Genomic DNA, 144179 nt, shown 5'->3' on the forward strand with positions numbered 1-144179 from the left:
TTATACTGTGGCCTAATCTACAGCAAGCAGGATATTGCACCATGAAAGCGGTATATAAAAGGCAGGAGCCACACCAAGCAGGATATAGCACTATGGAAGTGGTATGAAAGCTATATGGGCAATGGGCTCATCTACACCAAGCAGGATATTCCACTACGAAAGCAGTATATAAAAGGCAGGAGCCACACTGCTGCTTTGTAGCAGCATTGAAGTGCACTGACCAGAATGATCAGGGGTCTGGAAACAAAGCCCTATGAGGAGAGACTGAAAGAACTGGGCATGTTTAGCCTGGAGAAGAGAAGATTGAGGGGAGACATGATAGCACTCTTCAAGGACTTGAAAGGTTGCCACACAGAGGAGGGCCAGGATCTCTTCTCGATTCTCCCAGAGTGCAGGACACGGAATAACGGGCTCAAGTTAAAGGAAGCCAGATTCCGGCTGGACATTAGGAAAAACTTCCTGACTGTTAGAGCAATACAACAATGGAACCAATGACCTAGGGAGGCCGTGGGCTCTCCCACACTAGAGGCCCTCAAGAGGCAGCTGGACAACCATCTGTCAGGGATGCTTTAGGGTGGATTCCTGCATTGAGCAGGGGGTTGGACTCGATGGCCTTGTAGGCCCCTTCCAACTCTGCTATTCTATGATTCTATGATTCTACACTACTGCTTTATAGTGGTATTGAAGTGCACTGACCACTGGTGGGGCCCATTGACACATCTACTCCAAGCAGGATATAACACTATGAAAGTGGTGTTATATCCTGCTTGGAGTAGATGTGTCAATGGGCTCCAACAGTGGTCAGTGCACTTCAATACCACTATAATGCAGTCGTGTGGCTCCTGCCTTTTATATACCACTTTCATATCACTTCCATAGTGAAATATCCTGCTTGGTGTCGATTAGGCCTGTGTCTAAGCATTGCTTGATTCTGTGTCTAAGCGTTGCTTGGTTCATCCCACTAGAACTGGGATCATTCCCAGTCATGTTATCTAACAAACATTCACTGGAGATGCCAGTATTTCGAATGGAGAGTTTCTATATCACACCCACCAACGTGTGGGTGTGGAGGAGGTGCGGGTGTTGCTAGTGTGCGTATGTCTGTGTGTGAGCAAGGAAGAAGCTGAGCTGCTTGTATTCTTGTCTGCTTCCAAACTTTCTCCAATTTGTTTGTAGTGAAAAGTCCCCCCCCCCCCATTGCCAATTCCAGCTTGCAGCAAGAGAAGTTCCTTTCTATGATGGAGTTCATCCTCTGATATATGCTGGTTGGAGACAGGAGAAAGGGTCTTCTCTCTCTCCCCCCCCCCTCCCCCCCTCTCTCTTAGTTCCAACCTGGAGGCTTTGAAGCAGCTGCAGGAGAAGAGAGCTACCCTCTGATTTACAATCCCCATCTCCATAAATGAAATGGCTTAGCTGTGCTCATTCCTCCTCCTCAGCGATGCCAGTCCCGGGGGCGGTTTTGATTTTCTTCCTCCTGTTTTCGTGATTTCCTCGCCCTCTCTCCTTGGCTTCGGAAGAGCCTGTGACCCCTCAGCAGGGGGGTTTGATTTTTTCACACTGGCTGCCTCTCTGGAATACCAGTTGCAAACCCCTTTGGGGAGATCTGTAACAGCCACTCACCGACCCACCTCCACCCGCCTTTGCTGGGTTGCGTGTGCATGAGATTTGGTTTTCATTGTGAAATAAGGGGGGGGGGGGTGTTGTCTTGAAAAAAAACCTGTATCTTGTACTTTTACATTCTTTTCTTTCCTTCTTTTTTGCACCTGTGTAGCGGTCATTATGCACCCCCATCTGCCGCTGTTCCAGCAGGTAAGGGCACATGAGGGCAAACTCATAATAGGGTCGATGCCCTCAGGGCCGGCGCTACCATTAGGCCAGTAAGGCGGCCACCTAGAACGGCAGACCTCAGAGGGACGCAGCAGGATCATAGAATCATAGAATCATAGAATAGCAGAGTTGGAAGGGGCCTAAAAGGCCATCGAGTCCAACCCCCTGCTCAGTGCAGGAATCCACCCTAAAGCATCCCTGACAGACGGTTGTCCAGCTGCCTCTTGAAGGCCTCGAGTGTGGGAGAGCCCACAACCTCCCTAGGTAACTGGTTCCATTGTCATACTGCTCTAACAGTCCGGAAGTTTTTCCTGATGTCCAGCCAGAATCTGGCTTCCTTTAACTTGAGCCCGTTATTCTGTGTCCTGCACTCTGGGAGGATCGAGAAGAGATCCTGGCCCTCCTCTGTGTGACAACCTTTGAAGTATTTGAAGAGTGCTATCATGTCTCCCCTCCATCTTCTCTTCTCCAGGCTCAACATGCTCAGTTCTTTCAGTCTCTCTTCATAGGGCTTTGTTTCCAGACCCCTGATCATCCTGGTTGCCCTCCTCTGAACACGCTCCAGCTTGTCTGCGTCCTTCTTGAATTGTGGAGCCCAGAACTGGACACAATACTCTAGATGAGGCTTAACCAGGCCTGAATAGAGAGGAACCAGTACCTCACGTCATTTGGAAGCTATACTTCTATTAATGCAGCCCAAAATAGTATTTGCCTTTCTTGCAGCCATATCGCACTGTTGGCTCATAGTCATCTTGTGATCTACAACAATCCCAAGATCCTTCTCATTTGTAGTATTGCTGAGCCAAGTATCCCCCATCTTGTAACTGTGCCTTTGGTTTCTATTTCCTAAATGTAGAACTTGGCATTTATCCCTATTAAATTCATTCTGTTGTTTTCAGCCCAGCACTCCGGCCTATCAAGATCACTTTGAAGTTTGTTTCTGTCTTCCAGGGTACAATTTGGTGTCATCTGCAAATTTCATCAGCGTTCCCCGCACCTCCTCGTCCAAATCATTAATAAAAATGTGGAAGAGCCCTGGGCCCAGGACTGAGCCCTGCGGCACCCCACTCGTTGCCTCTCCCCAGTTTGAGAAGGTACTGTTGATAAAGACTCTTTGAGTCCGATTCTGTAGCCAACTGTGAATCCACCTAATAGTTGTTCCATCTTGCCCACTTTTAGCTAGTTTGTCAATCAGAATGTCATGGGGCACTTTGTCGAAAGCTTTGCTGAAGTCAAGATATATGATGTCCACAGCGTTCCCACGGTCCACAAGGGAGGTTCCCCCATCAAAAAATGAGATCAAATTAGTCTGACTGGACATGATTGCTGAGGCGGGAGCGTGCTCGGTGCATCTTTACTCTGGAGCTGACAGCGTCATTCTGGGCCTCTTGGCCACAGGTTTGGTTGGGGCCAGTTGGCCCCCTATCTGCCCCCGCGGATGCAGGGAAGATTCTCCTGCCCACCTGGTGACGTTTGCAGGGGCATGTTTGGGATTCTCCCTGCCGGCGCAAGGCACCGGGCACAGTACGAGCGCCCACGCCATGCCCATCAAATAGACCGGGGCGGGGGGGGTGCTCCAGGCGCGCAGCCTTCAACGCGGCCTGTATGCTTCAAGCGCCGGAACGCCTGGAGTCTGTCCTATCATCCCATTTAATTTAAAGAAAAAAGATCCGTGGGGATTCTAGCCCTCCTCCCCTCCCTCCCGCGAGTAGGCCTCAGCATTTGGCTGCTGGGCTCCTTCCACTTGAGGGGTGGGGAGACAAAATTACCCAGTGGTGGTGGACTTGTTAAGCCTGCTACCTGCCTTGTGAAGGGCTGTGAACAAGCCATTTTACCTCCCTGTAGGGGCAGCAACGGCAGGCCTTCTAAGCCCATTTCTGGTCTTCAGTGGGCAGGGTGGTTTAGGCAGCAGTCGGGTCCCCTCACCCCCTGTGGGGATTCATATCAGCAGACTTTATTAAGTTAGGTTTAACCCTGGTAGCCAGTGTAGTCTGTCTTCTAACCATATTAATTTAGTCACATCAGTATGCCCCATTGAACTCAGTGGGATTTCTTTCTTTCTGAGTAGGGCCATAGCTAGACCTAAGGTTTATCCCTGGATCGTCCAGGGGTCAAACCTGTTCATCTAGGTGACACACAGGGGATCCAGTGCTCAGGCAGAGGCGAACCCGGGATGATCCCTGGATAAGCCTTAGGTCTAGCTACGGCCTACAATCATAGAATCATAGAGTTGGAAGGAGCCTACAAGGCCATCGAGTCCAACCCCCTGCTCAATGCAGGAATCAATGTACATGGGGTTCCCTGGTAGTCGCCCTTCCAGAAACTGACCAGGCCTAGACCCGCTTAGTTTCATCAAGGTTGCAGCATCCCATGCCATCACACCAGACCACCACAGTAGACATGTCCAGAACTGCTCTTGTTTGTTTTTACAGTACCAGCATTGTACAGCACATAGTTAAATTATGGAACTCACTACCAGAAGAAGTAGTGATGGCCACCAGTTTGGATGGCTTTAAAAGGGGGTTGGATCAATTCCTGGAGGGGAAGGCTATCAATGGCTACTAGCCCTGATAACTTTGTGCTATCTTCAGTATCTAAGGCAGTCGTTCTGTATGCATCAGTTGCTGGGGAACATGGGTATTGCACCATGTCCTGCTTTGTTGGTCCCTAGCTGACAGCTTGCTGGCCCCTGTGTGAACAGAGTGTTGGATTGGATGGACCCTTGGTCTGATCCAGCCTCAGGGCTCTTCTCATGTACAGTCTCATGGAACACATGCTTGGCATGCTGAGGGTCCTAGATTGATCCCTAACTTGTCCAAGAGAGGCAAGGAGGGAGTCCCGCCTGGGGCCTTGGGACAGCCGCTGCCAGTCAAGGGACTGGTCTGACTCTGCATCGTTCAGACGTCTTTAACTCTGTTTGTCTGGTTTTTGTATGTTTCTCTGTCTGACTGTAAGCAAAATATTGTGGTAGCATGACAGGTTGGTTACGTTAAGTAACCTTAAATAGCAGACATACTTAAAGGTGTGTGAAGTAAAAGGTTTTAATGTTGTGTTGCCAATGGCGGAGATATGCATTATACCAAGTGCCTTTAGCTCAAAAATGATTTGTTTGCCAAAATGTGTTCTTTTGTATTTGTGAAAGATAATCAAAATGGATTATTACTTATTCTTACAATTTAAAATAAATTTAGCAGTTTCAAGTTTTGTGCTTTTTATTTTTTCTACAAAACATCTGTTCTTAAAAATCTAAGTTGGCAATTCTGGGGGAGGGGACGGTGCAAGTATCTCGCCTTGCCTAGGGCGCAACATAGTCCGGCCCCGGCCCCGGATGCCCTGTCACGTTGGGTTGTTCATCCCATTGAAGAAATGGAGGGAGAAGGAACAGGATCAGCATTCAGATGTGCTTTCAGACACACTTCTGCATGGAGATGGCATTTCCTCTGCAATGGTATTAAAGGCAAAACTGAAGTACTTTGGCCAGATAATGAGAAGACAGGACACCCTGGAGAAGAGGCTGATGCTAGGGAAAGTGGAAGGCAAAAGGAAGAGGGGCCGACCAAGGGCAAGATGGAGGGATGAGATTCTGGAGGGGACAGACTTGACCTTGGGGGAGCTGGGGGTGGCGACGGCCGACAGAAAGCTCTGGCGTGGGCTGGTCCATGAAGTCACGAAGAGTCGGAAGCGACTGAACGAATAAACAACAAGAGGTTACAGCCATAGGGATGTGAACTTTGTTTTTTGTTTTTGTTTGTTTGTTTGTTTTTGCATTACTATTTGTGCAACTTTTCACGCATATTTTTCCCAAGTGCACAAATGTGAAATGAAATAAATTTCTTGTACGTCCCTAGTTATAGGTATAATCTTGGTTGCCTCAATAATGGGGACACGTTCCCTCTCACCACCCCAAAACAGGAGGCTGTATACCAAGGCATACCATTGTTCTATCTAGCCCAGTATTGCCAACACTGACTGGCAGCAGCGGCTTGCCAAGATTTCAGGCAGGAATTTTTTTCAGCCCTGCCTAGAGATGTGGGGGAATCGAACCGGGGACCTTCTCCATACAAACTAGGGCTGTGCTCCTCTTCTGTTTGGGTTGGAGAAGCAGAAGCAGATTGGGGTGCTTCGCCTCCCCTTAAGGCGGAGGTGAAGAGGATCGGGGGGCAGCAGAGCATCATGGAGTGGATCGAGATGACGGTGGATCCTTTGCCTTGATCCGGAGCTCCGAAAAAAAAGGTAAGGGGGCCTTAACTTGCAACTGTGGCCTGGTCTTCCTGTTTGAGTCCTCGGGCTCAGTTGAAGCAGCTGCCGGAACGCGACGGATGCAGGTAAGGGGGGAGGAGGGAGGGGGGCCTTACCTGGTGCCACCCCCGCTGCTGCGGAGCGCCGATTTGGAGCCAGAGCTCCGCAGCGGACCATAGGCGAATCGATGTGGGGCAGATCAGGCCCGATCCTCAATTTGCCAACCGGGTGCGGAGCGGAGAGGATCAGGGCAGGGGCGTCCTTCACAGCCTTAATGCAAACCATGTACCCTGCCACCACCGAACTACAGTCCTTTATAAACCGTTTCCTAAGTCTTTTACAAAGAAGAGTGGAAAAAAAACTGCTGAAAAGCAGGACTCTTTTCTCAGGGTGTGAAAAGGTTTGCAAAATGCCCATTTCTCTTTCAGCTCAGCACTTAGTTGGAACTGGTCAAAGCTGTGAGTTCAGCTCCCAGCCAGCAGTTGCAATCTCACATTTTTCAGCCTGTACTTTAATGTACATATCCTCTTTGTCCCAAAATAAGATAAAAGGTTATAAGAACACAAGTAAGAATATACACCTAAGACAGAAAAAATAATAAAAACAAAAATAAAGACTGCAAAATAAGAAAAAATGACTTAGTGCATTAAAGTGTTATCAAAGGAAGTGAGGTCTTTGGATCAGGGAGCAAGGCGTAAAAGGGGCAAATTACATCAACCATAATAGAATATGTATGTGTGTGTGTGTGTATATATATATATATATATATATATATATATGTATATATACACACTTTTCTACACATTCACTTAATAAGATAAAAACATGACAGTCCTGCTGGATCAATCCAAGGGTCCATCTGGTCCAGCATTCTGTTCACACAGTGGCCAAGCAGATGCCTATGCGAAGCCCACAAGCAGGGTAGCACCCTCACACCCATGTTCCACAGCAATTGGCATTCAGAAGCACACTAGAGGTAACCAACAGGACTAGTAGCCATCAATAGCCTTCTTCTTCAGGAATTTATCCCACCCCTTTTAAAGCCATCCAAATTGGTGGCCATCACCACACCTTGTGGTAGCGAATTCCATAGTTTAACCATGCACTTTGTGAAGAAGTACTTTCTTTTATCTGTCCTGAGCCCTCCACCAATCAGCTTCATGGGATGACCCCACTGGGTTCTAATATTATGAGAGAGGAAGATCATAGAATCATAGAATAGTAGAGTTGGAAGGGGCCTGTTTGCATTCTCTTCCCCTCCTTATTGTTTTATTATGATTTTATTAGAATGTAAGCCTATGCGGCAGGGTCTTGCTATTTACTGTTTTACTCTGTACAGCACCATGTACATTGATGGTGCTATATAAATCATCATCATCATCATCATCATCATCATCATCGAGTCCAACCCCCTGCTCAATGCAGGAATCCACCCTAAAGCATCCCTGACAGATGGTTGTTCAGCTGCCTCCTGGATGACGCTAGTGTGGGAGAGCCCACAACCTCCCTAGGTAACTGGTTCCATTGTTGTACTGCTCTAACAGGAAGTTTTTCCTGATGTCCAGCTGGAATCTTGCTTCCTGTAACTTGAGCCCATTATTCCGTGTCCTACACTCTGGGAGGATCGAGAAGAGATCCTGGCCCTCCTCTGTGTGACAACCTTTGAAGTATTTGAAGAGTGCTATCATGTCTCCCTTCAGTCTTCTCTTTCCAGGCTAAACATGCCCAGTTCTTTCAGTCTCTCTTCATAGGCCTTTGTTTCCAGATCCCTGATCATCCTGGTTGCGCTCCTCTGAACACGCTCCAGCTTGTCTGCGTCCTTCTTGAATTGTGGAGCCCAGAACTGGATGCAATACTCTAGATGAGGCCTAACCAGGGCTGAATAGAGAGGAACCAGGACCTCACGTGATTTGGAAGCTATACTTCTACTAATGCAGCCCAAAATAGCATTTGCCTTTCTTGCAGCCACATCACACTGTGATGTTTCCCTGCCCACATTCTCCACACCATGCATGATTTTGTCCACCTCTATCGTGTCTCCCCTCAGCCACCTTATTCTTATTATTTTATTACCTTCCCTCATAGGGGAGATGCTCCAGCCCCTTGATCATTTAGTCTCACCTCTTCCAACTCTACAATATCCTTTTTGAGGTGCAGTGACCAGAACTGTGCACAGTATTCTAAATATAGTTGCACCATTAATTTTTATAAAGGCCTTGTGGTAGTGAAAACTTTATTTTTTGTTCTTTTCCTAATGATCCCCAACACGGTATTTGTCTTATTCACAACAGCCCAAGATCTCTTTCCAGGTCAGTCACTTGCAGCTCCAAACCCATCAGTATATATGCGAAGTCCCAATATAAATCATTTTACACTTGCTTACACAGAACAGCATTTACCATTTTATGGCCCAATCCTCCAGTTTGGGGAGATACAGAAATTCCAGAAGTAAGGGGGTTGGTTGTAGTGTCCCATTAGAAATGCAGAAAACAGGAAAGCGTTGCTCCTTTGTCATCAAGGGGCCTTGCTGGACGAGGGTTTAGCCCGGTGTGAGCCCCGGCCCGGCCCCTGCGCGTCCAGATGATGCACAGGGGATCCCGGGCTCAGGCAGGGGGTAACCCTCCCTTGGCCCGGGATAACCGGCACCGCTTCTGGCCAGGTATTTCCTGCGGTCTCAGGCTGAGCCCGAGACCGTGGGCGTGTAGCCTGTTCCACCCCTTATCCCAGCTACTGCATTTACTCACGAGTAGCCGGGAAAAGCGGAGTGCTGTGGCCATCAAGGCAGGGTGGGGAGATGGGGGGGATGGTCATCGGACACTGCGGGTGGGCAGGAAGGGGGGCATCGGACATCGTGGGCGGGCAGGGGGCATCGGACATTGCGGGGTGGGGGAAATCGGGGGCTGGGGGAGCGGGGAACCCCCCCTTTTTTTTAAAGCCTACCTTTATCGTTGGTGTGCTCCTGCACACATGGGCCCTTTAAACTGAAAAAAATTGGCGGACGCAACAGGTCCTTTCTGCACCCCGTCGCATCTTACGTGTAGACAGGAGCGACAGCCCGCGCTACTTTTAGCGCGGGCTGGCCCCTCCTCCCACACAGATTTGCAGGTAGGTCTAGCAAGGCCCTAAGATATGCCAAAGGGCAAGTGAACTTCTGGAATTTCCTTCCAGCCTACTGAAGAAAGGGGTTTTACTCGGAAATGTGTAGAATAACAGTTACGGGTTCTATCCCCACTCAACACCAGCATCATTTCCTTTCTGGTTTGACTGTTTGAGGCAGGGAGGTCTTGAGAAACCTGCCGTGGGCTCAAATGAGTTCAGATTTCTTTGAACCTGACATGCGGATTCCACGGCAGGCCAGCTTCTTCGGTGCAGTTGTGGGCCGGGGGTGCGTGGGTGGGTTTGTGCGAATTTACACTTGCATTAATTCACATTAGTATAATTGCACATTAGCACTAATATATGCATTAGCACTAATTAGCACGTTCCTACTTTAAGGAGCTATTGTTCGTGTGGTTTCCCTTTTCATCCTACGTCCGGCTTTAAAGCGCCATGTACTTTGATGAGCCATTATTAAAATGGAAGCAGGGATGGAGGGAGAGGAGAGCAGCAACTCGGGGCATGTCTACACCACAGGGTGTAGGGGGGATCGTGGGCTTACCGGCTTCTGCGCTCCTCCCTGGGTGTCCAGACGGCCGCTCAACGTCCCGGAAGGATGTTGTGGCCGCCTTTTTTAAAAAAATGAGAGAGAGGATCGCACGTGCACTCCAACGAAAAAGGAAAGGAAATGCCCCCCCCCCGCTCCTGCTCCCCCCCTTCCGGTGGGCCCCGAGCATCTGAATAGCTCTGTGCCCATTCCCGGTTCCTGCCTCCTTGTGTTTCCTCATGAGGAGGCATGACAAAGCTGGGACGGCTGCCCACACCTCCCGCAATCTCGGGACGATCCTGAGACCGTGGGAAAAATCAGGCTAAAAGACATCCCATTTATCCCGGCCAAATGGAGGGATGATTCCTCCTTGCCCCTGGGATCCCCTGTTCATCATGTGGACACACAGGGATGATCCCTGGGATAAGGACTCATTAAGGCCATGGCCTATATCCGAGGATTGTCCCAGGATCATCCCTGTGCATCCACATGACACACAGCGGATCCCGGAAGCAGGCAAGGATGACGCCTCCATTTGCCTGGGATAACCCTTAGGCCTAGCTAAGGCCATAGACGTGCCCTTGGACAGTCATTGGCCAAGCAGTGCGCAGGCTCCTAGATGTGCCCGGGACTTGCAGGCGCTTCTCCTCTTCCGCTGCCAGGGGGTGGATCCTGCCCTCCATTTCTGGTATGGATGGTCTTAGCTGCTTGCCTTGGGAGGCAATGCCCTGCCCATTCCTGACGAGCAGGCCCTTTTGGGTTTTAAAGTATACCTTTTAGTACTTTATAAATATTAAATGGTTATGATTTTTTAACTTGAAATTTAGTACATCGCTGATTACGTCCTAACCTTACGCTGACATCCCTCAGGGCTAGCTGTGGTCGTTTGGTTTTGCAACTCTTTTCCTACCAAAAGAGAAAGCCCTTGACAAGAGCCTTTCAGGGGAGAGGGATCGTTCCAACTCTTACCTTAATTTGTGAAGCATTCATTTGGTAATAATATCACAACCCTCCCCCTCCCCCACCCCCCACATTTTCAGAACACAGCATGCGGTGTACCCATGCGTGCAGGGCTGCAACTCTGCAAATCCACCGTTTATTGCGAGGACAAACCCCCTGCCTGCACATTCCAGGGAGTGAAACAAGAAAGAGAGCGGACCAGTGTGGTCCAGTGCAGAAAATTTAGAACTCAGACTAGACCTGGGTTCAAATAGCCATTCGTGCTTACTGGGTGAGCTTGGGCGAGCCATCCTCTCGGAGCCTAATCTACCTCATAAGATTGCGGTGCGGATAAGAGATATTCTATGAATACTCCCTTGAATGTCTGGGAGGAAGGAAAAGATATAGATGTATATAAGATCACACACGCACACACGCACACACACACACACACACAGAGAGAGAGAGAGAGAGAGAGAGAGAGAGAGAGAGAGAGAGAGAAGTACCAAAGCAGTGAAGGACATGAAAGCACCAGGTTTAGCAAGAATCCAACCCTTTTTAAATTTCATCTCTCTACATAGAATCATAGGCCGTAGCTAGACCTAAGGTTTATCCCAGGATTGTCCTGGGGTCAAACCTGTTCGTCTAAGTGCCACACAGGGGATCCAGTGCTCAGGCAGGGGTGAACCCTGGATGATCCCAGGATAAACCTTAGGTCTAGCTGTGGCCATAGAATCATAGAATAGCAGAGTTGGAAGGGGCCTACAAGGCCATGGAGTCCAACCCCCTGCTCAATGCAGGAATCCAGAATGAAGCAGAATGAAGGGGTTGAGTGGTCACCACCACTTCAAGCTACAGAGTGGAGGTGCCATTTTTTTAATACTCCCAAACATTATTTTTTTAAAATGTGTCGGTGAGAGAAATGTTAGCATGGCTTGTAGGTGTGATTTCCAGCATAGAAGGGTTTTTAAATATATAAATAAATGGAAAGGAGCATTCCAGACGAAGAGCAGCATCTTCTGACGTATTTTGTGAACTCTCCAGAGAGCTCCGGCTATTGGGCGGTATAGAAATGTAATAAATAAATAAATAAATAAATAAATATTACCCTGATGTAGGTGGGGCTCATATAGGCTTATCTACACCAAGCAGGACATTCCACTATGAAAGTGGTAAGAAAGTGGTATATAAAAGGCAGGAGCCACACGACTGCTTTGTAGTGGTATTGAAGTGCACTGACAACTGTTGGGGCCCATTGACGCATACCATGTACCGCTTTCACACCGCTTTCATAGTGTTATATCCTGCTTGGTGTAGTTGTGTCATGGGCCCCACCAGTGGTCAGTGCACTTCAGTACCACTATAAAGCAGTAGTGTAGAATGATCCTGCAGTGGACTTCAGTATCACCATAAAGCAGTCGTGTGGCTCCTGCCTTTTACATACCGCTTTCATTCCACTTTCATAGAGGAATATCCTGTTTGGTGTAGATGAGACCATAGTTTCCTTTTGAAGAATAAAACTGTGCCGGGCATTGCAATCACAAAGCTGCAAAATAATGCCTGGTTTGGCCTTCAGTTGTAGCAGAAGGGGTACGACTAACTTTTCCGTACTTCCCGTGAATGTTACCAGGTGCCATTTGGTCCACAACCTCTTTCTTATGCTCCTCTCTCTATTGGGAGTTCTGTGGTGCCTGTCTGATTATGCAGAGTCCCCTGATTACCAGCTGACTCTAATAGAAGAGATCTATTTCTTGACTTCTAACTTTCAGCTGCTTCAGTTTTGCAGTGAAAGGGATGAGAGAACCAGTGATTTCCCAACTCACCTAAGTTCTCAGAAAATCATTTCAGTTCACTCCTATTTTCCCCCAGCCTGCTTTTCAGCTTGTTTTAACAGGAAAAGTGCACATTTCAGATGGGAAAAGTGCAAATTTCTTTGTTCTGATTTGTTTTTAAATGTGCATTCCCTCCCCCCCCAATGACTAAATCATAAAAAGTACTGCTGTTGTTTTAATACACATTTCAAAGTGCACAGTCTGTTTTTACATGCATATTTTGAACATGATCGCAAATTCAGAAATTTGCAAAACATTTCTTGGGAAAAAAGCACTCCTGCTTGCATGATTTGTGAACTGAAACAAAATTCCCATATAGCCCTATTTTGCTCTCATGCCAGCAAACTTCATAGAATCATAGAATAGCAGAGTTGGAAGGGGCCTACAAGGCCATCGAGTCCAACCTCATGCTCAATGCAGGAATCCACCGTAAAGCATCCCTGACAGAGGGTTGTCCAGCTTCCTCTTGAATGCCTCTAGTGTGGGAGAGACCACAACCTCACCAGGCAACTGATTCCATTGTTGTACTGCTCTAACAGTCAGGAATTTTTTCCTGATGTCCAGCCGGAATCTGGCTTCCTTTAACTTGAGCCCGTTATTCCGTGTCCTGCACTCTGGGAGGATCGAGAAGAGATCCTGGCCCTCCTCTGTGGGACAACCTTTCAAGTATTTGAAGAGTGCTCTCATGTCTCCCCTCAATCTTCTCTTCTCCAGGCTAAACATGCCCAGTTCTTTCAGTCTCTCTTCATAGGGCTTTGTTTCCAGACCCCTGATCATCCTGGTTGCCCTCCTCTGAACACGTTCCAGCTTGTCTGCGTCCTTCTTGAATTGTGGAGCCCAGAACTGGACGCAATACTCTAGATGAGGCCTAACCAGGGCTGAATAGAGAGGAACCAGTACCTCACGCGATTTGGAAGCTATACTTCTATTAATGCAGCCCAAAATAGCATTTGCCTTTCTTGCAGCCATATCGCACTGTTGGCTCATATTCAGCTTGCGATCTGCAACAATTCCAAGATCCTTCTCGTTTGTAGTATACTTCGTAGTATATCTACAGGAGCACCAATCTGTCAACCAGGATATAAACCCCACAAGGTGCACAAAAAGTGTGCCCCCAGTTTCATGGGCATGAGGGATAATATGTCAGCATGCAATATGTTAAGCGTTATTGGAGGCTGTATAATTAATTGGCAGGTATAGATTTTGGATAGACCAAAGAATGCCTCTCTTTGCACAATGCATGATTAATGTATGGATTCCAAAGCCACAAGACATGAACTTAGAAGACTAAAAAGTCGTAATCACATATGAATTAAATAGGTCATTGTTAATTTCTCAGGTTAGTAATAATAAAAATAATAATAGTAATAATAATATTTATTTCTTACCCGCCTCTCCATTTTGATCGAGGCGGAGAACAACAGTAAATATAAAATACATAAAACTGAATTAAGAACATAATATACATTGTTAAAACATCCTAAAAGCATCCTAAAATTTCACTGGATAGGCCTGCCGGAAGCTATCAGTCTTGATAGCTTTCTTGAATGCTAATAGACTGTCAAGTTGATGAGACTCCTCCGGCAGACTGTTCCACTGTCTGGGAGCAGATGATTATGATTGCAGGTGAGAGGTAGGGAGAGAAAAGAAAGAAGGTATCACCCTGGCTACCAATTGTTCCTGAGCTATAGCCTTTATGCCCTGCCTATGGACTTCCTGGCCCCATCTTTACAGCAGCACGTTGGTGCCACGAGGTGCCTTGCACCCGCACTTGTGTTTCTTCCTGGCATCTGCACAGGAAGGAAGGCAAGTGTGGATTTTCCAGCCCTGTGACTCTGGAAAAGGTAAAAAAAATAAAAACGGCAGAGGGAGGAGAAAAACGAGGAAGTTCCTCCTCCCCTTTTGTTTTGTTTTTTTATTATAGGATCTATATCTGCGGAACTCCACAGATACAGATAAGGAAAATAAAAAAAACAGGGGGTGAAGGAATGAGGCAGCTGGAGAAGGACGCGAGCAGAGGGCTGTCAGGTTTCTCTGAAACTCCTGCTTTCGATGGGAGGCTAGGTAATCTACAAAGCTTTTGTTAAGCAACAAACATCTCTTCCAACTGAAGAGAGTCTAATCTCTTGGAAACTTCCCCCTAGGCAAAACTATGCAAACTAAGCGAGATAATTGTCCGACCAAGGAGAACAGGAAGCCTTTCCCCAAATGCTGTAACTTCAGAGAGCCTGGTGTGGAGGCCAACTTTCTCACGTCTTCCTTCTGCTCCGTGCGTTTTAGCTTCCAGTGGACCCTAGCATGAGCAAGCTTGTTGGTGCGCTCTCCTCCAGAAGAAAGCTCACTTCCCACTGAGAGTGTAGGATTTGGCCTTGAGGAGATAAGCTCTGGAGAGGGCTGACCCCCAGCTGGGGCATCGCCCATGAGAGCTTCCTCCTTCACTGGTACAGGCTGGCCACCTCCTCTAGGTCCGAATCTGAGTCTGATTGATTACCTGAAACACCTTCTCCCAAAACAGGAGCAGTAGGGTTAGCTATGACAGGGACTGAGCAAACAAGCTCTCCCCACTCTGTCTGCTGGTTCCTCCCCCCTTTTTACTTTCCTTATGTGTATCTGCGGAGATCCGCAGATATAGATCATATAATAAAAACAAAAACAAAAGGGGGAGGAACAGCCCTGTTCCTCTCCTCCCCCCTCCTTTTTTTTTTTTTTTTAGTTTCCAGAGGCATGGGGCCACCCATGGCAACCAATCAGGGGGCACCATGGGGTCCGCTGCCAAAAAGTCTGGGTAAGTGCCCAACTTTTTTGGAGTGGAGTTTCCAGGGTTTGCCCCTGGATGGCTTCGCAATGGTGGCTGCATCATGTAGAAGACGTGCCGCTACCGTGAAGCCACCCCAGGGCAAACCCTTCATGTAGACGTGCCCCTGGAAAGGTTTCCGGTTGGCCATGGAGGGAAACAGGATGCTGAACTAGATGGACCTTTGCTCTGACCCTACAGAGCTCTTCTTGTGTTTATTTATTCATTTATTTTTAAATATTTCTGGGCTGCCATTCAGGGCAGGTACCCTCTTAATGCAGCTAACAACAATAAAATCCCATATAACAAAAACAGACAGTGATAAAGCATCTAAAATTCATAAACATCTGGGCTAGACGGTGCTAAATACAGTGCTGGATTTAGGCACAAGCTAAATCGGCTACAGATTAAGTCATCCACATTATGAGGGACTTCTGAATTAATAATAATAATAATCGCTAAATTGTTAACCTTTGTTACCTATCATTTAATGATGTTGCTAATGACTTTGGTCTCTGAAAATTACTTTAGAAAATGTTTTAAATTGTCTGTAAGTTGCAAACCGACATAGTGCTGGTTGCATTACTTCTTCTGTTCAGTCATGCTAAATTGTGTAACTGCTTTTGCATTTATGAACATGAAAGGTTTTCACAAATACTAAGTAAGTAATCATAATGTAGTTTCATTTAAAGGTATTCTAATGCACGTAAGCTTATTACAAGTTGGCTGCGTTCGTTAGTCCATTAGTTTGGGTGCATCTTTGCCAAGCATCGCTCTACAAATAAAGTTTTGTTATTTCTATTTTCATTGTCATGATAAGCATTCTATATTTCATTCATTCATTCATACTGATGGTTCAAATTATTAAAGCAGGTGCATTAAAAGCAATGGTTTAGTATAATATCAGGTTGAGGGGAGGAGGAGGAGGAGGAGGAGGAGGAGGAGGAGGAGGAGGAGGAGGAGCTAGTTGGGAGGAAAATCAACCATCTTTCCTTCCTCCCACCTTAAACAAACAAGAAGAATTAACAGGCTGCAGAGTATTTACCTCTTGATTCTTCTGGACTGACATTTTGGAAGCTCAGTTGAGAATGGTTCCAAGGAAGGAAAGAGATCATGGGATTCTGTCTGGACATCAGGAAAAACTTCCTGACTGTTAGAGCAGTACGGCAATGGAACCAGTTACCTAGGGAGGTGTTGGGCTCCCACTCTAGAGGCCTTCAACAGGCAGCTGGGCAACCATCTGTCAGGGATGCTTTAGGGTGGATTCCTGCATTGAGCAGGGGGTTGGCCTTGATGGCCTTCTAGGCCTCTTCCAACTCTACTATTGTATGATTCTATGGTTCTATGATTAAGTCTGGAAAACAATGGCCTGTGGTGGTGGTGGGTTTGTATCATGTAAACCATTCTGTTTCAAGGATGGCAGAGCTCTCCTGTGCTTTTTCCAGCAGGAATGAAGCCATCCCTTCCATTGTCAAGGAAATTTCCCCGTATCCAGTAGGGAAGGAGCGAGTCCAGACTGGTCCAGATTCAGAGACTTTATTAGAACTACATGTGTAGGAGAGAAGTCCATCCCCAGCAAGCCGAAGACTGAACTCTCTGCCCTTCATCCACATCAGCATACTTTTATACTCATCAAAGTTGCTCTGATGAAGTCATACTTTTCCCTCCTCTCTCCCGTGACTGATAACAAGTCCCATACATGTTCCATAAACAAAAAACGTTCTTACTTAAACAATGCCATATTTTGGCAGCCTGTGACCGGTACAAAATGTTGCATCCTGTTCTTTGATAAGCCCCCTCCCAAGGACCTTTTGGAAAGTCCCAAGTATACCCTGACCCTTCCAAAATGCCCAGTCAGGAGACTTAGGTGATAAACAATGAAGCGATGCGCCTTCATGTCTGGGTTACACAGCCTGGTTCCTAAACATAAAGCATGGCAGATAAGGAGCCAAGAGATCAAGACAGCCTTGAGCAGATGGCCATGAGGCTTTCTGTGTCTCCAAATTCAAAAGCAAGGAGCGGAGAGGGGAAAGAGATCAGAGTATTTTTGGGTGCTTGAGGACTTTTCCGCAACAGAAAAGGGGTTTTAATGGGGTACATTGGGGTGTCTGGTAACATAGGGCCTCAGCAGGTGATAATCTAGCTCTGCCTAAAACCTTATGGAATATAAAATAATATGAGAGAGAGAGAGAGAGAGAGAGAGAGAGAGAGAGAGAGAGAGAGAGAGAGAGGCAATAGAGACTGGATGTGACTACAGCACAAGACCATCCGTTTCTGACTTGCACATTCCCTTGGTGGCTTTTGCAGAGCAATCTTGATGAAAAGACCAAAAGGTCAAGTATAAAACTACTTCGTTTCTAAGGGGCGATGGAGTAACTAACAATCCAACAGTGAACGGTCCCTTTTTTCCTGCTCAAATGTTTGCATGAATAATGGTAAAATCACTCATTATTACAAGAAGGGCTTTGGGCGGGGGGGGGGAATGAACATTTTCCCGCTCCTTTGCTGAAAGATCCACTTTTAAGTCCCATCTTCACTTTTTGCAGGTTTTACATGCTGCTGCTGCTGCTGCCCCATTTTCTCTCCTCTCTCTCCTTTTATCTGCTTATTCCCCTTCTTTTGTTTCCTCCCTTTGCTGCTGTCTTCAGATTTCTGGTCTTTTCACTGTGTTCCTTTTCATCTTTCTTCCTTTCATTTGGATTCACTTACTAAAATGGCTATTATCAGTTGCCTTTCAGCCAGAGCCTGAATAACAATATTTACCGTGTACATTAGCTGCGTTCAACTGCAAAAGTATCGCTCACTCATGGGAGTTCAAAGTTCATTTCCCCTCTTCAACCCTGGCTTTTCTTGACATCTGTATTCTTTTTCTTCACAAACTACAATTTCCTTTCAACTTTGCACTTTGTCCCTTCAGCTGCATTCACTAACTAATTTTCCTTTGCTTCCTTTGGCACTCTGCTTCCTAAACCAAAAGTCGTTTTTTCAGTGCTTGAACTGAGACAGTCTAGGAGAGGCTTCATGTTTTAGCACAGTAACGTTTTCCTTGAGCTAATTACAGCTACAGTTTTCTTGGATTCTAATGAAACCCACTCACCCACCCTCTATTCAGAATAAAGCAAATTTCCACTACATACTGAAGCACACTAGAAACAAGCAACCAGGAAGGGACATAAAAGATGGTTGAACTTTGACCACCAGTCCAACACATTGTTGCTGGATTTATATAGTTGGGTGGTGCTTTCACCTCAACTATCAGAAAACAAAGATGGATTGGGCCCGCTCAGAAGCAGAGAGAGAGGAAAGAAATCACCCATTGTTGGCCCTATGCATTGACCCCTGACTGGGGAAGAGTGAAGAGCAAGTTTCGCGCAGTCATAGCAATGATTTCAGTTAGGACATAGCTAGACGGGGCAATATCCCGGGGATCACTATGGGATCGTCCCTGTGTGTTCTCATGATGCACAGGGGATCGCGGGAGCAGGGAGGGATGATGCCTCCCTTGCGCCAGGATATCACCCTATCCTTTTTTTTCATGGTTTTTCCACGGTCTTGGGATGATCCCGAGACCGCGGAACGTGTGGCCGGGCCTTACGGTTTATCCTGGCTCCTTGTGAGTAACCACAAGGAGCCAGGAGCCGGACCCATCGGGGGGTGGGTGGGAGGGCAAGGCTGTACGTTTTTTAACAAAAAACTTACAGTTTTCTGACGAGCGCTCGTGCTCTCCTTCTCCTTTAAAACACACAAAAAAGGCGGCTGCAATGTCACACGCCGCAAGTAGACGAGGGCGACGATCTCGTGATTATAAAATCACAAGATTTTCACCCTCCTACCCCCTCGTCTAGCCATGGCCTTGTAATTTTCCTCTTCCTTTTCCTCTGGATAGGAAAAGGAAGCTTCCATTCAAGCTGAACCCTCTCCCTGTGGCAGGCTTCACAAGTGGCTAGGGGGAGGGGTTAGGCAAATGCCACGATCCTAGTTGCCTCCTTCATGACTCTTCGGCTCATCTCTCCTGCCCCATCTTCGATGTTGCTCACAGTATTTGCATTAGCCCAACCAGTTACCTTGGAAGGATTTTTCTGCCCTAAATAGGGTATACATTTATGAGGGAGGGAGAGAGAGAGACCCAAATCAGCCCAGTACCCCAATTCCCAAAGCAGCTCCTGCAGAGAGATCCATCATGCAGACATGATAGCACTCTTCAAATACTTAAAAGGTTGTCACATAGAGAAGGGCCAGGATCTCTTCTCGACCCTCCCAGAGTGCAGGACACGGAATAACGGGCTCAAGTGACAGGAAGCCAGATTCCAGCTGGACACCAGGAAAAACTTTCCGACTGTTAGAGCAGTACGACAATGGAACCAGTTGCCTAGGGAGGTGGTGGGCTCTCCCACCCTAGAGGCCTTCAAGAGGCAGCTGGACAACCCTCTGTCAGGGATGCTTTAGGGTGGATTCCTGCACTGAGCAGGGGGTTGGACTCGATGGCCTTGTAGGCCCCTTCCAACTCTGCTATTCTATGATTCTATGATTCTATGACCATTGTTTTCCAGACGTAATGCCTTGACCTCTTCCCCTCCTTGGAGAACACTTCTAAATCTATGATTACTTACAATGAGCCTCCAAATGCCAGCCTAGGAGAGCCAACAGGTAAATACGTTCAGCAACCTGTTAAGTTTTACCTGTCTGGTTAAGCTAGGAGGGAGGAAAGATGATCAATTTCCTTCCTGAACTAGCACATTTCTTAGTCTCAATTAGCCTGCAGAGACAGGGTGATTATTACTTTTGGCCATGGTTTGAGTTTTCATCATGAACCTCACATTTTGGGCATCCACACAGCAGCCTGGCAGCCCAGTGGCCCGAAGAACCCTCACTATCTCGTATCTGTTCCTCCTCACCCTGTTTTCTGCCTTTGATGCTTAAGAGGCACCGCACTGCTGCCACCTTCATCACATCCCCAAAGCCTGTAACAGATGCAGAGGGGTAACAGATGCGCCCCTTACCCGTTTCTCCCCCAAAAGTCTTGCTTTGATCCAGCATGGCTCTTCTTATGTTCTTATGCACCCCTGCTTTTCGGGAGAACCCAGCCCCCGTCTTTGGCATCGTAGGGCCTCGGGCTCCCACATCTGTGCTCCTTCGCGGCATCTGCACGTGCCGCCACCGCTGCCGCTGCGCTGAGCACCAGGAGGGATGTGGGAGGTACGAGGCAGCCAGAGGGGGGTGAGGAGAGGGATGCCGGGTGCCCGAACCACCTCTCCTCCCTCTGACCTCCCTCTCCTCTCCTCCCCCACATTGTTTATTTATTTATTTATTTATTTACCAAGACACAGGGGGCTCTCCTGAGCTCTCGGAGGTCTGCCCCCTTCCCTGTCCAGCCAATGGCAACCAATCAGGGGGCGCCATTGGCCGTGACACGCCTCCGCAGCCAAAATGGTGGGGGTAAGTGCCCGACTTCTTCTCAGCAGAGTTTCTGGGGTTTGCCCCTGGATGGCTTTGCATGCAGATGACCTGACGCTGTTGTGAACCCACCCCGGGGCAAGCCCTATGTCAAGACAATCCCCCAGATAGCTTCTCCCTGCTCCTCCTCCTCTCTTTCCTTTCCCAGGATTTTGCGTCTCCAGGAGGGTCAGCAGACGCCTCTGTCAGCTCACAAGGTCAGCTGCCAGCCTCCTCCCCCTCCCTTGCCATTCCCTGCAGCCACGTCCCCCTCCCCCCCACCCCCGCTGCTAGTCAATCACACTGAACCATTGCCTTTAATATACGTCTGTCTTACCATTACTTTGAATAAATGAAATAGAACCCTTTAGAATGCTTATTGCCTTACTCTGATCGTTTGAGTTTATGTTTTAATCCTTTGCAATATATTAACTCCGGGGCTAAGTGACTGTGTCTTCTATCTCCAAATCCTCTTAACTCCTTAAAGTGTTACGTTTTGGATCGCTCAGCGCTCAGTGTTAAAAGATCCCTCAGAGTGTCAAGGCTGCAAGCCTGGAACTCCACACTCAGGCATAGTACATCCACGTGAAAAAGCACGCTCGATAACAACAGTTCCAATGGCAGATCCAACTGTGCTATCTCCAGTATTCGAGGCAATAAGCCTGTGTGTACCAGTTGCTGGGGAACATGGGTGGGAGGGTGCTGTGGCACCATGTCCTGCTTGTTCATCCCCGGCTGATGGCTGCCTGGTCCCTGTGTGGACAGACTGCTGGACTAGATGGACCCTTGGTCTGATCCAGCATCAGGGCCCTTCTGATGTTCTGATGTTCTGATGTTCAGATTGGCACCTTTTCTGGTGCTCCATTGTCTTCTTTCCAGCCTGCAGTCCAACCTGCAGCATACCACCTCCTTTGTTCCTCTGAGGTGGACTTTGAACTAGTTCCTTAGCCGTCTTTCCTCATGGAGAAGCTGCTTCACCAGAACCTGGATGAGTTGCAGGAGTAAAGAAAGTAATTGGCTTCAAGACAGTAGGCCTCTTTATGATCTCTGTTCTGGTACCTGGGATCCAACTTGTGCGTGACAATAGCCATGCAGTGGCCACTGAAAAGTCCTCCCTTGATCTAACGTAATAACCATTGTCACATTTCAAAGTCTCTTCTTGCATGCACTGCTGGGGGTGTTTACCATAAAAGGTAGCTGATATCTCTTATACATCACGGGTGGGGAACCTCTTTTAGCCCAAGGACCGGATTCAGTATCAGAGAAGCTCTTTGGGGGGCAGGCGTATTCTAGTGGTGGGAGGGGCCAAAGGCAAAAGGGGGCAGGGCTAAAGGCAAACAGATAGGGCCAAAAATATCCCCAATATCAGCATATTTTAGCTTGAAACTTTTACTGCCATCAATTGATTCTTAGGAGAGGCGTTACGACGTTTTAGGATGGGGGGGAAAACTGCACAAAAGACCACCCAATGTTCAGTGTTTGGGGGGAAAGGGTGGGGCTAGCAGAAGGAGGCGTGGCCATTTGGAAAACCCCAGAGGCGCAGACAGGGACCCCAGACAGACCAGATTTAGCCCACAGGCCTGAGGTTCAACACCTATATATATGCATGCAGCATTTGCATGCAAAAAAGCCATAACCCAAGTAGACATGTTCATCAGGAGAGGCTGGTGCCTCCGATTTTGGTGGGGCTGTGAATCCATTCTGGGTTTCAGTCAGAACCAGCAAGAACCCTAAAAGAGCTATCCAAAGTTCCAAACCTATTTTGGGGATAGGCTTCAGCACCCTGGATAGCTCCTTTAGAATTCTGGCTGGTTCTAACTGAAACCCAGAATAGGATTCACAGCCCCACCGAAATTGGAGCAACCAGGCTCCACTGATGTATAAACCAGAGTGCAAGAATGAGTGTAAGCCTTCTTCCGGGCTTATGCGTTGGTGGCAGTGGAAGCCGCTGGACACCAGGACAGCGGCGGAGGACGGTGGCGGCAGCAGGTAAGTCGGGAGGGGAGAGGGGGAGGGGGCTTACCTGCTGCTTCAAGCTTCCCCACCAGGTTAGTGGGGAGGGGGAGACTTTTCTGGGTGCTGGCTGTGCAGCCAGCACCCAAAATAGTCCGAGTCACCTCGGAGGGCCCAAATCTCGCCTCAGCTTCAGCACCGAGGTGATTCGGGCAACCCCCGAGGCGGTCCCGAGGCAGTTCGGGGCTGCTTCAGGGGCTCCGGATTGGCCTCTGAGGCGGATCGAGGGGGCTGCACAGCCCTGGCACTAACCACCTGCATTTGCTGTTAGGGAGAGCGATGCAGCCTCCGAACAAGCCAAGTTCCATTTAGCTATCACAACTTATAGTTATTGGCAAATCGACGAATCGCTCAAGCAGCCCGAGACACTGTCGCTGCATGCAGATTGCATTTTCTGGCTACGGGTGAATGCTCATAAATTATCAAAGGTCCAGCACAACATGGGCCGTGTTTTCCAGAAGATTTTTGGGAAACAAAGAATTCAGATCAGAATATTTCCCAGCTGAAGCACAGGTCAAGAAGTGGGCGTGACCTCGGTGTCCTCTGCAACGCTCCTTATGTATTCCTTCTGCACAGAGTTCTTTGTCTCCAGTTGCTCACATCCAGTACATTCAGATGGGCTTAGCAGGGATGATAACAGACTTTGGAAGTGACCTCAAGTTGAACCGAGGGGAAAAGAACAGTTTTCTCACTGATATCTCGACAAAATAAGAGTCACCTGGGAAAACAGTTCCCTTATCATCCATCTCTGAGGAGAGACGTAGGACTCTGACAATCCCCTTCAAGGCAAAGAACATATTTCACAAAAGATTTGCGGCATTCATATATTAGAGAATTTATGGCAGAAGAACCCATAGCCAAGGTGACACGGCCAGGTCCGTTGCAACCCCCACATCTCTGCCCTCAGCTGTGCTTCTCACAAAGGAAGTCCTTCGACTTTTTTTGTTTTCCCTGGGAGTAAGCACATGAAGGCCATGTTTGCTACTCTGGACTCCCAAAAGATTTTGCTAGGGAATTGGTCCTAACTGCGTTGGGGGGGGGGGGGGGGTTAAAAAAAGAAAAAGAGGAGAATTCATCTTCGCCCTCTGACTTTGAAATCCCCAACTTTGAATCATTAAAAGGGCCCCTCAGAGTTGCAGCTGCTGATTTGATTACAGGTTTGTTTTAATATGCTCATTTTGATTTATTTTATTTTCAAAAATAAGGGTTTAGTACTGAACACCCCCTCAACTTCTTTTGGGCACAGGGACAACTGGATCATGATACAATTACATAAAATTGCTGTGTGAAAATATTTATTTATTTATTTTATTACATTTATATGCATTTACATTTGTCTAATACCTAAAGGTATGCAATTCTCGCCTCCCAAAAATAAACCACTGGGGTATTTTATATTGTATTTTCTTCTTGACTAATTTAAAGAGTTTTTTAAAATTCTAAATGTATTAATGGGGGCCAGATCTACACCAAGCAGAATATAACACTTTGAAAGCAGTATGAAAACATTAGATGGGACGTGTCCTGGGCCCCAACAGTTGTCAATACCATTGTAAACCATTATAAAGCAGTAGTGTAGATTCTGCCCAGCTACCACTTGCTGAGCTTGCTGGTAAATGAAGTGGATCCTTATTTTATCATAGTTTTATCTGAGCTCTGTAGTTATTATTATTATTATTTAAATGTATATACTGCCCCATAACCAAAGCTCTCTGGGCAGTTTACAAAGATTAAAAACAGTGAATATTAAAAACAAACATACAAAATTTAAAAGCATAAAAACAGCAATATCCATTTAAATATCCAATATCCATTCTGGGGTCAGTTCAGAAAAAACTCAGTATATGCTTTTAAAGGCCTGGGAGAAAAGAAAAGTCTTAACCTGGTGCCGAAAAGATAACAATGTTGGCGCCAGGCAAGCCTCGTCGAGAAGATTGTTCCATAATTGGGGGGCCACCACTGAAAAGGCCCTCTCCCTTGTTGCCATCCTCCGAGCTTCCCTTGGAGTAGGCACTCGGAGGAGGACCTTAGATGTTGAGCACAGTGTATGGGTAGGTTCATGTCGGGAGAGGCATTCTGTCAGGTATTGTGGTCCCAAGCTGTGTAAGGCTTTATAGGTTAAAACCAGCACCTTGAATTGGGCTTGGAATCATAGAATAGTAGAGTTGGAAAGGGCCAATAAGGCCATCAAGTCCAACCCCCTGAAACACACAGGCAGCCAATGAAAGTGGGCCAGAGTCGGTCTTATATGCTTGAACCTTCTGGTCCCTATAATCAATCTGGCTGCAGCATTTTGCACAAGCTGCAGCTTCCAAACCATCTTCAAAGGCAGCCCCACGTAGAGCACATTGCAGTAATCTAATTTGGAGGTTACCAGAGCACGGACAACTGAAGCTAGGTTATCCCTGTCCAGATGGGGGCACAGCTGGGCCACCAACCGAAGTTAGTAGAAGGCATTCCATGCCACCGAGGCCACCTGAGCCTCAAGGGACAGAGATGGTTCTAGGAGAAACCCCAAGCTACAAACCTGCCCCTTCAGGGGAAGTGCAACCCCATCCAGGACAGGTTGAACACCCACTAACCGGTCAGAGGAACCACCCACTAACAGCATCTCAGTCTTGTCTGGATTGAGTTTGTTTATTAGCCCTCATCCAGTCCATTGTCACAGCCAGGCACCGGTTCAGCACATCCACAGCCTCACCTGATGAAGATGAGAAGGAGAAGGAGAGCTGTGTGTCATCAGCATACTGATGACAGCACACTCCAAAACTCTGCATGACCACACCCAATGGTTTCATGTAAATGTTAAACAGCATGGAGGACTAGAGTGACCCCTATGGAATACCATACTGGAGAGTCCACGGGGCTGAGCAATGTAGCCCAAACACCACCTTCTGGAGCCGACCAGCCACATAGGAGCAGAACCACTGCAATGCAGTACCTCCCATCCCAACTCAGCCAGTCATTCCAAAAGGATACCATAGTCGATGGTATTGAAAGCTGTTGAGAGATCAAAGAGAATCAACGGAGTCACCCTCCCCCGTCTTTCTCCCAACAGGTCATCATACAGGGCGACCAAGGCTGTTTCTGTGCCAAAACTAGGCCTGAAACCCAACTGAAATGAATCCAGCTAATCGGTCTCAGGATTAGCAAAAGGTATTTTGCAAAGCTGCAAAGCTATAGAATCATAGAATCATAGAATAGCAGAGTTGGAAGGGGCCTACAAGGCCATCGAGTCCAACCCCCTGCTCAATGCAGGAATCCACCCTGAAGCATCCCTGACAGATGGTTGTCCAGCTGCCTCTTGAAGGCCTCTAGTGTGGGAGAGCCCACCACCTCCCTAGGGAACTGGTTCCATGGTCATACTGCTCTAACAGTCAGGAAGTTTTTCCTGATGTCCAGCTGGAATCTGACTTCCTGTAAGTTGAGCCCATGGGCTGAGCTCTAATAGCAGTTCAGGAGTAGCAAAGTTTACCATCATTAACTGACGAAAGAGCTGGAGTCTTACATGGATATCTGGCTTCATCTACCAGGCCAGATTCTGTGAGGTTTGTTTTAACTCGCTTGCAGAGGAGTGAATGGGTCTTGCAAAGTGCTTTGCTCTAGCCAAATTCAGCTCTTTGATGCCTTATTATCAATAACCACATAGAAAATGCAGTAACAGTGAAACAGAGCCAAAGAAACTTGGGACATCAGATTTCAAATGTGAGGAAGGGAGGTGAACCTTACAAACAGGAGACTCATGGCCTGTTTAGAGTCAAGGGTTTTCCGCTTGCACTGGGCTTCCAAATCACGTGAGGTACTGGTTCCTCTATTCGGCCCTGGTTAGGCCTCATCTAGAGTATTGTGCCCAGTTCTGGGCTCCACAATTCAAGAAGGACGCAGACAAGCTGGAGCGTGTTCAGAGGAGGGCAACCAGGATGATCAGGGGTCTGGAAACAAAGCCCTATGAAGAGAGACTGAAAGAACTGGGCAGGTTTAGCCTGGAGGAGAGTAGACTGAGGGGAGACATGATAGCACTTTTCAAATACTTGAAAGGTTGTCCCACAGAGGAGGGCCAGGATCTCTTCTCGATCCTCCCAGAGTGCAGGACACGGAATAACGGGCTCAAGTTAAAGGAAGCCAGATTCCAGCTGGACATCAGGAAAAACTTCCTGACTTTTAGAGCAGTACGACAATGGAATCAGTTGCCTGGTGAGGTGGTGGGCTCTCCCACACTCGAGGCCTTTAAGAGGCAGCTGGACAACCCTCTGTCAGGGATGCTTTAGGGTGGATTCCTGTATTGAGCAGGGGGTTGGACTCGATGGCCTTGTAGGCCCCTTCCAACTCTGCTATTCTATGATTCTATGATTCCTCACCCTTGAATGGGATTTCAGTGCCAGCATTCTGACCCGGAACACACGAAAAAATAACAAGATAACAGGGTCACGGAGGAGGAGCAGATGCAATCCTTTCCCCCACCCCACCCCCTGGCCCCAGTCATGGCCCTTCACCTTCGTAGCCTGCTTGTGGCCTTCTCAGAGGCACTTGGCTGGCCACTTCTACAAACAGATCGCTGGACTAGATGGACTAAATAAATTGATTATTATTAAAAGACTGATCTCTTCCGGCAGGCCCTATCCAGAGGAATTTTATGATGCTTTTAGGATGATTTTTAGGATGTTTTAACAATGTATACTATGTTTTTAATCAGTATTTTATGTATTTTATGCTTACTGTTGTTCCCCACCTTGATCAAAATGGAGAGGCGGGTAAGAAATAATAATAATAATAATAATAATAATAATAATAATAATAATAATAATAATTCAACTTAAGCCAACATTGTTCTTGATTTTATTTTATGTTTTAAATATTTGTCCCCTGCCTTTCTGAACCAAAAGGATCTACAAGGTGATAAGAGCCAAAATACAACATCCAAAGCAACAGTTAAAAGAAAATGGAGGACAGGGGACTGTTATCATTAAATTGAGCAGAAGAAAGCAGAAGAAAAGTAGGAGAAAAAAGGGAAGAGGAAGGAAGGGAGAAAAGCAGGCAAATTCAGAAAGCCTGAGAAGCCCTTTGGAAAAGCACTTCCTTTGCCTGAGGATGAAAGGTTTGCAGAGTTCCAGAGCTTTGGCACCCCCGAGAAAAAGGCTGTTCTCATATTCTTCTCTGAAATGAAATGAAAAGGAATTCCAGGCCAGGTGAATCCCAGTCGCCTCTTCCAAAAGGAATCCGTGGCATCATCCCATTCACCTTCTCGGCTTTTCGGTCTCTTCAGGCAGTGGTACATGAAGCATCACCCGTGGGCCACATGTGGCAGGACAAGGCCTTAATTCTGCCCCCCCCATGGGTGCCCAGCCCCACTGCCATCAAATCCCCTCCTGATGCAGGATTTATTTGTTTGTTTGTTTGTTTGTTTGTTTATTTATTACACTTATATACCGCCCCCATAGCCAGGGCTCTCTGGGTGGTTTACAGAAATTCTAAAAAATTAAGATAAAAATGAGTATACAAAATTTAAAATTCTAAAACACACAACATACACACATAAAGCATTAAAAACCATTAAAAAAAACCTAAACATGTGGGTAATTAAAATGTGCCATTATATGCCTGGGCAAAGAGGAAAGTCTTAACCTGGCGCTGGAAAGATAGCAGCGTTGTCGCCAGGCGAGCCTCGTCAGGGAGATAGTTCCAGAGTCTGGGGGCCACCACCGAAAAGGCCCTGTCTCTCGTTGCCACACTCCGAGCCTCTCTCGGAGTAGGCACCCGGAGGAGGACCTTAGATGTTGAACGTAGTGACCGGGTATATTCACGTCGGGAGAGGCGTTCCGTCAGGTATTGTGGTCCCAAGCCATGTAAGGCTTTATAGGTCAAAACCAGCACCTTGAATTGGGCTCGGAAACATACAGGCAGCCAGTGCAAGCGGACCAGAGCAGGTGTTATATGGTCGAAACTTCTGGTTCCCGAAATCAATCTGGCCGCTGCATTTTGCACGAGCTGCAGTTTCCGAACCGTCTTCAAAGGCAGCCCTATGTAGAGCGCATTGCAGTAATCTAACTTGGAGGTTACCAGAGCATGGGCAACTGAAGCCAGGTTATCCCTGTCCAGATAGGGGCATAGCTGGGCCACCAACCAGAGTTTGTAAAAGGCACTCCGTGCAATTGAGGTCACCTGAGCCTCAAATGACAAGGATGGGTCTAAAAGAACCCCCAAGCTACGAACCTGCTCCTTCAGGGCGAGTGCAATCCCATCCGGAACCGGTAGAACACCCCCCATCCTGTCAGCGGAACAGCATCTCAGTCTTGTCTGGATTGAGTTTCAGTTTATTAGCCCTCATCCAGTCCATTGTCGCAGCCAGGCACCGGTTCAACACATTGCTCTTTCCTCACTGGCAGCATCCACAAGGAAAGAGTGATTTGTATCAGGATCACGGGGGGCAGGGTGGGGGGAAGAAAAGTTCACCATTCCTTCTCCCAGGGAACCTCAGACAGGCGGCTCTTCCTCATTGCAGTTAATGTGCCTGCGTGAGCATGTGATGTGTGTGTGCCTGCTGCATGCATGTACGACCCCTCACCAGCATCACATGTGGCCCTCAGGACCCAACATGGTGCGCACCTCATTCTTAAGGGTTTCAGAGCAGCTTCGTTGATCAGGCCCCGATTTAAGAAGCCCTGCAGGAGAGTCTGAACATGCCCAACGTTGCCACAGTGACTCTGCCATGGCAACTGTGACCCTCTTCAGCCAGCGGCTGCTTCTCAAGACAGCCCGGGGTGTGTGTGTGGGGGGGTGCAGCCTGGTAGGGAGAACACACTGGAAACGTTTATCACCACATGCTTGAATATATAGATATATATAAGGCCTAATGAGCAGGGCCGTATATTTTAAATAACATGCGAAGTAGCCAGTTTGTGTGATGTTTGAAGTCTATCTCCTGCCTTGTCACATATATTTTCAAGACGTCTGCTATAAATTTAGATCAAACACACGCTGCAAATGGCTGGGAACGGGGCACTTTTCTCCCCATATGGGGCTAATCTCCGGGAGGTGATGGAGACACATGGTAGCAATTCTCGTAGGTTTTGGTTCTTCAACTCACACTCCAAAAAATCAGCATGGGGGGTGGGGGGGAGATGGGAAGCCCCAGTGGGTTAACCATTTATCATTCCCCCATCCCCCCCACCTCCCCACCCCCACAAAAGAACGTTCCTTGAGTTTTGCCAGGCTGTGCAGCTCTATTTCAAACTTTAACGAGAAAAAGAAAATATAGGAGGCAATTAATCAAAGCCAACAATTTGGGGTAGGTGGGTGGGAACAATCTCTGGATGGGAAACCCGGAGAAATGTAGCTAAAAATTAGGAGAAATGCAGCTAAAAGTAAGGAGTCGGCTTTGTGGCTTTTAGCTTGTCTTTTTCTCAACAGTCCTCCTCTTGGCCAGGTTTCTGCAGCAACGTTCATACTGGATTCTTGACCCTCTTGGCTTATAAAAACTGGCAGGGAGGGAACAGCTGGTTGGCCTGCGGAGGTGATCAATGTCTCCATGCAAGTAGCCCCAGGCTACCTGAAAGAGGCGGTGGTGAGACCACTCCTGAAGAAACTCTTCCTGGACCCAGAGAATCTTAATAATTTTAGGCTCCTTTTCCTGGGCAAGGTCCTTGAGCGGGCCTTGCCCACCAACCAGCTCCGGTCACTCTTGGAAGAGACTACCCGGATCCATTTAGCCTTGGTCGCCCTGTGTGATGGCCTATATCAGGTGAAAGGCAGGGGGAGTGTGACTCTGTTGAGTCTCTTGAACTCTCAGCAGCTTTCGATACCAACCATGGTATCCTTTTGGAATGATTGGCTGAGTTGGGAGTGGGAGGTACTGTACAGTGGTTCCGCTCCTACTTGGATGGTCATTTGTTTATTTTATTTATTACATTTTTATACCGCCCAATAGCCGAAGCACAGAAACTGGTGTTTGGGGCATATTAAGAACATAAGAACATAAGGAGTGCCATGCTGGGTCAGACCAAGGGTCCATCTAGTCCAGCACTCTGCTCACACAGGGGCCAACCAGCCATCAGCCAGGGATGAACAAGCAGGACATGGTGCAACAGCACCCTCCCACCCATGCTCCCCAGCAACTGGTGCACACAGGCTTATTGCCTCGAATACTGGAGGTAGCACACAACCATCAGGGCTAGTAGCCATTGATAGCCTTTGCCTCCAGGAATTGATCCAACCCCCTTTTGAGGCCAATATTGCTTGGCTCTATGGATTCTCCAGTATGGGGTTACGGAGAGGACAGTTTTGTCCCCCATGCTAAGAAACCAGTGAGTGGGGTTGTCTTCCACCAGCTTTGTTTAGGGGTGAGCTATGCCCCTATCTGGACAGGGTTAACCTGGCTTCAGTAGTCTATGCACAGGTAATCTCCAAGTTAGATGACTGCAAAGCACTCTACATGGGGCTGCCTTTGAAGACAGTTCCGAAGCAGCCAGATTGATAATGGGGACCAGAAGGTCTAAACAGTTAACACCGATTCTTGCACTGGCTATTTGTACATTTGTGAGCCCAATTCAGGGTGCTGGTTTTGACTTATAAAGGACCACCATACCTGACAAAGTGCCTCTTCTAGTATGGACCTATCCAGACACTGTGAATTCATAGAATCATAGAATAGCAGCGTTGGAAGGGGCCTACAAGGCCATCGAGTCCAACCCCCTGCTCAATACAGGAATACACCCTAAAGCATCCCTAACAGATGGTTGTCCAGCTGCTTCTTGAATGCCTCAAGGGTGGGAGAGCCCACAACCTCCCTAGGTAACTGATTGCATTATCGTACTGCTCTAACAGTCAGGAAGTTTTTCCTGATGTCCAGCTGGAATCTGGCTTCCTTTAACTTGAGCCCGTTATTCTGTGTCCTGCACTCTGGGAGGATCAAGAAGAGATCCTGGCCCTCCTCTGTGTGACAACCTTTTAAGTATTTGAAGAATGTTATCATGTCTCCCCTCCATCTTTTCTTCTCCAGGCTCAACATGCCCAGTTCTTTCAGTCTCTCTTCATAGGGCTTTGTTTCCAGACCCCTGATCATCCTGAGCTCCTCTTCCAAGTGCCTCCTCCAAGGCAGGCTAAGAGGGGTCAAGAAGGAAGAGGGTCTTAAAGAATAGTAGTAGAGTCAGAAGGGGACTCTTAAGGCCATCAAGTCCAACCCCCTGCTCAAGGCAGGAATCCACCTTAAAACATCCATGACAGATGGTTGTCCAGCTGCCTCTTGAACGCCTCTAGTGTGGGAGAGCCCGCAACCTCCCTAGGTAACTGGTTCCATTATTGTAGTGCTCTAACAGTCAGGAAGTTTTTCCTGATGTCCAGCCGGAATCTGGCTTCCTGTCACTTGAACCCATTATTCCGTGTCCTGCATTCTGGGATGATCGAGAAGAGATCCTGGCCCTCCTCTGTGTGACAACCTTTCAAATATTTGAAGAGTGCTCTCATGTCTCCCCTCAGCCTTCTCTTCTCCAGGCTAAACATGCCTAGTTCTTTCAGTAGTGTTCCCCCAATTATGGAATGATCTTCCCAGTGAGGCCTGCCTGGTGCCAACACTGTTGTTTTTGGGGTGCCAAGTTAAGACCTTCCTCTGCTCTCAGGCATTTGACAGCATATAATAGGGATTTTAAGAGGCCATTGTGTTTCTTATTGTTGCTTCTTTAAAATGGTGTGTGTGTGTGCACGAGTGTGTCTCTGTGTGTTTATATATTGTATGTAAATGCTTTTTATTTTATGTTTCATTATTGTTCCGGCCGAGGGCTTTAGCTATTATGTGGTCTAAAACTTAATAAATGAAATGAAGTCATCATCACCATTTTAATTTGAACGCCAGTTTTCAAGCAAATTTACTCAAAGCAACTCACAACTTAATAGCAGCATGAAAACAAGAATACATATCAATACATAAATTGCAATAATATGTCATTACAATAACAAACCAGACAATTCATTGCACTAATACTAACTCAATAGCTTTTTCAATTCAAAATTTTGCCTACAAAATAGGCAAGATTAACCATTAAAACACAGTATCATTTTTTGTTAATTAGTAAAGCATAAGCAAGGGCCAGATACACCAAACCTTTGAAATGCACTGAGACATTAACAAACAGAGGAACCAGCAAACAACTCCCCCAAATGGCTGAAAAATAGCAAGCGGGTTTCTCTCGCCCTCTATGCCCCTGTTCTGGGGCAGGTCTTAAGGCTCCAAAAGAGACAAGGGGAAGGGATTTTAGTCTCTTCCCCTGCTGTGCTCTGTTGATCAGGAGTCTTGAAACAAAGCCCTATAAAGAGAGGCTGAATGAACTGGGCATGTTTAACCTGGAGAAGAGAAGACTGAGGGGAGACATGAGAGCACTCTTCAAATCCTTAAAAGGTTGTCACACAGAGGAGGGCCTGGATCTCTTCTTGATCCTCCCAGAGTGCAGGACGCGGAATAATGGGCTCAAGTTAAAGGAAGCCAGATTCCGGCTGGACATCAGGAAAAACGTCCTCACTGTTAGAGCAGTACAATAATGGAACGTAGGAGAGCCCACAACCTACCTAGGGAGGTTGTGGGCTCCCCAACACTAGAGGCATTCAAAAGGCAGCTGGACAACCATCTGTCAGGAATGCTTTAGGGTGGATTCCTTCACTGAATGGGGGGTTGGGCTCGATGGCCTTGTAGGCCCCTTCCAACTCTACTATTCTATGATTCTATGTTGTTTCTGATTATAATATTTCAGGGTGGGTCTGCATGGGCCGGAGGCTGTCAGATATAAATCTATGGTGTGGCCACACTTGGAACACTGTTCAGTTCAGGTCACTGCACCTCAAAAAGGATATGGAAGAGTTGGGAAAGGCACAGAGATGGGCAATGGAATTGCCCAGAAAGCCCCAACTGTTGGGCGGTATAGAAATGTAATAAATAAATAAATAAATAAACAAACCCACATGACCGATGGGCTGGAGCAACTCCCCTACCAGGAAAGGTTGCCATGTTTGGTGTTATTAGACAAAAAAGGCAAGTAAGGGGGACACATGATAGAGGTGTATAAAATTATTGCATGATACTAGAATTTGGGATTGTCTTGTAAAGCTGATTGGTTGTGGAGGTTCAGGACAGATAAAAGGAAGTCCTTCTTCACACAATGCTTAGTCAACCTATGGAATTCACTACCACCAACTCTCATAGTTTTAAAAGAGAATTAGATAAATTCATTGAACATTAGGCCATCGAGGGCTATACTAGTAATTAGGGATGTGCTCCGCTTCTCCTCGGACCGGAGAAGCAGGATCGGATCGGGGGTCTTCGCCGCCCCTTAAGGCGGATGCGAAGAGGATTGGGGGAGCCACGGAACGTTGCGGAGCAGATCGAGGTGAAGGCGGATCCTTCGCCTCGATCCGGAGCTCCGCCAAAAAGGTAAGTGGGGTTTACCTGGCTGTAACGCTGTTGCTGCCGCCCATGCAGCGACGGTGGCAGGGCCAGGTAAGGGAGCAAGGGGGGAGGGGGTCTTACCTGTGTCCGTCCGCGGTCCCATGGCTACTTCAACTGAGCCACGGGACCGCGGACAGACACAGGTAAGGGAGAGGAGAGAGGGGGGATTTACCTGGCCCTGCCGCTGCCGCAGCCCATGCGGTGATGGCGGCAGAGCCAAGTAAGGGGGCAAGGGGAAGGGGGGTCTTACCCGTGTCTGTCGCGGCCCATCCCAGCTTCACTAGAGCCCGCGGCTCAACCAGGAAGTGTAGGCCGCAATCGGGTCCTACAGTTCCTGGTTGAGCCGTGGGCTCTAGTGAAGCTGGGATGGGCTGCGACGGACACAGGTAAGGGGGAGGAGGGAGGGGGGCCTTACCTGATGCCACTCCCTACCACTGCGGAGCTCCGATTCGGAGCCGGAGCTCTGCAGCGGAGCGGAGTGGCCCCCAGGCGGATTGAGGCAGGGCGGAGCGGGCCCGATCCGCAATTTGCGGATTGGGTGCGAAGAGGATCGGGGGGTCCGTGCACACCCCTACTAGTAATGTTAGCTATAAATTACTTCCAAGATTGGAGGCGGAATGCCTCTGTATAGCTGTTGCCGGTGAACATACATGGGAGCGCCGCTCTTGCCCTCACGTCCTAGTTGTGGGTTCCCTTTCCCACGGGCATTGTGTGAACAGAATACTGGGCTAGATAGGTCTTTGGTCTGACCCTTATGTTCTTATGCCCATTTGTGGCAAAAAAGAGGAATCTTATCTGATTATAGAAATGTTACAGCTCTTCTGCTAGGCCTGAACCAACCATGAACCCTAACCATGCCGAGTCACACCTTTTTTGGATCATTTGGCCCAGGACAACGGGTCTGAATTGACATCAGCTTCCTTTCTTAGGCAGATGGAGGCCTCTCTCCGCACCTGTAATCTGAGCTCCTTTGTCACTGGAACTGCTGGGAACCGAACCAGGCTCTCGTGTCTTCAGAGCTTATGATCCCACGATTGAGCTCTGTTCTCTCCAGTTTCCTGAAAGTTTTCTTCCCCATGCAAAAGGCTTCCATTTTTCTGCCTCATTCTCAGGGCTTTTTATAATTTATTTTGAACTTCTTTTAGTAGTAATTTTGACCGCACCTAATCACTGCGAGGTGGCCAAGGGTGCTCTGTGTGGGTGTGTGGCCTAATCTACAGTAAGCAAGATATTGCATCATGAAAGCCGTATGAAAGCAGTATATAAACGGCAGGAGCCACACCAAGCAGGATATAGCACCATGAAAGCGGCATATGGTCTGGGAGCTCATCTACACTAAGCAGGTATTCCACTATGAAAACTGTATGAAAGTGGTATATAAAAGGCAGGAGCCACATTAATGCTTTATAGTGCACTGACCACTGTTGGAGCCCATTGACACAGACCATATACCACTTTCATAGTGTTATATCCTGCTTGGTGTAGATGTGTCATGAGCCCCAGCAGTTGTCAGTGAACTTCAGTGCCATTATAAAGCAGCACTGTAGATCCTGCAGTGCACTTCAATACTGCTATAAAGCAGTTGTGTGGCTCCTGCCTTTTATATGCCGCTTTGATACCACTTTCTTAGTGCAATATCCTGCTTGGGCCACAGCTAGACCTAAGGTTTATACTGGGATCATCCAGGGTTCACCCCTGCCTGAGCACTGGATCCCCTGTGTGTCACCTATATGAACAGGTTTGACCCCTGGATGATCCAGGGACAAACCTTAGGTCTAGCTATGGCCTTGGTGTAGATTAGGCCTGTGTGTGTGTGTGTGTTTCTCTTTCTATTAATATCCCTCCGTTGCTCTTCACTCGGCCAGGCTCCGAATAGAAGGCCCATTGAAGGAATTACCGCATGATGACTTCCCCTGGTCTGGAGGTACAAGAAGCCAAAAAAAGGTACAGGCTACTAGAGAGATGATTGAACAATGAAAGGCAGGGCACTCACACACATTCTTCAGCCACCTTGTAAGATAAGCACAAGAACCATCAAGTCAAACCCATGAGAATTCTTTCCAAAATTTTGCATTTCTTTTCAAAAGTAATTTCTTTTCTATCAAATAGGATAAGAATGGTAAAAGAAAAGAAAAAAGTGTGAGAAATTTTTGACACAGCACTAGAATTTTGTCAACAATCTATTGTTCCCTGTTGTAATATAAAATATTTTGGAATGTGTTGGGCAGGATCTACACTACTGCTTTTAAATATTTTATAGCAGTAGTGACAACTGTTGGGCCCCAGGACATGCTTCATATACAGTTTTACTATCAGCTTCAGCTGATACGCCAGCTGCACCCCTTCCTAGAGTCGGAAGACCTAAAGACGGTAGTTTACATGGTGATAACTTCAAGGCTCAACTTCTGCAATGCGCTCTGCAAAGGGCTACCTTTGTGCCTAGTTTGGAAACTTCAATTAGTCCAAAATATGGTAGCCAGGTTACTCACTGGTACACCTAGGGGTGACCATATTACACCAGCTTTAAAATCACTTCACTGGCTGCCAATTAGTTTCTGGATGAAGTATAAAGTGTTGGTTATCGCCTTTAAAGCCCTACATGGTTTGGGTCCAGGCTACCTGCGGGATTGCCTTCTCCCATACGATCCGCCCTGCACACTCAGGTCCTCTAGGAAGAATCTGCTTCAGTCAGCCAAAATTAGGCTGACAGGTATTACCCAGAGGACCTTCTCTTCTGCTGCTCCCAGACTGTGGAATGGCCTGCTGTGCTGGAGGAAACTCGTCAACTTAACAGTCTATCAGCATTTAAGAGAGCTATTAAGACTGATCTCTTCTGACAGGCCTATCCAGTGTAATTTTAGGATGTTTTTAAAATGATTTTAGGATGTTTTAACAAAGTATATTATGTTTTAATTCAGTTTTATGTATTTTATATTTACTGTTGTTCCCTGCCTCAATCAAAATGGAGAGGCGGGTAAGAAATAAATTATTATTATTATTATTATTATTATTATTATTATTATTATTATTATTATTATTTTCAAAGTATAATATCCTGCTTGGTGAAGATCTGGCCTTGTTCTTGACTGGACAATTAAGTCCCCTTACCTTTACCAAAGACCCTGCTCCTGGCAGAGATGAAAACTGTTAGTACTGGTTTATTGATGTGGCTCTACACAGCTGCCTGCATTTTTTTATTTATTTTTTATTCTCCTTAGGGTGACTCCACTTTAAAATTTACCACAACACCACTGTCAATAAATCAGATTTCCAATCTATGTCATTTTCTTGTGCATTTATGTTTGTAAGCCCTTTCCTCTCCGTTTCTACATTGATCTTCTCAAAATGCAATTAGATGCCTTGTTTGAGCTGAGAACTGTGTTCAAATATTAAGTGCAAAGCCAGTTGGTTACTAAAGGCGCCATCCTATGCATGTTTAGATAGACAAATCCTTCCAACGTTCGCCAGCCAGCCAGGATCTTCTCTCTCTCTACACATGTGTAGGATGGCAGCCTCAGTTTCAGTTCCCAACATTATATGTGAAGTCCAAATCAGGCCAGGTCATATCAGAATCCACAAAACATCAAATGCCTAAAGCACTCCTAATTTCCCTTGTAGAGAAAAACATGCAGGTATGGTTTAAAAACTACTGGATTCCATTGGCAAATTTACCCTCTTTCACCAAATGCTCCTTCTCTTAACTGTGCAGAATGGAATCAATACAGCACTGGCACAATATGGTCCATGCTAAGATGTTGACAAGAAAATTCAGTGCAGATCAGCAGGGGTTGGAGCAAGGATGGATCCCAACACTCCAAAATAGCTTCTTAGAGCTATTTAACACTGCATAAATTATGGCATAATTTAGGTGCATAGCATTTCATGCTCAATTAGTGCCACTTTTATGGGGAGACAGTTCTGAATGCAGGACGCAGCCCTGGAATCACATTGTGGGCTCGGGAAAATTGTCTCTCTTAAAGGTAAAAGTGTAACCATGGAAACAGCACACAGAAATCTCACCAAGCACGTGAGACAGATATCGACTGTATCTGCAGGTAGATAAAAACCCAGGATACCAATAAGGACCTGTTGGGAGAAAATAGATATACTTAACAGAGGGACAGGGTGGTAATGATTTAGTAACAAAACCAGTTGGGGAAATAGAATACACCTTTCCTCAGTTCCTCCAGAAGGAGCCGCTTCGCCACTCTGTGCAGGATTTAAAGGCATCTGTGCACTCAAGAAGAGTGTGCACTGAAAACCACTTCCGACATTACATTTCATAGTTTGTTTCTTTTAAGTGTAAACCTAGAAATGCCATGTGACAATGTGGCAGACCCATGTTTGCAAAACTGTGGGTTGTAATGCTGACTTCCTAACACGGGAAATACTGGACTCAACTCTGCCTGGAAGTTACACCATCTCATAGAATCATAGAATAGCAGAGTTGGAAGGGGTCTACAAGGCCATTGCGTCCAACCCCCTGCTCAATGCAGGAATCCACCCTAAAGCATCCCTGACAGATGCTTGTCCAGCTGCCTCTTTAATGCCTCTAGTGTGGGAGAGCCCACAACCTCCCTAGGTAACTAATTCCATTGTCGTACTGCTCTAACAGTCAGGAAGTTTTTCCTGATGTCCAGCTGGAATCTGGCTTCCTTTAACTTGAGCCCGTTATTCCATGTCCTGCACTCTGGGAGGATCGAGAAGAGATCCTGGCCCTTTTATGTCTTTGAAGAGTGCTATCATGTCTCCCCTCAGTCTTCTCTTCTCCAGGCTAAACATGCCCAGTTCTTTCAGTCTCTCTTCATAGGGCTTTGTTTCCAGACCCCTGATCATCCTGGTTGCCCTCCTCTGAACACATTCCAGCTTGTCTGCGTCCTTCTTGAATTGTGGAGTCCAGAACTGGAAGCAATACTCTAGATGAGGCCTAACCAGGGCCGAATAGAGAGGAACCAGTGCCTCACGTGATTTGGAAGCTATACTTCTATTAATGCAGCCCAAAATATTTGTGTGCCAATATTTGTCTCCTATTTGTGTGCAGTTCGCCTAATCATAGGCCTGCGCAGCACATTTCATTAGGTGGTTCGGCCAGGGATATTTTTTTTAAGGTAAACATTGATTGAATATACAGCAACAAAGGACTTTTTTTTTCATTCATCAAACAAACAAAATCAACGAAAACTGAAGTAAACTGTATTTTTTTAATTAACAAATAATCTGTACTGAACTGTTGTAATTATTTGATTGGGACTGAAGTAGAGGAGCACTAATTTTACTGTACTTATTGTCTTTAAATATGGTTAAATATCCCACAGTTACCTTGCTATTCTGTTTCTACAATTCTTTTTCTCCTGTCTTTTTTTCATCCTCTCTTCGTTTTCAGGCTGCATCCTATGCACATTTACCTCAGAGTAAGTTTGAGTGATCTCAGTGGGGCTTACTTCTGAGTAGACGTACATAGGATTGTGCTGCAGCTCTGTTTTAAAGTGACACAAGATACACACATACCATGTTTACCAAAAGAACAGCTTGAGAAAAGGGGGTTGGACACTCTAAAATAAGCAAGGGCAGATAGGAATTGTTTTAGCAAGCATTCTGAAAAAGGTGCTGCTGAATGAACCCTCCTTAGCCAGGAGGTCCTGGGGGGCATTGCAGTTCTCCCCCCTTCCCCCTCTCTTTTCTCTTGCTGGAGTCCAGACTGGGGTGGGCAGTGGGGCAGCAATGAGGTGAGAAGGCACGTAAACATACACCTTCTCTCTCTCTTTCTCTTTTTCTCCCAAACACTACAGTACCTGCAGGGCTGATGACGAGAGGAGGGCAGCAGCTCCGAAGTGGGGAGGGCAATCTTACTATTGACAGAAACAGTCCCCTCCTTGGCTCCACCACGTGCTGCTTCCTGGCCCCAGCGTGGCTGCTGCTCCCACTTTTTTCAGCAATTGTCGCAAGAGGTCAGGCAGAGCAGCTGGGAGCAGGGAGCGGCTGAGTGAGTGAGTGAAAGAGCGAGCAAGCGAGCTGGGGGGGGCAGTGGCTGCACTGGTGAAAAAAGCCTTCTGGAGCTGGTGGGGAGCAGCTGAATTTGTCCCTCTTTCCTACAGCTAGCACCGGCCCTGCGACTGCAACATGGCGGCAGTGGCAAAATAGGGTGTTCAACTGAAGCCTTTGAACCTGTTGTCCGCATGCCAATGCTCCTAATACATACATTTTTAATGCAATTTTGCCAGTACACAGATTTTTGCAAGCAAATTTCTTAATATAATCATTTTTAAACATTGTTTTCACTAATATATGAATTTTTGTGTGCACTTTCCATTGTTGTTGTTGTTGTTGTTGTTGTTGTTGTTATTATTATTATTATTATTATTTTGTGATGGGAGAACTCCACCGCAAAATTGGAAGAAGTGTGAATTTTGAAGAAGAACTGAGCTTCAGTTCACATATTGGGTTCAAAAGTGTGATATTAGGTCCATTCACATTAAAATGCAAACCACCGAACGGATTCCTCCTCCACCACCTCTCTGGGAGAAGCAGCACCTGTGCTTTGCCTTCAGACTCTCCCAGCTCTATCCTTAGCAACTACAGCTGGGGCTAGGATTTGATTTGATTTATTCCATTGATATACTGCCCCAAAGACTCTTCTCTGAAATGCTGCCAGATACTGCAGAGTAGACATTGAGGCAACAACCCAGAGTGTGGTTTGAGTGTGGTTTGAGCATGGTTAGAGTGTGGGTTCTTATTGAGGCATGGGTTGTTGTGTTCTGTGAACCCAGCTACACTAACAAACCATGGTTTGTTAACCACGAACAACACACAAAGAGAACTCAGTTTATTGTTGGGTTGTGAACTCTGTGGTTAGCAATTTGTGGCATGTTAGCATGGCTGAGTTCACACAACATAACAACCCACGATTCAACAACAACCCACGATTCAAGACCTACTCAGGGCTGTCATGTTCTCTAAACCAGGTCAATGCCAAGCTAGATGAACCAAAGGCCTGACTCAGTGGAAGGCAACTTTCTTTGTTCCTATGGAGAACTCTCCCTTATATCATTGTCATTTCCATTTATTTTATTTCTATACTTGCCCCAAAACCAGAGCTCTTTGGGTGGGTCACAAAAATTACAAAGTATAATGCAAAATAAAAATAAAAATTGACAGACAAAATTTAAAAACAATTTAAACATCTAAAAATGATTAAATGAGAAACCAGTATGTGATAAACCACTGTTATTAAAACCTAATCATATGTCATCAATTACCTGGGAGTAGAGGACAGTCTTAGCCTGGCGCCAAAAAGATGACAATGTTGGCACTAGGCAGACAGCTGTGGGAAGATCCTTCCACAGTTGTAGGGGGCCACCACTGAGAAGGCCCTTTCCCTTGTTGCCACCCTCTGAGCTTCATTTGGAGGAAGAACTCAGAGGAGGGCCTCAGATGTTGACCATAATGTACAGATAGGTTAGTCCTAGGTGAGCATGGAATGTGCTGTGGTTTCTGGGGTGGGTGGGCGTTGCACACCGTACATGCTCAGAGAAACATACCTTGGCAATATTCCAAAGGTAAGTCCTGGCATTGAAAATGGATTTCAGGTTGAGCCCTGACTCAAATTAACCATTGGGTCAATGTGCTGATCATGCCAAATCTTGAAATCCATCCCAGATCTCTTGATAGCACTCTTCAAATACTTCAAAGGTTGTCACACAGAGGAGGGCCAGGATCTCTTCTCAATCCTCCCAGAGTGCAGGACACGGAATAACGGGCTCAAGTGACAGGAAGCCAGATTCCAGCTGGACATCAGGAAAAACTTCCTGACTGTTAGAGCAGTACGACAATGGAACCAGTTACCTAGGGAGGTTGTGGGCTCTCCCACCCTCGAGGCCTTCAAGAGGCAGCTGGACAACCATCTGTCAGGGATGCTTTAGGGTGGAGTCCTGCATTGAGCAGGGGGTTGGACTCGATGGCCTCAGAGGCCCCTTCCAACTCTGCTATTCTATGATTCTATGAAATACATTCTGAGATGCCATCACATAACCAAAAGCCAATTCTTAATAGTCTGGATAATATCTGCTGCAGTATTTCTACTTTTAAGTTTCAGAACAAGTGGCTTTGACAGGAAGTGAACATTGTCCAAACTTTCCTTTAAGCAATTGTGAACGCACTGAATTGGGAATGCAGTGCCCAGTTTATGTTCATTAATATAAATAAATGAACAAAATGCATTTGGACAGCAGCTTTGTTTTGAGGGAATTTTTGGCACCTTTTAAGAAATGCTTCCAGACCAGCGATGATGAGAAATCCCTCTCACAGGGGCTGAATTCCTCCTCCTCCCAGGTCTCCCCATCTGAGAAGGCCTCACGACTCTCCAAACCCCCGTCCCCTCAGAGAAGGGAGAAGGGGCAGGAGAGGGCTTCAAGGGACAGCCATTTATGGAGCGGCTCCGTCGGCTTCCCTCCTGCCTCCTCAGCTTTCCCCAGCTGGGGAAGCTGTGACTGAACCTGGGCCTCCTCAGATGACACCCCAGACCTCTCAGAACCACAGCAGGAACCTCACCAGGCTTGTTCCCACAGGAAGCCCAGAAAGGGCCCGTGGGCAGGCCCCTGGCTCAGCTGGAGCCTGAACCACCTCCTCCTCCTCAGGCTCCTCAGCTGGAGCCTGAACCACCTCCTCCTCCTCAGGCTCCTCAGCTGGAGCCTGAACCACCTCCTCCTCCTCAGGCTCCTCAGCTGGAGCCTGAACCACCTCCTCCTCCTCAGGCTCCTCAGCTGGAGCCTGAACCACCTCCTCCTCCTCAGGCTCCTCAGCTGGAGCCTGAACCACCTCCTCCTCCTCAGGCTCCTCAGCTGGAGCCTGAACCACCTCCTCCCCCAGAGAGCATCGACGGCAGAAAGCGCAGGTTCCAGCAGCTACGAGGAGAAGGGATGTGGGCCCAGAAGCCCAAAGGGAGCCTCGGTTATTGGGCAGATTGAAAATATTCATTTATTTGTTTACAACATTTGTATACTGCTCCCTATCTATACAGATTTCCGGAGCGTTGAACATAAAAGGTACAATAGTACGAAGGTAAAAAGATTAAAACGCCACATTAAAATGATTAAAAACATATCATAAATAATACAAATAATACAAAGTAACGGAGACACTCATGAGTAGGGAGCTCCTTTGATGTAAAGGGCCTTTTGGGAGCAGAAATAAGTACTTGCAGCTGGGCCTCGGTGGGGTCCTGGAGATCAGTTGATAGAAGTCCTCAGCGGAGGTCCGGCAGCTGCTGAAACAGCGCAGAGCCTTTTGCCAAGTGGCTCTCCTGACTCTGTCCCTCTTGGTGACTGACCTCCCACGCTGTCCACACATGGAACCCAGCCAGAGGCCCTGCTGGGGAAAGTCCACTTGCTTCTGGACTCCTTCACACCTTGGCCTTGCTTTGGACTCACCCTGTTTCCAAACAGAACCACCGTGCTTCTGATTTCAGCCTGCTCACAACCTCCTTGTGCGGATTCCCTCCACTTCCAAGGACCAAGTTTGATCCATCCGTAGCAGGGCAGCCTTCCCTGACCCAACAAGGTGAGGGACTGCTGAAGCCAGTTCAGGGCTGTGCTCCTCCCCTCCCCTCTCCCAGTTGGGAAAGATGCAGGGGGAATACAGCTAACTCCCATTGGAGACCGTGCCTCAAGGGCTTCAGGACACCCCTCACGTGCCATGACAGGGATGACAATGCCCTCCTCCTCTGCTGATCTGCACAGGGAAGGTCTGGGAAGGGTGTATCTGTGTGTAAAAATGTGGGGGGAGGCACAGGCCAGAGGGCCCCTGCCCACTTTGACTGGTGCCGCGCATCCTTTGAGGTCCTAGCCTGGGACCGTTTCAGCCCTTGGGCTGAAAATGGTTCCCTGCCCCTGTTCTACAGAATTCTCTCTCTGGTGCAGGGGAATGGGTTGGATGACCTCCTTGTGAATCTTTAAAGCCACGCAGACTCAAAATATCCTGGCACTTCCTTATGGCCAAGGGTGCATATCTCAGCGATCCTCCTCCAGTTCTTCCAAAGGAGCAACTCTCTTTGTGAACTTCTCCTGGCTGGTCCTTCCATGATAGCCAGAACGCTGCCAGACTTGGTTATCATCTACAGGTGTTATTAATGGTCTGTTTACCTCCCCTTCTACGCCATTAATAACGATGTTAAGCTCAGCCAGGTTTTCCGCTGAGCTCTCGTGATCCCCCAAAAGCCCGGGTCTAGTTGAGCTCAACGCCATTTATCAGCCGCCCATTGTCAATAGCCCTTAAATCGCTTTTCCATCAGGTGTGGGGGCTCCAAGCCATTCTGTTCAGGAGTAATTTCTCTGTTAATGTTTTGTGAGGCACTTTATCAAAGCCCAGACTTGGAGAGGCCCCACGTTGCTTGCAATTTCCCTTCTCTTAATAGAAGCCCCTTTTGCTGGAAGAGATAACACACAGGTAGGATAGGACATGGAGGTCTCTTGGTCTGATCGATGGGTCCACCGCAGCAGCCACTGACCAATACCCAGAGTCCCCATAATTTCCTGCATTTTTATCTGGATTCTCTGGGCTCCATATTTCAGGTGGAATCAGAGCTCAGGAAGCCTGGCTCTTTGTGATTAGAGCTGCCCAGCCAAGCTGCTTGCAGGAGACAAGAGGTACATTTAATTCAGCCCTTGCCCGTCCGTTTGAAGGATTGAAGAAGCAACTGCGCTTGAGAAACACAAGATGCCACCAGTTCTCAGACTAGAGACAGCACACACAACGCCTTCATGCTGGAAAAAAATGATTCCAGAGGCATGGCCGCACGGTGCTTCTTCTAAAGGGTGTCATACATATGCTAAGAACCCAATCTCATGCCTGTCCTGGTTGGTGGGCTGGAGGCAAGCAGATACCAGTCAGGGAAGTAGTTGAGCCACCAAGCAGGTACGGGCAGTCCAAGAGCAGCTCAGCCTGTGCCTGATGAAGGAGCTGTTCAGACCGAAGGGAGAAGGCAGAGTCGGCAACTTTGTAGGACCTGGTGGGACCTTGTTGGCTCCTTGGGTCACTTGGCACCTGCCAAGCTGGTAGCTGCAGCTCCACCCTCTGGCTGCCCATGGTCCTGGTGCAGAAGGAAGACAAGTGCTTCACTGAGCAAGTTGCCAGAGTGGAGAGAAAGGTGCCTCCATCATCCCACTGCCAGAGGCCGCTCTTTATGACCCCCACAACAAGGCCCTCAGTACAAGATCAATGATCATTTTTAACCAGCTGTGCTGAGTCTCTCCCCCACCCCCAAGTCAGCCCTGTGCACCATGGCAACATGCACCAAGGTCAGCCCAGATCAACGGTTTGCCAACCACCCCGTCTGCTCTTACTTTGAACCAGAGTGACCATCCTGAGCTACATTTTTTATTTATTTTATTTATTTTTATTTATTGCATTTGTATACCGCCCCACAGCTGAAGCTCTCTGGGTGGTTCACATAATCTCTTAGCGGTTCACATAAGGGTTTATTTATATCCTGCCTTTTTTCTTCCAAGGAACCCAAGGCGGTGTACATAATCCTCCTTCTCTCCATTTTATCCTTACAACAACAACCCTGTGAGGAAGACCGGGCTGAAAGACTGTGGCTGGCCCAAAGCCCTATGGGGAGAGACTGAAAGAATGGGGCATGTTTAGCCTGGAGAAGAGAAGATTGAGGGGAGACCTGATAGCACTCTTCAAATACTTGAAAGGTTGTCACATAGAGGAGGGCCAGGATCTCTTCTCGATCCTCCCAGAGTGCACGACATGGAATAACGGGATCAAGTGAAAGGAAGCCAGATTCCAGCTGGACATCAGGAAAAACTTCCTGACTGTTAGAGCAGTAAGACAATGGAACCAGTGACCTAAGGAGGTTGTGGGCTCTCCCACTCTAGAGGCCTTCAAGAGGCAGCTGGACAACCATCTGTCAGGGATGCTTTACGGTGGATTCCTGCATTGAGCAGGGGGTTGGACTTGATGGCCTTGTAGGCCCCTTCCAACTCTACTATTCTATGATTCTATGAGTGAGCTTCCATGGCCGAGTGGAGACTAGAACCCGGATCTCCTTACTCCCAGTCCCACACTCTAGCCACTACACCACACTGGCAGTGTGTTTCCACTCTCTTTTTGAAGTTTCAAGCTTCCGAATACATTCACACCTTTTCTATCTGCCTTTAAAATATTTTCTGCCCCTTTGGTAAAAATTACCAAAGCAGTTTCCAATACGTAAAACAACAATAGACATCAATAGACATCTGCTGGACTCTCGCAGCTCGAGGCAGAACAAAGCCTACGTGGGTTGCTTTATAAATCAGTTACCAAAGGCAGAAGAGAAGAAAGAAGTTTTAACCTGTTTTTAAAAAGAAAGCAAAGAAGGAGTCATTCTGAACTTCCTCCAGACAGGCTTTCCAAAGTTCTGGGGCTGTGACAGAGAAGCCCTTGTATCGTGTGTGGAGGACTCACCCACCCTTCCCATGTGACAGAATCTTTTAGTAGGGCTTTGCTAATACATCTGAGCTGTTGGGAGACCCAAACAAGAGATGAGCTTTCCCCAAGTAAATCAAGAACCAGGACAGTGACGGTTTTATAGGTTAAAAACAATGCCTTGAATTGAGCCCAGAAATATATTAGACTGCTGCAATGCACTCTACGTGGGGCTGCCCTTGAAGACGACTCAGAAGTTGCAGCTAGTGCAAAATGCAGCAGCTAGACTGCTCACTGGAACATCCTATAAACTAAAGACCATATAACACCAGTCTTAAAAGATCTGCATTAGCTGCCTATACACTTCTGCTCGGAATTCAAGGTGCTGGCAACGACTTTTAAATCCCTAAATGGCTTGGGACCTCAGTACTTGAAGGAGTGCCTCTCCCTATACATGCCTGCCTGAGAGTTCAGATCTGTTCCTGACTGTTAGAGCAGTACGACAATGGGATCAGTTACCTAGGGAGGTGGTGGGCTCTCCCACACTCGAGGCCTTCAAGAGGCAGCTGGACAACCCTCTGTCAGGGATGCTTTAGGGTGGATTCCTGCACTGAGCAGGGGGTTGGACTCGATGGCCTTGTGGGCCCCTTCCAACTCTGCTATTCTAGGATTCTATGATTCTATGAACCCTCCTCTGCATCCCACCAACACATACATTATATTCCACCCTCTGGCCATCCCTCTGACATACATTATTGTGGAACATGGGAGAGGGCTTTCTCTGCTGTGGCACCTGGTTGTGGAATACCCTCCTCTTGAAGGCCCGACTAGTGTCAGCCCTAGGTTCATTTCAGCACCAAGTTAAAACATGGCTCTTTACCAAATATTTTGGCAGCAAAATTCTCCATGATCACACGTAGTTTTAATTGTTTCAATTGTTTTTATTGCTTTTAAATTTTTGCTGCTGGTTTTGATTTGTTAACAATTTAATACTTTTTTAACTGTGTATATTTATGTCTACGTTGTTCTGATTTTATCTGTATGCTGCCCTTAGATTCTAGTGATAAAGGGCAAGATACAAATGTATAAATGAACAATACGTTAATAGTATAATATTGGTGGCCCAAGTGGGTGTTATGTAGGAAAATCAACCAGAGTCCATCAATAATTGTCAAAAATGTTGGGGCAGCTTGGGAGAGAGAGATCATAGAATCATACAATAGTAAAGTTGGAAGGGGCCTCTAAGGCCATCAAGTCCAACCCCCTGCTCAAGGCAGGAATCCACCCTAAAGCATCCCTGACAGGTGGTTGTCCAGCGGCCTCTTGAAGGCCTCTAGTGTGGGAGAGCCCACAACCTCCCTAGGTCATTGGTTCCATTGTCGTACTGCTCTAACAGTCAGTAAGTTTTTCCTGATGTCCAGCTGGAATCTGGCTTCCTTTCACTTGAGCCCATGTAACAGAAAGAAATAGAGGTTCCCCTCTATTCAGCACTGGTTGACACAAAAGTTCAAAGGGCACTTCCTTGCATCCCAGTTCCCAGCAGTTGAAGATGGCAGAGAACAGACATCTGTACAACCCCCCATGGCCCTACATGGCTTGGGACCACAATACCTGATGGAACACCTCTCCTGACATGAACCTACCCGTACACTGCACTCAACATCTAAGGTCCTCCTCCGAGTGCCTACTCCGAGGGAAGTGCGGAGGATGGCAACAAGGGAGAGGGCCTTTTCGGTGGTGGCCCTCCGACTGCGGAATGATCTCCCTGATGAGGCTCACCTGGCACCAACACTGTTATCTTTCAGGCACCAGGTCAAGACTTTTCTCTTCTCCCAGGTATTTAACAGCATTTAACAATGCTGAGTTTGTTTTTTAACGGACCTCAGAACTGTTGTTTTTTAAATGGATGTTGTTGTTTTTACACTGTTGTTCTTATGTTTTTGATGGTTTTAAATTTTGTATACCTTTTTAATGTTTACTGTTTTTAACTTTTGTAAACCGCCCAGAGAGCTTCGGCTATGGGGCGGTATATAAATGTAATAAATAAATAAATAAATAAATAAATGTCTAAAAACGAATCCTTTTTTAAAAAAATCTCCTCTCTTTGCACATGATTCAACCTGCTTAGGCCCAGTAAGTGACCATCATATCAGTGTCCGTTTCAGCCAGATCCTGATTCTGAACTAATTCCCCGAGTTTTAGTGAGGGGGCAATTGCAGTTCAGCTCCATCAAGGCCTTGAAAATGGCTCAGGCCCTATTCCAGTGGAGCAAGGGAAATTAAGTTTGGTTTGATTTTCAGTTCAGTTTGACTCTCTTCCCACACAACAACTGTATATGTATAACACAATGAAATGACGGCCTATTTGGGAAGGTCCCCAGAGCAGAGTTGTGCAAGGATGTCATTATTCTATTCATTTTCATTATAAAAGACTTCTTTCATTTCATTACTCAGCCAGCGCCTGTTCCAGCAGCGGATCCTCTTGGCTGCCCATTCCCCTCCCCCCCCAGGAATGCCTTGGAAGGATGGTATGACCATGGCATTCTGGGAAAATAAAATGATGGCCAACAGGACTGGCCACTCAGAGCTGCTGCCTCTGGAGAAAGGTAAGCCCTCTGCACCTAAATGCACCTGAATACATGTGAACACAACAACGAAAAGTACTCATATTATACTCATTTGCTACTCACAGCATTCGTTTCAAAATACAGCTGAGTGTGAATTTCGTTTTAGTTCATTTTAAATAAGGATTTACCCAAACTTGCACATTTCTTCATATTCAGGACAGGAAGAATCATAGATTCTTTGCTCTTATAAGTCTGGGTCTAAACCCCTCTGCATTCAACCACGTTAGTGCTCAGGTAGGGTTGCCAAATCTCTTTTTTCTGGCAGGCGCCTCAACTTTAGCAACATAGAATCATAGAATAGCAGAGTTGGAAGGGGCCTCTAAGGCCATCAAGTCCACCCCCCTGCTCAGTGCAGGAATTCACCTTGAAAAATCCCTGACAGACGGCTGTCCAGCTGCCTCTTGAAGGCCTCTAGTGTGGGAGAGCCCACAACCTCCCTAGGTAACTGGTTCCATTGTCGTACTGCTCTAACATGGTCTTCTCCATGCTTGGAATTTGGCTGTTGCAGATGAGAAACTCATTTCAGTTCATTTTTTTATAAGTTTCTTTTTTCTTTTCTTTTTTTTGTAAGGTGCACATTTCTTCATATTCGGGACAGAAAGAACTTGAGATTTTTTTTTAAAAAAAAAATCTCCTTGAAACTGCTCTACCTGCTTGGGGTTTATCTCGTCCCCTCAGTGAGCCTTTCACTCAGCTACTCCATGACATGAGGTCACCTTCCAAGCTTCACCTGTACCCCTGCCAAGCCCACCCTAATGTACGTCACCCTAATCGTGCCTCACCTCCGCCCTGGATCGCATCCTCTTTGTCTCCCAGTTGGCTCTGCTTTGACTTTGACCTGGCCTGAGGACCACACCTCTTCCCTTGCCCTGATGCTGGGCTTCCCATGTCCACCAATGCCCGTGATCCAACACACAGTCTGGGTTTACTGGTCTCAGTACTCCTGAGACCTTGTAAAGCCTTCCCAGCCTGACATCAATGAGAGACTCTGATTAAATCTATCTTCTGATTGATATGCATCATCATCATCATCATCATCATCATCATCATCATCATCATGCCCAGAGAAATGGGGGAGGTCTTGACCAGAGTCTGTGTGAAGCAGGATTTGGAGGTTGAGTTCATCTGAACATCACCGTGGCACCTGGCCTCCCCTGTCACAGCATTCCCCTGTCAGGTTTCAGCTAGGCATGTGCTCCGCTCCGATTAGAAGCGTAGAAGCAGGAGCAAATTGGCCTGCTCCGCCTTGCCCAGAGGCGGAGTAGAAGCGGACCGTGGACCCCTAGAAGCAAGGCGAAGAGAAGCGCCCATTTTCGGAGCGCTTCTCTTTCTGCGGACCGATCCGATCGCCATTTTGAAACATTTCGCCCATAGGATTGCATTGCGGGGGAAAAAAGGGGGGATAACTGTGTTGTTTTTGAAGCTATCTTTTTGAAACTTCTTGTGCTTATAGAGTCATGGATGGGGGTCATTTTGAGCCTACTCTCAGCTCTCTTCGCTTGGTAGAATTTTTTTTTAAAACCGGCGGGAAAAATACCTTTTCCGAAGGGCTGAGGGGCAGAGTCAACTCCCAGTCATGATCACATGATCCCAAAGTTGGAGGAGGGGATAGGCAAAACAGGTAACTTGGGATTCTGGGAACTTCTCTTTCTTAGTCTGAATGGACTTTTCCCAGTGTTTTTTTAAAACAGTAGCCCCACCAAATGCACAAACACAACCTAAAATCATATACTAAGCCAATAATAAGAGAGCACTGCTACCCACCCTAACTTTGGAGAACAACTGAAAAGATGTGGTGCAAGGGGATGAGCTCCCCTAGGGCATGCCATGTGGACGTGCCCTCACTCTCTCCTGTACTTGGAGGGCCATCAGAGCCCTCCAAAGAGAGTAACCCGGTGGAGCAATGCCTTTCATGAGTTGAAGTGAGAGTTTTGCTTCCTAAAAGACTGGTTCTTAGACAGGACCAGTTAAATTGGCCGATGATTCCCCCTCCCCTGGGCACGTCCCCCTATTACTGGTAAAAGACAGATATAGCCTTTTAAAAAAAGTTCTTCTTGTTGTTTATTCAGCAACACTGCTGCTTTTAATTCCACCCCTCCTTCGTTTATTTATTTATTTATTTATTTCCATTTTATATGCATTACTGGCTTATCCCTGGCTCACTTCCTTAGGCCCCCAGAAATGTCTGCTGCCTGCCTGCCTTCCCTCCCTCCTCCCCTGCCCGCCTCGCAGGGATGGTTTGTGTCTGGCTTTGACTCAGGGGAGAAGTCCTTCCTGCTCTCACTTGGAGTTTTGGAAGTTCCAAATCCATTTTTCAAGTGTGGAAGAAGATTCATATTAGGTTGATAATCTCTACTCCCCAATTCATGGCATCTTGGGATTTCCTTTGAAATGGCCCCATTGAGCTGTCTGCAGGTTTAAGCCCTGCCAAAAATCAGGGGATGATGGGATTGCCTTGTACCTTGGCATGATTGTGGGTCTAGATGGCATCTGTGAGTGTGCCCACTTCCATTTTTTTTATCTGTCCAAATGTCAGAGAACAGTCCACGTCTGCAAATGGGGTGCCCGATTTTCATAAATTCCCCAAAGATCAGGGGATGATGGGACTGCCTTGAGTCTGGGCATGCATGTGTATCCCTGGATAAGCTGTCATGGTTCTGAGTTTGAGGTAACTTTCTAACGTGCAAATTGACGGAGCTATGGAAAGGGGTATGATTGGGGTGTTGGATTTTCATAAATTCCCCAAAAATCAGGGGATGATGGGACTGCCTTGAGTCTTGGCATGCATGTGTATCCCTGGATAAGCTGTCATGGTGGCAAGTTTGAGGTTTCTAACGTGCAAATTGACGGAGCTATCGAAAGGGGTGTGAATGGGGTGTTGGATTTTCATAAATTCCCCAAAAATCAGGGGATGATGGGACTGCCTTGAGTCTTGGCGTGTGTGTGTATCCCTGGATAAGCTGCCATGGTGGTGAGTTTGAGGTTTCTGACATGCAAATTGACAGAGATATCAAAAGGGGTGTGAATGGGGTGTTGGATTTTCATAAATTCCCCAAAAATCAGGGGATGATGGGACTGTCTTGAGTCTTGGCGTGTGTGTGTATCCCTGGATAAGCTGCCATGGTGGTGAGTTTGAGGTTTCTGACATGCAAATTGACAGAGATATCAAAAGGGGTGTGAATGGGGTGTTGGATTTTCATAAATTCCCCAAAAATCAGGGGATGATGGGACTGCCTTGAGTCTTGGCGTGCGTGTGTATACATCCATGAGGTGTCATGGTGCCAAACTTGAGGTTTCTAACTTTCACAGAAAAAAAGTTGTATACTTTTTTAGCTTAATGCAAGCCTATGGGGGGGGGGAACGGAGCTCTGATCCGGATCCGGAGCTCCGCAGCGGAGCGGAGTGGACATAGGTGGAGCAGGGTCAGAGCGAAGTGGCCCGATCCGCAAATCGCGGATTTGGAAGAGAAGCGGAGCGGGGGGTCTGTGCACACCCCTAGTTTCAGCCTGTCTTCTTGTTCTTCCCTTATTATTAACTGCTGCCCCTCCCCATTCCCATGTCACTGACACCACTGCAGCCAAGCATCCCACCGCCCTGATGAGCTGATGCTAGCCCGTCTCTCCTCGCCTGGCTGGCTCTCACATCGTCTCATTAGCTGTGGGTGCGCTGCATCTTTTTTGCCAATGATCACCTCCAGGATCATTAGCAACGGGTCTCTAAATGGCTTGACATTCTCGGCTTTCCGGAGGAGCGAGCGATGCTGACAGAACTCTCCAATTGGAATATGAAATCTGTTTGTTTAGATGCATAATGACCAATTCATCCTCGAATGGAGCGAGTGCCAGAGACCGGGGGGAGGGGGGGTATTGTCACCATCACAGCAACCAGAGCTTCTCTGTGCTGCAGCCTGGGCAGTTTCCTGGAGAAATCCCAAATTCCTTCTCCTTGTGTTTCCTTGGATGCAAGTCCTGAGGAAGGTCCGGGGGGGGGGGGCTGCACTCACTGTGTTGGCCACAGGAGTTGGACCAGGGCCCCACTGGGTTTTCATTGATGTGACCTGAACCCAAGGCCAAGATTGCCATTTGCCACATCACCCCAAAACAACCCACTGCAATTGTTACTGATGCTTTGGCCGTCTGCTAGGCACTTCGCAGAACATCAGAGTGACGGTACCTTCCCTGCCCAGGGGGTTCATACCCTCAAATGCCCTTCGGTCTTGATCTCCACCTTCCCTCTGCTGCCTCTCGCTTTCTTAAATCTTACACTGGAAGCTCCTCGGGGCAGGCCCACCCCCTTCTTGTTGGTTACGGTGCAAGACACCGTGCGCTCTATGAAATAATTGCAATGCATTAGCTAGAAGAGGCTGGCAAGTGGGTGGAAAATAAAGAGAACTACGGAAAGCGAGGGAGGGGTTCATAAGGTGATGGAGCACACCTTGAGTCGAGTCAGTAAGCGGAGTCTGGCATCGGCCGTCCTGGAGAGCAGAGAAGTTCCCGTCACGAGTCCGTTATGGCAGGGAAGCCATCAGGACCCTGGACAGAGCACAGGGGGAGCTGGGTGCAGGGCGAAGGCCGGCGAAGAGGCGGCAGAGAGAGAGCGTGTGTTGCTACGGCAGCCCTACCAAAGGCCGAAATGTTGCTGCAGTGAGGTGCACAGCATCCATGGAGATGAGCTCCAGCAGGACCAGGACATTTTGCTGCCTGAAGTGAAGCACAAGATGGCAGCCCCCACTCCAAGTATAGAAGCCAAGTCGTCTGGACCGGACTAGCAGTTGCATCTTACTTCAGCAACAGCCATGAGGTGTCATCTTCCACCTCACCTGAGGACAGCAGGCGCACTTACAGGGCACAGGCATAGCCGAGTGGCACAGAGGTCCATGCTCCAACTCCTCACTGCTCTTCTCCACCCCACAGCCTCTGTTCCACTCTGCCTAATGGTAGGGCCAGCCGTGGCTTCCAGTCCCTCACTGATTTGGGTAAGTCTTCCTCATTTGTGCAGGCAGCAATGCATAGGGAGGAGAAGCTGGGATGCCAAGAGCTCAACCGTTTTGGAGGATGTACTGGAGAACATTGACCAGAAGACATTCCTGGGGTTGGGTAATGAAAGGATCCCCATTCCTATGCACCCATCCCTCACAGTGGGCATGGAAGTCTCCACAGGAGAAGGTTTCCCAGGCCACCTAACTCAGGCCTTCAGTGTCTTGTTTGAACCCCTCCTCTGATGCAGAACTTTCCACATCCTGGGTCTACGTGGGCATGGGGAGGAGGAGGCACTGAACTCTAATGGAGGCAGGTGTGGGCGGTTCAGAAAAGGCATTTGTCCTGTAAGAGCATGAGGAAGTTGTGCCAAGTCAAGAGACCAGTAGGAAACACCAAGCATTCATCTATTGTATCGAAAGCCCTTCTCAACCAGAATCACCAGAATCCTTGCAAGGTAGGGAGCACTGTTTCCATGCTGTCAATGAAGGAGGTCGGGGGGAAATCTCAGCACGCCTAAAGCTACCAAGTGAGGAGAGATTTGAATTGTAAACGTCACATCCACATTCTGGCCACGAGCTACACTCGTCTCAGTTCACTGGAACCTGCCTATCATTACCCGAAAGTTGGGGGCTGATTCTAATTGCCTTTATAGCACAATTCACCATTGGCCCTCCTTTGTAACTCTATGTTGAGCTAATCCTATGCAAATTGCTCCCCTTTATCTGAGCTTGTGGTTATTCAGGCCTTTTTGGACAGCCCTCCCGAGCAGTGTCACGGAGGCTGGCTTTTCCCTAGTGTAAACAGCTACAGTGAATAATTTAATTTATTCATTAGCATTCCTGCATGAGTCATTGCAGGAGTTCAGTGTGGTCATCACGACGGCTGTGCCAAAATGACTGGCACAGTTCCTGTTTGTTTCCATGGGGGTCAAAAACAACCTTCCATTTTCGTTGTGTTATTTTAATGCTGTTATTAATGCCATTTTTGTATTCCTTTTTCTTTTTTCCCCCGCTCTGTCCTCAGGTTCATCTGCTCTCAGCACTGATTGATCCAGCTAGCGACAGCTTACAACAACTTATGTGATTTTTGCCAATCACATTGCGGCTGCCTCATCTGATGGGATGGCATCGCGGACAGCGTGTGGTTTACCACAGTAAATTGGATTAAATGACAACGTGGACTAGGGATGGGAGAATCAGCAAGGCTGCATTATGAGGAACTTCTCCAGGTTCAACCTCAAGGCCCTTGTTCCGGGTTCCAAAACCAATTCTTCTGCCTGAACAGGAAGTATGAGCATTTAGGTCTGCACTTTTTAAGCACACACCGAAATAGTACCACCACCACCACCACCATTGATTAAAGACATTTGTAAAGGTGCAATTTGTGAACGTGATCACAAGCTCAGGAATTTGTGAGATTTGCCTGAAACATGCACTCTTATTTGGAGGGTCAAGCAGAGCAAGTTCTGATGTTTAATGAACTGAAACTAATTTCTCATACGTCCTTAATGTGGACTAATGGCTGATTTCAGTGAAGGCAAAGAAGTGGAAAAGTGGTGCACATGTCTCACTTTCTCTGGATCAGGGCAGTTGATTGATGCATGTTCTCATTTCTAGTGTCCAGACATCTGTCCTCTGTCCATTGCCACAGGGAAAAAACAACGATTTGCAATTCCAGCCCATGCAGACAGCAGCTGCCCAATGCACTTCCCAAAAGGCACATCCTATGATATAGAAGGATCTAATTCTGCATACATGAGACAACCTCAGTAAGCCCGGGAGGAAAAAGTAGAGCGAACATGATTGTCTCTCACCTCAAGAAAGGAACACAATCAAGCAAGATGCCCCTGCTTGTATCACCCAAGGCAAAAAAGCCGTCCTGCGCACTGTTTTTAAAAGAAAGTACACGAGGAATCAGCCTTTGCTTTTAGGACTTGTGAAGAAATGCCCACATTTCTTCCTGTGAGTCGGATGTGTTATTTTGGGGTTGCTTTTGAACTCCGCGTCACCGTCTTCCCATCTCCCTAGGCTTCTGTGGCTGATGGTTGGCCTGAATGAAGGGGAGGCCTTTACACGCCAGTCAGTGGTGACGGCCTTTGAAGCGCTGACAATCTTTGATTTCCGTGTCAGCTACGTTGAGCCATTGCAGAGACTATTTTGGGAATCAATAGGCAATGTCCTACTGATTCTGGTGGAAACAAAGGAGAACTGGAAGAAGGAATTTGAAAAGCAGTGACGCTATTTTAACAGCAAAGGAGGGGGAAAGAGATAGGCGAACCACCAGCAGTGGGATTCATTGGAATGCATTTTTCAATTGCTCACCCTGGCTAGTTAGCAATATTCAACTGGGCCAAGTTGATCAAGTTTGCAGATGACACAAAATTGGGTGGGATAGCGAATACCCTGGAAGGCAGAAACAAATTTTCAAAGTGATCTTGATAGGCTGGAGTGCTGGGCTGAAAACAACAGAATGGAATTTAATAGGGATAAATGCCAAGTTCTACATTTAGAAAATAGAAACCAAATGCACAGTTACAAGATGGGGGATACTTGGTTCAGCAATACTACAAACGAGAAGGATGGAAGACGGGTGAGGTGCTGGATGACTGGAGGAGGGCTAACGTTGTCCCTATCTTCAAAAAGGGCAAAAAGGAGGAACCTGGGAACTACAGACCAGTCAGTCTGACATCCATCCCTGGGAAAATTCTGGAGCAGATTATAAAGAAGTCAATCTGTAAACACCTTGAAATCAATGCAGTGATTACTAGAAGCCAACATGGATTTGTCAGGAACAAATCCTGTCAGACTAATTTGATCTCATTTTTTGATTGGGTAACTTCCCTTGTGGACTGTGGGAATGCTGTGGACGTCATATATCTTGACTTCAGCAAAGCTTTTGACAAAGTGCCCCATGATAGTCTGATTAACAAACTAGCTAAAAGTGGGCTAGATGGAACAACTATTAGGTGGATCCACAGTTGGCTACAGAATCGGACTCAAAGAGTACTTATCAATGGAACCTTCTCAAACTGGGGAGAGGCAACGAGTGGGGTACCACAGGGCTCAGTCCTGGGCCCAGTGCTCTTCAACATTTTTATTAATGATTTGGACGAGGAGGTGCAGGGAACGCTTATCAGATTTGCAGATGACACAAAATTGGGTGGGATAGCTAATACCCTGGAAGACAGAAAGAAACTTCAAAGTGATCTTGATAGGCTGGAGTGCTGGGCTGTAAACAACAGAATGAAATTTAATAGGGATAAATGCCAAGTTCTACATGTAGGAAATAGAAACCAAAGGCACAGTTACAAGATGGGGGATACTTGGCTCAGCAATACTACAAACGAGAAGGATCTTGGAATTGTTGTAGATCGCAAGCTGAATATAAGCCAACAGTGCGATATGGCTGCAAGAAAGGCCAATGCTATTTTGGGCTGCATTAATAGAAGTATAGCTTCCAAATGACGTGAGGTACTGGTTCGTCTCTATTCAGCCCTGGTTAGGCCTCATCTAGAGTACTGCATCCAGTTCTGGGCTCCACAATTCAAGAAGGACGCAGACAAGCTGGAGCGTGTTCAGAGGAGGGCAACCAGGATGATCAGGGGTCTGGAAAGAAAGCCCTATGAAGAGAGACTGAAAGAACTGGGCATGTTTAGCCTATAGAAGAGAAGATTGAGGGGAGACATGATAGCACTCTTCAAATACTTCAAAGTTTGTCACACAGAGGAGGGCCAGGATTTCTTCTCAATCCTTCCAGAGTGCAGGACACGGAATAATGGGCTCAAGTTAAAGGAAGCGACATTCCAGCTGGACATCAGGAAAAACTTCCTGACTGTTAGAGTAGTACGACAATGGAATCAGTTACCTAGGGAGGTTGTGGCCTCTCCCACGCTAGAGGCCTTCAAGAGGCAGCTGGACAACCATCTGTCAGGGATGCTTTAGGGTGGATTCCTGCACTGAGCTGGGGGTTGGACTCGATGGCCTTATAGGCCCCTTCCAACTCTGCTATTCTATGAAGTCCTCTGAGCTGGAATAGTCTCAGTTGTAGTTATAACTTCCTTCCTTTCCACTTTGAAATCCCATCACTGGACTTTGCCTTTATTCTGTTCACCTTCACTGGTGCTTTCTCCTGAGCAACTACCTGCTGCAAAACCTGAGCTTGTTTGACTACCGAAGTCAAACACTTTGCAACACACCTCAACTCCAGTGCAAACTGATTAGCCTGCACTTTGCAAGATAGGGGTATTGCTTTGATCTGGGAGGCTCAACTCTTAGAAGTGAATAACGTCTTAGAAGAAACTCACAGCTACTACATCAAAGCAGCTTACAAGAAGACCTCAAGTACTTTGCACATTAATTAAGATATGCGCGATATGTGAGCAGCCAAATAACTCAGATCTAAAATTCTGACAGCAGACTTTGCAGAAGACGCCTAGCGCAGTGTTTACAAGCATAGCAGGATAATGAAGATTTAATTCTACTGTTCAGCCTCAGAGCCTCACAATGCACAACATCTTAATGTTTTTGCTTCTAGAATATATTTAGGAAAAAGATTTGAATGAATGAATGAATGAATGAATGAATGAATGAATGAATGAATGAATATATTAAAATATTTACCATAGATTTCATAACTGTACTTTGATTGTGACAGATAGTGAATATTAGGGGACTAGGACCTTCAAGTTCATAACAGGAGCCAAACACCTTCATCCTAAATACTTATTTGGGAGTAAACCACATTGAGAGTAGAGTTGAAATGAATGCTTCCCCTTTCATATCTATTTGCCACACAAAAAAATCGTGAATTTTGAAGGCAAATATTCTCTAAGTATTCTGAGGATATTTCATGTTCTTTATCTGAGCTTGGTATCTGAAGGTTTTGCAACATTTCACATCATCTGACAGCTACCATACAGTAGCAGTCACTATTTTGAAAGGATTTGACACAGAGCAGTATTATTATTTTTTACAAGTTTTGACCATTGGCATGCAGTATTGATCATCTAAGTGTGAAAATCTGTACATTTCTACTCTAACATACACTGGAGTGACCATATGGAAAGGAGGACCGGGCTCCTGTATCTTTAACAGTTGTATAGGAAAGGGAATTTCAGCAGGTGTCATTTGTACGTATGCAGCACCTGGTCACATTCCCTTTTCATCACAACAGTTAAAGCTGCAGGAGCCCTGCCCTCTTTTGTATCTGGTCCCTCTACTGGCAAGCAGGTGGGGTAGTCAAGCTGGTAACTGGGCAGCTAAGTCAGTGTCTAAAACAAGTTTCTCAGACTTTGTGCATTTCTATATGAGGATTTTATCTGGCACTTTTACTTATTCTGCTTCCAGATTAAGATCTTCTCCTTTACACCTGCTTTTTTTCTGGGGAATTTCATTCTCCAACTTCATTATACAACCATTAGATGGTGCTATGGTATATAGTAATTGTGCAATTCATGAGAGTCTCATTCCGGAATTTCTAAATAATATCCGATTTTCCTCATTAGGCAAAAAATGTGATAATGGTTGCAAAGCACGGGAGAAGCCCTGGAGGATGATGATGTTGTGTAAAGGACCCACAACTACTGTAAGCAAAGTGATGCACATTGGGGGGGGGGGAATCTGAGCTTCAAGTATAACCTGATGGGATCTAAGCTAGTGGTGACTGACCAAAAAAGATTTTGAGGTTGGTGGACAGATCAATGAAAATGCCAACCCAGTTTGTGGCTACTGTAAAGAAGGCAAACTTCCTGTTAGGCATGATTAGAAAAGGAATTGAGACTAAAACTCCCAGTATCATACTGCCTTTATAAAAGCTATGGTGCAACCACACTTGAAATACTGTGTACAGTTCTGGTTACCACACCTAAAAAGATGTTGTAGAGCTGGATAAAGTGCAGAAAAGGGCAACTAAAATGATCAAGGGGCTGGAGCATCTCCCCTATGAGGGAAGGTTACAACAGCTGGGGTTGTTTGGCTTGGAAAAAAGGAGGCTGAGGCATAGAGATGTACAAAATTATGCCTGGTGTGGAGAAGGTGGATAAGGAGACATTTTTCTCCCTCTCTCAAAATACTAGAACCCAATGGGGTCATCCCATGAAGCTGATTGGTGGGAGATTCAGGACAAATAAAAGGAAGGACTTCTTCACACAGCGCATAGTTGAACTATGGGATGTGCTACCACAAAATATAGTAACGGCCACCAATTTGGATGGTTTTAAAAGGGAAGAAAGCTACCAATGGTTACTAGTTCTGATGGCTATATGCTACCTCCAGTATCCAAAGAAGTAAGCCTGTGTGCACCAGTTGCTGGGGAACATGGGTAGTAGGATACTATTGCATCTGTGCTCTGCTTGTGGGTTCCTGTCCAACAGCTGGTCGGCCACTGCCTGAAAACAGTGCTGGACTAGATGGACCCTTGGTCTGATCCAGCAGGGCTCTTCTTCTGTTCTTCTGATCTTCTGTAATCACGAGCACATGATAAAAGCCTTGTGTAGAAAGGTTCTAAGGATCTAGGCCAGTGCCAGCAGCTTTAGAATACCAAGTGGAATGCTATTGGTCCCTTTTGTCACCTGACCCCTGCCAAGGTGTCAGCTAACACCAATCTCTGACCAGCCATAAAGCACAGGAGTGAACTAGCCAATACCTGTTTCCTCTAGCTAGATCCTATTGTGGTGCAAACGCTGAGTAAATACCCTGGGGACTGCGTTCGAATCCTCAGTGCAAGAACTACGGCTGCTGACATTAGCTTCCATGGAAAGGAGTTAGGGCTCATCTACACCAAGCAGGATATTCCACTATGAAAGCGGTATATAAAAGGCAGGAGCCACACTACTGCTTTATAGCAGTATTGAAGTGCACCGACAACTGTTGGGGCTCATTGACTCATACCATTTGCCACTTACATACTGCTATATCCTGCTTGTTGTGGCTCCTGCCCTTTATATACCACTTTCATACCGCTTTCATAGTGGAATATCCTGCTTGGTGTAGATGAGCCCTTAGAAATCTTTTGCATGTTCCAAATTTGATAGATGTGATCCTGCTGCCCACCTGACATGGTTCCCCCTCCCCCCTCCCCAGGAAAAACACACCCAACCCAATTAATCAAGCTCAGAAGTGTCAGTTGAAACAAGGAGTCATTCCGTAACAGTCTGGAGCTCAACTATTTACCTTATTAATTCTTTTAAACTCAATTAATGCAGCACACTTCTACCATTTCTTTTATAGTACACGTATGTCCTGCCTACAGGATAGAAACAAACCCTCTGAGTACATGAAGACTGAGGTGGCCATTTAGCAAACAAACAAAACAGTAAGAATTGAGATGACATATATAATGGAATATATATATTTAGGCCTTAGCTAGACCGAAGGTTTATCCCGGGATTGTCCCGGGGTCATCCCTGTCTGCTCCCGGGATATCCTGTGTGTCATTTACATGAACAGGGATGACCCCGGGACCATCCCGGGATAAACCTTAGGTCTAGCTAAGGCCACACACACACACACACACACACACACACACACACACACACACTGGTGGGGTCCAGGCATCAGATCTCTCCCCTTCCCTGAGAACTGCTATTTATTCTCGTTGTGGGGAGCACAGCAGAGGGAGCCCAGCTAGTGAATACGATGCAGCCCAAATGAACCGGGAAGGCGGTTAAATCACTGTCCTCTTAATATGCATGAAGACAAATGCTGCCTCCAAAGCATGTAAGGGCCCCTTTTAGCACTGTCTGTTGGTCTCAAAAGCAACAAGTGAGGAATCTACAAAGGGAATGGAAGATATGGCCTGGAATGGAATACCTTTTCCTATGCAGAAAGGCCCATATAGGACTCTTCAGCTTCTACAATGCATAGCTCCAAGAAAATGTAACCTGGATGGACGGATCAATCTTATAGGCTGAGTAAGTGCCTATTCAAGGGCAGGTACTGGCTGAAGGCCCATTCCCCAGCAGGGAACCACTGACAAGAGCCTGCTGAACCTGCTCCCCCTCTTTCCCGTTGCAGCCTGCCTCTTCACCTGCGTCTTGCTCTGGCCCAGATGAGAAGGGGAGCAGGAGATACCAAGGCCGGAGATACCACGGCCTACTTCCTAACTGATTCTCTGCCTGTCAAGTGGTAGCAATGATGAGAAAGAAGAGCAGGAGAAGGAAGAGTAGCTGGTAACCATGGTGGAAGGAAGGTCGCCTTGCTGAGGGAGGAGGCCCATTGTGGGTGTTTTTCCTAGGGATGTCTGTTGGGGGCAAATCTGTCCCTTTCAGGGCCTGACAGAGTCCCACGATGCCTCCAGATCAGCTTGTCTTTGCGAACCGAGCTGAGAGGGTTGCTCCTGAAATCCAGGAACTTCCCCACCTTTTGTGGAACTGCATTGTTCTGCAAATCATGGCCCGACTTTGTGGAGCAATGCAGTCCTGCAAAAGGGGGGTAAGTTCACTGCCACTGCCATGTGCACCCTTCGCACTCTCCTTGGTGGTGTCGGCATCAGCCAGGACGGCACAAGGGGGTTGCACACAGCAGTCCTGGCTGGGGGCGGCAGGCAGCGTGAGGCCAGGAGGGAGGCCCCCTTTCCTTCCTCCCTAACCTCACTGCAGACCTCACACTCCCCTTGCCAATGCCAACACCGGCAAGGAGAGTGTGAGGCACGTGCGTGGCACAGCAGCGGTAGGAGGGTATCCTCCCTCCCCACCGCCACCACCCACTGCTGTGCGCACACCCCTCACGCTCTCTCCGACAGTGCCGGCATCAGCAGGAAGCACAGGAAAGGCGCACGCGGCAGAAGCAGAAAACCCACCAACTGACCCAGCTTGTTACAGACCATGTTGGGCCAGCTGGTGGTCTGGGGAACTGAGCCAGCGAAAGCTCACCAAGCTCCACCCACCCACCCACCCACCGGATTCCTCCAACACCCCTGGTCTTGCCCAAGGGCCCTCCAACACCTGGAGGCAGCATGGTGGCCATTTCTTTCCTGCAAGAAGGAGGAAAACCATTACCTAAACACAGAGCGGGGTGTGTGTGTGGTTGTGGGCCGTCTCGTGCAACCCCTGCCCAGTGCAGGAAATCCAGGGCTAGATGTCTGCCCTGCCTCTGCTTTAACACTTGCAGTGCGGGAGAGGCCATCATCCGGGGGAAATGGTTCCATTGTCAAACTCTCTCTTTCCATCACTATGGGCAAACCTGAGCCCTGAAGAGGAGGATTCGGGAGACCAAAGTACAGGAGAATTCATGAGAAAGTATCATCAGAGCCTGGCATGAGAGTCACAGCTAGTTATGCGCAGTCTCTGGCAAAAAGTGCCTCATTTGGTTTCGGGAGGGGCTGAAGCTCCGTGGTAGAGTCCCTGCTTTACATGCAGGTGGTCCCTGGTACAGTCCTAGCACCTCCAGGAAGGGATGGATTGAGAAGCCTCCTCTCTGGAGAGCTTCTGCTCAGAGACAATAGTGACCGAGCGACGGTCTGTCTCAGTAAAAGGCTGTGTCCTGTGCTACCATGGTGGGGCCAGTGGGTGTGATTTTGCTTCACAGTCACACACACACACACACACACACAGAGCTCCATCACATCTAGGTAGAAACACGCGGCTCCCATTGCTTCGTCGTCGCTCCGATGTCGCTTCCTGAAAACAGGAAATAACGAGGCCCATTCAGTCTGGCACAAAAGAGCAGCAACTGGACTTTTTCGGGGTGGGGGGGTGGGTTTGTGGTGCAAGAAAGGCCAGAAGGGGCGGAAGGGATGTCAGGGTCTGCATCTGTCAGGGATGCTTTAGGGTGGATTCCTGCATTGAGCAGGGGGGTGGACTCGATGGCCTTGTAGGCCCCTTCCGACTCTGCGATTCTATGATTCTATGATTCTAAGACGTGCGAGAGGCAGACAACACCATGTAAGCAATCCATGAGTGCCCAGGAACGAGCGTGCAGTAAAACGCTCGTCGGGTGGAGCTTCTACGCACCCACCCCACCCACCTCCTGACTTTCACTCTACACATTTATCTCCTGGGAGAAGTTCTCGGGAGGCGCAGAGAGGCTTGCTTCCTAAAACTACCCCCTGATGCGTCCCTGTGAGATAACAAGGGACCGAAACCCTTAACATCATGGCGCCCCTCTTCCTGGCAGCTCATAACTGTGAGTGATCGTTTATCCTCCAAAGCACGTTGCCCTCTTAAAGATAAATTAGGCTTATTTCCAATTTTATGGACGAGAGCTGAAAAGGGATAGCGGAGGAGAGGATGATCTGGAGGGAGAGAGATAAATAATCTTCAAATGGAACAATTAACCATCGATTGTGACACAGCCACAGATCGCCCTGCAATTTGGACTTATCTCTGATTAATAAAGAGGGAGGCCTAAGAGCCCCCACCCCAGCCCCCGGGGCTGAAGGAAGCCAGTTTCTCCCTTACATCACAAATAATCAGCAATTGTTCCATCTCAAGATTATTTATCGCATATTTTCTCCTCTGCTCCAAGTCCCTAATACATAGGAGCCACAGCAATCAGTAGCAACCTCTGAGGAATTTCTGCTGTTTAGAATTTTGCAAAGTTTTAAGTTCTCCAAATTGTTGTTGCTTAAAGGATCGGCACGGGCAGAGCAGCCATCGATTTCCGGGTTGTGGTGAGGTTGATTTCCCTACCTCTTGTTTTTAAAATCTGATTTCCCCGTTTCGCCATGATGATAATGACTGTTTCCTTTACATCCTGCTTTTCTGCAATATTTGTACTCAAATCAGCATGCAACAATTACAGTAATAATCAGAATGATAATCAGAAAGTAATTAAAAGCCAAAAAATATTAAAGGTACAATGGCTGCCATGAAAACGTGAAGCAGTGGAGTTAAACTCAAACAACAGAGTATGAAATAATGCTAAAAGGCTGTCTGAATAGAAGAATCATAGAATCATAGAATCATAGAATAGCAGAGTTGGAAGGGGCCTACATGGCCATCGAGCCCAACCCCCTGCTCAATGCAGGAATCCACCCTAAAGCATCCATGACAGAGGCTTGTCCAGCTGCCTCTTGAAGGCCTCTAGTGTGGGAGAGCCCACCACCTCCCTAGGTCACTGGTTCCATCGTCATACTGCTCTAACAGTCAGGAAGTTTTTCCTGATGTCCACCCCTTTCAAAGGCCATCTAAAAGCAGGAAGAGTGGTGCATCTGTCCAGGGGTGGCATTCAAAACCATGGTGCCACCACCAAAAGGACTGTCCCTCCTTGTACTTTCAGTGGTAACAGGCCAGGACAGGAACAGGGCCTCTGAAACAGGCCAAGAAGTTTTTGTCCCAGCCAGTTAGACTTATTTTATTTCCTCCTGTACTAAAAGGAAGGGAAAGAGGTTGTGGGTTTCAAGATCAGTCATGTATTTTATGCAGCCATTAGTTAATTAATTTACTGCAAACATTTGAGTATTGCACTGCATCCACTGTCCCGCAGAATATCCCTAAGGATGTAAAAATTGGATTCTCCATCATTCTTTCTTGGTTGGCTATGAGATAGAAATCCCTTGCTCAACTCTCAGGCAGAAAAGGCCCAGTTCTGGCTTTCTGACTGCACAGAAGGAAGAAGATTCCCCACCCACCCCGAGCCACAGACACACCAGAAATGCACACAATCCACAAATTCATGGATGGAAGGAGAATAATTCTAGCTGGGGGTTAAAAAAAATATTCTGCTTAAGTGCAATGCAGAGAGCATCTGGAAAGGTATTAGACCTGACCATCTTTCAGCCATTGGCTGCTGGTAAATGGAAGCTTGCACAACCAACCAACCCACACACACACACAAAAACCCAGGTATCTTCCAGTCCTTCCAAATTCATTTAATTTGTTTTTAAACTTCCATTCTTCTGCATTCTCAGAACAGGCAAAATCTGCTCAGGGACAGTTCAGAGTTTGCTAGAATGTGTTCCACAGGTTAGGAAAGGTAGCACCAAGTCCAAGAGGTCGCTGGCATGGATTACAAGCAGTGTCCAGGAAGCAATTAGAGGAAAGAAGGCCTCCTTCAGAAAATGGAAGTCTTGCCCAGATGAGCAGAACAAAAAGGAACACAAACCCACACAAAGGAGCTGCAAACAGACAATAAGACATGCAAAAAAGGCCTTTTGAGGAGCAAATAGCTAACAACAGCAAGGCCAACAATAAAGAATTCTTTAAAGATATAAGAAGCAGGAAACCAGCTAGGGAGACAGTTGGACCATTGGATAACTATTTATTTATTTATTTATTTTATTACATTTCTATACCGCCCAATAGCCGAAGCTCTCTGGGCGGTTCACAAAAATTAAAATCATAGTAAGACAACCAACAGGTTAAAAGCACAAATACAAAATACAGTATAAAAAGCACCACCAGAATAAAAACCACGCAGCAAAACTGATATAAAATTAAAATACAGAGTTAAAACAGTAAAATTTAAATTTAAGTTAAAATTAAATGTTAAAATACTGTGAGAATAAAAAGGTCTACAGAGTTAAAGGAGTATTAAAGGAGGATAAAGTGACTGAAAAGAAGCTGAATGAATTATTTTCATCTGTCTTCACTGCAGAAGATGTAGGACAGATACCTGTGCCTGAACTGGTGTTTTCAGGAAGGGAGTCTGAGGAACTGCGGCAAATAGTGGTGACAAAAGATGAACTTCGCAAACTTATTGGCAAATTGAAAGCTAATAAATCAACAGGCCCCGATGGTATCCATCCTACAGTTCTTAAAGAACTCAAGTGTGAAATTGCTTATCTTCTAACAAAAATATGTAACATATCCTTAAGACCAGCCTCTCTACAAGAGAACTGGATAATGGTCAATGTAACACCAATTTTTTTATTTTTATTTTTTAAAAAAGGGAGCCAGGGGGATCTGGGAAATTACAGGCCAGTTAACTGAACATCTGCTCCATTAAATTGGTTGAAAGCATTATTAAAAATAAAATTAGTAAGCATATAGAAAGACGAGCCCTGCTGAAAAAGAATCAAAAGGGGATTAGACGATCCTGTCTCACCAATCTTAAAGAGTTCTTTGAGAGTATCAATAAACATGCAGATGGGGTGATCCTGTGGACTTTGTTTACTTGGATCTCCAAATGGCTTTTGACAAAGTCCCTCATCAAAGACTCCTGAGCAAAGTTAGCAGAGGAGAATCCTCTTATGGATCAGCAACAGATTAAAGAACAGAAAGCAGAGAGTAGAAATAAATTGTCAATTCTCCCTATGGAGGGGTGTGAACAGTGGAGTCCCAGAGGGATCTACATTGGGACCCATTCCTTTCAACTTAGAATCATAGAATAGCAGAGTTGGAAGGGGCCGAAAAGGCCATCGAGTCCAACCCCCTGCTCAAGGCAGGAATCCACCCTAAAGCATCCCTGACAGACGGTTGTCCAGCTGCCTCTTGAAGGCCTCTAGTGTGGGAGAGCCCACCACCTCCCTAGGTAACTGGTTCCATTGTCGTACTGCTCTAATAGTCAGGAAGTTTTTCCTGATGTCCAGCCGGAATCTGGCTTCGTTTAACTTGAGCCCGTTATTCCGTGTCCTGCACTCTGGGAGGATCGAGAAGAGATCCTGGCCCTCCTCTGTGTGACAACCTTTTAAGTATTTGAAGAGTGCTCTCATGTCTCCCCTCCATCTTCTCTTCTCCAGGCTAAACATGCCCAGTTCTTTCAGTCTCTCTTCATAGGGCTTTGTTCCCAGACCCCTGATCATCCTGGTTGCCCTCCTCTGAACACGCTCCAGCTTGTCTGCGTCCTTCTTGAATTGTGGAGCCCAGAACTGGATGCAATACTCTAGGATGAGGCCTAACCAGGGCTGAATAGAGAGGAACCAGTACCTCACGTGATTTGGAAGATATTAATGCAGCCCAAAATAGCATTTGCTTTTCTTGCAGCCATATCGCACTGTTGGCTCATATTCAGCTTGCAATCTACAACAATTCCAAGATCCTTTTCGTTTGTAGTATTGCTGAGCCAAGTATCCCCCATCTTGTAACTGTGCCTTTGGTTTCTATTTCCTAAATGTAGAACTTGAAAGCCTCCACCTGTTGAATTCCTGCTTCTAAGTGACAAACTCCCCTCTGAGCTCCATCAGACGGAGGGAAATCATGTTTGCCTACCGTCGCTTCTCCACCCACACTTTTGTCTCTCATTACTTCCTCTTTCTCAGGGAGAGGAAAGAGGAAGAAAACAACGTGCACGTGGCACTTTCAGGGGCCATCTTTATCACACCGCTTCTCCTGCACGCAGCCGGAGATAGTGGCAACTTCCGTCTTTAAAAATAATACAGACTTACCGGGGGCTCTTTTTTTTTGGTCACGCAAAGAAGGCTAGAAGGGGTGGGAGGCACAAAGGAGGGAGACAATGTCATGAGAGGGACCTGCGAAAATAACGCCCCCTGTTGGGTTTCGAAATAGAAAAGAAAAAAGCTTTCCTGCAAAATTCTGTTAAAAAACCAACCACCACTTTGGATTTCTGTGGGAAAGCTATTCTGTTCCCCCCCTTTTTTTTTTCTAAAAAAGCGTAAAACACATAGCTCTCCCTTGGCATCCGACCCACCCTCTTCCCAAACAAAAAACAAACAATCCCATCCACCCCATTTACGTATCCTTTGCAACCTCTACCCATTGCCAATTTGAGGATTTTTGGGGGAAGGGCGAGCGACTTTGCAGGGAGATTCATCTGGGGCAGGAATGCAGCCCATTTTGAGCTGGACCCCAACGCAGAGGCATCTGTGCCTGCCCTAAAATGAGGTGGGGCCTTTTCCAACTGGAGGGGGGCATATTTGGAACTCCCCTAATTGCAAATTTGCCCCCAGGACTATTTCCGGTGCAGATGTAAAGCAGCCGGGGGGGGGGCAAAAGCGGGTGCCAACCAAGGTTACCTATAGATGACATAGCAGGTTTTTGTCACAAGGAAACGCTGCAACAATGCTCCAGAGAGACGGAGCTGTTCACTCCCAGGCTCCATTTGTCAAGGGAAAGTGAGACTCACTTGAACAAAGCATTATTCAAATGCCCCCAACAATAGGACAAAGTAAATGAAAAAGTGTCTGGTTCACACAATGGTTGCTGAATCCTAATGCCTCACTTAATGTTCTCCATTAAGAATGGTCTATATTCATTTTCTCTTCCACACACAAAGATGGCTCACCAGCCCTGAACCTGATTTGAATACGAGGATGTGTCTTAGAAATACAGAAAGTTGTAACATTAATGGCGGGAGTGCATCTAAGCATGGGAAGAGTGCCATGCCCTCAAACTGCTATGCAGAACTGTTGTATGTCAGTGTCGGCAGGAGCATCTCTGCCTGCTTCTTAACTCTTTGTTCATGGGAGCCAGAAATGTTGGGCCAGCGGGACAGAGTGGGGATGGTGCCTGGTGTCCATGCTCTGGACTTCATGGCCTCCACACAACCACCATGGGACTGTCCCAAGGTGTCATCGGCCCAACACACCAGAGCAGGACAAACCCTCAATTGAGTTGTTGCCCGGGTGACATGATAGGATGGTTGCTAGGAGTGACCCCACCATGGTCTGACCACTTTCTGGTGACCACTTTGTGGCCACAGTTTCCTTCTGCAAAGCTGAGGAGCCCATTAGGATGGTCCACACTAGGAGACTTATGGAACCTGATGGTTTCCTAAATGCCCTGGAAGAGGTCCCAGCAGATACAGCTGGTGATTCTCTGTGGAATTGTGAGTGGTGAAGGTCCACCAACCTACTTATTTACTGCATTTCTATACCGCCCAATAGCTGAAACTCTCTACCACAATCCTATGAACCCTTTTTGGGTCAGTCGTTGCCAGATGAGACCCACTTTCTCTTTGCACACTGTCCCAGTTCTGGTGTTCTGCGTCATGTCTGGCCTCAAAAGCACACTTTAAGTGCAAATCACCTTTATTGCATTGAAACTCCACAGAGTTCTTCTGTCCCACACTCCAGCAGAGAAGTAGATGCATTGAAAGGCACATGTCGTTGCCCCCCAAAAGCAGTTGTCCTGCCTCTATTCCTTTAAGGGTGTGATCCTATGAGTATTTAGACAGAAGAAGTCCTGGCTGGGGAATGCTAGGAGTTGAAGGACTTTTATTCTGTCTAAGCTGGCATAGGGTTGCATCCTAAGATTCTCCTCATAGCCTCTACAATTACAGAAGACAGGATGTGGTATCACCACAGTGCAAATTTCCCCCACTCCTACAAACACCTCTCAATGTAGGGGTGATGGACCCCAGAACTGGGTGGGGAGGAGGTCTATAGCCCCTCTGAGATTGGCTAAGGGAAGCTGACCTGATCCCAGATGATCAGGCAAAAGACAGACTGCTGTTGTAGTCAGGTTTGAGCGATCTTCTGTCATGTCATGCATTTTGCAGCTGGTAGAATGCAGGGATGAGGATCTGTTGCCTGTTGTGGAAGCTTTCTGCACATGCTCCCTTACATTTAGCCCTGCCTTCAGCTGTTGTGAATTGAGCACAATTAAAATTAGTTTGCAGTGTCCGATTTCAAATTTTCAACCTGAGACCTCACATCTCTGAAGGGTGGAAGGATGCTGTTCCCCTCATGCCCTGCTTGTGGGTCCCTGATCAACAGCTGGTCGGTCACTGTGTGAACAGAATGCTGGACTAGAAGGACCCTCGGTCTGACCCAGCCTCAGGGCTCTCCTGATGTCCACACCAAGCGTCTGTGACCTTTTCAGCAACCACATCTAAGCCCTCTTTTAATGTTTCCTATCTCTTCTCCCCACCCCACCTCCCAGTAAAAATATTTTTTTCCAATTTCATCCGCAGAACATTCTTCTTTGCTTTGATTAAGATGGTGTCTGTGGGTGGGGGGGTGGGGAACCTCCTGCTTGAGGGGATAATATATCTTGAAGGAACACTTCCCCTCCCTCGCAGAATGGACATTCTCAAACAAATAAAGGCTCCTGTGGAGATGAAATATTTATCTAGTGTCATCCAGATGCAAAGGTCTTTACGTCAATTAAAATGGCTTTCCAGTGTTCCTGCCTCTCAGAGCCGCTGCTCGTGAACGTCTTGCTCTGGCAAACTCAGGGATGGGACTGCAATGTCAAATGGAGCTCAAACTCTCCCAAGAGCCTTGCTGATTCCCCCATCCCTATTTTGAAGACGGCCAGCATGTCTCTCCTCACACTTTTCTTCCCAGTTTCATCAACCTTTCCTCATAGGACTCATTTTCCTTACCCTTCGCCATCTTTGTTGCCGTCCTCTGTACCCATTCCAATTTCTCCATATCCTTCTTAAAATGTGACACCTAGAACTGAGAAGGCAACACGCGCAGGCTTAAAATGGAAATGATTAGGTTTGCACTAAGCCAGGGATCCTTTCTTACCCTGTAGCAGGAACGCAACCTGGAGAGAGAGAATTGCTTTGGGACTAGCAACACATCGGGCGTTCAGCTCCATCCACCTTCACAAAGTATTCAGTGAAACCATCAACACCTTCCAGCTTGGTGTAAAGACACCTCCCAGCTGCAGGTGTGGAGGCACCAGTGGCTTATTAGTGTAACACCGCAATGCACCCAGGAGACAAATGCAGGCTGTCAGCTGCAATCTCTATCCCTTCCCGAGGAGGAAATTGCAGCCAGGGGATGAGAAAGCTCACCCAGGGCTGGGAGCAAGGGTGGAGGGTGAAGCAACCCACTGTTCAGTCAGCTCCCACTCCAACTTCTGTGCTTCCCCATTCGGCACTGGCTCTCAACCAGCTCAAACGTGCCCCTCTCCCCACCCTCCAGACATCCAGTAGAATCACAGAATCATAGAATAGCAGAGTTGGAAGGGGCCTTCATCAGAGGGAAGGAGCCAGGACAGGGGGAATCCAAGGCCATCGGGGGGGGGGGGAGTGGGGTCAGGGCTTTTTTTTAAAAAACTTACTTTTTTGCTGGAGCACAGGTGCACTCCAGCCCCTGTCTTCTTAAAATAAAATGGCAGGCACAACGTCCTCCTTCCTCCCTGGACGTTGCACGCTGTGTGTGAACCCCGGGGGAGGATCTCATGATCAGCATCTCGTGAGATCCTCCCCCTCCCCTCCCCTGGTGTAGACATGCCCTGTGTGTCTCGTCCTGCCAAACTGCAGGCAGTGTAGCAGTGGGCCTATTTGCACCTGGGAACGTGCAGCCGGAGCTCCTGTCCTGTTCTATCTCGCACTGATCTGGCTGGAAGAATAGCCTCCCCCTCCCCCTTCTCATCCCATTGCAACAATGTCCATTGAGAAATTGCGCCAACTCACCATTTCCTTTTAAACGGATCATAATGGAACCACTGCTGTGAGCAGAGATGGGCGGGTTTTGTCTGCCTTTTGCCAGCTGTCAGGCATCCCTCATTCCGTCGTCCACTCATTGATGGAATTGGATTTTTCTCAATTTCCCAAGCTTGCATTCACATTGGAAAGTGTGCATGTATGCAAATGTGCACTTCTGAAATGTGGAAATCCTGCCCCAAATGGATTTCATTTTCACACTTCAGCCTACGGGGGGAAATATGCATTTTCAATTGGTGGTGGTTGTTTTTACATTTTTCACATTTTCCGTATTTTTGTATGTCTAAATTTACATATATTCTAAAAAGTAAAACAACCAGCCTGCAAGTCTGTGGAATCCACATGAGTAAAAAAAAAAAAATCCAGTCCCCTGGGGAATCCGTGGGTCAGATTCATAGAAATATGAACTGATTTGAGTCTGTTGAGGATTTTTCTGGCATCCCCAGCTGAGAGTCACTTAATAATGTGGTCCCGTGCAGAGGCAGAGCCTGTCTGAGCAGATCCAACCATGGGTGCTTTTATCCCCAAAGAGTCCAGTGATGGGAGTTACTTCCTGCCCTGACTAATGCACATTTTTCCAGTTGATCTGAATCTATTGATAGCTTTCTTCTGTAAGTACAGGGCTGCTACATTTTCCACTAGACACCTGAAACTTGTCACCAGGTATAATTACAAAAAGTGCCGCTGCAGCTGTTATTTCAAATCATGAAAGTTGCATTGGAGAGATTTCTGGGAGGAAGGGGTTCAAGGGCTCCCTCTCTCCCTGGCCCAATTGATTCCAGCTGGACATCAGGAAAAGCTTCCTGACTGTTAGAGCAGTATGACAATGGAATCAGTTACCTAGGGAGGTTGTGGGCTCTCCCACACTAGAGGCATTCAAGAGGCAGCTGGACAACCATCTGTCAGGGGTGCTTTAGGGTGGATTTCTGCACTGAGCAGAGGTTTGGACTCGATGGCCTCATAGGCCCCTTCCAACTCTGCTATTCTATGATTCTATGAGGGTGTCACCAGTTTTAAAATCTCTTCACTGGCTGCCAATTAGTTTCCGGGCAAAGTATAAAGTGTTGGTTATCACCTTTAAAGCCCTACGTGGTTTGGGTCCAGGCTACCTGCAGGATCGTCTTCTCCCAAACAATCCGCCCCACACACTCAAGTCCTCTGGGAAGAACTTCCTTCAGCCAGCCAAAACTAGGCTGATGGTTATTACCCAGAGGACCTTTTCCTCTGCTGCTCCCAGACTGTGGAACAGCCTGCCGGAGGAGATTCGTCAACTTAACAGTCTTTTAGCATTTAAGAAAGCTATAAAGACTGATCTCTTCTGGCAGGCCTACGCAGTAGAATTTTAGGATGCTTTTAGTATGCTTTTAGTATGTTTTTAGGAAGTTTTAACAAAGTATACTGTGTTTTGATTAATATTTTATGTATTTTATACTTCTTGTTGTTCTCTGCCTCAATCAGGATGGAGAGGTGGGTTAGAATTATTATTATTATTATTATTATTATTATTATTATTATTATTATTATTATCTATCCCAACCCCACCCCAGAGGCCCCTGGGTCATGGCACACAGCGCTGATGCCACCCTGGCAAACCATGCCCCATTCAGAACGAATTCAGACACTGCGTTGCTTTGCAAATGATGGCATCTTGGAAAGAGCCTCTTAGTCATGCATTGAAATTGTCAGCTTCTGCCAGTTCCTACTAAAAGCTATTACATCTGCTGTGCACGGCGAGACCCTCCTTCTGCCAAATGGGAGGCTGGCAAGATGGAGACAGGGGCTGGCGGGTTCACACCGTGCGTGTCGCGGAGTTCGGTGCTTTTTTTGTTGCTGATTCCCCCGAAGTTCCACAAAGCAGCTGGGCTGCTTCAGCAGCTCAGCTGCCATCTCCTCTCCCGTTCAGCTCATCCAGCAACTACAGCACACTGACGTAGAAGCAATGGGAAGCGATGGCATGAGGGATGTGACTTCCCACCCACACCCTGCCCTCCCAGGCTAGAGCTTTAATGTGGTGATGATGCCAAACTCAATGGAAGACTCTTCACTCTTTCCAAGTTAACTTCCATTGTCATACTGTTAGAGCAGTACGACAATGGAAGCAGTGACCTAGGGAGGTTGTGGGCTCTCCCACACTAGAGGCCTTCAAGAGGCAGCTGGACAACCATCTGTCAGGGATGCTTTAGGGTGGATTCCTGCATTGAGCAAGGGGTTTGACTCGATGGCCTTGTAGGCCCCTTCCAACTCTGCTGTTCTATGATTCTATGATTCTCTCAGCTCAAAGAGAAGACATCATGTAACGCCCACCAGAAATGGCCTGTTTCCATGGGAAAACCAAGTCAAGGTGGAAACATCAGCAAGCTCGTCATCACATGTATTCACCCAAAAGAGAAGTTCTAGACTGTATTATACTGTATTTTGTAATTGTGCTTTTAACCTGTTGGATTGTTTTATTGTGGTTTTAATTTTTGTGAACCGCCCAGAGAGCTTCGGCTATTGGGCGGTATAAAAATGTAATGAATAAATAAATAAAATAAAATAGACCAAACTGGTGCCCTCCAGATGTGTTGGTCTGCAACTCCCCAAATTCCCAGCATGCCTGGCCCAGGCCAGCTGGTGATGATGGGAGTTGCAGCCCAACGCACCAGTTTGGGGAAGGTTGTTGTAGACCACGGACCCACTCCCCTTGGCCTTCTTCTGCACCGCCCCCAGCCATTTCGGTCAGATGTAGCCGGAGAACCTGCTGGCGGACGGTGCCTGAAGTCAAAGAGTTAGTGGCCGAGAGTGAAACAATGATGCCCCGATATCGCCAGGTGCTTGTGAGAATTCCACAAGGAGGGGCATGAAGACAACAGCTCCGGTTTCCCTGCCCCACTCCCCCGTCATCCGCGGGAACTGATGCTTACAGGTAAACTGCCCCTGAACCTGGGGGTTCCATTTTGCTGTTGTCAGTAGCCATCCATGAAGCAATGTGACTGCAAAATTGCCTAATTGCCTCTTAATGATGGTGATCATCCCTTGTTTGTTTGTTTGTTTAGGCTTGTTCTGCCACTCCTCAGCCAAAAAGACTCTCAGAGCAGCTTACGGAGAGAAACAATTAAACAAGACGGTCCCTGTCTCCTGTAGGCTTACGATCTCCAAAGACTGGCACACAAGGAAAAAAGAATGGGAGGGAAGAGGGGGGAAATCATCCCTTTAGCGGGGGCGGGGGGCAGTGGTCCTGCTCTCCCTCTCTTCTCCCTCAGCTCAGCCTGCTGGATGGTAGTAGGGATACAATCATTGAATTATAGAATCCTGGAATAGTAGAGTGGGAAGGGGCCTACAAGGCCATCAAGTCCAACCCCCTGCTCAATGCAGGAATCCACCCGAAAGCATCCCTGACAGATGGTTGTCCAGCTGCCTCTTGAAGGCCTCTAGGGTGGGAGAGCCCACGACCTCCCTAGGTAACTGGTTCCATTGTCGTACTGCTCTAACAGTCAGGAAGTTTTCCCTGATGCCCAGCCGGAATCTGGCTTCCTTTAACTTGAGCCCGTTATTCCGTGTCCTGCACTCTGGGAGGATCAAGTAGAGATGCTATTTGAAGAGTGCTCTCATGTCTCCCCTCAATCTTCTCTTCTCCAGGCTAAACAGGCCCAGTTCTTTCAGTCTCTCTTCATAGGGCTTTGTTTCCAGACCCCTGATCATCCTGGTTGCCCTCCTCTGAACATGCTCCAGCTTGTCTGCATCCTTCTTGAATTGTGGAACCCAGAACTAGATGCAATACTGAAGATGAGGCCTAACCAGGGCTGAATAGAGAGGACCAGTACCTCGCGCGATTTGGAAGCTATACTTCTATCAATGCCCAGAATAGCATTTGCTTTTTTTACAGCCTGGTGCTTGAAATCTCTCTCTCTCTCTCTCTCTCTCTCTCTCTCACACACACACACACACACACACACACACACACACACACACACACAGAGAGAGAGAGAGAGAGAGAGAGAGGGAGAGAGTTCTATCTGTATGTCGATTGGCTCATTCCTCAAAGAGGTGTAGGGCAGCTTACATGCTGGGAGGAGGACTGCAATTCTTTTTCATTCGCGCAACAGCCCTGTGTAGCAGCCAAGGCAGGCAGCCGAGGATTTCCAAAGACCCCCCAGTGAGCTTCATGGCTGTGGCACAGCAGAGATTTGTCCCCGGGTCTCCCTGAACCAGCCCTGTCTGCTGGACCCTTGGTTCTCTTGGTCCTTTTCTGAGAGAGTCAAAGAAGGTGGCGGGGGGAAGCAAGGGGGGGGGGAAGAGTTGCAGAAAGGCAATCCTGCCTCCTTTGGAATACAACTCCAACCCCCAACCCCCCTGCCTGTTTCACTCCAGCTTAATTGTTCCATAGTCCTCAACCGCCGCTCAGCCCAGGAGGGGGATTTATGGAGCCACGCAAGCTGAACGGGATGGTGGCACACCTCACCTTTTGTGTGGAATCAGCTCGGATGTTTCCCCTCCTCCTTCCTTCTCTCCTCCTGGCCGGGCCCTTCTCTCCTCTCCTCAAACCAACCGCTGCTGTGCCAGTTGCTTGGCTTAGCCTCCTTCCCTCATCCCCCAGTTGCAGTGACTTCATCCATCCTGGCTGCCAATTCTCCAGCACCTGCCATCTGCCCTGTGGCCTCATTCAGCCAGAGCGCCGGTGACCTGTAGCCTCCATCAGGGAAATGTGTTGTTAATAAAAACCTCCCCGGCTGCAATGGAAGCAATTGTTCCATTCCCAGACAGACCCAACCACTTGTTTCTGAAATCTTTCCCCCTCCCCCACCAGCACCCCTACCACCACCACTACTTAATTCTGTGTAGCGGTAAAGGCCTAGGACATGTCTACATGAAGGGCTTGCCCCAAAGTGGCTTCGCAGTAGCGTCATGTCACGTACATGACACAGCCGCCATTGTGACGCCATCCAGGGGCAAACCCTGGAAACTCCGCTCCAAAAAAAATTCCTGACTGTTAGAGCACTATGACAATGGAATCCGTTACCTAGGGAGGTTGTGGGCTCTCCCACACTGGAGGCCTTCAAGAGGCAGCAGGACAACCATCTGTCAGGGATGCTTTAGGGTGGATTCCTGCACTGAGAAGGGGGTTAGACTCGATGACCTTGTAGGCCCCTTCCAACTCTACTATTCTATGATTCTATGAAAATGTCGGGCACTTGCCCCAACTTTTTTGGCAACAGAGCCCATGGCACCCCCTGATTGGTCGCCATGGGCAGCCCTGCACCTATAAAAGTAAAAAAATAAATGGGGGGGAGAGGAACAGGGCCATTCCTTCCCCCCACTTTTAAAATTTTATTAGCTTTATCTGCAGAGCTGCACAGATACAGATGATAAAAATAAAAATAAATGGGGGAGGAGGGAGGAACAGGCAGCCAGACGGAGGAGAGGTGGTTTACCCCAAATCCCTACTCCTCTCCTTGTGTCCTCCTCTGGCTGCCTCATTCCTTCCCCTCTTTTTATTTTTATTATACAGACAATAAAATAAAAAAGGGACAGGAACGGCCCCATTCCTCTCCTCCCCCCTCCAATTTTTATTTTTCCTTTTAAAGAGCAGGAAAGTTCGCAGTTGCGTTCCTTCCTGTGCAGATGCCGGAAAGGAACACAAGTGCGATAGCAAGGCACCTCGTGGTGCCAAAGTGCCACCGCAAAGACGGGGGCCTGATCAGGGGCTGAGACCAACGTCATTCTCTTCGCATGGCTAAGAACGGAATGAGAGGTTTCTTGCAATCGAGGATGAGAAGATGGAGACCAAGCAAGCAAGCCCTGAGCTAAACCCTTTAAAGAAGCAGCGAGTTTTCAAAAGACAAGAGGTGCTGAGATGCAAGTCTGCCTAGGGGTCACTCTTTCGGACACGGAAGCCTTCCTCCCTAATCCCAGACATGTCGTGAAGAAGGAGCTACCTTCAGCGGAGGCTGGTGGTTCCAACATCAATGGGGCGGAGGCTGGTGATTCCAACATCAATGGGACGGAGGCTGGTGGGTCCAACATCAATAGGGCGGTGAGTCTGCTCCAGGTTTCAGCCCAAACCAGTCAGAATGCTAAAGGAGCTCTCCAAGGTGTGAAGCCCCACTGACATCAGAGCCACCAGCCTCCACTGGCTACTGTTCATCAAGTCAAATCATGGATCCGTCTAGCTCAGTATTGTCTACAGCAGCTTTCCCCAATCTGGTGTCCTCTGGATGTTCTTGATTTCAACTCCCATCATTCCCAGCCAGCCAGCATGCCAATTGTCATGGGAGTTGCAGTCCAAAACACCTGGTGCGTAGCAGGTTGAAGAAGGCTGGCCTACACCACGGTCTTGGACAAAGCCCTACCTGCAGATGCTGCCGGGGGCTGACCCTGAGACTTCCGGCATGCAAAGGGGGGACTTCGGCCACTGAGCGACAACCAACCCCTTCCCCAAAGTAGCTGAAAGTCCGGAAGGAAAACTGAGTCAGGCACTCTTTTCTAACTGGCTAATTTTCTCTGCTTCTTCCTGCTGTAGTTCAGATATAGAAGCTCATTAAGATGCAACTTCCTGCAGGTGTGTTTATAGAATCATAGAATAGCAGGGTTGGAAGGGGCCTACAAGGCCATCAACCCCTGCTCAATGCAGAAATCCACCCTACAGCATCCCTGACAGATGGCTGTCCAGCTGCCTCTTGAAGGCCTCCAGTGTGGGAGAGCCCACAACCTTACCAGGCAACTGATTCCATTGTTGTACTGCTCTAACAGTCAGGAAGTTTTTCCTGATGTCCAGCTGGAATCTGGCTTCCTTTAACTTGAGCCCGTTATTCCGTGTCCTGCACTCTGGGAGGATCGAGAAGAGATGCTATTTGAAGAGTGCTCTCATGTCTCCCCTCAATCTTCTCTTCTCCAGGCTAAACATGCCCAGTTCTTTCAGTCTCTCTTCATAGGGCTTTGTTTCCAGACCCCTGATCATCCTGGTTGCCCTCCTCTGAACACGCTCCAGCTTGTCTGCATCCTTCTTGAATTGTGGAGCCCAGAACTGGACACAATACTCTAGATGAGGCCTAACCAGGGCCGAATAGAAGGGAACCAATGAAACTCACTGACCAATGCAGACTCTATGAAGAGTCCACCTGACCAGCTTGGTAAGTCACTGCTCCCTTTGGGCCTGTGCTCTTGATTGTCTCTGGCAAACGTTTCCTGTAGTATATGGACCTCCTCTGTGACATCTAGTAGTTCGGCCCAAATGTGAGCATTCACTAAATCAGCCTTCCCCAACCTGGTTTCCTCCAAATGTTTCAGACTACAGTTCCCAGCATTCCTGACCATTGGCCATATTGGCCATGAGATCAGGGGCTAAGCTAGAGGCTGCTGGGAAGTGATTGAAAGCCTAATACTTTCCCTGGGCATTCCTTTATCAGTGTCAAAATATTGGACTAGGTGGCCCAAGGCATCTTTCAAGTAGGGCTGTGCACAGACTCCCCCCCCTCAATCCGCTCTGCACCCGATCCGCAAATTCTGGATCAGGCCCACTCTGCCCCGCGTCGATCCGCCTACGGTCCGCTCCGCTGCGGAGCTTCAGATCCAAATCGGAGGTCTGCAGTGGCGGGACCAGGTAAGGCCCCCTCCCTCCTCCCCCCTTACCTGCGTCCATCCGCGCTCTGGTGGCTGCTTCAACTGAGCCTGAGGACTCAAACAGGAAGACCAGGCTGCAGCGGTTATGGCCTGGTCTTCCGGTTTGAGCCTCAGCCTCAGTTGAAGCCACCGCTGGACAGTGACAGAGGCAGGTAAGCCCCCCTTCCCTCTGCCTCCTTAACTGGCTCTGCCGCCGTCGCTACACGGACTGCGGCAGCACCAGGTAAGCCCCCACTTACCTTTCTTTTGGAACTCCAGATCGAGGCGAAGGATCCGCTTGGTCTCGATCCTCTTCGCCTCAATCCACAGCCCCCCCGACCCTCTTCGTCTCCGCCCTTGCCGGAGGTGATTCAGGCCACCTCGCTATTGCTTCTACGCTCCAAAGCGAAGTGGAGCACAGCCCTACTTTCAAGGTTTCTCTCCCTATACCAGACCTAAGTAGCTAAAATGATATTAGTAAATTTGCCAGTAAGACAACTTTTTCAGAGGCGAGCCCATTTCAAATAATATGGCAATTCCTCAAGAACACACACAAATCCATGTGCGATGCTCTCCCTCTGTCAGGGCTTGATGTGGCTGGATCCTGACAACTGCATGCTGGAGGTTGCATAGTCTGAGAGGAAATGGAGCTTGTTGACCTCAGCACCCAGCTGGAAAATATTGGGCACAGCAAGAGTGAAGCAAATCATCAATCCAGTCGCCAGAACATAATGCTGAAGGCTTAGAGTGCTTTGCCCCCGATTCTCTCTTCCTCCCCCCCCCCACCTCTCTCTCCATAGTTTGTAGCTTTGTGGCTGATCCCCCAGTTCAACAGTTTTGTGTGAACAACTCTTTCCAGCCATGAGATCCATCAAGTATGACAGACGGAGCCAAATGAGACGGGGGCACCAGAGACAAGTGTGCTGAAGATGGAGGAACTGATGCAAGACAAGGATGGAGGAGCTGACATTCAAATTCCTCATCTTGATCCATCCGGGGGTGGGGGCTTGCTTCATGTGTGGATCCTTACCAAGATGGGCAGAGAAACTATGCAACCATGTTGCCCCTCTCTGATCCACTGACTGTCCAGAACTGCATGCAAACTGTCCGTTACTAAGAGCTAAAATCCTGGACCTGCATCAGTGGCAGAAAAAAAAATTGAGCTTTCGGATGATTTCAGGAAGACACCAGAGACCCCAAACTTCAAGCCAAACATCCTACAAAGAGAGGAAGACTTTTGCTTCAGCCTGAGGTACAAGCAAGGGTTTTTCTGTTATAATTTTTTGTCTGGTGGAAAAATGTGAGTCATTCTGGTACAAGGGTTTGAGGCTGCAGTTACTTAGTTGGCCTAGAAGCCCTGGAGACATGTGATGGACGCACATGGTCAGACACACACACCCCTGACAAATTTTGCTTGAGTTATGGAAACCGTCAACATTTATCTGATGTCTCTCCTAAAGAGGAACCTTCAAACATCCTTCAAATTCTGCTTTAGATGACATGTAAAGATGACTCTGAGGATACCTCCGTGAGACGTGTCTGTTGCAACCCTGGGAAACCTCAGCGTCCATCCATAAGGTGGAATCATAGAATCATAGAATAGTAGAGTTGGAAGGGGCCAATAAGGCCATCGAGTCCAACCCCCTGCTCAATGCAGGAATCTGCCCTAAAGCATCCCTGACAGATGGTTGTCCAGCTGCCTCTTGAAGGCCTCTAGTGTGGGAGAGCCCACAACCTCCCTAGGTAACTGGTTCCATTGTCGTACTCTAACAGAGTCGTACTCTAACAGTCAGGACGTTTTTCCTGATGTCCAGCTGGAATCTGGCTTCCTTTAACTTGAGCCCGTTATTCCGTGTCCTGCACTCTGGGAGGATCAAGAAGAGATCCTGGCCCTCCTCTGTGTGACAACCTTTTAAGTATTTGAAGAGTGCTATCAAGTCTCCCCTCAATCTTCTCTTCTCCAGGCTAAACATGCCCAGTTCTTTCAGTCTCTCTTCATAGGGCTTTGTTTCCAGACCCCTGATCATCCTGGTTGCCCTCCTCCGAACATGCTCCAGCTTGTCTGCCTCCTTCTTGAATTGTGGAGCCCAGAACTGGACACAATACTCTAGATGAGGCCTAACCAGGGCAGAATAGAGAGGAACCAGTACCTCACGTGATTTGGACGCTATACTTCTATTAATGCAGCCCAAAATAGCATTTGCCTTTCTTGCAGCCATATCGCACTGTTGGCTCATATTCAGCTTGTGATCTACAACAATTCCAAGATACTTCTCGTTTGTAGTATTGCTGAATGAGCACCCAGCAGCCCTTCCATTCCATCGTAGAGCAGTACGACAATGGAATCAGTTACCTAGGGAGGTGGTGGGCTCTCCCACACTAGAGGCCTTCAAGAGGCAGCTGGACAACCCTCTGTCAGGGATGCTTTAGGGTGGATTCCTGCCTTGAGCAGGGGGTTGGACTCGATGGCCTTGTAGGCCCCTTCCAACTCTGCTATTCTATGATTCTATGATTCCAGCTCTAGTTCCAACACATATTTGCTCCGAATGGCCCCCACGGAGCCCCAGTGTCCCCTGATCTCCCCCCGCCTGAAGCAGCCTGCTCTTCTGACCCACATGGGCGAGGCAACACAGGCTTCTCATGCTGATCCCTCGCTTATCTTCATTATGTCTCTCCCCTCCTTGGAGTTGCTTCCCTCTCTCCCATTTTGATTAAACCCTTCTGGTGTTTCTCACGATCCTTCATAGCTTTCTCTGCCCCCTTTAAATAATTATTTTTCAAAGGAAATAGTTCCCTGTCACTGGAGGAGATTTCATCACCTCTTCTGTCCTCCACGGCTTTCCAAACCGTTCATAAATAGATTAATAAACTGCCGTGCCGGGACTGGCCCTGAAGGGGCTGCCTCTCTTAACCCCTTTCCACTCTGCGGAGCCCTCGTGGACTGACGCTCTTTGTTTCCGCGCCCGTGAACCATTTTTGATCCACAACAGGAGGCTGCCCCTTACCCCATAGACATTTATTTTCTTTAGTCGTCTCTTGGGAGGAACCTTGTCCAAACGCCTTTGGAAAATCCAAGTAAATTGTGCCCAGAAGTGGTTTCGAGCTCTTATTTCCATTAACTCTTTTGTAGACTTCCTACCAACTACAAAAGCAGAAATCACTTTATCATAGAATCATAGAATAGCAGAGTTGGAAGGGGCCTCCAAGGCCATCGAGTCCAACCCCCTGCTCAATGCAGGAATCCACCCTAAAGCATCCCTGACAGATGCTTTAGTAAGCATCCTGGAGCAATCAGAAGCACATGAAGCCACACGCTGAGTGATATTTTGGGGTCCCCTTCCCCTGAATCTAAACACTGTGGGTTAGCCTTTTGCCATACAAATTGTCATACAGCCAAGCCCCAGTCTTTCCTCACCCTTCATGTCCTCTGCAGTACAGAGATTCTCTGGAGTTCTGCTCTCTGCTGGTCAGGAGGACAATCGTGGCCATCTTTCCTGGCTTTTCTCCATTGTGAGAGCTATTCTAATCTAGAACGAAGGTGTGTACAGACAGGAAATAAAATTCTGCTTTGGAGAGGGGGATTAAAGAAGAACTTTGTGGTGTTTATAGCCCTATTGGATGTTCTTTTTACCACGCAGGCAAACATGATAATTGGGAGCTTAGCTCTGCCCCAACATTACCTGTGTCAAGTGATATGGCTGCAAGAAAGACAAATGATATTTTGGGCTGCATTAATAGAAGTATAGCTTCAAAACACGTGAGGTACTGGTTCCTCTCTATTCAGCCCTGGTTAGGCCTCAACTAGAGTATTGCATCCAGTTGTGGGCTCCACAATTCAAGAAGTATGCAGACAAGCTGGAGCGTGTTCAGAAGAGGACAACCAGTATGATCAGGGGTCTGGAAATGAAGCCCTATGAAGAGAGACTGAAAGAACTGGGCATGTTTAGCCTGGAGAAGAGAAGATGGAGAGGAGACATGATAACTTTCTTCAAATACTTGAAAGGTTGTCACACAGAGGAGGGCCAGGATCTCTTCTCGATCCTCCCAGAGTGCAGGACACGGAATAACGGGCTCAAGTTAAAGGAAGCCAGATTCTAGCTGGACATCAGGAAAAACTGTTAGAGCAGTACGACAATGGAACCAGTTACCTAGGGAGGTTGTGGGCTCTCCCACACTAGAGGCCTTCAAGAGGCAGCTGGACAACCATCTGTCAGGGATGCTTTAGGGTGGATTCCTGCATTGAGCAGGGGGTTGGACTCAATGGCCTTGTAGGCCCCTTCCAACTCTGCTATTCTATGATTCTATGATTCTATGTGACCTCTCCAGTTGGCTCCGTGCATAAAGCCTGAACATCTGCAGGGGGGGGGGCCTCTCTCTTCACATTGTACACACGGAGGCTTCCAGAATTAGTGATAGCTCTAGTGTGCTATCACTAATCCAGATCCAAAAGTGCTGATATCCCCAGACTTTTTGTGCAACTGAAACCAAGTCGCACTTACCTGAATGAACATGGTGCATTGTACCAATGTCTGCATTCTTGTGATATTTCAGGCATTATTGTAGTAGTTGTTTCTACAACAAACATAAATGCACACGATGTTTACAGAGTAAGCAAGCAAGCAAGCAAGCAAGCAAAAAGACAGGTACTTGCCCAAGAAATCTACCTTCTAGATGTCGACAGTGAAAGTCATTCCAGAGGGAAGGTATGAAAAGGGGAGGAAATGGGATGAAAATAAACCAACACATGATTAAACTCAGGGGCTGAAGATTTTGGGTAGCCTTGGCGGCCAACCCAAGAAGTACCAGTGCCAGGGCCCGCCCTGGCCCTCATGTTGCAGCTTTGAAACACACAGTGCCAGGTTAGGTCCAACCGAAGCGCCTCTGCCATGTCTTCCCAGCTCGGAGAGAGGTGGTGAGGGCATGGTGGAGGAATGCATTGATGGTGCATTGATGGTGCTATATAAATAAATAATAATAATAATAATAATAATGCAGGCTTTCTCTGCCTCTGCTGGACAGTTGGGCCGCCCATCCCCTGAGAACTGCCCCATGGAGGTGGAGCTGCACCCACCCAACAGGCGCAGGCCCTGTGCCACTCCGCTCCAGCTCAGAGCCAGACAGGGGAGGCAGATGTTTGTTTTGACTCCTTGCCTGCACCCAGCAAACACAGAGCTGAATGGCAGGCTTCTGAGCGTATTTGTTCCCAGGGATCATTTACCCCACCCCACGGTGTGCCTCCAGCATTGGGAGGAAGCCAAGGCCCCCATCTCACTTGCCAGAGCTTGACTAGCCTCTTGCCGTGGCAAGGGGACAAGGAAGATGGCCAAGCCCTAGTTAGGCTTTATTTCAAAAGGGCTAAGATATTCACAGAAGACAACGGTTCACAGAAGAAGTGGGATTTGAAGGTTGGCAGAACAAGGTAATGGTGTCGCAGGGGAGTTCTGGGGTAGGTTTACAAGGATTGCAGGCAGCCAGGGACAAAGGAAGCTGCTTGAGCCACAGTCAGGCCCTTGGTACATCTAGCCCAGTACTGTCCACACTGACTGGCAGCAATGGCTCTCCAGGTTTCCAGGCAGGATCCTTTCCTAGCCCTACTTGGAGATGCTGCCTGCTGGGGATTGATCCTGAGACCTTCTGCACATCAGCAGGGAGAATGGGTAGAGCTGAAGAAGAGGTCAGGAGGCCTTGGGGTTGCCAAGAATGGTAGGCTTGGACCAACAAAGCCCCCAGGCCACGCTAGCTTGGACAGGAAAACCAAAAGAGATGGCTGGGCAAGGCCACGCGGGGTTGTAAAGGCAAGGACAACTTTCCCCAACCTGGTGCTCTCCAGATGTGTTGGACTACAAGCCCCATCATCCTCAACCGGCACGGTTTGGTAAGGCTCAGGAAGACCATGGAGTTTGTGCTGGATGCCTAAGACGTCAAGGAGCCAAGATACCGATTTGAGGATGGGTATTCCGTTGTCAGAGTGACGGGCGTCATGAATGGTTTTGGCAGAGGTGAAATGTGTTAGGGGGACGTCCGGGAGACCCTTGCAGCAGTCAAGGTGGGTTACGCCTCAAGCATGAGCCAGGGCTTTAGCTGAGGGGGCAGAGAGGGAGAAGGATGGCTATTTGCAAAGGGATAAAGGTAAGAGCAACATGGTTTGGTGATCGACTGAATGCAGGTCACAAAGGAGAGGAAACAACCTGAGATAAAGCGAAGATCTCTGGGCTGGACAAGCAGTGGTTACCCTACAAGGAGCTTGGCCAACTACCTCTGCCTGGCTATGAGGGCAGGGCCTGTTACTCTGCAGGCTACTCGCAGAGTAGTATGATTTGCATACTATTGCCCAATGTCCCAGATGAGTCTGAGAGTTTCTACAATTGTGGGCTGTAGTAACACGCGAATAAGTTGAAAGAGCTGGATCCCATCAATCTCCAGAAGGGACTCAAAGCCAAATATAACACCAATACATAGAATCATAGAATAGTAGAGTTGGAAGGGGCCTATAAGGCCATCGAGTCCAACCCCCTGCTCAATGCAGGAATCCACCTTAGAGCATCCCTGACAGAGGGCTGTCCAGCTGCCTCTTGAAGGCCTTTAAGTTACACTGATCTCTTTACAATTCTGCTTGACAAAGGAGTTTGTGTAACCTGAAAGTTTGCATCCCCGTATACCTTCATCAGCATGTATTTTATTCCAGAAAGCATTTTTTTTTATTTTAAAAATAACATCGTTATTTTAAATTGTTGTAAGCTGCCCTTAGTAGTGCGCAAGCATTAGAAGGGCGTGACAGCGATCCCTAAAGAAATAATCTGTGCGTAAGGATCAGTTCTGAAACCTATGGCAGAGGGACATAGCTTGGAAAATGGAAAATGCCTGGAGTTTGGGATAGGAGGAGGAAGGAACAGAGAAAAACGAACTGTGTGCCCAGGACTTGGAGGCCAGAAGTGTCTTTCTCGTTGGCTGAGAGCCCGTGTTTTTATTTTCCATTTCCAAGGCACTGGTTTTAATTACAGAAGAAGCTGCCTGTTTGGTTCCCATCAATCTTGATGACTATTCTGTAGTCCCTTTGCTATTAATCAATGTGATCCAAAGCCAGCAAAACTCCTCCACCTGCAGGCATCTGGGGGAGGGTGGCACAGAATGGAAGTCCAAGCATGGCCGGGAGGGTGTCCTTCTACCCTGGGTCACCTTGAAAAGAACGCCACATCCATGCAAGGCTAAGGGCACATCTACACCAAGCAGGATATTCCACTATGGAAGCGATATATAAAAGGCAGGAGCCACACAACTGCTTTATAGCGGTATCGAAGTGCACTGACAACTGTTGGAGCCCATTGACACACATACCGTAGCCCAGAGTGCTGGGCTAGCTGGAGCCTTGGTCTGATCCAGCCTCAGGGCACTTCTAATATTCCTATGATGGGCTGGGGCTTCCCTGTTTCCCGGCCAAGCCACTGGCCACTTACGGATCACCGAAAAAGAGGACACAAAAGATCCCGATTTGCATAGAATATGCATATGCTAATTTATATGTGTAGGTGCAAATTTAGATATACATTATAATTCTGTTAGAAGTGAATATGTAAACATTTTTCTCCCTCTCACATAGTACTAGAGCCTAGTGGGGTCATCGTCCCATGAAGCTAACTGGTGAGAGATTCATGTCAGATCAAAGGAAGGACTTCTTCACACAACGCCTAGTTCAGCTATGGAATTTGCGACCACAAGATGAAGGGATGGCCACCCATTTGGATGGCTTTAAAAGAGCAATAGACAAGTTCATGGAGGGAAAAGCTATCAATGGCTTCTAGTCTTGATGGCAGTAGGCCTAGATACACCAGTTGCTGGGGAACATGGGCAGGAGGGAACATGTTGCACTCATGTCCTGCTTGTGAGTTTCCCATGGGCAGCTGGGCAGCCAGTGTGAGAAGAGAATGCTGGACTAGATGGACCTTTGGTCTGCATGGCTGTTCTTATGTTCTTAGAAATAAAGTACCTCTCACCGTAGCGTGGAGGACTGTGACCAGATGATGGGTGCACCTGCCTGCCTGCTTATTCAGCCTGCCATCCAGGTGCTGCTGATGGGCCCCTTAAGGCCTTTTAGCAATTCCTTCTGATGGTTCCTTGTCTTTATAGCAGTCTTGGTCAGGACTGACCTTCAAATAGAGGACTCTCCTCTGTAAAAGAAGACACCTTCTTCTCCCTCCAGGGAGCAAAGGGTAATTCCTCATCATCTGAAGCAGAAATCTTTGAGTAAAGAGAGGGGAAATAAAAGCAGGGCTCTCAGCAAACTATTCAGCCCCAGGGCAAGTCCAGGTTCTTCCCGGCTTCACATCTGAAATGACAGGCGTGTGTACCCAGGGATCGGATGCTGGCTGAGCCATCACACTTGCTTCTCCCTCCGTGCTTCAAGCAGGCTTTCAAACCATCATCTCATCAACTTCTAGCCATGTATCTATTCTTTGGTCCTATTGTTTAGTGGAGGGCGGGAGGGTTGTGAGACAGTGCAGAAATGCACAGCCTGTTTCAAGCGTGCAGACCACCCTGCAACTCAGCCCGGGAAGAGGAAGAGGTTCATTTAAAGCAGACACAGCAAGGGCTGTGGGTTTCTTCTTCCACTTTTCTTTCTCCTTCAGCTAATAAAGAACTTCAGGAAACGGCTTGTCAAGGCGGATTCTCACCTACAAAACTCGAGGTCAATTTTGTTTAAGACGTACTATGCCATTTCATCGTCTTTGGATTTCAAGCACTTTGTGATGAAAGTACCAATAGTAAAACATAAAATATTAAAAATCCAGATGACACAGATTCTGCCACAAATGAAAACAAAACAAAACATGATCAGACAAAAAAACTGCAGCAGACTCAACCCAACTGACCCTGATTCTACTGCGGCCCTATTCTTCTCATCTTGAACCACAGTTATATTATGGGATTTCCCTGTAAGACACAGCTTCCAGTAGAAAGAGAATGACTGTGCATTGCTTTTGCTAGCCCACTGGGATGTATTCTGAATTTTCTGCCTTTATGAGAACATCATAACCCAAGAGGTCAATATCAGAAACTGAGATAGAGTTTGGCCATAGCTAGACCTCAGGTTTATCCCTGGATCATCCAGGGGTCAAACCTGTTCATCTAGGTGACACACAGGGGATCCAGTGCTCAGGCAGGGGCAAACCCTGTATGATCCCAGGATAAACCTTAGGTCTAGCTTTGGCCTTTGTTTCCAAGATTTGGGGCCTCCTAACCTCAAGGCCCATGTAAACAGCATTTCAGATGCCCAGTCATTTCTTGCAGGTTCTGGATGATCGTTACTTAGATGAGAAGAGCAGGTTGATCAGATCCAAAAGAGATCCAGGAGCAGAAGGGAGGAAAGCAGCCAGAGGCTTTTAAGCCTGTGTCCAGCTTACAGTCTTGAAGGGAGCCTAGCTTGATTTCTGCAAAAGGACATATGCAAAAGCCAGGAGGGATGGTGGGTGGAGGGAGACTTTGAAACCATCAGTTGTACTCATGTGCAAGCAAAACAAAAGGAACTGAAGCATCACAAAAAACGGTTTTGAGTCAGAAGTCTGTGCACTTGCGTTTCTCATATGTGGCAACTCAGGGAGCAATCAGGAGGCTGGCAGCGAGAGGTTCACATCTGGCAGAGACCAGGAGCCAATGCTCGCACAACAATCATGCCAGTCTCAGACCAGCATGTTCAGAAACAAGGATCGATGCTCAAAGAATCGATTTCCTGGACATCAGGAAAAAATTCCTGACTGTTAGAGCAGTACGACAATGGAACCAGTGACCTAGGGAGGTGGTGGGCTCTCCCACCCTAGAGGCCTTCAAGAGGCAGCTGGACAACCATCTGTCAGGGATGCTTTAGGGCGGATTCCTGCATTGAGCAGGGGGTTGGACTCGATGGCCTTGTGGGCCCCTTCCAACTCTGCTATTCTATGATTCTATGGTTCTGTGAAAGGAGCTAGACCCACACTGATCTGCTGAGTCAAAGAGCAGGTGAATCCCCAATGCCGCAGTTTTGCTGAGATGCTGATTGATTCATTCTAAAGAACGTTTACTGGTCATTAAATGAGATTCTTTAGTGCTGACTTGGGACCTTGCTAGGCCTACCTGGTAATCTGGCCTTCAGGCGCGGCGAGCCTGTGGTACAATTAGCATGGGCCGTTGCGCCTATCCAGACGTCAGACGCGATGGGGAAAGGAAAGCCCCATCGCTTCCTGCATTTTTTTTATAAGTTAAAGGGGCCATGTGCTCAGGAGCGCACCAATGAAAAGGTCGGTCTTTTTTTTTAAAAAAGGGTTCCCCACTCCCCCCTGCCCCCGATTTCCCACACACACAATGTCTGATGCCCCCCGTTCGCCCGCTCACTCGCCCCCTCACTCACTCACCCGCTTGCTCGCCCGTCCACCCCCCCCGCTCGCCATGTCCACCCCCCTGCTCGCTCGCCCCGCTCGCCATGTCCAATGCCCCCTCCGCCCCCCCGTCCGTGATCTCCCCACCCTGGCTCCGTTCTTCCCCCCCATCTCTTCCGCCAGGTCCGCTCTTCCCCCCGGCCCTCATCTCCCCCCCCCATGATTTCTCCCCCCCCCCCCAGCCCAATGGGCACAGCGCTCAGCCAGGAAAAGCCACGGAACTAGCTAGACCTTCCGCAGCCCCGGGCTCAGCACAGGGCTGAGGAAAAACCGGGCCACAAGCGGATCTGGTTATCCCGGGTCAAGGGAGGTTTTAGCCCGGCCTGACCCCGGCATCCCCTGTGCATCATTTGCACGCACAGCAGGGAGCCCGGGCCTCGCACCAGGCTAAACCCTCGTCTAGGAAGGCCCTTGATTGGCGGCTTCATCAGCTTCATATTTTGAGTGGTGTTTTGACTGGGCCATGTGTGTGTGTGCATTCTTTCCATTCCTCCTGTGCTATAATGTCTGGAGAAGTACAACATCTGTCAACAGAATGCATCAGAATTAGCAAACACTGAGTTTCTCAGGCATCCTTAGTGAACCCTTGTACTGGAAGGGAGTCTCACCCTTTCTCTATGATACCTTTGAACTAAATCTCTGTTGCCCGTAAGAAGCAACTGGAATTTTCTCACTGGGATGGCAATCGGTCTCTCATTACGCTCACATGAGCCATGCAAGCTCATTTCTTTTCCCTGTTCTTCAAACATTCAGGGATGGAGGATTTAAACATTCAGGAGCAGAGGGGGAAATATGTAGTATAGTTCCCACGTATTAAGGAAGGGATGGGAAACACCCACTGGGAAGGGTTTGAACATAACATATCCAGAGTAAAATGATTCCTTGGCTGAGCTTCCAGCTCTGTGTTGTTATAAACTGAGAGACTGCAGTGTTCCGAGGCTACTTCTGTCCTGTTTTCCCCAGGCTCAGACTTGACTAGCAGACCAAAGTCAATAACCAGGAGAACCTTGGGAGTTTCACACAGATTAGAGAGCAGAGGCAAGGCAGGCAGCAAGAGGCCCAAGGCGATGCGTCAAACAGGGTTCAGACAGGAGGAACGGTCTTGAGGGATTCAGTCCAAGGGAGAGCTAGGTAAGACGCCATGGCCAACAAGGTTCAGGCAGGAATCATTGCCAAAAGGCCGTCCAGAGGGATTCATGAGGCATTCAGTGCAGTGGAGAGTTGGGGATCCAAGAGCTGGAGCCAGAACAGGAGGGTAGATGTTGTTGAAGGCAACTCTTCCAGCCCCCAACTGCTGCTCTTGAGCAGAGGCTGTCACAACCCCACCCAGGATCCAGCATAGGCTTGTTACTAGCTTCTGGAAATAGTCTCCTCTGAAGGTAGGGTGACCATATGGAAAGGAGGACAGGGCTCCTGTGCCTTTAACAGTTGCATAGAAAAGGGAATTTCAGCAGGTGTCATTTGTATATATGGGGAACCTGGTGAAATTCCCTCTTCATCACAACAGTTAAAGCTGCAGGAGCTATGCTAGAGTGACCAGATTCAAAAGAGGGCAGGGCACCTGCAGCTTTAACTGTTGTGATGAAGAGGGAATTTCACCAGGTGCTGTATGCATACAAACAACACCTACTGAAATTCCCTTTTCTGTTAAAGATACAGGAGCCCTGTTCTCCTTTTCATATGGTCACCCTATCTTAAGGACCCCCTTCTTCCCAAGGAGTCCTCTGATGCCACCGGCCATTTCTGGCCTGCCTCCTCAGTCTATGGCACTCCTGAAAGGTTACAGGCGCTCTCCTCTTCTGACTCGTAGAAGCAGATCTCCCCATCTTCCTGTGGGGGTTGGTCATGGGTGGTCATTATTGAGGTCCTAGCCTTTGGCCCTGGCAGGTCCTGAACCAGTTGCCTGAGGACCTGGGTCTTCCTCTGAGGAGGACTCATCCAGTGGAGACATGACAACCTCACACATTATGCCAGGCAAGCCTGGGTCTGTCCCTGAGCCAATCTGGTTCCCTGATGGCTATCCCGGTATGGTCCATGTGTCTACAAATGCATTCATGGGATCCCACCTGAAGATGGAAACGTACAATATCGTACATCTGTTTGAGATCCTGAGAAATGGCACAAACTATGTGGCTGCAGAAGGCCAGAAATTGAGCCATGATGAGATCATACCAGATGCGACAAAGCGCCAAGCGAACAATGCATGGCTTTGGGGAGCAATTTCTACTTTTTTGTGGGGGAGGAAGAGACAAGATGGCCCAAGAGGCGAAATCATCTCCTATTTTGAGACATTTGATTTGATTTTATTGTCTCTTCCCAGCTAGTTGCATGTTGCTAAAGCAAAACCTTTTAGACTAAATTACCCTGTCAGCCTCACACACGAGTTGTTGGGAACAAAAGGAAAACAATTATGAATCTACCGTGTTCGCAAAACAAGGGGAAACGGTTTGTTCCTCATTCTGGATCCTCGGCAGAATAAAATCTTTAATTTCCCCCATGGAATTGCAGGGAAAATTGAAGTTTGCCACCCACCAACTCATTTCATTTGGATATGTTTAGTTGCTGTACCTATGGGTCAACGTCTTCCCATCCATTTTTCAGCACATATCCAAGACATCAATGTATTTTCTCAGGAAGGTCTATGATTAACAAGCATGGAAGAGAAGTCTAAACACCCCAGATGAAATTAGAGTGGGGCAGCAAGACAAATCCCACAGTCCCCACAAGAGATAAGGGTTTGGGTTTTTTTCTATTTACACCGGTGGGAGAGAATGAGTAGGGTACTATCATTTGAGACAAAGAGAGAAAGACCTGCAATACCTGGGAGAGCACCTCTCCTGCTAAACTACGATCGTGATCTAAGGACCATCTTCAAGTGCCTCCTCCGAGGGAGGTTCAGAGGATGATAGAATCATAGAATAGCAGAGTTGGAAGGGGCCTACAAGGCCATCGAGTCCAACCCCCTGCTCAATGCAGGAATCCACTTTAAAGCATCCCTGACAGATGGTTGTCCAGCTGCCTCTTGAAGGCCTCCAGTGTGGGAGAGCCCACAACCTCCCTAGGTAACTGATTCCATAGAATCATAGAATAGCAGAGTTGGAAGGGGCCTACAAGGCCATCGAGTCCAACCCCCTGCTCAGTGCAGGAATCCACTTTAAAGCATCCCTGATAGATGGTTGTCCAGCTGCCTCTTGAAGGCCTCTAGTGTGGGAGAGCCCACAACCTCACCAGGCAACTGATTCCATTGTCGTACTGCTCTAACAGTCAGGAAGTTTTTCCTGATGTCCAGCTGGAATCTGGCTTCTGTTAACTTGAGCCTGTTATTCCGTGTCCTGCACTCTGGGAGGATCGAGAAGAGATCCCGGCCCTCCTCTGTGTGACAACCTTTCAAGTATTCGAAGAGTGCTCTCATGTCTCCCCTCAATCTTCTCTTCTCCAGGCTAAACATGCCCAGTTCTTTCAGTCTCTCCACGTAGGGCTTTGTTTCCAGACCCCTGATCAACCTGGTTGCCCTCCTCTGAACAGGCTCCAGCTTGTCTGCGTCCTTCTTGAATTGTGGAGCCCAGAACTGGACGCAATACTCTAGATGAGCCCTAACCAGGGCCGAATAGAGAGGAACCAGTACCTCTCATGATTTGGACGCTATACTTCTATTAATGTAGCCCAAAATAGCATTTGCCTTTCTTGCAGCCAGATCGCACTGTTGGCTCATATTCAGCTTGCGATCTACAACAATTCCAAGATCCTTCTCGTTTGTAGTATTGATGGTAATAAGGGAGGGGGACCTTCTCAGTGGTGCCCCCACCCATTATGAAACACTCTCCCCCAGGGAGGTCCACCTGACACCAACATTGTTATCTTTCCAGGGCCAGGTTAACTCTTTCTTCTTGTATGATAAGGTTTTAATGGACCCTGGGATTTTTATTGTCGGGTGTGCAAAACTGATTTTATATTTTTGTATGCAAATAGTTTTATAAGTACATTATTATATCGTATTTTTAGGCATTAATCTTTGTAAATCGCCCAGAGAGCTTTGGCTATTGGGCAGTACAGAAAAGTGATAAATTGAATGAAGTTAAATGAAATATAAAGACTAGAAATTTGACGTTGACTGAGAAATAACAGGGAATTGGAGAGTACAAGTATTGTTATGCTAGATTAAACCAAGTGTCCATTTAGCCTCATGTCCTGTCTCTCAAAGCAGCCAGCTTGATCCCTATGGGAAGTTCATCAGTAGGTGGTCTGCCCCTGCTTATTCACAGCAACTCTGTCCTCTGGTTCATTTCCTTCTGCTTTTAAACATGCTACAGTCTCTCCCATTCTCAAGAAACCTACTCTTGATAGGCTATCTCTGTCTAACTACCGACCTGTATCTTTGTTGCCCTTTGTTTCAAAGATCCTGGAGCGAGCGGTCTACTCTCGCTGTCTTGACTTTCTTTCTAGTAACTCTGCTTTGGATCCATTTCAATCTGGATTCCGTCCTCTGCATTCCACTGAAACAGCCCTTACTAAGATCACCAATGATCTCCTTACTGCCAAGTCTAAAGGCCATTATTCCATTCTTATTCTCCTTGATCTAACTGCAGCCTTTGACATGGTTGATCATGATCTTCTCTTAGATTCCCTTCATGACCTTGGATTTTGTGGCTCTGTCTATAACTGGTTTGCCTCCTATCTAGCGGGTCGCTCTTTCAGTGTGTTGACTAATGGCAGCTTGTCTTCCTCCTTTCCCCTTTCAGTAGGGGTTCCGCAAGGCTCGGTGCTTGGCCCGTTGTTGTTTTCCTTATACATGTTGCCCTTGGGCAAGCTTATTCAATCTCATGGCCTCCAATATCATCTGTACGCCGATGATACACAACTATATCTGTCATCTCCGGAACTTTCTCCTGATGTTCACGATCGTATCTCGGCATGTCTTTCAGATATCTCAGCTTGGCTGCTTCATCGTCGCTTGAAGCTTAACATGGCAAAGACTGAATTGCTTGTTTTTCCTCCTAAACCTTCTCCTCATCTCTCATTCTCTCTTACTGTCAATGATGTTACGCTTACTCCGGTCAAGGAAGCTCGTAGCCTTGGCTTTATCTTCGACTCCTCGCTCTCCTTTATTCCTCATATTGAGGCAGTAGCTAAATCTTGTTGATTTTTCCTGTTTAATATTGCCAGGATTCGATCATTTTTGTCTGTCTCTTCTGCCAAGACGCTTGTTCATGCACTGGTTATTTCACGGTTGGATTACTGCAACCTTCTTCTCTCTGGCCTTCCTTCTTCTCACATCAGTCCGTTGGTTTCTGTTCACCACTCTGCCGCAAAGATCATCTTCTTGGCTCGCCGCTCCGACCATGTTACTCCGCTTCTGAAATCTCTTCATTGGCTTCCAATTCACTTCAGAATCCAATATAAACTTCTCCTGTTAACCTTCAAAGCTTTTCACGGTCTAGCTCCTTCCTATCTCTCCTCTCATCTCACACTATTGCCCCGCTCGTGCTCTTCGCTCCTCTGATGCCATGTTTCTCGCCTGCCCAAGGGCCTCTACTTCCCTTGCTCGGCTTCGTCCATTTTCTTCTGCTGCCCCTTACGCCTGGGACGCTCTTCCAGAACATTTGAGAACTACAAGTTCAATCGCAGCTTTTAAAGCTCAACTAAAAACTTTTCTTTTTCCTAAAGCTTTTAAAACTTGACGTTGTGCAGACTTCTACTGTTACTTTCTACTGTTAGTTTTTCCCTACCCTGTGCCTGCTTACCCTACCCTGTACCTGTTTGCATTCTCTTCCCCTCCTTATTGTTTTACTAGGATTTTATTAGATTGTAAGCCTATGCGGCAGGGTCTTGCTATTTACTGTTTTACTCTGTGCAGCACCATGTACATTGATGGTGCTATATAAATAAATAAATAATAATAATAATAATAATAATAATAATAATAATAATAATAACTGGTCATCGGAGATATACTGTCTGTGAACATGGAGGGTCTACAGCCAATACATTCCTTTACCAACCCTCTGTGAAATTGCCTAACTCCACTTTCCAGCTATCTAAGATAGCAGCAATCAGTAGAATCATAGAATCATAGAATAGCAGAGTTGGAAGGGGCCCACAAGGCCATCGAGTCCAACCCCTGACTCAGTGCAGGAATCCACCCTAAAGCATCCCTGACAGATGGTTGTCCAGCTGCCTCTTGAAGGCCTCCAGTGTGGGAGAGCCCACAACCTCCTTAGGTCATGGGTTCCATGGTCATACTGCCCTAACAGTCAGGACGTTTATCCTGATGTTCAGCCGGAATTTGGCTTCCTGTAACTAGAGCCCATTATTCCATGTCTTGCATTCTGGGATAATTGTGAAGAGATCCTGGCCCTCCTCTGGGTGACAACCTTTCAAGTCTTTGAAGAGTGCTCTCATGTCTCCCCTCGATCTTCTCTTCTCCAGGCTAAACATGCCCAGTTCTTTCAGTCTCTCTTCATAGGGCTTCATTTCCAGACCCCTGATCATCCTGGTTGCCCTCTTCTGAACACGCTCCAGCTTGTCTGCGTCCTTCTTGAACTGGATACAGTACTCAAGATGAGGCCATCTCATGCTTGTGAATTTTATGCATTGTGGGAAGGGTGGAGGTTTACAGAGAATGTTGATAGATCACATTGCACGGTCTTCCCAGCTCTCACTGTTAGGACATTTCTCCTAATGTTAAGACAAAATCTGCTCCCCTGCAATTTCCACCCATTGGTTCAAGTCCAATCTGAGGGACACCACATTGGGGGAGCGTGATATAGCAAGTTGAGAGTAGGGGTGGGAGAGAAATATATTCAGCAATTTCACACTTTTGAACCAATTCGTAAACCGGCATGCAGTTATCCTTCAAAATTCGCACTACTCCTAATTTTGCAATGGAGTTCTCTAATCAGAAAATGCATAAACTGCATACATTAGGGAGACATGTGCTCCAAAATTCATATATTTGTGAAAGTAATATTAAAAAGGAATTATATTGTGGAAATTGATTGCAACAATGTTTTCTATTAGACAAACATACATACAAAAATACATCAGTCAATCAATCTCATGTATTGCATTAGTCCTTGGACGATAGCAGCCACAACCAAGAAACAAAGATTTTTAATACAGTGATCATCAATTAGAATTAATCATTAAAATAACTAAATAAGGTTAATTGAGGTTAAAATATATGCTGCTGGTTAAAATCAGTCATTAAAATTATTGGGATTAAAGCATATTCCTAAAATAAGAAGCTTTGCATATAAAATACATAACATTATAAACTGCATTTCTCATATTTCAGAATCTCCCTGACAATTTACAGCAATGGAGTTTACATACTTCTCTGTGAGTTTAGAAGCTTTTACTGCAAAAGAAGCGACCCTCCAAACCACATATTGGCCCCATTCAGAAGACACCTTAAACCATGACTTTAACCATGGTGGTTAAGCCAGAAAGCCGGGCTGTGTTCAGAAGACACCTTAAACCATGGTTTTAACCATAAGGCGCCTAAATGGTTAAGCCAGTAAGCCTTATTCACCATGGTTAAAGCCATGGTTTAAGGTGTCTTCTGAATGGGGCCATTGGTTAGTTCCTTGCAGCAGAAATCCCAATTTCTTCTTTACATTCCAAAATTTCATTTTCTCATAAAAGGGATTTAAATAATGGGTAAAAAAAATGAAATACATGTATTAAGACAAATATACATAAGAATGTGCGTGAATTTTCATGTGCACTTCAAAAAAAATAGTTCAAACTGATGTGCAAAACAAGAAAAACTGGATTTAATATTGGGGGGGGATGAGAAACAGACAGAAACTGACAAATTTCTCCATGTCTAGGTTGGATTTTTTTTAATCAAAGGCCATAATGTATTCTTCTAACTAATCTTGGGTGGGTTATCAACATTCCAAATAAAAGTTCAAGATTTCTCACAGAAAAAGGAACAGCGGAATAGACGTTCTGTACTGAAGCAAGCATCAACCATTATAGAGCCTGTGAAACACAAACTTCTGTGGTTTTGTTTTAAACCTGCCAAGGGGGTTAAGTTGGAGGTTAATAAAATAATGAGTGACTTGGCAATCGTTAATAGGGAACAGCTGTTTCTCCTCTCCATCATGCAATATGAAGTGTCTGCAGGGTCAGGGGCAAAGGCCACAAATGAAAACACATGGATCAGTTTGAAAATGGGGAGAGGGGAAAGTGGTTTCCTCACTACGCACCAGCAATCTGCGGAACTTGCTGCCACTGGGAAAGGAATGGTGCTGGGAGATCATGCATCAAAATCTAGCTCATTGCATCACCCATTATAGCTCTGTGACCTTGTTACATTTACTGCAAGGGATCTGGAATGGGCTGATCTCTAGGGTGACCCTATGAAAAGGGCTCTTGTATCTAACTGTGGCATAGAAAAGGGCATTTCAGCAGGTGTCATTTGTATACATGGAGAACCGGGTGAAATTTCCTCTTTCTCGCAGCAGTTAAAGCTGCAGGAGCTATACTAGAGTGACCAGATTTAAAATAGGGCAGGGCACCTGCAGCTTTAACAGGTGTGATGAAGAGGGAATTTCACCAGGTTCCCCATATATACAAATGACACCTGCTGACATTCCCTTTTCAATACAACTGTTAAAGATACAGGAGCCCTGTCCTCCTTTTCGTAGGGTCAGCCTAATGTACGGCTTTCATGGTGTTATTCCCTGCTTTTTATTCTGCATTGGTTATAATTCGTCACTACGTGCGGATCTGGCCTTGGAGTGGCCAGTGCTTCAAATCGGTTTTTAATGCTTTATGTGTGTATGTTCTGTGTTTTAGAATTTTAAATTTTGTATACTCGTTTTAATCTTAATTTTAAAATTTCTGTAAACCGCCCAGAGAGCCCTGGCTATGGGAGCGGTATATAAGTGCAATAAATAAATAAATAAATAAATAAATAAATAAATAAATCTGCACTCTCCTCTGACAGGCTTTCAAGTAGAACATACAACAGAGGACGAAGGAATCCACCTTATTCTGAATCAGACCCTTGGGCCATCTGGCCCAGTATTGTAGACACTGGCTGGCAGCAGCAGCTCTGCAGGGTTTCAGGTAGGATTCCCTCCTGGCTCTACCTGGAGATGGTACTGCGGATTGAACCTGGGACCTTCTCCATACCAAGCAAGGCCTCGACCACTGAGCCATGACCCCTGGAGGACTGTCCCCTGAAAAGCAGGGCATTCTCCCGCACCCACCCACCCCCAGTGCCACTTGTTTGTGCCACCAGGAGCCAGAAGCTGTGAGAGACCACAGCAGCAACCTGGGTAAGGAAGCCCTCTGTAGGACTTACTTTGTAGGACTTACTAATACCTTCCTTTTTATTTATTTATTTATTTATTTATTTATAGGCATGTGCTCCGCTCCGATTAGAAGCGCAGAAGCAGGAGCGAATTGGCCTGCTCCGCCTTGCCCAGAGGCGGAGTAGAAGCGGACCGCAGACTCCTAGAAGCAAGGCAAAGAGAAGCACCCATTTTTCGGAGCTCCTCTTTCAGGCGGACCGCTCCGGTCGCCATCTTGAAACATTTCGCCCATAGGATTGCATTGCGGAAAACAATTGGGGATAACTGGGTTGTTTTTTAAGCTATCGTTCTGAAAATTCTTGTGCTCAGAGAGTCATGGATGGGGGTCATTTTGAGACTACTCTCAACTTTCTGCGTCCTGTGGTTCACGTGCAATATTTTTTTAAAAAATCGGGTACATTTACAATACAAACGATAGGGTAAACCGGCTGCGGTGCGGCGGGGTTTATTTGAAGCGATGATAGGCACATTCAACTCCCAATCCTGATGAGAATTGATCTCCTCATGAAGCATCCTCCAATCCCAGCGTTCGAGGGGGGGGACTAAGGCAGAGTCATCCTGAGATCTTTGAGCTCTCAGCGTCTTGTGGGTTTGGCATTCATTGGGAGAGGGTCTACTTAGCTAGCTGCTGCTGTGTACTTTGGAGATAGATTAGGATTTTAGCTTGGCGCGTGTGTTTGTTTGCTTCTTTCTGACTTTTTGCTTAGTTTGCTCTGTGTTTTTCCCTTACTTTGATTTAATATAAACTTTATTTTTAAATTTTGGAGTGTTTGGTTGGTTGGTTGGTTCGTTTCCCCCCTCCCCTCTCTTAAAGCCTGATTGTGTGCACTGCTTTTGTGAAGTGCAACAGCCACAGATTGAGCATTTTGGGGAAAGCATACACACACTTCTTGTCCCATTTCCCTACATTTAGTAATATTCTTAAGCATATTATTATATTATTATACATGGACACATGGATAAGCTATCAAGGTGCCGAGTTTGAGGTTTCTAACGTGCAAATTGATGGAGCTATCGAAAGGGGTGTGACTTAGGGTTATGGGTGGTGTGTTAGAGGTTAGAGCCGCGCCAAAAATCAGGGGATGATGGGACTGCCTTGAGTCTGGGCGTCCATCTGGACACATGGATAAGCTGTCATGGTGGCGAGTTTGAGGTTTCTAACATGCAAATTGACGGAGCTATCCCAAGGGGTCTGAATGGGGTGCCCGATTTTCATAAATTCCCCAAAAATCAGGGGATGGTGGGATTGCCTTGAAACTTGGCGTGCGTGTGTATACGTCCATGAGGTGTCATGGTGCCAAATGTGAGGTTTCTAACTTTCACAGAAAAAAAGTTGTTTACTTTTTTAGCTTTCAATGCAACCCTATGGGGGGGAAACGGAGCTCCGATCCGGATCCGGAGCTCCGAGCGGAGCGGAGTAGAAATGGGTGGAGCGGGGGTGGGGCGAAGCGGCCCGATCCAAAAATCGCGGATCTGGAAGTGAAGCGGAGCGGGGGGTCCGTGCACACCCCTATTTATTTATTAAATTAATATACCACCCCATAGCCGAAGCTCTCTGGGAGTTTTACAAAAGTTAAAAAACAGTGGTCATTAAAACAAAATGGAAAAGAAATGTACGCCTAATCTACACCTACAGCTAGGGTGACCATATGAAAAGTAGGGCAGGGCTGTTAACGACTGTTAAAGTTACAGGAAGGTTGTCACACAGAGGAGGGCCAGGATCTCTTTATTTATTTATTTATTTATTTATTTATTACATTTCTATACCGCCCAATAGCCGGAGCTCTCTGGGCGGTTCTCGATCCTCCCAGAGTGCAGGACACGGAATAACGGGCTCAAGTTAAAAGAAGCCAGATTCCAGCTGGACATCAGGAAAAACTTCCTGACTGTCAGAGCAGTACGACAATGGAGCCAGTGACCTAGGGAGGTGGTGGCCTCTCCCACACTAGAGGCCTTCAAGAGGCAGCTGGACAACCATCTGTCAGGGATGCTTTAGGGTGGATTCCTGCATGGAGCAGGGGGTTGGACTCGATGGCCTTGTAGGCCCCTTCCAACTCTGCTATTCTGATTCTATGATTCTAACCCTGTCCTCCTTTTCATATGGTCACCCTACCTACAGCCCTTCCACAAGGGTGGAGGGGTGGCTGTGAGTTTCTCCGCTTCTGGGATCGGCACTCATGGGGCACACGTGAACGAAGTTTTCCACATTTTCAGGAGTGCCGTTGCGGGAGGACATGTGCCCCGTGATGGCACTTTCGTGTGTGGATTGGGAGACGTGGGCGGGGATAGGCAGATTATGTGGGTACGGGGATGGGGTTTTTTATGACTCATCAGAGATGGGCGTGAACGCGAATGCACAGCTACACGTGGGGCGGACAGGGAGTCCATCGAATGTGCAAAGTTGTGCAGACATAAGTTGCACCGATTCACATCCAAAACATGTAGCGAAAATGGCGGTCGTGTCCACTGCCACACACCTCCGTGCTCACGCCCCTGACAGCGGGTTGGCTGTTCGCTGAGCCAGGAACTCATGCTGAACAGCAACAGCTTCACAAAGGGGGGGCACACCAACTGCTGATTTCGAAATTGTATTGAGATAGCCCCCCGCCCCCAATGACAAAAGTAGTCAGCAATATTCCGGGGGAAACTGAGGGATGGACCTGAGATCACCGCGGGAGGAGCTGTGCATCACGTCGCCCGGTAGGGACGACTTGGATATTATTCTAGAACAAACGGCTGGTGCAGACAAGGCCATAGAAAAGCTAGAGATACCTTTGAAGTCTCTGCCACAGACTGAATGTTGTGTTAAGGCAGATTGCCTCTTTGGCTAGGTAGCTGAAACTTCAAAGAATCCCCAGCCGTATGCAAGGATCCCCACCATCGGCTCACATGGCTTTGTTGAATTTTATTGTTAAGACAACCCACATGGCTTTGTTGAATGACAGCCAAGTCCAGATCTACACTAAGCAGGATGTGACACTTTGAAAATGGTTTGAAAACTGTCTGTGGCGTGTGTGTCCTGGGCCCCAACAGCTGTCACTACTGTTATAAACTGTTTAAAAGCAGTCGTGTAGATCCAGCCCCACAAAGGAAAAGCATAACAGTGGTGTTTTAATGTGGACCTTTCCTAAATGTCCACCCACTCAGCAGGTGGAAGGTAAGAAGGTGCCACAGTCTGCAACGAACCAGCAAAGCAGAACACTGCTCTTCAGTGGCTGCAATGAAGTGGAAAAATGCACCAGTCCAAGCCTCTTCAAAAAGCGTTTAAGGCAGATGCTAGTGGCTGGGCTTACGGTATGAGGCAACATGTTGGCACGTCAGTCAGACAGCTGTCAGAGGCACAGAATAATAAACAGCTGAGTAGAGATGTCCAATGCAACCTGTCGGTCCTATTTATTATTTATTTATTTATTTATTTATTTATTTATTTATTTATTACATTTCTATACCGCCCAATAGCCAGAGCTCTCTGGGCGGTTCACAAAAATTAAAAACATTCAAAGTATAAAACAACAGTATAAAACCATAATATAAAATACAATATAAAAGCTCAACCAGATAAAAACAGCAGCAATGCAAAATTACAAATTTAAAACCATGTTATTTAAAATTTATAGATTGTTAAAATGTTGGAAGAATAAAAAGGTCTTCACCTGGCGTCTAAAAGCATATAATGTAGGTGCCAAGCGAACCTCCTTAGGGAGCTCATGCCACAGCCGGGGTGCCACAGCAGAGAAGGCCCTCCTCCTGGTAGCCACCTGCCTCACTTCCTTTGGCAGGGGCTCACGGAGAAGGACCCCTGTGCATGATCTCAACGTCTGGGCAGGTACATATGGCAGGAGGCGTTCCTTCAGATAGCCTGGCCCCAAGCTGTTTAGGGCTTTAAACGTTAAATGTTTAAATGTTAATTTACTTTCTTATTCAACGTGAATCCTGCCTTTCCACCACAAAGGGTGCCCTTGAAGGGCACCTCTGCGGTCTTGCAGAGGTGTCCAGTCTCGCTGCCCCCCACCCTGAGTTACCCATACCATGCCAACACCACTAGGGATGAGGACCCTTGGGAATGACTCTGCCTGCTGCCCTCTTCCCCAGTGCTAACAGGTGCCCAACAGCCCAAGAAACAGCTGAGAGAGAAAGAGAGAGAGAGAATGAGAGGGGGGGGAGAGAGAGAGAGAGAGGGAGGGAAGGAGAGAGGGAAGGAGGGAGGGAGGGAGAATATGCATGCAGCCCCACAACCGCCCAGCCAACAGTGTATGCAGCTCTTGGGCTAAAACGTTTGTCCACCCCTGCTGTGCCAACTACTTCAGCCTTCCCCAAGCTGGTGCCCGTCAGATGTATTAGACTATTTTTATTTATTTATTAAATTTACAACTAGTGGTTAAGGGGATCCACAGTAAAATACAGATAGAATAGAATTATCTCTCTCTCTCTCTCTCTCTCTCTCTCTCTCTCTCTCTCTCTCTCTCTCTCTCTCACACACACACACACACACACACACACACACACACACACACACACCAATCTAAAAAGTCAGTAAAAACCTGGAGAACTTTATGTTATGTGGCACCCTACAAATGTCATCAATCAATCAATCAGTCAATCAGTTATCAATTTGACTGGCAGGCAATTTCTGAAGAGGATGGGATCCACATGTTGTTCTCACTCCAGCAACAATCTCCAAACGAACCATCCGGCATCGCTGTCTCAGCAGCCATGTCACCTCGATGGAGGCCAAGGCGGCTTCTTCAAGAGTACAGACACATCTCTCTAAGCCGCGGCATGCAGGGAAGCCAGAGAGCGCTTTAGATGGGGAACGAGACGAGCATTAGCAAGCTGGCCAGGCTGTCCATGGGACAAGAGGCACAATTACAGTGGTGGCCAGAATTGTGGACACTTTTTGAAATTTTCATGTTTTGCAACTTTGCCTGCTTATAGAAAATGTTCTGTTTCACGAAATTCAAATGTTTATATATCAATTGAAAGACCTGATTCACGTAATGCAACAACCCTGCTTCTTTTCCTGGGTGTCCAATCAACTCTTTTCTTTGGTGCCGTTACTCTATTTACGATGTACGTATGTATGCTTTTAATTTGAGAAATACTTCAATTATTTACACAAACTCTAATTGCACTTCAGTTACAGAAGAAACAGCAAAAGTGACTTTCCCCAACTTGAAACAGGATGTATCACAGCTACTGCCATGGGATTGGTCCCCAGAACAAGGACTGTGATTGGCCAGTAGGGTTTGCAATTCCAATCCGCTTCTTCACTCAATCACACCTGTGTTTGTTTTTAGACTAAAGTAAATAGGGGTGTGCACGGACCCCCCCTGCTCAACTTCACTTCCAGATCTGCGATTTGCGGATCGGCCTGCTTCGCTCCGCCCCCGCTCCGCCCATGTCCGCTCCGCTCCGCTCGGAGCTCCAGATCCGGATCAGAGCTCCGTTCCCCCCCATAGGCTTGCATTAAGCTAAAAAAGGATACAACTTTTTTTCTGTGAAAGTTAGAAACCTCAAGTTTGGCACCATGACACCTCATGGAGGTATACACACGCACGCCAAGACTCAAGGCAATCCCATCATCCCCTGATTTTTGGGGAATTTATGAAAATCGGGCACCCCATTCACACCCCTTTCCATAGCTCCGTCAATTTGCACGTTAGAAACCTCAAACTCACCACCATGACAGCTTATCCAGGGATAAACATGCACGCCAAGACTCAAAGCAGTCCCATCATCCCCTGATTTTTTGGGGAATTTATGAAAATCCAAAACCCCATTCACACCCCTTTCGATAGCTCCATCAATTTGCAGGTTAGAAATCTCAAACTCACCACCATGACAGCTTATCCAGGGATACACATGCATGCCAAGACTCAAGGCAGTCCCATCATCCCCTGATTTTTGGGGAATTTATGAAAATCAGGCACCCCATTCACACCCCTTTCCATAGCTCCGTCAATTTGCACGTTAGAAACCTCAAACTCACCACCTTGACAGCTTATCCAGGGATACACATGAATGCCAAGACTCAAGGCAGTCCCATCATCCCCTGATTTTTGGGGAATTTATGAAAATCCAACACCCCATTCACACCCCTTTCGATAGCTCCGTCAATTTGCACATTAGAAATCTCAAACTCGCCACCATGACAGCTTATCCAGGCATACACATGCACACCAAGACTCAAGGCAGTCCCATCATCCCCTGATTTTTGGGGAATTTATGAAAATCGGGCACCCCATTCACACCCCTTTCCATAGCTCCGTCAATTTGCACGTTAGAAACCTCAAACTCACCACCATGACAGCTTATCCAGGAATACACATGCATGCCCAGACTCAAGGCAGTCCCATCATCCCCTGTTTTTTGGCGGGGCTTAAACCTGCAGACATCTCAATGGGGCCATTTCAAAGGAAATCCCAACATGCCATGAATTGGGGAGTATGAATCTTCTTCCACACTTGAAAAATGGATTTGGAACTTCCAAAACTCCAAGTGAGCGCAGGAAGGACTTCTCCCCTGAGTCAAAGCCAGACACACACAACATTCCTGCAAGGCGGGCAGGGGAGGAGAGAGGGAAGGCAGGCAGGCAGCAGACATTTCTGGGGGCATAAGGAAGTGAGCCAAGGATAAGCCAGTAATGCATATAAAATGGAATAAATAAATAAATAAACAAAGGAGGGGTGGAATTAAAAGCAGCAGTGTTGCTCAATAAACAGCAAGAACTTTTTAAAAAAGGCTATATCTGTCTTTTACCAGCAATAGGGGGACGTGCCCAGGGGAGGGGGAAGCAGCAGCTGCCAATTTGACTGGTCAACCAGTCTTTTAAGAAGCAAGGCTGTCACTTCAACTCATGATAGGCATTGCTCCACCGGGTTACTCTCTTTGGAAGGCTCTAATGGCCCTCCAAGTACAGGAGAGAGTGGGGGCACGTCCACATGGGATGCCTAGGGGAGCTCATCCCCTTGCACCACATCTTTTCAGTTGTTCCCCAAAGTTAGGGTGGGTAGCAGTGCTGTGTTTCTATCTCTTATTATTGGCTTAGTATATGATTTCAGGTTGTGTTTGTGCATTTGGTGGGGCTACTGTTTTAAAAAACACTGGGAAAAGTCCGTTCAGACTAAGAAAGAGAAGTTCCCAGAATCCCAAGTTACCCGTTTTGCCTATGCCCTCCTCCAACTTTGGGATCATGTGATCATGACCGGGAGTTGACTCTGCCCCTCAGCCCTTCGGAAAAGGTATTTTTCCCACCGTTTTTTTTAAAAATTCTAGCGCGCAACCCGCACCACGCAGAGGACTGAGAGTAGTCTCAAAATGACCCCCATCCACGACTCTCCAAGCACAAGAATTTTTAGAAAGATAGCTTCAAAAACAACACAGTTATCCCCCTTTCTTTTCCGCAATGCAATCCTATGGGCGAAATGTTTCAAGATGGCGATAGAAGCGGAACGCGGAAACCGGAGCGCTCCGAAAATGGGCGCTTCTTTTCGCCTTGCTTCTAGGGGTCCGCGGTCCGCTTCTACTCTGCCTCTGGGCAAGGTGGAACAGGCCAATTCGCTCCTGCTTCTACGCTTCTAATCGGAGCGGAGCACATGCCTAATTGCTTCACCAACAGCTCTAAGAAGTAAACAGCTCACTTCAACTCACAATAGGCATCGCTCCACCACTAAGAGAGAAGTAGAACGCTCACTTCGACTCATGATAGGCATTGCTCCACTGGGTTACTCTCTTTGGAAGGCTCTGATGGCCTTCCAGTACAGGAGAGAGTGGGGGCACGTCCACGATGAGATGCCCTAGGGGAGCTCATCCCCTTGCACCACATCTTTTCAGTTGTTCCCCAAAGTTAGGGTGGGTAGCAGTGCTGTGTTTCTATCTCTTATTCTTGGCTTAGTATATGATTTCAGGTTGTGTTTGTGCATTTGGTGGGGCTACTGTGTTAAAAAACACTGGGAAAAGTCCGTTCAGATTAAGAAAGAGAAGTTTCCCAGAATCCCAAGTTACCCGTTTTGCCTATGCCCTCCTCTAACTTTGGGATCATGTGATCATGACCGGGAGCTGACTCTGCCCCTCAGCCCTTTGAAAAAGGTATTTTCCCGCCGATTTTTTTAAAAATTCTAGCGCGCGACCCGCACCACGCAGAGAGGTGAGAGTAGTCTTAAAATGACCCCCATCCACGACTCTCTGCGCACAAGAATTTTCAGAACGATAGCTTAAAAATCAACCCAGTTATCCCCGATTGTTTTCCTCAATGCAATCCTATGGGCGAAAACGGCCGTTTGACCCACGCTGTCCGTTTGTTTACCTGATTTGTAAAAAATTCTAGCACGCGACCCGCACAACGCAGAGAGGTGAGAGTAGTCTCAAAATGACCCCCATCCACGACTCTCTGAGCACAAGAATTTTCAGAACGATAGCTTCAAAAACAACCCAGTTATCCGCGATTATTTCCCGCAATGCAATCCTATGGGCGAAATGTTTCAAGATGGCGATCGGAGCGGTCCGCCTGAAATAGGAGCTCCGAAAAATGGTCGCTTCTCTTCGCCTTGCTTCTAGGGGTCCACGGTCCGCATCTACTCCGCCTCTGGGTAAGGCGGAGCAGGCCAATTCGCTACTGCGTCTCTGCTCCTAATCGGAGCGGAGCACATGCCTAAAACAAAGAACTCTGCTGATTCAGTAACTTCTATGGTATTCTGCTGGTCTTACGTGGGATTTTTTACCATGTAAAGAATATGATAAAGCCGACAATGCCCCCAAATTGCAGACTCAGAATATAACAAAATGAATCATAGAATCACAGAATAGCAGAGTTGGAAGGGGCCTACAAGGCCATCGAGTCCAACCCCCTGCTCAATGCAGGAATCCACCCTAAAGCATCCCTGACAGATAGTTGTCCAGCTGCCTCTTGAAGGCCACTAGCGTGGGAAAGCCCACGGCCTCCCTAGGTCATTAGTTCCATTGTGGTACTGCTCTAACAGTCAGGAAGTTTTTTCTGATGTCCAGCTGGAATCTGGCTTCCTTTAACTTGAGCCCGTTATTCTGTGTCCTGCACTGGGAGGATCGAGAAGAGATCCTGGCCCTCCTCTGTGAGATAACCTTTGAAGTATTTGAAGAGTGCTCTCATGTTTTCCCTCAATCTTCTCTTCTCCAGGCTAAACATGCCCAGTTCTTTCAGTTCCTCCTCATAGGGCTTTGTTTCCAGACCCCTGATCATCCTGGTTGCCCTCCTCTGAACACACTCTAGCTTGTCTGCGTCCTTCTTGAATTGTGGAGCCCAGAACTGGACGCAATACTCTAGATGAGGCCTAACTAGGGCCGAATAGAGAGGAACCAGTACCTCACGTGATTTGGAAGCTATACTTCTATTAATGCAGCCCAAAATAGCATTTGCCTTTATGGAATGGAAAATGAATGGAATCTGAATGGTTTATTAACCAAGGAATCCCACCACTATCCATATAGAGCCAGCGGGTGCTTTGTGTAAACTCATGAAAAGAGCAGTCTATCTGAGGAGCAAGGGCTTTGAATTTCACCAGACGCACTCATAAAGTCTACTCTACAACTATTCCAACTTTGCTTTTGATGCTCATTCCCACAAGGGGGTGGAGTGGGAGGGCAGCTTGAATGGGGAGTCTTTACCAGGTTCAGCCTACTTACACCACTGGCTATGAGCACTGAGAATTACACAATGGGAGATAGGAAATAGCAAGCAGTAGTTAAGGGGGGGGGGGGGCGAAACCAATTATCATTAGTCAATTTATATTAGTGTCTGTTGTTCATTGCCCAAAATAGACTTTGCAGAAGCAGGAAGGAAACCTGAATATCAACTATGGCTTTTTTCTTTCCTTTTCGCTTTAATAGATCACTATTTAGCATTATAAATTTTGCGGTTGGGAGTGGAGCGGGCAAGGATTAAAGGTACCCTAATGACCGAAGCACACACACCCCAGCTAGGGTGGCTATCTAGATCGGGGGGCCTGTCTTTACTCTAGAGCAGGAGTACAGGGGGGATTCTACACGCCGTACTGAGGCCGCTTCCATGCGGCCCCAGTGCGGCCCCAAAGCGATCGTGTAACTTGCTTGGAGAAGCGACGAGGAAGAGGCGTCCTTGACGATGACGCCACCGACGCCACCCACCTACTTCCTCGCCGGCCGGGACGGAGAGCTCAGCGGAAGAAGGAGGGTTGGAGAGTGGAAGAAGCTCTCCACCCCACCTTCTTCTGCCGAGCTCTCCGTCCCGGCCGGGTCGGAGGTAGGTGGGTGGCGGCAGCAGCGGCGGCGGCAAGGATGCCTCTTCCTCATCGCTTCTCCAGGCAAGTTACACAATCGTTTTGGGGTCGCACTGGAGCCGCATGGAAGCGGCCTCAGTACGACGTGTGGAATCCCCCCAGGTCTTCAGGGTCCCCAAATAGTAGGGCTGTGCTCCGCTTTGCTTAGAATCGGAGAAGCTATAGCAAGGCGGCGTGATTCACCTCTGACAAAGGTGGAGATGGATCGGGTTGGGGGAGCTGCAGATCGAGACAAAGCGGATCGAGACCAAGAGGATCCTTCGCCTCGATTCGGAGCTCTGAAAAAAAGGTAAGTGGGGGCTTACCTGGCGCTGCCGCAGTCCATGCAGTGATGGAAGCAGAGCTAGGTAAGGGGCAGGGGGGGAGGGCGGCTTACCTGGCTCCGTCGCGGTCCGGCAGCGGCTTCAACTGAGGCCAAGGATTCAAACCGGAAGACCAGGCCGCTGCGGCCTGATCTTCCTGTTTGAGTCCTCGGCCTCAGTTGAAGCCGCCGCCGGACCATGACAGAGGCAGGTAAGTTGTGAGGAGTTAGAGGGGCCTTACCTGGCACCACCGGTACTGCCACGGAGATCGGATTCGGATCCGGAGCTCCGCAGCGGAGTGGAGCGGACCATAGGCGGATCGACGCGGGACGGAGCATACCCGATCCGGAAGTTGCGGATCGGGAACTGGAGCAGATCAGGGGGTGCACAGCTCTACCAAATAGCTACGCACCCTTCTTCCAGCCAACCTCCTTTTCCTCTAACCAACAATTATTTCAGCTAGAATGTTTTAAGCTTAAACGTCTGGTGTTTTAGCTCCACCCTTTGGGCCTTCGGTCCCTACAGCCATTAGATTATGGGTTCCGCAACCTCTCTCCACGTTGGCATTTGGCTCTCAGGGTGAAAAAAGTTCTGCCCCGCTGCTGTAGATTAAGAAAAGAAAAAGGATGTAGATGCAGCTACATCACGAAAATAACCTGTGCCTCCCCGCCTCCCTGCCTGAACTGAAGGGCATATCTGAAGGCAACGTTGTTCTTCCCTTTCCCCAGGGATCCTGGCAGAGTTCACCAAACTTCCAATTCCCACAGCTCTTTGGGAGAAGCCAGGACGGTGAAACAATCTTGACGTTTATGGTGTCAGTATACCTGTGTCCTTTTATGTTCCCAAAGCAGAGCGGTCGCTTGTTCCTGACGCAACAGGGTCTATTCCTGTTGTCATTATTGCAGGGGCTTGGGATCTAGCCTTGGGGTAAGAGAGGGAGAGACAACTACCGCACCCCCTCCAGAAAAGAATAAAATTGGCCCTAGAAGTCCACCTCTGCCATGTCCTGAGCCTGAATTATTCGTGCTGTTGAGTTCATTCACTGCTCCATCTAGCCGCACCTCCCTCCACCTGGCACCCTCTTAGAATCATAGAATCATAGAATCATAGAATAGCAGAGTTGGAAGGGGCCTACAAGGCCATCGAGTCTAACCCCCTGCTCAATGCAGGAATCCACCCTAAAGCATCCCTGACAGATGGTTGTCCAGCTGCCTCTTGAAGGCCTTTAGTGTGGGAGAGCCCACAACCTCCCTAGTTAACTGGTTCCATTGTCGTACTGCTCTAACAGTTGGGAAGTTTTTTCCTGATGTCCAGCTGGAATCTGGCTTCCTTTAACTTGAGTCCATTATTCCGTGTCCTGCACTCTGGGGGGATCGAGAAGAGATCCTGGCCCTCCTCTGTGTGACAACCTTTTAAGTATTTGAAGAGTGCTTTAATGTCTCCCCTCAATCTTCTCTTCGCCTGGCTAAACATGCCCAGTTCTTTCAGTCTCTCTTCATAGGGCTTTGTTTCCAGACCCCTGATCATCCTTGATGAATTGGACTACAAATCCAACCATCCCCAACCAACACTGTCTGATAACTCCGGGTAGTGGTGCTGGTGTTGGTGGGAGTTTTGATCCAACTTATCTTGAGGGCATGACATTGATTGACAGAGGTTCTCCAAGTCCCAAAGGAGAGAGAGTGGGGTGCTTATTTACACTCTAAAAATGTCCCCTTTTTCTACCACTTAATTTGCTACTGTGGCAGCCATTTTGGTGGTAGGACTGGGTTGGTACCAGGACTCCTCTGACTCCCATGAAAGAACTTCGAAACGTTGGTGAGGCTGAACTTCTATTTGCAAAAGCCATGCTGATTCTTGTCCAGGACAGCTTGTTCTTCTGTATGAAGCAGAGCCTGCCTGTAAACTGGTTCTTCTCTATTCGGTCCTGGTTAGGCCTCATCTAGAGTATTGTGTCCAGTTCTGGGCTCCACAATTCAAGAAGGACGCAGACAAGCTGGAGCGTGTTCAGAGGAGGGCAACCAGGATGATCAGGGGTCTGGAAACAAAGCCCTATGAAGAGAGACTGAAAGAACTGGGCATGTTTAGCCTGGAGAAGAGTAGATTGAGGGGAGACATGATAGCACTCTTCAAATACTTGAAAGGTTGTCACACAGAGGAGGGCCAGGATCTCTTCTCGATCCTCCCAGAGTGCAGGACACGGAATAATGGGCTCAAGTTACAGGAAGCCAGATTCCAGCTGGACATCAGGAAAAAATTCCTGACTGTTAGAGCAGTACGACAATGGAATCAGTTGCCTGGTGAGGTTGTGGCCTCTCCCAACTAGAGGCCTTCAAGAGGCAGCTGGACAACCCTCTGTCAGGGATGCTTTAGGGTGGATTCCTGCATTGAGCAGGGGGTTGGACTCGATGGCCTTGTAGGCCCCTTCCAACTCTGCTATTCTATGATTCTATGATTCTAAACTTTCCATACCATCTGGCAGATATGACCCAGCAATTTCTTATGTTTGTGTAACTCTCTAACAAAAGTCTGCATTCACTGAACCAAAATAGTTGGAAAATGCACCTTCACTCCGATTATTCGAGAAAAGTCTTCACGATTTTATTTTGAATATATCCCCTGAAGATTTGAATCTGTGGCCTCAGCTAGACCTAGCGGTCTAGCGTGACGGAGGGGTGAAGATCCCACAATATTTTTGTCGTGAGATCTCCCCCTCTGTTCACACGCAGCTCGCGATGACCTCAGAGGGAGAGGCGTCGCGCCCACCTTTAATATTTTTTAAAGAGACAGGAGGGCGCAAGCTCTCATGCACAAAAGGTAAGTCCTTTTTTTAATAAAAGATATTTTTCCCGCTCCCCTCCCACACACACATCCATAGAAGTAGTTCTTTATTGTGTCTTAGCAAATTGCCATTATACAAACAGAGGCCTAAAGTGTTCATGATCCAAAGCATGCTTAAAGGGAGGCCCCTTGGCAACAGGACACACCGGTGCGGATGCCTGCCCTGGAATCTCCACACTGGGTGACCGCATACTGCTCCCCCATCTCCATGCGTGGGTCGTGGCTCCTTGCAAGGAACCGTGAGGAGCCGGGACAAACTGCAACGCCCGGCCACACGTTCCCGAGACCGCGGAAAAAATGGGCATAAAATGGAGGGTGAGATCCCAGGGCAAGGGAGGATCCCTCCCTGATCCCGGGATCCCCTGTGCGTCATGTGGATGCACAGGAACGATCCCGGGGATCACCCCGGGATAAAGCCCTGTCTAGCTAAGGCCTGCGTCGATCCTTATTTGAAACTGTGCTCCCTAGTCCAGTATTACCTTTAAGCAGGGCTCGTTCCAGGTTTGAGCGGGGTGACGGCAAAGTGTCTTCTGCAGGCCCCTGCCTACATTGCTGCCTCCCCTGACTGCAGATTATCTTGGCCTCCATGTTAAATTTTCCACATTGGCCCAGAATACACAACATAGGATCTCTCTCTGTTATTGTGGGAAATTAAAGTGGCAGTACGTGGTCACCCAGCGTGGAGATTCCAGGGCAGGCATCCGCACCAGTGCGTCCTGTTGCCAAGGGGCCTCCCTTTAAGCATGCTTTGGGTCATGGACACTTTAGGCCTCTTTTTGTAGGCATGCCAGGGAGCGCCACGGCTGCAACACACTGTGGTCTATGACGTCGTGAGCCACACGTTTGAAACAGACCACAATTAGGTCAGAAGAGCTAATAAAATCTGGGCACAACATGTCTTTGGAGAAACAGGGGCATAAAAAAGGTCTACCGGGGTCTAAATCTGTTAAATCTTCCTGTGCAATTGAGAGAAAAGAATGCATTGCCCATTAACTCCATTGTCAGGAGACGCAAAGGCAGAAATGGGAGCTCGCTTGGGGATAGGGGATAATTACAGGAAGATTATAGAAAGCATTAAGAGCACCAAGCAAAGGCCAATGAGGAGATTTAATTCCAATGCAATGATACTTGGCGGAATTCAATGAAAGCAAGAGGAGGAAGGAGCATCATAGAATCATAGAATCATAGAATAGCAGAGTTGGAAGGGGCCTACAAGGCCATCGAGTCCAACCCCCTGCTCAATGCAGGAATCCACCCTAAAGCATCCCTGACAGAGGGTTGTCCAGCTGCCTCTTGAAGGCCTCCCAGAGCCCACCACCTCCCTAGGTAACTGATTCCATTGTCGCACTGCTCTAACAGTCATCGTTGGCCAGAGAGAAGTAAAGCAGGAAAGAGAGAAGTGGAGAAAGGGCGGAGTGGGTTGCCTCTGCTCAAATTGGCTTAAAGTAGGAGTAACAAATGCCCATTTGGGATTTTCTTACAGTGGAACAGTGTTTGGAAATTAAAGACAGCACAGGTCCCAATCCACAGTTCTTTATTCAGATCTACCGCTGCGTGTTTCTCCTTCAGGGTTCGCTACCTCAGCACTGGAGGAGGAGGAGGAGAGAGATCCAGGTGGAAGAAAGATCTCTGCTGCCAATTCTGGCTATCACTTTTGCGGAACTCAAGTCATGTCTCCCAGTTTACTACCACAGTTTGCTACTAAGGAGGGGCTATAACTCCGTGGAAGATCTCCTGCTTTGCATGCAGAAGGACACGGGTTCAACCCCCAGCATTAGAAGTCCTGCCTGGAACCGTGGAGAGCAGCTGCCAGGCGGTGTTGAGAAAACTGGAGTGAGCCAAGGGTCTCTGACTCAGCATAAGGCAGCTTTGGATGTACCTGTATGTACCTGTTTACCGGAGATGGAGTTCCCACACAACCACTGCCGACAATATGTCTGGTAAGCAGCTCAGAACTGCACACAGAACTGCGCACTGTCATCCCGTGAGCTACTGGTTCCTCTCTATTCGGCCCTGGTTAGGCCTCATCTAGAGTATTGTGTCCAGTTCTGGGCTCCCCAATTCAAGAAGGACGCAGACAGGCTGGAGCGTGTTCAGAGGAGGGCAACCAGGATGATCAGGGGTCTGGAAACAAAGCCCTATGAAGAGAGACTGAAAGAACTGGGCATGTTTCGCCTGGAGAAGAGAAGACTGAGGGGAGACATGAGAGCACTCTTCAAATACTTGAAAGGTTGTCACACAGAGGAGGGCCAGGATTGCTTCTCGATCCTCCCAGAGTGCAGGACTAGGAATAACGGGCTCAAGTTAAAGGAAGCCAGATTCCAGCTTGACATCAGGAAAAACTTTCTGACTGTTAGAGCAGTACGACAATGGAATCAGTTACCTAGGGAGGTTGTGGGCTCTCCCACACTAGAGGCCTTCAAGAGGCAGCTGGACAACCATCTGTCAGGGATGCTTTAGGGTGGATTCCTGCATTGAGTAGGGGGTTGGACTCGATGGCCTTGTAGGCCCCTTCCAACTCTGTTATTCTATGATTCTATGATTCTATGAACTATTCCTGGATCACAGAAGGAGAGAGAGCGCTGTCCAGCTAGGTCATTTCAGCAGAAAATCATTTCTGACAGGCAGAAACAGGAATAGCATGTTCCATTTGTCCTGGTTTACCTATGTTTGATGTTTACCTGTTTTGCCTTTGGGGAGCTTTTCATGATGCCTTTAAAAAAAAAGTTGTTAGCGTACCCTGTACAGTCATGTATTCCTTTCCAAGGGCTTCCTTGCCGTTCTATTCCCCCATAACTGCCTACCTGCATACGAAACTGGGCTGAATGTGTTTAACATGCGGACATTCACATACACCCAAGTACACTGTGATGCTGACATCACAATCCTATGCATGTCTACTCAAAATCAATGGGATGTATTCCCACCTAAGTGTGTCTAAGATTGCAAATTCTGTTAAACATTCTGAAGTTCTAAAAGAGAGGAACCATAATGGTCCGCTTACTAAACCCATTGGCTTCTGGTTCTTGCAGAGTAAAGGAACACGGTTTACAGCAGCTGGAGAAGGCCTTCGGGTAGTGGAGAGGAGAGATATCCTGATATGCTCATGGCTGCTTGTGAAATACAAAGTAAAACAGTGAGAATGGCAAAAGATGGAAAAGCAGGTGGGTGATCTGCATATTTCATCTTTCCACCCATGGAATTGGCCTCAGACGTTGGTAGCATTGAAGAACCCTGGGGATTGTAGCCCTGCTAAGAATCCCTCATTACCCAAGTCCCTTCACACAGAGCTATAGTCCATGTCCCAGAATTCTATGGTTGGACCCACAACTATTAACTAGTCTTGGAACTGGTTTAGATTTTCAGTGAACATGTTGCTTCCTTCGGTCCTCCCAACCCCCTTTCCTAAAGTGAGTCTAGGTTTCAGAGTAATGTCAACTTTTGATGACCCAGCTACATAGCCTCCACTTGAATCATAGAATCATAGAATAGCAGAGCTGGAAGGGGCCTACAAGGCCATCGAGTCCAACCCCCTGCTCAATGCAGGAATCCACCCTACAGCATCCCTGACAGGTGGTTGTCCAGCTGCCTCTTGAAGGCCTCTAGTGTGGGAGAGCCCACAACCTCCCTAGGTAACTGGTTCCATTGCCGTACTGCTCTAACAGTCAGGAAGTTTTTCCTGATGTCTTGAGAAGTGACCATCTGAATTCACCCTGTTGTACACCTGGCACTATATCTGGTGTACCATGCAATGGCTGAGAAGTGCCTTTTTGCAATATGCCGTCTCTCTGCTTGAGGCCTTCGGGGTTATGTAAGTTAACCCATGTGGCCCAGTGAGTGATTGTCCCAGGCTAGGCGTGTGCAAAACCCATTTTCACTCTTACTTTTGCTATCCTTTCTTCAAGGAGCAGATTGCTGTAGAAAATGTGTGCCTGCCTATTTGTTTATCAGCCAGATCAACTGGTGTTTATCGTGTCTTCCATGTAGTTCAGTGCTTGCTTCATTTAAAGGCCACAGATGTTTTCACACGTGTATGGTTGCTTGCAGTCGTACCACATATGCAGTATTTTGCTGTTTCTGGCAATTGTTCTCATGCATGAGAACCGAGATGGTTTCTTTGTTTATTCATTGCATTATTTATTTGAAGTATTTTACTTTGGGGCATGATTTGCTGCATGGTGAGAAGCACAGATATTACTACAATCTAGGCTGCTCACTCATGTAAGCATTAGACTGACTAGTAAGTGGTTTTGTTAAAAGCATGTCAGAACACAGAGAGGTTGCCAGATTCCTCAGACGAGGATTAGAAAGGAAGAGAACTGAAGCCTTCCATCCAAATTCCAGGGTTTTTTCCCCAACCTTCAGTATGAATTACAACCAGGTCTTGCATGGGGGTTGGATGGAGAGTGGACTAGATGCCCTTTGGGCATCTTCTGAGCCCACGAGTCTGCCAGTATCACTTGACTACTTTGGAAAGCTGTCTTTAATCATGGCAGCCAGTCACTCGCTGGCCAGCTCCAGTTCAATCCAGTTTGCGGCTGAGATTGAAAATGAAATATCTGTTCAGTATTCATCGAGTTTCATTTGCTGGCTCACAGTGACAGCTTTGCCTTCCTTGGGGAAACAAAAAGGAAAAGGGAAAAGAAGGAAGAAAGGAAGAAGGGATGTTATTGTAAAGAGATGCTAATAGCGCTACGGGGATCTCCAGAAGAAAACGGGCAGCCCTTTGTTGAGGGAGAGAGGACAGGCCTTGTCAGCTTCAGTTCTTTGTCTTACCTCTGATTTCTTCAAGACGAGGAACGGCAAGGCAGAAGAAGCGAAGAATTCGTGTGGATTTTGAAGGGTAACAGAAGGGCACGGCATCCCGTGCCTTTTGCAAAGCAGGCACCACCAGCTCCTGCAAACACGGGCTGCCCACTCTATGAGACACGCGCCAGGCTCCTTCTGCCCTCAGCCTCGGTGGGGAATGTTGGAGAAACCCACAACAGATTCACATGAGTGGGGGGTTTTCTCTGAGCTCCAGGATTTAGCATTCCTGAGAAGAGAAGTGGTCCTCTTTCAACCAGAAGGCCAAATTCCGTTTCGGACAAGCTCTCAGGGCAGCATTCCAGTGGTGGGTGTGGCTGTAGGCAAAGGGGTGGGGCCGAGCAGGGTCAAAAAGAAACACAAAAAAATACCAGGTTATTTTAGCTTGAAGCTCTTACTGCCAGTAGGAGAAGCTTTTCAACCTTTTAGAATATGGAAAAATACTGTGCCAAAACCAGGAAACCAGGAAACGATTGGCAGTTGGAGAAAAGAGGGAGGGGCCTCGAGAAGGAGGCGTGGCCATCTGGGGAATGCCAAAAGGCTGGGCTGGGGCCCAAGGAGGGCCAGTGTTGGCTCTCAGACCTGGGGCTCCTCGCTCCTGTCTTATAGTTGGTATCCAAAACATCTTTTTAGCTCCAGTTATGCACAGAATTAAATATAACTGAAATACATGTATGACACCACCCATCTAAGATATAGTACCACTTCAATTTGCATGTAGAGGAGTGCTTATTATATTGATATGTTGCATGGCGGAGGGGTCTCACAAAAGCACACAGAGAACTGGCAGATTGGAAGCAAAGGATTTAGTCTTGTACTCCCCCTGTTCTGTGTATGAGTGTTGGGGAGGGTGTTCTTTCCTATGTAGGATGCATCCAGATTAGTGTCCCCACTCCACAGACCAATTGATCATAGACTCATAGAATCGCAGAATTGGAAGGGGCCTACAAGGCCATCGAGTCCAACCCCCTGCTCAATGCAGGAATCCACCCTAAAGCATCCCTGACAGAGGGTTGTCCAGCTGCCTCTTGAAGGCCTCTAGGGTGGGAGAGCCCACAACCTCACCAGGCAACTGATTCCATTGTCGTACTGCTCTAACAGTCAGGAAGTTTTTCCTGATGTCCAGCTGGAATCTGGCTTCCTTTAATCCCAGCAGGCCACAAGATCCCCCTGACTCCAGGTTTTAGCTCACAGCCCCAGCGAATGTCAAGGCAGAGCTCTAAGGAGAAGACAGAAAGCTTCATCCCACCAGCCTTATATTGTACTGTTGCAGCGAAATCTACGCAAAAGACTCAAGTGACAGCGACACTATAGTCTGTGTTAAGTGTGAAGGACTTGGATGACGTTGACTATGTCCTGCTGTGATTGTGGTTCTTCCCCCATTAAAGTGAAATATTTTGCTGCGGAGAAAGTCTGCTTCTTCCAGGCATGCGAAAACACATCGCTCAAATTTCAACATGTGTTTTCATCCATCATTTCCAATGTGCTGTACTTTGGGCGTGTTTTCAAGGGGCAGCATTCCTGATGAAGGAGAGGGCTGTGCAAATTCAAATCCTTTCCTCCTGCTGCTTCTGAACTCCCCCGCTCTCTCCTGGCAGGGAAACAGGAGCAGCTAAATCCCCCAATTGAACTAGCAAAAAGCCGCAAGGGAGGAAAGGAAGGTGAGGGAGGAGAAACTCTTTAGATCTGTGTGTTTTTAACTGCAAAGGAACACATTGTTTCTCCATAGGTGCAGAAAAGTGCTCTTAAAGGCTGGTCAGTTTCACCCAAAATGAATTGTCAGTTTCAAGCAAAGTCCTTTGGCTGCTTCTGAATCTCTCTCTCTCTCTCTCTCTCTCTCTCTCTCTCTCTGTCTCTCTGTCTCTCTCTCTCTCTGTGTGTGTGTGTGTGTGTGTGTGTGTGTGTGTGTGTGTGTGTCCGTGTCCCTCCTTTTCCATCCTACTTTGTGTTGCTCTTGTTCTTATTTGAACAGGAGTTGGTAAGGGAAGGACACAGATCTTCCATTCCTTTGAGCATGTGAAGCTGAGTGGGGGATGGCAGGAGACAGGGGGAAGCAGAGATGGAAACGTTCTCCATGTGGGGGGGATCCTGCATCTCCCCACCTTTTTCTTTTCTTTTTTTAACAATGGGGGTCCAATTTTTATTGGGAGCCCCCACATGGGAAAGGGTGGCTTAATTCTCTCACTAACTGTGATTTGCCTCTTAATTTCTCTGCCATTTTTGGTCCTGGCACTGCATTTGAAGTCTCCTCTTCCGTACACTGGGAGTTGAGATGGCCACTTCCTACCTCGCTTCGCTCCCCCACTCCAGCCACCTGCCCCGTTGTTGTGTTTCTTTTTTAAAGTTGCAAAAATTAAAACTGCAATCCGAGGGGCTCTAATTTGGAAATGCATTCCATTGAACTCAATGGGATTTATTTACTGAGTAAGCATGCAAAAGAGTTGACTGCAGTCTTAAGTAACGTTCTACTTTGGTGTTCAGTAACAAGAGAAGCAAATCCCAATCCCTGTTGTTTGAGGGGGAGTTGTCCCCACTTCAAACAACCAATAAACAGTAGGAGGAGGTACAAAGAAAATCTGGGGGGTGGGGATAAGAACACGTGTGAGTGAACCTCAACGGATCTCCCCAACGCGCTACAGCAGAGGTGTAAGTTTACAAGTTTTCATATGCTATATAAGTGCTATATAAGCGAAATGAGATAATTCGAGGGTAAACCAGAACAAAAGTGTACGTGGGCTGAGGCTTAGAGACTCAGGCCTAATCCACACCAAGTATGATATATCACCATGAAATTGGTATGAAAGCGGCATACGGTCTGTGTCAATGGGCCCCAACAGTTGTCCGTGCACTTCAATACCACTATAAAGCAGTTGTGTGGCTCCTGCCTCTTATATACCGCTTTCATAGCGGAATATCCTGCTTGGTGTAGATGAGGCCTAAATAAATAAGTAGAGGGATAATCTGGGGGCAGCCACAGTGACTCTGGAGCCTGGATGGATTGCACCCCTCTGTCATTTTTACGCTCGATGACCATCTGCACAGGGCATCACTGAGCTTAAAATGGGCTGTTGCTTATCCTGATTCTAAAGGATAGAATACCTATCTATGTCTATCTTTCCTGATAAAGAAAGATATATGACCTCTTTTCAGAGCCTGGATTTCCTTTGGAGAAGAGTACAGGCTGTGTATACCAGGTACACGGAATCTCCTCCTTGTACTCAGGCACAATTCATCTGGAATAGCTACCAGTGTCTGACTCGTTCCTAACATCCACTAGCATACATTTCAAACCATTTCCTCGAAGAGGCAAGAAAACTCACACGCCAACCAGTATTTTTGCCATTGCATTTGTGGGCATGACATGGTGAATGAATGGAGCATGGGAAGGGGTCATTGATCTGTGTGTTTTGTTTAGGGTTTTCCTCCATAGCCCCTGGTACAGAGTACGTTCCGTGGCTGGGGTGGTATCCACAGAGACCCTGTAGTCTGACCTTCTTCTGGATCCAGCTAAGGGAATAGCTGAACCCTCACCTGATCCAAGATGTGTCTGGCTGGAGCTTGTCTAACAAAAGGATGACTAACCTTGATTTGCAGCCTGCGAGAGAAGGGGGGGATCCACTGCCCTCCTCCCTGGGCAGCTCAGGCTGTGGAAGATCATTCTCACTGTTCAACATCTGGCCCTGATTTTAAATCTGTTCAGCTGCAACTCCCAGCCTTCGGTCCTTGTGCTCCCCCATCCAACATGCCCTGAACACAGCCGTCTTTCTTTGGTGCCCAACTTCTTGGGGTCTGCAGGCCAGACAGAGATCCCCTGCTGAGAGAGCGACCTGGCTCAAGGTGTGTGTGGGTCTGCGCTGCTCAGGGTGAAGGCAGTGGTGGTGGTAGCAGTGGTGACCCTGTGCCTCCCACCTCTACTGTGGATGCATCAGTTGCTTTGGTTATGGTCTGTACTGATGCTTTAGCCATTTAAATATGTTTTTGTGTTTTTAATGGAGATTGTCTTTAGCTATTTTATATTTTGTATGTGTTTTAATAATTTTGCTGTTAGTCACCTTTGGGTTTTTTAAGTAAGAAATTCAAATCATCATCATCAAAATGGGTTCACAGTAAACAAACATATGGAGTAAAAACAGCTATTTTAAAAAGTCAATTTAAGCAAAAGCCATACAAGGCACAGTAGGGCTGCCCCCAAGATATTAGGATGAGCATATGAAAAGGAGGACAGGGCTCTCCTGTATCTTGAACAGTTGTATTGAAAAGCGAAATTCAGCAGATGTCATTTGTATGCATGCAGCACCTGCTGAAATCCCTTCTTCATCACAACAGTTAAAGCTATAGGAGCTATACTAGAGCGACCAGATACAAGAGAGCTGCTCCTGCAGCTTTAACTGTTGTGATGAAGAGGGAATTTCAGCAGGTGCTGCATGCATATAAATGACATCTGTTGAAATTCCCTTTTCAATACAACTGTTCAAGATACAGGAGCCCGGTCCTCTTTCCCATAGGGTCACCCTGAGATATTTTGCTTCCAAGAGCAAAGGACAAGACAGTTCCTTCCTCCCATTCCATGCATAAACACTGACTGGACAAGGAGCTGGATCTTTCTTCAACACGTCGGGACAGCGTTCTCCACTGCCCCTGAAGGCAGCAGGCTAGCTTAGGGTGCGCAGGGCAGGGCAGGTCTCCTCCAACACCTTGCTGCTCTCTCCTAGCATCTGCCATCTGAGATCGCTGCCTCACCTTGCTTTGTGGTAGGCACAGGAGCAGCCCTCAAAGCAAGTAGGACATGGGCTCCTCTCCTGCTCCCCACCAGAGGCCAGGACAGGTGGGGCCTGCATTTCTTTTGACGGCCAATAGGAGGAGAAGCCTCAGCAGACCTCCTGCAGGAAGCCTTTGGGACAAGGTGGTTTTCACCATTGTAGAAGATGGAACATCTTCCCTAGCAAAAGTATTAATGGGTAGCAGGGTACCAAATTTTCAGATGACACAAAATTGGGTGGGATAGCTAATACCCTGGAAGACAGAAACAAACTTCAAAGTGATCTTGATAGGCTGGAGTGCTGGGCTGAAAACAACAGAATGAAATTTAATAGGGATAAATGCCAAGTTCTACATCATGGAAATAGAAACCAAATGCACAGTTACAAGATGGGGGATACTTGGCTCAGCAATACTACAAATGAGAAAGATCTTGGAACTGCTGTAGATCACAAGCTGAATATGAGCCAACAGTGTGATATGGCTGCAAGAAAGGCAAATGCTATTTTGGGCTGCGTTAATAGAAGTATAGCTTCCAAATCGCGTGAGGTACTGGTTCCTCTCTATTCGACCCTGGTTAGGCCTCATCTTGAGTATTGCGTCCAGTTCTGGGCACCACACTTCAAGAAGGACGCAGACAAGCTGGAGCGTGTTCAGAGGAGGGCAACCAGGATGATCAGGGGTTTGGAAACAAGCCCTATGAAGAGAGATTGAAAGAACTGGGCATGTTTAGCCTGGAGAAGAGAAGATTGAGGGGAGACATGAGAGCACTCTTCAAATACTTAAAAGGTTGTCACAAAGAGGAGGGCCAGGATCTCATCTTCATCCTCCCAGAGTGCAGGACACGGAATAACGGGCTCAAGTTCCAGGAAGCCAGATTCCGGGTGGACATCAGGAAAAACTTCCTGACTGTTAGAACAGTACGACAATGGAACCAGTGACTTAGGGAGGTTGTTGCCTCTCCCACACTCGAGGCCTTCAAGAGGCAGATGGACAACCACCTGTCATGGGTGCTTTAGGGTGGATTCCTGCATTGAGCTGGAGGTTGGATTCGATGGACTTGTAGGCCCCTTCCAACTCTACTATTCTATGATTCTATGATTCTACGTATGAGGAGGTTTTCTCTCCCTGCCACCCCGCTATAGTTCCATGGGTGATTTACCTAATAACTTTTGAATATCAAAGAATGAAAGCTTTAAACCTTATTTATGCCAGATTTTGAAGCCTTTGCCATCCTTGTATTTATTATTCCTTTATTTACAAAATTTTGAAACTGCTCTACATGCAGCAGGATCCCAGAGCCATAAAAACAATTTTAAAAAAAAGGTAAACTGAATCAAACTATACAATTAAAATATTTAAAATCAGATTACAACAATAAAGCCATGGATGGTCGATCTGAGAAGTCTTATTTAAATAAAAACGTCAGCAGGTGCTAAAAAGAAAGCAATATTGGTGCCTGCCTGATGTTCACAGGCTGGGAGTTCCGAAGAGTAAACTGAAGGCTGTACTGAAAGTGGACACCAAACGGACAGCCAAGTCCATGCGGAACCACCAGGAGTGGTTCATCATCTCCCCATTACCTTTCACCTCTCCCACAGGACCTGCGCTGTTGATCAACATTCCTTTGCTGACCATTTTCCTACAGAGCAGTGAGAGCGTTCATGAACAATTCATGACATCATAGCAGCCGATGGCAAACAACAGGTGGGTAGCATCTAACAGGCCAATTTTAGCTTATGTAAATGAGAGGGTTCTTGCGGCTCCTGAAACTTGATGCTGTGAATCACAAGTGATCCCATGCCAGCTCTGTGAACCAAAGTGCAGACTGAGACAGGCCAGAATACCAGATGCTTCCACTAAACAAGACTAACGGCATCATTAAATTCCTGAGCCGTGAACTCAAAGGAACACTTGAAAAAGTACACAGCGGTAGATTCCGCATCCCAGCCAAGCACTGCTCCTCAGACGTGGTCCGCCTTCCTCTTCTTCTCTTCTTTCGCACCCTTGCCATGAGCAGAATGCCGAAACCAAAATGTGCAGTTCCTCGCCGCAGCTGCTGCCACCGTCTGCCTGGTGTGACTCCTCAGGCCTCCGCGGTCGTCAGAAGAGGAGCGTGGCAGAGGTTCCTAAGAAGAGGAGCCAGCGAGAAGAAACAGGTGGAGTGCTAGAGCGTGTGTGTGTGTGTGTGTGTGTGTGTGTGTGTGTGTTCATGTACCCAAAAGAGTCCCCAGCCAATGCTTAAACTTTTGCCTATTTACAGCTCCTGTAGCTGTGCCAAGATCTATTGCATTTACACCCAAATAAATCCTCCATGGGAGACAGGTGGCAGATCCCACCACCCAGTTATTTACAGCTGCTTCTTGGGGTGGGGGGAGAGGGAGAGTTGTAAAATGCCCATAGCACGCCAGGGAGATTTATACGGCTTCTCTTTTTAAACACCGCATGGGCAGGCTTGGCTTGCCAGGCGTTTGACAGAGACGAAGACTCATTCACGTCTCCAGAGTGTCTTTGGCACACCAGTTGTGGTTCTGAGACGTGGCAAGCCGAGGTCAGAGGGCTGATCCTTTGTTTTGACCGGTCAATGGCGCTCTTCATTTGCACGAGCAACAAGGCTGCAAAGGGCTGCTCGCTGATGAAAGGGTCTCTGGTTGAGCTGCGGAAGAGGGGGACAAGCTCCCTGCTCCCTGGCTGAGGAGCCTTGCCATCTCACTGGGACCCTCTAACCCAGGGGAGTTGAACCTCAGGCCCCTGGGACAAATCCAGCCCTCCAAGGTTCCCCAAGTGACAGGGGCACGGCTTATGGTTGGTTAGGGTCAGGAACTGTAGCTTCTATTGCCTGATTCATACTAACAGTAACAACGGGCATAGCTAGATGGGGCAATAACCCGGGAATCGCCTGAGGATTATCCCTGTGCATCCACAAGACGCACAGGGGATCCCGGGAGCAGGGAGGGATGATCCCTCCCTTTACCTGGGATATGGCCCTACACTTCTACTCCAACTTTTCCCACGGTCTCGGGATGATCCTGAGAGCGCAGGAGGTGTGGGCTGCTGTCTCGGTTTCATCCCAGCTCTTCGTGAGTAACCACAAAGATCCGGGTACCGGGCATGGGGGGCACAGAGACCCTCAAGAGCTCTGTGCCCATCGGAGGTGGGGTGGAGGGAGCGGGAGGTTGTTTTTTTTAAGAGCTTTTTCATTGGAGCGCTCCTGCGATCATTTTTGATAATAAATAAATAAATGGAAGGCACGGTGTCCTTTTCCTCCCAGGACGTCACGCGCCGCATGTGGGCTGAGGGGGAGGATTTCATGATCATAAAATCGCGAGATCCTTCCCCGTCCCTCCTGGAACGCCGGGTGGTCTAGCCATGGCCAATATTGTGAATCGCCCAGAGAGCTTTGGCTACAAGGCAGTATAGAAATATAATAAATGAAATATAAAAGCCCTGTTTTTAAAGTAACCATAAATTAAAAACTCTCTTGTTCAGTTTGTTTTAATAAAATACTGTTGTCTTTCTTTATTATGCCTCTGATCCATTTGTCTCATACTTAATGACAAATTAGATATGAACAAATACATAGTAAAAGGAGGTATATTAAATAATGGGGGTGTGGATTTATGCTGGCAGCAAATGTGAAGGCGAAGGGGTAACATACATGGGATTTCTCCCGTGTGGTGGGAGTGGGGTTTCTCCAGTAAGAAGGGCTGGTCTTCCACAATTGCTGGCTATAGGAGTGGGATGGACCTAGGGTGTGGGATCCATCTATGGTGGTTCTCTACAGAAGACCTCAACGTATTGCTGAGACAACAGCTCTCCTTAGGTGAGTTCCAGCCAGCCACAGTGATCTGTCCAAGTTCCTGACCAATCCTACCTGGCTTAATGTGACTTTGCTCTATCAGACGTGATGCTGTGATTGCATTATTGTATGTGATTGCTCTAGCAAATGTGAACCTACCTTCCCATTAAATGGCACTACTTGAATCAGCCTTTCTTGGGAGGCTTGAGCCAAGCCAGGACAGAACAAAGCAGAGGAGACATAAGTCTTGATCTTCTCTCTGTAAAAATCACATAATACTGTGTTATTGCATAATGTTAATAATAATTTGCTGCCACACAGACATACTCGATTTGCACATGGGATGCTATTAATTTTTCTTTCCAAAATAGCTGAAGGGAGAACATTGAAGCAAATTAGTGTAAATGCATTCCTATACAAATAATGACCTCAAGTATTTAACACAGACTCCTTGTGGATCAATAGCAACCCCCAATGTAATGGAAAACAAACCTTATATAGAGCTCTGATAATCAATGCCTTTAACCCGTCAGGATAAAACAGGTTTCTCGTTCTGTTTCCTGACTCCTAGCTGAGCAGAAAAGAGGAAGCTGCCCCAACTGGTCTAGAAGGTATATAAGGAAGTGGGATCCCAGAGAGCAAGCAAACAGGAGTTTGTCAGGGGGGTGTAGTGGAAGAGGAGACCAAGGCAAAGAGGAGAGAGGCCTCGAGTAAGTCCAGGAGGCTGAACAGGGAGAGCAAACAGGAGTTTGTCAGGGGGACATCAAGGGGGAGGTTCTTAAAAAAAAAATGTTCTCGCAAGACACACTCATATAGTAGGGGACTTGGTTGTTCACCTTCAGGGAGGGCAGGACAAAACATAGGTAATTCCAATACAATCAGAAAGGCAGAACCAAAACGGAAATAGACAATATGGGCGGAAAGAAGTCACTAGTGGTGGTGACCTGCAAAGTGTGTGCAATGTTTGTGTTCCTGCCTGAGATTGACATGGCGTACACCTGCAACAAGTGCAAGCTGGTGGCACTATTGGAAGAAAAAGTGAGAGGACTTGAGCAGCGAGTGTCCACCCTCCAAGGAATAAGAGAAGGCGAAGAGTTCTTAGACAGAGTGGTGGAACTGCAACAGCAACAAAAAACACAAGAGATGGAAGAGCAACAGCCAGCTGAAGCAGAAGTGGAGAATGCTGAGGTGAGGAAAGCCAATGAAGAGGAAAGTCCCTGAAAAAGGGTGACAGAAGCAGAAGAACTAGAAGACATTCTGCACCAGTGGACACATTAGAGTTAAATAACCGCTTTCAGCTACTGGAGGCTGAGACTGGAGGACAGTCTGCAGAGGAAGAATTACAGGGGACACCATGCAACAGTGAAAAAGAGGCAGAATGTTAGTTGACCAAGAAGAAAAGAACAGTAGTAATTGTGGGAGACTCCCTGTTGCGTGGGATTAAAACCCAAGTATGTCGTGAAGACCCATGGACTCGCCAGGTATGCTGTCTCCCTGGAGCACAGATTAGAGATGTGACTGAAGGGCTACCAAAGCTCATAAAGTCCAAGGACACATGCCCTTTTCTTCTCATCCATGTGAGAACAAATGATATTGCCAAGTAGAGCTATGAAGAAATCACTTCAGATTTCTGGGAAGGAAACTCAAGAACTTTGGGCCCCAGATAGTTTTCTCATCCCTCCTTCCAGTTCTGGGAAGAGGATTAGAAAGGAAAAGAAAAAAAATACTCTGGGTGAACGACTGCCTACAAAGTCATTATTTATTGCATTTTTATACCGCCCAATAGCTGAAGCTCCTCGGGAAACAATTGTTTTACTCTGTACAGCACCATGTACACTGATGTCCCTATATAAATAAAGAAATAAAAATAAAAACACCATTTTCAAGAAATGATCCAGATTAGATCCTGATAATTATAGGCCAGTTAATCATCTGACAGTTATTGATAAATTATACGCATGAGTCTCATAGTATAAATTTGAAGTCTGAGGTAAATCCAAGGTCATTCTTGGAATGGAACAGGATAGATGTGAACAGATACGGCTTTAACTCATTTGGCAGAGAAATATTCTAGACCTTCCAGAGGAGGAATTTATACAACTTTCATAGGTCTTAAATCTGTATTTGACTTTACTTTAATATTTCTATTCTGATGCCTCAGTTTTCCCATGTAAACCTCTTCCTATCTATGGGCAGTATTCAAGACTGCCCACCTCTGCTCATTCCACTGCGCCTGTGGGATAAACTGTTAGCACAACAAGAAGCTAACACTTCGGCGAGTAACTATGGGAACAAACTTCTGCAAACTCTACTAAATTGTTGTAAACCGCCCAGAGAGCTTCGGCTGGGGGGCGGTATATAAATGTAATAAAATAATAAATAAATAAATAAATAAATAAATAAATAAATAAATAAATAAACTGCCCCATTCTGAAAACGAGCATTTTGGCTCATTTCCGATTACTTCAGAAATCAATAGCTTCCCATTGCACTAACAGTGGGTCTTGGTAGCCTGTGGGCAGGATTGGATACTAACCCCTCTGTCTATCTGTCTATCTGTCACGCACAATCGTATCCTCTAGGGAGCTCAAAGTGTTCTACACCGGGCTGTCCCAAATCTTTCCTCACCTCACACCATTAATATTGGTGAAGCTGAGACAGAGTACCCTAGGATCACACAACCAACTTCATGGCTGACCAGAGATCTGAATTCAGGTATCTCCAGACCAAGGCCTCATCTACACCAAGCAGGATATTGCAGTATGAAAGTGGTATATAAAAGGCAGGAGCCACGTGACTGCTTTATAGCGGTATTGAAGTGCACAGACAACTGTTGGGGCCAATTGACATGTACCATATACCGCTTTCATATTGCTTTCATAGTGTTATATCTTGCTTGGTGTGGCTCCAGCTTTTTATATACTGCTTTCATACTGCAATATCCTGCTTGGTGAAGATGAGGCCCAAAAAGTCTGTTTCACAATGCGGGGTCTCAAGGGATTAACTGGTTCCTCTCTATTCAGCCCTGGTTAGGCCTCATCTAGAGTATTACGTCCAGTCTGGGCTCCACAATTCAAGAAGGATGCAGACAAGCTGGAGCGTGTTCAGAGGAGGGCAAGCAGGATGATCAGGGGTCTGGAAACAAAGCCCTAGGAAGAGAGACTGAAAGAACTGGGCATGTTTAGCCTGGAGAAGAGAAGATTGAGGGGAGACATGAGAACACTCTTCAAATACTTAAAAGGTTGTCCCACAGAGGAGGGCCAGGATCTCTTCTCGATCCTCCCAGAGTGCAGGACATGGAATAACAGGCTCAAGTTAAAGGAAGCCAGATTCCAGCTAGACATCAGGAAAAACTTCCTGACTGTTAGAGCAGTATGACGATGGAATCAGTTACCTAGGGAGGTTGTGGGCTCTCCCACACTAGAGGCATTCAGGAGGCAGCTGGACAACCATCTGTCATGGATGCTTTAGGGTGGGTTCCTGCATTGAGCAGGTGGTTGGACTTGATGGCCTTGTAGGCCCCTTCCAACTCTGCTGTTCTATGATTCTATGATTCATCTGCTCTTGGCTTCCCCAGCAGACCCCTATGGGTCTTCCAGGGATGCCACAGCTAGAAAGTGTGGATAGTCCTGTTTCTCTCAGCTCCAGACAACAGTCTGATCAGTACCTGGATGGACAACTACCTGGAAACCACACAGAAGCTGCTTTGTGCACCTCAGAGGAAAAGCAAGAGAGGCAACTGTGACAGTAAATTTGAGCAGGTGTTGTACTAGATAACGTTCCAGCTCCATGAATGTAGTTAATTGTTGGAGGGGAAGGCACTGGGTGTTTTTATTGATTATATGTTTCTGGCATTTAAATAGTTGCTACATGCCTTTCGCCCAAATCCTTCAGGATGGGCGAGGATTATAAACCCAAAGCCATAAATAGCTGCTTCCTATTTATGTTTGATGGCACATGATGATATACTGCAACTCATAAGTTTCGTCTGCACCAGCTAGAAAGAAAAATATATTTATAGCTTATACAGAAGTACTAATGAGATTTTTTTAAAAAACACACACACACACAACCCCCCACACAACTGCAGCAGCAGCAGCATTTTGAGAACGTTGAGTGCCCTGTCTCCCATTTTGGGAAAAGGTTGCCATTTGAAGTTTTGCCAGATTTCACATCAGAGATATTTCAGCCTCAGTAAATATGAACTGTGGAGATATAGGATTTTTCGAAAATTGGGGGCACGTGAAAAGTGTTGATTCGGAACAAATTTCATCAACATTTCACATAGGAGTTGTGATGGTGGCACTTGAATACAGCTGAACAGAAATCTACAACAGCAATAAAAGATTTGCAATTTCCCCCCTAGATCTAGAAGGTATTTCACCATCATCATTATTTAAAAACCCAATGTTAGGAGGAACCCCCCCTCCCCTAATGGAGGCAGGCAAGATTACTGGTATAAATTAAGCGACTCAAACACCTTTTGCTTCTCCTGCTGTTGACGGCCTCTTGTCAGGCAAACACACTCAAGTTTAATTAAGGTGTTGAAGTTCTTGAGCCAGAGAAATGGTAGACCCAGCTAATTTCCTAAACTGCTCTCTGGCACCTTTCGAAACTAAACTTGTGTAGCAAATTAAAAAATGCTAATAGCCGGCCAATAAAATAAAAGAGGCCCTTCTTGACTGTAATTTCAGCAGGACTGTGCATTAATTAACTCTGAGAAACGAAGCCCTTTCAGTTCAGGAACAATTAGCAACCAAATGAAGACACCCAGGTTTTTATTCGAGGCTGGATGCCTCAGTTGCTGGGGATCTTGAGTTGGAGGAGGCTACGCTATTACACTCATGTCCTCCTTGTGGGTTTCCACAGGCAACTGGTTGGGGACCAGAACTGCATGCTGGCCTGCAGAGGCTTTTGAGCTGATCCAGCGTGCCGCTTCTGACGTTCTTGTTCTTGCCACCAAATCTTCTTCAGATTCACACACACAAAAAGTTTTGCCCACTTTGAGGATGTTTCCAGATGAAGGTTCCTAGCGCTGCCACTCAAAAGACATCTTGCAGCTAGTACATCTTTTCCCTCCAAACAAATATTCTAGCGTTAGACCTCTGGACAGCCCCCCCTGCCCCGCCCCAAATTCCCCGAATGAGGCATGTTGGCAGAATCATAACAGCCTCATCTGGAGCCACCCTGAGCCTACCTTCCAACATTTCACACGACAAATTAGTGCCTGGGGAGTTGGGAGAGGGGTCAGCATGTCGCTCTTGGCTTTGCATAAACAAACCCCTAGATTCTTGTGAAATTACGTCACTCCAAGAAGGTGACCTGGAGTCATGTCATGTCACAAGAAATAACACGCTTCATCCCCAGGTTCCGGCATGCATCAGGCAGCCATTTCACACCCACTCCGTAGACTTGAAAGGCTGAAAATGGGGAAAGGACCGTCCGTCTTCCAGATTCCGTTGGCTCTCAGCGCAACCCTAATTAGGCTCTTTTTTTTTTAAAAAAAAAAGCATCATTTGTCTTTCATTTCCTCTGGGAACTTTTGATATTGTTCTCCCACCCACGAAACCAAAACCATCTTCCTTCAAAAACTTGGGAATGCTTGCTGGGAATGGATGAAACCACGCAGCACCCACTCACTGAATGCTCTACAGAAGGGGAAAACATTTTTTCTGTTATTATTTGGATTTCTAGACCTCCTCGGCTCCTGCAGTTACAGTAAACGACACACCCACCAATCTCTCTGAAGTTGCAGTTTCCAATATGGTGCCCACGGGCACCACTAGTGTCTGCAGACATCTCTCTTGGTGCCCGCCAGACTCTCTCCCCACCCCATTTTTTTAAATCTAATTTTAAAAAAATGAATAATCAGGAGGGTGGCATGCTGGGAAACAAGTCCCAAGTTCAAATTGCTGGCATCTCCACGTTAAAAGATCTTTGACAGCAGGTAATAGAAAAGTCCATTCTCTGCCTGAAGGGTTGCCACCAGCCACAGTCCTGGGCTTTTAGCTGGTAGATGAATAGTCTGGCCAGGCACACAGCTGCTTCCTCTCTTAAAGGAGGTTCACCTACATTTTGCCTCCACATGCATGGCTTTACCTTCTTCTGTATCCGTCACTGACTGCTGCTGAAGTGGGAGCTAAACTTGCACACCATTTCTGCCAATGGGGACCCCCAACAAGCACAGTAGAAGGCGGGGATACAGATGGGGGAGAAATGTTACTTTTGCGTGTTCACCCAAACACCCAGTCCATTTCTGTATTAATCTGCTTTAAAAAGAAAAAGAAAAAACCTCAGAAAAGAAAGCATATTTAAATTTCAGCAGGTGTCATTTTCTTATATGGAGAACCTGGTGAAATTTCCTCTTCATCACAACAGTTAAAACTGCAGGTGCCCTCCCACTTTTAAATCTGGTCACTCTAGGATAGCTCCTGCAGCTTTAATTGTTTTGATGAAGAGGGAATTTCACCAGGTTCTCCATGCTCTTGGATCCAGAACTGTCATTCGAGGCACAGGTGAACTCAGTGGCAAAGAGCACCTTTCATCAGCTTAGGCTGATATACCAACTGCGCCCTTATCTGGATGGAGATAGCCTAGCTACAGTTATCCACGCTCTGATAACCTCTCGTTTGGATTACTGCAATGCGTTATACGTGGGGCTGCCTTTGAAAATGGTCCGGAAACTTCAAGTGGTACAAAACAGGGCAGCACGGTTACTAACAGGGACTGGCTGATGAGACCACTTCCAGCTTCATTGGCTGCCAGTCCAGGTCCGGGCCTGATTCAAAGTGCTGGTATTAACATTTAAAGCCCTAAACGGCTTGGGGCCAGGGTATCTGAAGGAACGCCTCCTCCCGTATGTACCTGCCCGGACCCTAAGGTCATCCTCAGGGGTCCTTCTCCGTGACCCCCTGCCAAAGGAAGTGAGGCAGGTGGCTACCAGGAGGAGGGCCTTCTCTGCTGTGGCACCCCGGCTGTGGAATGAGCTCCCTAAGGAGGTTCACTTGGCACTTACATTATATTCTTTTAGATGCCAGGTGAAGACCTTTTTATTCTCCCAGCATTTTAGCAGTCTATACATTTAATTTTAACCTTGCTGTTTTAAATTTGTATTTTAAATTTGTATTTTTGCATTGCTGCTGTTTTTATCTTGGTTGTGCTTTTATATTGTATTTTATATTATGGTTTTATACTGATGTTTTGTTTTGAAGTGTCTTAATTTTGTAAACTGTCCAGAGAGCTTCGGCTATTGGGCGGTATAGAAATGCAATAAATAAATACAAATGACACCTACTGAAATTTCCTTTTCTATGCAACTGTTAAAGATACAGGAGCCCTGTCCTCCTTTTCATATGGTCACCCTAGTTTTATGGCTAAATTTGCATACAATTCCTGGAAGTGAAAAAACCTTCTGCAAGTCCAAGGAATCTGCCCGACATGGAAGAAGCTGGGTCTGCTGTAAAAATCCATGGGTCAGATTCATTGCAATCTCAACTCATTTGAATTTGTTGCGGATTTGTCTGACATTCCTAATTAGCTGTTAGTTGGATAGAGCAGTGCCTTCAACCAAGCAAACTTCTGCAGCTGTCAGAGTTGGACACATTTTGCCCACCCCATCTGAATGAAGACCTGCTCCCTGCCGTAAGCCACCCCTATAGACTCTTGAAGGTGGAGTTCGTCCATTCCATTCCTGTGAAGGGAACTGCCCCACAACAGAGAGGAGGTGGGCAGCCTTATAACTCTTTCCCTCAGTTTACTAATCTCCACTGGCTTCAAAATCAATTGGCTGCAAAGCTAAGCGCTGGTTAGGGAGGTCTGCCACCTAGTGACTGAAGATATTACTTCAAGCACATGGACACATTTAAATTAACTAAAATTAATTAATCCATTTTTAAAAACTTAAAGTAACTATGAAGCTCACACCCTAAGGGTCCCCTTAGTATGCATACCAACTTTCAGCTATCTAAGTTTCACAGTCTTAGCGCTATGGAGTTGAAAGACGGACAGACAGACACATATCCTTTTATTATGTACTTTCTTGCTTGATAAGAAGCCATCAAAGTTTTGATTTTTAGAAATACTCAACTTCTGGTGATTATTTGTGCCCAAACCAGAACTGTGTACATTCTGTGCTTCTGTGACCACACTGCGTCAGAATGGGATTTAGTACAGAGAACAGAACTCAGCATCTTTATGGCTACAACACGTGGGCAGTGCCGGATTTTGACATTTCAGAAGTCCCAAAGGAGTCGATGGAGAATCTGGCTGGACTCCCAGAGGTCAGGCTGTATCATGGCTCACGCAGTCAGGGATGATCATCACAGGATTGGGCCCTGAAAAGAAGGGTTGCAGTTGTCTGGTTAGTGCCAGGAGTCAGGTCTGCAGGTGAGTTGGGTCTTTTTCTGGAGGCTCTATGGTGATAGCTGCCTTTTCCTGGACCTCCTCCAGCAGAAGCACTATTCACATGTTCATCCTTTATGACCTGTCTGTAAGCTCTGTTAAGTTCTTCAGATGAACCCCAGGAAGTCTAGGGACAGGAAGGCACAAGATACAGTGTGGTGTAGTGGCTAAAGTGTTGGACTGGGAGTCAGGAGATCCGGGTTCTAGGCCCCTCTCGGCCATGGAAACCCACTGAGTGACTTTGGGCCAGTCACAGACTCTCAGCCCAACCTAACTTACAAGGTGGTTGTTGTGAGGATAAAATGGAGAGGAGGAGGATTATGTAGGCCACCTTGGGTTTCTTAAGAGGAAAAAAAGGTGGTATATAAATTCAATAAAAATAAATAAAAATAAAGTGTGGGGGGTGGCATTCATCCTGCACAAATGAGCATATAAACAATGCTTCCATGGCATCCTTTTAGAAATGGACCGATCAGGCTCCAACGCTTAATCGATTTTCAGTGGTGGTGATGGTGGCAGAAGCTGAGTAGGGATTTCTGCTGGCCAACAGCAAGACTTCATTGCTCTTTGTAGTTCCGTGCCATTCACTAGGAGAGAAATTGGTGGGGTGGGGAAGCAATGCAATTAAACAGGAAGTTTCTCTATTGCTCCAGAAGGCAGGACTGGAACCAATGGGTAGAAAATACAAGGAAGCGGATTTTGGCTAAACATTAGGAGAAACTTCCCGATGCTAAGAGCTGTTTAGCAGTGGAAGAGACCGTGCCTTAGGAGGTGGGAGTTTCTTCTTCACTGGAGGTGTCTAAGCAGAGGCCGGATGGCCATTTTCAGGTATGCTGGGGTTGCGTCCTGCATTGCAGCAACTGCACCGAGCAGAGGGTTGGAGTAGATCACTTCCAAGATCTCCTCCAGATCTAAAATTCTCTGATTCTATGAAATATATTCAAATGTGTTGAATCTCCGTAAGATACACAGGTCACAGAATCAGCTGTTTCTTCATACGTAAAAACATACAAATGAAGAACATGAGAAGCCCCGTGTCCTTTGCATGGTCCCAGATAAGGGACCGTAGCTCAGAGGTGGAGCAGCTACTTCGTATGCAGAAGGTCCCAGGTTTAATCCCCGGTGTCTCCAGGTAGGGCTGGGAAGGAATCCTGCCTGAAACCCTTGAAAGAGCCACTGCCAGCCAGGGTAGACAGCACTGGGCTAGATGGACCAAGGGTATGACTCTGTACAGGGCAACCTCCATAGTCAGTTCCTCTGACTATGGCACGATCTACAGAACTCTTTAAAAATGGTTTAGAACAGTAGTGACAACTGTTGGGGCCTAGGACACACCCCATAGACAGTTTTCAAACCTTTTTCAAAATGAGCACTCTTCAAATACTTAAAAGGTTGTCCCACAGAGGAGGGCCAGGATCTCTTCTCGATCCTCCCAGAGTGCAGGACATGGAATAACGGGCTCAAGTTAAAGGAAGCCAGATTCCAGCTGGACATCAGGAAAAACTTCCTGACTGTTAGAGCAGTACGACAATGGAACCAGTTAACTAGGGAGGTTGTGGGCTCTCCCACACTAAAGGCCTTCAAGAGGCAGCTGGACAACCATCTGTCAGGGATGCTTTAGGGTGGATTCCTGCACTGAGCAGGGGGTTGGACTCGATGGCCTTGTAGGCCCCTTCCAATTTATTTATTTATTCATTTATTTATTTATTACATTTCTATACTGCCCAATAGCCAGAGCTCTCTGCTATTCTATGATTCTATGATTTCTGGAAAGGGTCTGTCCGTTGCCAGCCTTGGAGTTGGTGAGGGACCCTCAATATGTGCTGCTTCCCTTGTTCATTCGTTGTTGAAGTTGCTTCTGTGTCATCAGAAGGTGTCAGATGAAGAGCAATTTGTAAAAGCAGCTTCGGTTGTTTGCCTATGGAGAAACAAAACATCCCGACAGGAAATTCTGAATTTGTTTCCTTGGTGACAGCAACTTGTAATTGCTTGATCATGTCACATATGTGCTGCGGGGCATAAGACGTAACGGGAGAAGGGATGTTTGGAGAAGAAATGCATTTCAAAAAGACCTCTCATTATCAGTAATAAGCTATTGTAAATGCGGCTTAATTGGAGGCTAGGCCCACCTGGACTCTGACGGATCCGTTTCAGGTCCTAGGATTCATTGCCAAAGCAAGCAACTAAATGGAATATCATGGCCTCTGTTCATGTGCAAAGTGTCTTCCCCTCACCAATGAGTAAAGACAGCCAAAGTCCCCATACCTGCGTGTGGGGCTAGAGGAAATGCCTTTATATGCATGGATCTGGCTTGGGTGGGGAATGAAAAATACATACTAAAAAGGGCCCATTTCCCCTTTACGTGACTTCAGTCTGAAAGGGGGGATCACAAAAGTGAAAGAGCCCCACCAGCTCCCTGAGCACCAAAGAGTATAGTGTCAGGGTTCCCACTCCCAAATTCAAACAGTCAGGCTGCCTCTTTTGATGGTTAATGTGCTACATTCCAACTACTAGCCCATTCCCCCCCTCACCCACCCACCAACACCAGCTCCACACACACATACACAGGATCAAATAATACTGGCTCCACTAGCCTCTACCCTGTATTCATTAGCAAATAGCTACCAGCTATCCAAAGGCACTGAGCAACCATATTCTAGCAACTAATGCTACCTGAGCAGCCATAAAAGGCTAGCCAATAGGTCATTTCCTTACTTGGTGGCCACTGCAGAATAGTGGGAGAGAACTCAGCCCCTAAAGAAGTGACAAGAACCTTCAGGAGTTGCTCCTCCTCTCCACCAGGGGCACCTGGATGGTCACCTGCCCAGGCCCAGATAAGGGTGGTGGTGAGACTGCAAGAAGATCAAACCAGTCCATACTCCAGGAAATAAAGCCAGACTGCTCACTTGAGGGAATGGCATTAAAGGCAAAACTGAAGTACTTTGGCCACATAATGAGAAGACAGGATACCCTGGAGAAGAGGCTGATGCTAGGGAAAGTGGAAGGCAAAAGGAAGAGGGGCCGACCAAGGGCAAGATGGATGGATGATATTCTGGAGGTGACGGACTCGATCTTGGGGGAGCTAGGGGTGGCGACGGCTGACAGAAAGCTCTGGCGTGGGCTGGTCCATGAAGTCACGGAGAGTTGGAAGCGACTGAACGACTAAACAACAAGAAGAAGGAGCAGCAGCAGATGGAGCCCAGCTGTGTCATCTACTTGCAACTGGTGCTCTGCATGTGAAGCAAGCAAGGGTAGTAGCCATAATGAGGAGGAGGAGGAGGAAATGCAGCTGCTGACATTGGCAGTGAGGAGGAGGGACACTCCCTGAGCAAGGGGCTATTTGAGGGGATGTTGTCCAGGGCCCCCCAAAAAACACGTATCTAGTGCTGCCTGTGAGAAAAGGCTGAAGAGCCTGGGATGTTTAAATTTAGAAGGAAAATGGTGGGAATGATGGAGGTTTATGCAATCATTAAAGGTGCTGAGCTGCCTTCTCCAACCTGGAGCCCTCCAGATGTGTTGGACTGAAAAAAATCCCATAATTCCCAGTCAGCAGTTCCAACTCATTGGGCATGGTTGCCATCCATGTCCTCTGAACACGGACGCCATCCTTCAGAGATTATGGCCCTGTTCAGAAGACCCCTTAAGCCATGGCTTTAACTGTGGTGGTTAAGCCAGAAAGCCAGGCCGTGTTCAGAAGACACCTTAAACTACAGCTTTAACCATGGTGAATAAGGCTTTTTGCTTTGTTCACCATGGTTAAATCCATGGTTTAAGGGGTCTCCTGAACAGAGCCCATCTTTCTGGCTTAACCACTGTAGTTAAAGCCAAGGGGTCTTCTGAACAGAGCCTGTATTTCTGGCTTAACCACTGTGGTTAAAGCCATGGTTTAAGGGGTCTTCTGAACTGGGCCTCTGACCGAAAGCCACCAACAGAACTTTCCACCATAAAATTACCTCCTCCTCCTCCTCCTCCTCTCCTCCTCCTTCTTCTTACTTTAAGCCACTTATGCTGGTGGGTTTTGCTATTTACTGTTTTACTCTGTACAGCACCATGTACACTGATGGTGCTATATAAATAAATAAATAATAATAATAATAATAATAATAATATGCAGAAATGTTTTCCTTTTATTCCCATTACATCCTGCAGTCTGTCCATTTCAGTAGATGAGTCTGAGGTTTCTGTGTGTATCTATATATAAAAAGTGGATAATTTCCCCCTTATTCGCTTCTCTCCACACCACTCATGATTTTGTAAACCTCTATTATGGGTCCTCTTGGGGCTTAAAAAAAGAAGCTCCAGCTGCTTAAAGTGATGTTTAGAATGATGTGTCAGCCCCCTGATCATTTCGGATGCTTCCCCAACCCTGTTTTGCTCCTTTTTTCGAGTTGGGGCAGTGAAAATTGCAAGCAGCCGACTCAGTGAGGATGCATCGTACACGTATAATGGCTTCATAATATGTGCAGTTTTGTTTTCTATTTTCTTTCCTAATCATTCCTCCAATTGTGTTTCCCTTCTTCGTTCGGGTAGAACACTCACTTATGTTTTTAAGGAGCTTTTTACTATGACCCCAAAAAAATATATCTTACCTCAGCAGTAGCAGCCAATTCTGGACCTCTCTAAGTGCATTTGTTGTTGCTTGGATGATCTGTCCTAATGTACATCATTTAGCAGCTGGTGCTGAACCCCATCTCCTGTTCTGTCACCCGGAAACAGAAGCTGGAATCATCCTTCTGGTGTTCTGCACAGTCTCCTTAATAACTTGGTGCTATATTCAAAATTAATTTATATAAAACTTTAATTTTAATAGATCTTAATAATTTTTGACCGGTGACGAATGTTCCTTTCCTGGGCAAGGTCCTTCAGCAGGTGATGGCCAACTGGTTCTAGACACTCTTGGATGAGAATGATTATCTGGATCCATTTCAGCTGGGGTTCAGGCTGGGTTTTGGCATGGAAACAGCTTTGGTTGCCCTGTATGATGACCTATGTTGGGAGAGAGAGGGGTGGAGGGTGACTTCGTTGATTCTCCTTGATCTCCCCATGGCTTTCATTGCCATCAACCATGGTGTCCTTCTGCGGTGACTATCTGAGCTGAAAGTGGGGGCTTTTGTGTTGCAGTGCAGCTGCTTATACTTGGATGTGCTTGGGGGATTCTGCTCGGCCCCATGGGGTTCTGCAGGAGTCACTTTTATCCCCCATGTTATTCACCATTGACATGAAATCATTGAGTGATGCCATCTGGAGTTTTGGGATGTGTTGTCATCTCTCCCTCTATCTCTGTCTCTCTTTCTCTCTCTCTCTCTGTCACGTACACATCTTGTATGTCATTTCCTCCCACCTTCTGAAAAGTTTTTTTTTAAAAAAACACTAGGAGGGGGATTTTCAGGGGAGAATCAGCAGCAGACCTCCCTGTCCCATATTACCTGTGTAACATTTATTTATTCATAGAATCATAGAATCATAGAATAGCAGAGTTGGAAGGGGCCTACAAGGCCATCGAGTCCAACCCCCTGCTCAATGCAGGAATCCACCCTAAAGCATCCCTGACAGAGGGTTGTCCAGCTGCCTCTTGAAGGCCTCTAGTGTGGGAGAGCCCACAACCTCCCTCGGTAACTGATTCCATTGTCGTACTGCTCTAACAGTCAGGAAGTTTTTCCTGATGTCCAGCTGGAATCTGGCTTCCTTTAACTTGAGCCCGTTATTCCATGTCCTGCACTCTGGGAGGATCGAGAAGAGATCCTGGCCTTCCTCTGGATCCTCCCAGAGTGCAGGACATGGAATAAATATTTATCAAATAAATATTCATTTATTTGATTTGCACCTTGCCTTTCTACCAAGGTATGGAACTCTAGGCAGCTCACTGGCACAATTAAAATTGATCAACACACAATTCAACAGTACATTAAAATACAAAAGAAACATGACAATCCAACAGACCCACTTACAGGCCAAAGGCCTTCTTGAATAAAGCGGCCTTTGCCTGCCTGAGGAAGGACAGCAGAGAGGGAGCAAACCTGCCCTCCCTTGGCAGGGAGTTCCACAGCCTGGGAGCAACCACCAAACAGGCCCTCTCTTGGGCTGCCACCAGACATGCCTCTGAAGGTGGCAGTCTTGAAAGAAGGGCCTCTCCTGAAGACCCAGGCAGGCTCATATGGGAGAAGGTGGCCTTTCAGGTAGCCTGGTCCCAAGCCATATAGGGCTTTATAGGTCATAATTAGCACTTTGTAGTCTGCCCAGAAACAGACCAGAAGCCAGTGGAGCTGTTGTAATAAGGGAGTCACACACACACACACTCATACTCACGCTGTAACTGGCCCCACTCAACAGGCTGGATGCAGCATTCTGGACCAGCTGAAGTTGTTGAACCATTTTCGAAGACAGACCCATGTGGAGTGCATTACAATAGTCTAAATGGGATATAACTAATGCATGTATGGCCATGGCCAGATCAACCGTCACTAGGAAGAGGCCCAGTTGATGCAGTAGCCTCAGCTATACAAATGCACTCTGGGCTACTGCTGAGACCTCAGCATCCAGATTCAGGGCTGGGTCCAAGAAACAACCCAGGCTGTGAGCCTGAGTCTTCAGGGAGAGCGTAACTCCATCTAGCACAGATTGAATCCCTGTAACCTGATCTGCCTTTTGATTAACCAGGGGCACCTATGTCTGGTCTAGATTAAGCTTCCATTTGTTTGCCCACACCCAGTCCATTACTGATATCAGATGCTGACTTTGAACAAGAACAGCTGCCTTGGATTTGGAATGAAAAGGAGAGATGGAGTTGGGTGTCATCAGCATACTGGTGGCACTGAACCCCACAACTCCGGACAATCTCTCCCAGTGGTTTTATGTAAATGTGAAATAGTATGGGGGATAAGATGGAACCCTGAGGGACACCACTGGCCAATGACCATGGCGTCAAACAGGGATCCTCTCTGAGAAGGACCAGAGCCACTGTGTAACAGTGCCTCCCAGTCCTACCTCAGACAGACATCTAAGACATACCTGTTGTTGATGTATTGAAAGCCATCAAAAGGTCCAACTGAACTAACAGGGACACACTACACTTGTCCAAAGGCAACCAAAGGAGTCTATTTCCCATAACCAGGCCTGAATACTGTGTACAGTTCTGATCACCACAACCAAAAAAAAGGTATTATAGAGCTGGAAAAAGTGCAGAAAAGGGCAACTGAAATGATTAGAAGGCTGGAACATCTCCCCTCTAAGAGAAGGTTACAACAGCTGGGATTGTTTAGCTTGGGGAAAAAGAGGCTAAGAGGAGACATGATACAGAATTATGCATGGTGGAGAATGTGGACAAGGAGACCTCTCTCTCTCTCTCTCTCTCTCTCTCTCTCTCTCTAAATACTAGAACCCAATGGGGTCATCCCATGAAGCTGATTGGTGGGAGATTCAGGACAAATGAAAGGAAGGACTTCTTCAAAAAGTGCATAATTAAATTATGGAACTCACACAAGTTATAGTGTTATGAAAATTGATGGCGCTTTATAAATAAATATTATTATTATTATTATTATTAATAATAATAATAATAATAATAATAATAATAATAATAATAATAGTGATGGCCACCACTTTGGATGGCTTTAAAAGAGGGTTGGATAAATTCCTGGAGCAGAAGGCTACCAATAGCTACTACCCCTGATAGTTATGTTCTAGCTCCAGTATCCAAGGCAGTAAGCCTATGTGCACCAGTTGCTGGGAAACATGGGTGGGAGGGTGCTGTTGCACCATGTCCTGCTTTGTTGGTCCCTGGCCAATGGCTGCCTGGCCACTGTGTGAACAGAGTGCTGGACTAGATGGGCCCTTGGAATGATCCAGCATCAGGGCTCTTCTTACGTTCTTATGATGTATGAAGCTGCCTTCTATACACCAAGCCTATATGCACCAGTTGCTGGGGAACATGGGTGGGAGGGCGTTGCACCATGTCCTGCTTGTTCAACTCTGGCCAATGGCTGGTTGGCCACTGTGTGAACAGAGTGCTGGACTAGATGGGCCCTTGGTATGATCCAGCACCAGGGCTCTTCTTATGTTCTTATGATGTATGAAGCTGCCTTCTATACACCAAGCCTATATGCACCAGTTGCTGGGGAACATGGGCGGGAGGGCGTTGCACCATGTCCTGCTTGTTCAACTCTGGCCAATGGCTGGTTGGCCACTGTGTGAACAGAGTCCTGGACTAGATGGACCCTTGGTCTGATCCAGCATGGTGCTTCCTATGCTCTTATGTTCTTGAAGCTAGATTGAAATGGAACTAGATAATCTGTCTCATCCAGAAATCCCTGGAGCTGAGAAGTCACCACATGCTCCAGCACCTTGCCCAAGAATGGAATATTGGAGACTATCCAGAAATTACCCAATACAGTGGGATTCAGAGAGTTGGTTTTCTTTGCTAAAGAAAAGTCATACCACCACTTCCTTTATGCAAGACAGAACCACATGTTGCTCCAAAGAGGCATTCACCACTGCCTTTACCCTTACCCACATCTTGTTCTGTCCACCCTAAGTCTGGTCAGGAGTCGTTGTCCTGCCCCTTCTCCCTCTTCCAATGTAGTAACGGTCCCGAATTCTGAAAGTTTTAAAAGGGGATTAGACAAATTCATGGCGGGGAAGGCTATCATCCATTTTAAATGCATATCTTTTGCATTTATAAATTATTCTAAGTAATAGAATTTTGAAAAACAACATGGGATTTCATTAAATAGATAAAATACATTTCAGTCAATGCCAAAGCTCCTCTGCTCAGAAATGCATAGTTTTAAAAAGTCCATTTCCCACATTCTATTAAAAGAATGACAAAACTGCCTCCCTTTTGTGAACTCCAACCAAATCTGTCATCTATTAATTTATGTTCCATGTCCTGAATAGCCAGCTAGTGACTGAAGGGTTGCCTTTGGATTCCCAGTGCTGAGCTACTTCTACTTTACCATACGCTAGTAGGGCACAGTCATAGAATCATAGAATCATAGAATAGCAGAGTTGGAAGGGGCCTACAAGGCCATCGAGTCCAACCCTATACATGTCCTATACATGTTTAGACAGAAAAAAGACCTACAGCTCCCAGCATTTCTCACCTAGCATGGCTGAGTGGGGGAGTTGTAGGACTTTTTTTCAATTGCATAGAATTGCGCCCGTAATGACTTGAATAAAACATTTTACTCTTACAGAGCTACCCAAAGTGTAATAGGAATGGGCATCTTGCAGTTGCTTTCACTAGGTTGGATCTAGGGCCATTGTTCTGCCACCGTCCGAA

This window comes from Elgaria multicarinata, chromosome 6, assembly GCF_023053635.1.
Source record: "Elgaria multicarinata webbii isolate HBS135686 ecotype San Diego chromosome 6, rElgMul1.1.pri, whole genome shotgun sequence".
Lineage (NCBI taxonomy): Eukaryota > Metazoa > Chordata > Lepidosauria > Squamata > Anguidae > Elgaria > Elgaria multicarinata.